The sequence below is a fragment of the Pseudophryne corroboree genome, chromosome 5 (genome assembly GCF_028390025.1).
Source record: "Pseudophryne corroboree isolate aPseCor3 chromosome 5, aPseCor3.hap2, whole genome shotgun sequence".
NCBI lineage: Eukaryota > Metazoa > Chordata > Amphibia > Anura > Myobatrachidae > Pseudophryne > Pseudophryne corroboree.
Window position 1 is genome coordinate 676,451,803 of NC_086448.1, and position 144,179 is coordinate 676,595,981.

Below are 144,179 nucleotides of genomic sequence, written 5' to 3' on the forward strand. Positions count from 1 at the left end.
TGCAGATTTAGTCCGCACTGGGACGGGCGCCCAGCATCCTCTACGGACTAGGAGAAAAAGATTTACCGGTAGGTTTAAACCATGGGGTTTATACCAAAGCTCCAAACCGGGCGGGAGAGTGCAGATGACTCTGCAGCACCGACTGAGCAAACGCAAGGTCCTCATCAGCCAGGGTATCAAACTTGTAGAATATTGCAAAAGTGTTTGAACCCGACCAAGTAGCTGCTCGGCAAAGCTGTAATGCCGAGACGTCTCGGGCAGCCACCTCAAAAGAGCCCACCTTCCTAGTGGAATGGGCCTTTACCGAATTTGGTAACGGCAATCCAGCCGTATAATGAACCTGCTGAATCGAGTTACAGATCCAGCGAGCAATAGTCCGCTTAGAAGTAGGAGCGCCAACCTTGTTGGCTGCATACAGGATAAACAGAACCTCTGTTTTTCTAACCCTAGCCGTCCTGGCTACAGAAATTTTTAAGGCCCTGACTACATCCAGGGACTTGGAGTCCTCCAAATCCCCCGTAGCCACAGGCACCACAATAGGTTGATTCATGTGAAAAGACGAAACCACCTTAGGCAGAAATTGAGGACGAGTCCTCCATTCCGCTCTATCCACCTGGAAAACCAGATAGGGGCTCTTGTGAGACAAAGCCACCAATTCGGACACCCGCCTTGCAGATGCCAAGGCCACTAACATGACCACTTTCCAACTGAGAAATTTCAATTCAACTGTTTGAAAAGGCTCAAACCAGTGCGATTTAAGGAACTGTAACACTACGTTAAGGTCCCATGGTGCCACCGGGGGCACAAAAGGAGGCTGGATGTGCAGCCCTCCCCTTACAAAAGTTCGGACTTCCGGGAGGGAAGCCAATTCCTTCTGGAAGAATATAGACAGGGCCGAAATCTGTACCTCAATGGAGCCTAACTTTTGGCCCATATCCACTCCTATCTATAGAAAGTGGAGAAAACGGCCCAAGTGGAAACCTTCCGTAGGAACATTCTTGGCTTCACACCAAGATACAAACTTTCTCCAGATATGGTGATAATGTTTCACCGTCACTTCCTTCCTAGCCTTTATCAGAGTAGGGATGACTTCTTCCGGAATACCCTTCTCCGCCAGGATTCGGTGTTCAACCAACATGCCGTCAAACGTAAACCGCGGTAAGTCTTGGAACACGCAGGGCCCCTGCTGCAACAGGTCCTCTCTGAGAGGAAGAGGCCACGGAATATCTGTGGGCATCCCCTGAAGATCTGAATACCAGGACCTTCGAGGCCAATCTGGAACAATGAGTATTGTCAGTACTCTTTTCCATCTAATGATTCCCAATATTTTTGAGATGAAAGGAAGAGAAGGAAACACATAGACCGACTGAAACACCCATGGTGTCACCAGGGCGTCCTCCGCCACTGCCTGAAGGTCCCTTGACCTGGCGCAATACCTCCAAAGCTTCTTGTTGAGGCGTGATGCCATCAAGTCTATTTGAGGAAGCTCCCAACGACTTGTTATCTCTGCAAAAACTTCTTGATGAAGTCCCCACTCTCCTGGATGGAGATCGTGTCTGCTGAGGAAGACTGCTTCCCAGTTGTCCACTCCCGGAATGAATATCGCTGACAGAGCGCTTATGTGATTTTCTGCCCACCGCAGAATCCTGGTGGCTTCCGCCATTGCCACTCTGCTCTTTGTACCTCCTTGGCGGTTTACATGAGCCACAGCTGTGACGTTGTCTGATTGAATCAGGACCGGTAGGTCGCGAAGAAGATTCTCCGCTTGTCGTAGGCCTTTGTAACCGGCCCTTTATTCCAGTATGTAGATGTGTAGGCAAGCCTCCTGGCTTGACCACCGTCCCTGAAAATACCTTCCTTGTGTGACTGCTCCCCATCCTCGGAGGCTCGCGTCCGTGGTCACCAGGACCCAGTCCTGAATGCCGAACCTGTGACCTTCTAGAAGATGAGCACTCTGCAGCCGCCACAGGAGAGACACCCTGGCCCTGGGGGACAGGGTTATCTTCTGATGTATTGGAAGGTGAGACCCGGACCACTTGTCCCGAAGGTCCCACTGAAAAGTCCTCGCCTGAAACCTGGCGAATGGGATGGCCTCGTAGGTCGCCATCATTTTCTCCAGTACTCGAGTGCATTGATGGACTGACACTTTTTTTTTTTTTTTTAACAGGTCTCTGACCCTTTACTGGAGTTCCTGGGCTTTTTCCTTTGGGAGAAAAACCCTCTTCTGTTTTGTGTCCAGAATCATGCCTAAGAAAGACAGCCGAGTTTTAGAAACCAACTGTGACTTTGGTAGATTTAGAATCCAGCCATGTTGCTGCAGCACTCTCAGGCAGAACGACACGCTTTTCTGCAACTGTTCCTTTGATCTCGCTTTTATCAGGAGATCGTCCAAGTACGGGATAATTGTGACTCCTTGCCTGCGTAGGAGTACCATCACTTCCGCCAATACCTTGGTGAAAACCCTTGGGGCCGTGGAAAGCCCAAACGGCAACATCTGAAATTGGAAATGACAGGCCTGTACAGCGAATCTCAGGTACGCTTGATGAGGAGGATAAATGGGGACATGAAGGTATGCATCCTTTATGTCTAGTGACACCATAAAATCCCCCCCTTCCAGGCTGTAGATCACTGCCCTGAGCGATTCCATCTTGAACTCGAACCTTTTTAAGTACAGGTTCAGGGATTTTAAGTTGAGAATGGGTCCGACCGAGCCATCCGGTTTCGGTTGCCCCAAATAGGGTTGAATAGTACCCTTTTCCCTGCTGCATTAAGGGAACCCTGATAAGCACTTGCTGTAGACACAGCTTTCGAATTGCAGCCCACACTATCTCCCTCTCTGGGGGTATACTTTGGTAAAGCCGATTTGAAGAATCGGCGGGGAGGCACGTCTTTGAATTCCAGCTTGTAACCTTGGTACACAATTTCCATCACCCAAGGACACACATCCGACTGAACCCAGACGTGGCTGAAGAGTCGAAGACGTGCCCCCACCGGAGCGGACTCCCTCAGTGGAGCCCCCGCATCATGCGGTGGATTTAGTAGAAGCCGGGGAGGACTTCTGTTCCTGGGAACTGGCCGTAGCAGGCATTCTTTTTCCCTCTACCCTTACCTCTGGCGAGGAAGGAAGAGCCCCAACCTCTTCTGGACTTATGCGACCGAGAGGACTGCATCGGATACTGCAGCGTTTTCTTTTGCTGTGGGGGAACATAAGGCAAACAAGGTAGATTTACCCGCGGTAGCTGTTGAAAGCAGGTCCGCAAGACCTTCCCTAATTAAAAGCTCACCCTAGTAAGGCAAAATTTCCATATACCTCCTTGAGTCGGCATCACCCGTCCATTGGCGGGTCCACAGCATATATAAGACTGCGTCTTTGATGTGACCTAAGGTCAATAAAATGGTATCCCTATCTAGGGTATCAATATCAGCTGACAAGGTATCTGTCCAAGCTGCTACCGCGCTACAAACCCAACCCAAGCCGATGCTATTGCCGGTCCGAGCAAAGCCCCCGTATGTGTATAAAATAAGATTTTACTTACCGATAAATCTATTTCTCGGAGTCCGTAGTGGATGCTGGGGTTCCTGAAAGGACCATGGGGAATAGCGGCTCCGCAGGAGACAGGGCACAAAAAGTAAAGCTTTTTCCGATCAGGTGGTGTGCACTGGCTCCTCCCCCTATGACCCTCCTCCAGACTCCAGTTAGGTACTGTGCCCGGACGAGCGTACACAATAAGGGAGGATTTTGAATCCCGGGTAAGACTCATACCAGCCACACCAATCACACCGTACAACTTGTGATCTAAACCCAGTTAACAGTATGATAACAGCGGAGCCTCTGAAAGATGGCTTCCTTCAACAATAACCCGAATTAGTTAACAATAACTATGTACAATTTATGCAGATAATCCGCACTTGGGATGGGCGCCCAGCATCCACTACGGACTCCGAGAAATAGATTTATCGGTAAGTAAAATCTTATTTTCTCTATCGTCCTAGTGGATGCTGGGGTTCCTGAAAGGACCATGGGGATTATACCAAAGCTCCCAAACGGGCGGGAGAGTGCGGATGACTCTGCAGCACCGAATGAGAGAACTCCAGGTCCTCCTTAGCCAGAGTATCAAATTTGTAAAATTTTACAAACGTGTTCTCCCCTGACCACGTAGCTGCTCGGCAAAGTTGTAATGCCGAGACCCCTCGGGCAGCCGCCCAAGATGAGCCCACCTTCCTTGTGGAGTGGGCCTTTACAGATTTAGGCTGTGGCAGGCCTGCCACAGAATGTGCAAGTTGGATTGTGCTACAGATCCAACGAGCAATCGTCTGCTTAGACGCCGGAGCACCCATCTTGTTGGGTGCATACAATATAAACAACGAGTCAGATTTTCTGACTCCAGCTGTCCTTGCAATATATATTTTTAATGCTCTGACAACGTCCAGTAACTTGGAGTCCTCCAAGTCACTTGTAGCCGCAGGCACTACAATAGGCTGGTTCAGATGAAATGCTGACACCACCTTAGGGAGAAAATGCGGACGAGTCCGCAGTTCTGCCCTGTCCGAATGGAAAATCAGATATGGGCTTTTGTAAGATAAAGCTGCCAATTCTGACACTCTCCTGGCAGAAGCCAGGGCTAGAAGCATGGTCACTTTCCATGTGAGATATTTCAAATCCACCTTTTTTAGTGGTTCAAACCAATGAGATTTTAGGAAATCCAAAACCACATTGAGATCCCACGGTGTCACTGGAGGCACCACAGGAGGCTGTATATGCAGCACTCCCTTAACAAAGGTCTGGACTTCAGGGACTGAAGCCAATTCTTTTTGAAAGAAAATCGACAGGGCCGAAATTTGAACCTTAATAGATCCCAATTTGAGACCCATTGACAATCCTGATTAAAGGAAATGTAGGAATCGACCCAGTTGAAATTCCTCCGTCGGAGCACTCCGATCTTCGCACCACGCAACATATTTTCGCCAAATTCGGTGATAATGTTGCACGGTTACTTCCTTCCTTGCTTTAATCAAAGTAGGAATGACTTCTTCCGGCATGCCTTTTTCCTTTAGGATCCGGCGTTCAACCGCCATGCCGTCAAACGCAGCCGCGGTAAGTCTTGAAACAGACAGGGACCCTGCTGAAGCAAGTCCCTCCTTAGAGGTAGAGGCCACGGATCTTCCGTGATCATCTCTTGAAGTTCCGGGTACCAAGTCCTTCTTGGCCAATCCGGAACCACTAGTATCGTTCTTACGCCTCTTTGCCGTATAATTCTCAATACTTTTGGTATGAGAGGCAGAGGAGGAAACACATACACCGACTGGTACACCCAAGGCGTTACCAGCGCGTCCACAGCTATTGCCTGCGGATCTCTTGACCTGGCGCAATACCTGTCCAGTTTTTTGTTGAGGCGAGACGCCATCATGTCCACCATTGGTCTTTCCCAACGGGTTACCAGCATGTGGAAGACTTCTGGATGAAGTCCCCACTCTCCCGGGTGAAGATCGTGTCTGCTGAGGAAGTCTGCTTCCCAGTTGTCCACTCCCGGGATGAACACTGCTGACAGTGCTATCACATGATTCTCTGCCCAGCGAAGAATCCTTGCAGCTTCTGCCATTGCACTCCTGCTTCTTGTGCCGCCCTGTCTGTTCACATGGGCGACTGCCGTGATGTTGTCCGACTGGATCAACACCGGTTTTCCCTGAAGCAGAGGTTCTGCCTGGCTTAGAGCATTGTATATTGCTCTTAGTTCCAGAATGTTTATGTGAAGAGACGTTTCCAGGCTCGTCCATACTCCCTGGAAGTTTCTTCCTTGTGTGACTGCTCCCCAGCCTCTCAGGCTGGCGTCCGTGGTCACCAGGATCCAATCCTGTATGCCGAATCTGCGGCCCTCCAATAGATGAGCACTCTGCAACCACCACAGAAGAGACACCCTTGTCCTTGGAGACAGGGTTATCCGCAGGTGCATCTGAAGATGCGACCCTGACCATTTGTTCAACAGATCCCTTTGGAAAATTCTTGCGTGGAATCTGCCGAATGGAATTGCTTCGTAAGAAGCCACCATTTTTCCCAGGACTCTTGTGCATTGATGTACAGACACCTTTCCTGGTTTTAGGAGGTTCCTGACAAGCTCGGATAACTCCTTGGCTTTTTCCTCCGGGAGAAAAACCTTTTTCTGAACCGTGTCCAGAATCATCCCTAGGAACAGCAGACGAGTTGTCGGCATTAACTGGGATTTTGGAATATTCAGAATCCACCCGTGCTGTTTTAGCACTTCCTGAGACAGTGCTAATCCCATCTCTAGCTGTTCTCTGGACCTCGCCCTTATTAGGAGATCGTCCAAGTATGGGATAATTAATACGCCTTTTCTTCGAAGAAGAATCATCATCTCGGCCATTACCTTTGTAAAGATCCGAGGTGCCGTGGACAATCCGAACGGCAGCGTCTGAAACTGATAGTGACAGTTTTGTACAACGAACCTGAGGTACCCCTGGTGTGAGGGGTAAATTGGAACGTGGAGATACGCATCCTTGATGTCCAAGGATACCATAAAGTCCCCCTCTTCCAGGTTCGCTATCACTGCTCTGAGTGACTCCATTTTGAACTTGAACTTCTTTATGTACAGGTTCAAGGACTTCAGATTTAGAATAGGCCTTACCGAGCCACCCGGCTTCGGTACCACAAAAAGAGTGGAATAATACCCCTTCCCTTGTTGCAGAAGAGGTACCTTGATTATCACCTGCTGAGAGTACAGCTTGTGAATGGCTTCCAACACCGTCTCCCTTTCGGAGGGGGACGTTGGTAAAGCAGACTTCAGGAAACGGCGAGGTGGATCTGTCTCTAATTCCAACCTGTATCCCTGAGATATTATCTGCAGGATCCAGGGATCTACTTGCGAGTGAGCCCACTGCGCGCTGTAATTTTTGAGACGACCCCCCACGGTCCCCGAGTCCGCTTGAGAAGCCCCAGCGTCATGCTGAGGCTTTTGTAGAAGCCGGGGAGGGCTTCTGATCCTGGGAAGGAGCTGCGTGTTGCTGTCTCTTCCCTCGACCTTTGCCTCGTGGCAGATATGAATAGCCCTTTGCTCTCTTATTTTTAAAGGAACGAAAGGGCTGCGGTTGAAAAGTCGGTGCTTTTTTCTGTTGGGGAGTGACTTGAGGTAGAAAGGTGGATTTCCCGGCTGTAGCCGTGGCCACCAAATCTGATAGACCGACTCCAAATAACTCCTCCCCTTTATACGGCAAAACTTCCATATGCCGTTTTGAATCCGCATCGCCTGTCCACTGTCGCGTCCATAAAGCTCTTCTGGCCGAAATGGACATAGCACTTACCCGTGATGCCAGTGTGCATATATCCCTCTGTGCATCACGCATATAAAGAAATGCATCCTTTATTTGTTCTAACGACAGTAAAATATTGTCCCTGTCCAGGGTATCAATATTTTCAATCAGGGATTCTGACCAAACTACCCCCGCACTGCCCATCCAGGCAGTCGCTACAGCTGGTCGTAGTATAACACCTGCATGTGTGTATATACTTTTTTGGATATTTTCCATCCTCCTATCTGATGGATCTTTAAGTGCGGCCGTCTCAGGAGAGGGTAACGCCACTTGTTTAGATAAGCGTGTTAGCGCCTTGTCCACCCTAGGAGGTGTTTCCCAGCGCTCCCTAACCTCTGGCAGGAAAGGGTATAATGCCAATAATTTCTTTGAAATTATCAGCTTTTTATCAGGGGCAACCCACGCTTCATTACACACGTCATTTAGTTCTTCTGATTCAGGAAAAACTATAGGTAGTTTTTTCATACCCCACATAATACCCTGTTTAGTGGTACCTGTAGTATCAGCTAAATGTAACGCCTCCTTCATTGCCAAAATCATATAACGTGTGGCCCTACTGGAAAATACGGTTGATTCGTCACCGTCACCACTGGAGTCATCGCCTGTGTCTGGGTCTGTGTCGACCGACTGAGGCAAAGGGCGTTTCACAGCCCCTGACGGTGTTTGAGTCGCCTGGACAGGCACTAATTGATTGTCCGGCCGTCTCATGTCGTCAAACGACTGCTTTAGCGTGTTGACACTATCCCGTAGTTCCATAAATAAAGGCATCCATTCTGGTGTCGACTCCCTAGGGGGTGACATCCTCATATTTGGCAATTGCTCCGCCTCCACACCAATATCGTCCTCATACATGTCGACACACACGTACCGACACACAGGGAATGCTCCTAACGAAGACAGGACCCACTAGCCCTTTGGGGAGACAGAGGGAGAGTTTGCCAGCACACACCAAAAGCGCTATATATATATCAGGGATAGCCTTATAATAAGTGCTCCCTTATAGCTGCTTTGTTATATCAAAATATCGCCATAAATGTGCCCCCCCCTCTCTGTTTTACCCTGTTTCTGTAGTGCAGTGCAGGGGAGAGACTTGGGAGCCGTCCTGACCAGCGGAGCTGTGAGAGGAAATGGCGCCGTGTGCTGAGGAGATAGGCCCCGCCCCTTTTCCGGCGGGCTCGTCTCCCGCTATTTAGAAAAATTAGGCAGGGGTTAAATATCTCCATATAGCCTCTAGGGCTATATGTGAGGTATTTTTAGCCTTTATAGGTACTCATTTGCCTCCCAGGGCGCCCCCCTCCCAGCGCCCTGCACCCTCAGTGACTGCCGTGTGAAGTGTGCTGAGAGGAAAATGGCGCACAGCTGCAGTGCTGTGCGCTACCTTTAGAAGACTGCAGGAGTCTTCAGCCGCCGATTCTGGACCTCTTCTGATTTCAGCATCTGCAAGGGGGCCGGCGGCGTGGCTCCGGTGACCATCCAGGCTGTACCTGTGATCGTCCCTCTGGAGCTTGATGTCCAGTAGCCAAGAAACCAATCCATCCTGCACGCAGGTGAGTTGACTCCTTCTCCCCTCAGTCCCTCGCTGCAGTGATCCTGTTGCCAGCAGGAATCACTGTAAAATAAAAAACCTAGCTAAACTTTCTCTAAGCAGCTCTTTAGGAGAGCCACCTAGATTGCACCCTTCTCGGCCGGGCACAAAAATCTAACTGGAGTCTGGAGGAGGGTCATAGGGGGAGGAGCCAGTGCACACCACCTGATCGGAAAAAGCTTTACTTTTTGTGCCCTGTCTCCTGCGGAGCCGCTATTCCCCATGGTCCTTTCAGGAACCCCAGCATCCACTAGGACGATAGAGAAATTTATTTTAAGGTAGTTTCCTGCCTGCAATCCGCAGGACCTTTTGGTGTCGCCGTGTCCGGGGACGGTAGGGCCACCTTTTTGGACAAGCGTGTTAAGGCCTTGTCGACCGTGGGTGATGATTCCCACCGTAACCTGTCCTTTGAGGGGAAAGGATACGTCATAATAATTCTTTTGGGAATCTGCAGTTTTTTGTCTGGAGTTTCCCCAAGTTTTTTCAAATAATGCGTTCAGCTCATAATATGGGGGAAACGTTACCTCAGGTTTCTTTACCTTAAACCTGTGTACCCTCGTGTCAGGGACAGAGGAGTCATCTGTGATATGCAAAACATCTTTTATTGCAATAATCAAATAATGAATACTTTTTGCCACCCTTGGGTGTAACCTTGCATCATCATAGTCGACACTTGAGTCAGAATCCGTGTCGGTATCAGTGTCTACTATTTGGGACAGGGGACATTTTGGAGACCCTGAAGGGCCCTGTGACACAGTCACATCCTTGGACTCTGCTTTGTCTAATCTCTTATGTAATGAATTTACATTTAAAACATTCCACATGTCCAATCAGGTGTCGGCGTTGCCGACGGAGACACCACAATCATCCGCTCCACCTCCTCCTTAGATGAGCCTTCTGCTTCAGACATGCCAACACACACGTACCGACACAACCCCACACACACAGGGATATTTTTATGGAGACAGATCCCCAATAAGGCCCTTTGGAGAGACAGAGAGAGAGTATGCCAGCACACACCCAGCGCCACTGACACCGGAAATAGACTTCCCAGATAAAACAGCGCTTTATATATATATATATATATATATATATATATATAATCACATTATATACACTCACTGCTGCTAATAAGTGCCCCCCCCCCCCCCCCCCCCCTCTGTTTTGCCCTGTGTCTTCAGCAGTGGAGAGTTCGAGGAGCCAGCTCCATGCTGTGGAGAAAATGGCACTTTCCGTGCTGAGGGACCAAGCTCCGCCCCCTCACAATACTGGTGGGGGTTATGATATATAGTGCCTCTGTAGCCTATATATGTATGTCTGCCAGCCCTAGAGGCTTATTGCTGCCCAGGGCGCCCCCCCTGCGCCCTGCACCCATCAGTGCCTTGTGTGTTGTGTGTGGGAGCAATGGCGTGCAGCGTTACCGCTGCACGCTTACCTCAGTGAAGATCTGAAGTCTTCTGCCGCCTTGAAGTCTTCTTTTCTTCTTATACTCACCCGACTTCTATCTTCCGGCTCTGCGAGGAGGACGGCGGCGCGGCTCTGGGACGAACTGCGGGGTGAGACCTGCGTTCCGACTCCCTCTGGAGCTAATGGTGTCTAGTAGCCTAAGAAGCAGAGCCTATCACTTAAGTAGGTCTGCTTCTCTATCCTCAGTCCCACGATACAGGGAGTCTGTTGCCAGCAGTGCTCCCTGAAAATAAAAAACCTAACAAAATTCTTTTTCAGAGAAACTCAGGAGAGCTCCCCTGTAATGCACCCTATCTCCTCTAGGCACAGGAACTAACTGAGGTCTGGAGGAAGGGCATAGAGGGAGGAGCCATAGCACACCCATACTAAAACTTCTTTATAGTGCCCATGTCTCCTGCGGAGCCCATCTATACCCCATGGTCCTTACGGAGTCCCCAGCATTCTCTAGGACGTAAGAGAAACATATATGCACACATGGATACAGGCTTGATTGCTAGCAGCACACAGCGTCTGAAACTCCACCCACAACAAAAGGTTGGCTCTAGGTGTGAACATCAACAGACCACTATACCCCCACTAATACACAGTGAAATCCTGCTTTAGTATAGGCTAGGAATAACTAATTAAAGATAAAGTTGCCGTTACCTAGTACAATTCAAGTAAGCATGAAAAGCATGTAAAGTTGCAGGATTGAGACATTGTTGCAGGAGTGATAAAGTTGCCTAAACCTAACCCTCCCAGGCCACAGCCTAACCCTCGGAGGGGGTGGTGCCTAACCCCCCCTCCCCGCAGCCTAACCCTACTGGGGCGCTACCTAACCCTCCCCCCAAAGCCTAAACCTAAAATCCAAATGCTCTCTTTTACCAGTGATGTACTCAATTATTTCAGTCTTTTTCAGTGGCAGATTTTACCTATGGGTTGCAGGACGCCCCCCTTCCCCCCAGTTGCGGTCATTGACTGTATAGGTCTCACTGTTGGGGAGATGTATCAAATGTTAGAGAGACATAAGAGAGAAAGATAAAGTACCAACCAATTAGCGCCTGTCATTTTTCCATCACAGCCCGTAAAATTATATTTAGGAGCGGATAGTAGTTTATCGATGTCCATGCTTTGATTCATATCTCCCCATGTCAGTTGAACGCTGTGTACTAGTTCTGAATTAAAATAGGATTTTGATTACCTACCGGTAAATCCTTTTCTCGTAGTCCGTAGGGAATACTGGGAATCCATGTAGTACCATGGGGTATAGACGGGTCCACTAGGAGCCTTGGGCACTTTAAGAATTTGATAGTGTGTGCTGGCTTCTCCCTCTATGCCCTTCCTACCAGACTCAGTCTAGGAAACTGTGCCCGAGGAGATGGACATAGTTTGAGAGGATATAGAAAAAAGGAAAGTGGTGAGATTTCGTACCAGCACACACAGAACAAGAGGAAAGCCATGCTAACCAAACTTGAAACCAGGAACAGCAATAGCTGAACCAAACAACATTACAAAACCAAGTAACAGTGCAGGAAGAAGAGCGGGCGCCCAGTATCCCCTACAGACTACGAGAAAAGGATTTACCAGTAGGTAATTAAAATTCTATTTTCTCTTACGTCCTAGGGGATACTGGGAATCCATTTAGTACCATGGGGAAGTATCAAAGCTCCCAAATCGGGTGGGAGAGTGCTGAGGTTCCCGCAGAACTGATTGACCAAACTGAAGGTCCTCAGAGGCCACAGTATCGAACTTGTAAAACTTAGCAAACGTGTTCGAACCCGACTAAGTAGCTGCTCGGCAGAGCTGTAAAGCAGAGACACTCTGGGCAGCCACCCAAGAAGAACCCACCAACCTAGTAGAGTGGGCCTGTACAGATTTTGGAACCGGCAAGCCTGCCGTGGAATAAGCATGCTGGATAGTGAGCCTGATCCAGCGTGCAATGGACTTTTTTGAAGCAGGACACCCAATTTTATTGGGATCATAGAGAATGAACAGCGAGTTTGATTTCCTGTGACAAGCTGTTCTCTTTACGTACACCTTCAAAGCCCTCACAACATCCAAAGACTTTGAAGTAGCAGAGGTGTCCGTAACAACGGAACCACAATAGGTTGGTTGATGTGAAATACAGACAACACCTTAGGAAGATAATGCTGACGAGTTCAGCTCTGTCCTCATGAAAAATGAAGTAGGGGCTAGCTCCGACACACGTCTTGCTGAAGCGAAGGCCAACAGTGTGACGGTCTTCCATGTAAGGTACTTTACATCAACCTCCTGTAACGGTTCAAACCAGTCCGATTGGAGGAACTACAGCACCAAATTGAGATCCCAAGGTGCCGTGGGAGGCACAAAGGGCGGTTGGATGTGCAGAACACCCTTCAAGAACGTCTGGACCTCAGGGAGAGAAGCCAATTGTTTCTGAAAGAAAATAGACAAGGCCGAAATCTGGACTTTTATGGAGCGTAGACGTAGGCCCACATCCACTCCTGACCACAGAAAAAGCAGGAAACGTCCCAGATGAAATTCCACCGCAGAATATGGTCTGCTCTCACATCAAGAGACATATTTCCTCCAGACACGGTGGTAATGTTTAGACTTTACCCCCTTCTTGGCTTGGATCATTAGGTGTAATTCAGACGTGATTTTTTGCTAGTGTTTTTTTGCAGCGCTGCGATCAGGTCAGAACTGCGCATATGTATGCACCACAATACGCAGGTGTGTCGCACGGGTACAAAGCGGATCGTTGCTGTGCGATGGGTTTTACGAAGAAGCCATTCGCAAAGCCGATCACAAGGAAACTGACAGGAAGAAGTCGTTTGTGGGTAGCAACTGACAGTTTTCAGGGAGTGGCTGGAAAAACGCAGGCGTGTCCAAGCGTTTGCAGGGCGGGTGTCTGATGTCAATTCCGGCCCTGGACAGGCTGAAGTGATCGCAGCGGCTGAGTAAGTCCTGGGCAACTCAGAAACTGCACAAAGTTTTTTTGTACCGCTCCGCTGCACATGCGATCATACATTTGCACAGCTAAAATACACTCCCCGGTGGGCGGCGACAATGCGAACGCAGAACTGCAAAAAAACAGCTAGCGAGCGATCAGGTCTGAATTACCCCCATAGTTTGGATGACCTTGTCAGGAATCCCTCTCCTGGCTAGAATCAGCCGTTCAACTTCCATGCCGTTAAACATAGCCACGGTAAGTCTTGATAGACGAATGGGCCCTGTTGCAGAAGATCCTCGCGAAGAGGTAGAGGCCACGGATCTTCGAGCAGCATCTCGAGAAGATCCGCATACCAGGCCCTTCGTGGTCAGTCCGGAGCAATGAGGATTGCTTCAACCTTTTCTCTTTTTATTCATTTTAGAATTCTTGGGATCAAAGGAAGTGGAGGAATCACATACACCAGCTGGTATACCCACGGAGTTGTCAGTGCGTCTACCGCCACTGCTTGTGGGTCCCACGACCTGGAACAATACCGCTTGAGTTTCTTGCTGAGTCGAGAGGCCATCATGTCGATTTGTGGATATCCACTAACGTGTCAACCACCGGAACACCTCCGGGTGAAGGACCCACTTCCCCGGGTGCAGGCCGTGTCTGCTGAGGAAGTCTGCTTCCCAGTTGTCTACTCCCGGAATGAAGACCGCCGACAACGCCATGGTGTTTTTCCACCCAGAGGAGAATGTTTGACACCTCTGACATTGCTGCACTGCTTTTTGCTTAGCCCTGTCGGTTTATGTACGTTACCACCGTCACATTGTCCGACTGGACTTGAATGGCCTGATTCCATAGTAGAGATGAGGCCTGCAGAAGGGCGTTGTAGATAACCCTGAGTTCTAGGATGTTTATTGGAAGGACGACTTCCTGACTTGACCATCTTCCCTGAAACTGCACCCCCTGGGTGACTGCTCCCCAACCTCTGAGGCTTGCGTCTGTGGTTAGCAGAATCTAATTCTGAACCTCCGACCCTCGACAAGATGAGAAGTCTGTAGCCACCACAGAAGGGAGATCCTGGCTCTTGGCGAAAGACGGATCCTCTGGTGCATGTGAAGATGCGATCTGGACCATTTGTCCAAAAGATCTAGATGGAAGGGCCTCGCATGAAACCTTCCGTACTGAAGCGCCTCGTAAGAGGCCACCATTTTCCCCAGAAGGCGACTGCACAGATGCACCGAGATCCGGGTTGGCTTCAGGGCAACCTGAACCATGGACTGGATTACCATAGCCTTTTCCAAGGGAAGGAACACTCTCTGAGACTCTGTGTCCAGTATCATTCCCGGGAAAGGAAGCCTCTGTGTCAGTTCCAGGTGAGATTTTGATAGGTTCAGAATTCACCCGTGATCCAGGAGTGGTCTGGTTGAGAGGCCAATGCTGTCCAACAACCGCTCCCTGGACGGTGCCTTTATCAGAAGATCGTCCAGGTACGGAATTATGTTCACTCCCTGTTTGCGGAGTAGAAACATGATCTCTGCCGTCACTTTGATGAACACTCTCAGTGCCGTGGGGAGACCAAATGGGAGGGCCTGGAACTGGTAGTGACAGTCCTGCAGTGAAAACCGTAGGTAAGCCTGATGAGGCGGCCAGATCGGAATGTGAAGGTATGCATCCTTGATATCCAGAGACCCTAGGAATTCCCCCTCCTCCAGACCGGAGATCACCGCTCTCAGAGACTCCATCTTGAATTTGAACACTTGTAAGCACGGGTTCAACGACTCGAGGTTCAGAATCGGCCTCACCGAACCGCCCGGTTTCGGCACTATAAACAAGTTGGAATAGTACCCCTTGTTTTGCAGATGAGGTGGAACTGGAACAATGACCTGGGTCTGTACCAGTTTTTGAATGGCGTTCTGTAAAGTTATACTTGCCTCTTGTGAAGCTGGTAAGCCTGATTTGAAGAATCTGTGAGGTGGGAGCTCTTGGAACTCCAGTCTGTAGCCCCGATAAATAAGATCTATGACCCAGGAATCCTGACACCATGTTGTCCAGATCTGACTGAAGAATTTTAGCTGTGCTCCTACCTGCCAGTCTTCCAGGCATCTCAGTCCACCGTCATGCTGAAGGTTTTGAAGAAACAGAGCTTGAGTCCTGTTCCTGTGAACCGGCAGTTGCTGGTTTGTGTGGTTTACCTCTAGCACCTCTGGTGGCAGTAGAAGAACCTCTGGGCTTGCCCCTAAACTTGGCAGTCCAAAAGGACTGTAAATTGGATCCTGAGTAGGGTTTCCTAGCTGGGGGAGCTGCAGAAGGAAAGTATGTGGACTTACCCGTAGTAGCTTTAGAGACCCATTTGTCTAGTTCATTTCCAAATAAGGCCTTGCCTGTGAAAGGGAGGCCTTCCGCGCCTTTTCTGGAGTCTGCATCCACCGTTCACTGGTGTAGCCATAGACCCCTGCGTGCAGACACTGCCATAGCTGTAGTGCGTGCATTAAGCAAGCCTATTTCTTTTATGGCTTCCACCATAAAGTTCGCAGAGTCCTGTATATGTTGCAGAAGCAAAACAATCTCCCCTTGAGGTAAGGAATCTAACTCCTCAATAAGGTTACCCGTCCAGTTAGCAATGGCTCGCATAATTCACCCACATGCTATAGTGCAGTGATGGCTAACCTTGACACTCCAGCTGTTGTTGAACTACACATCCCAGCATGCCCTGCATCAGTTTTAGCATGGCCAAATAGCAAAACTGATGCAAGGCATGCTGGTATGTGTAGTTCAACAGCTGCTGGAGTGTCAAGGTTAGCCATCACTGCTATAGTGGGTCTCTGTGCCACCCCCGCAAATGTATATAAAAGATTTGAGCGTAGTCTCAATCTTGCAGTCAGCCGTGTGTTTCAGAGAGGCTGCACCCGGGACAGGCAATACAATTTTTCATGAGGCCTGGATACTGATGCATCCACTATTGGTGGATTTTCCCATTGTTTCCTATCCTCAGGAGGAAAAGGAATAGATGATAATAACGGTTTAGGGATTTTAAATTTCCTATCAGGATTAACCCATGATTCTTCAAACAGGGTAATTCCTTTGACACAGGAAAAGAGGCTGATTTTTTTTATTTTAAAATGATTCCTCACTCTCCTGTCACCTTATCAGGGATATTCACAATTTCTCTGATAGCTTCTATAAGAGCCTCTATTCCCTACGACAGAGTACCCTCCCCCGCCTCAGAGTCCACTTCACCCTCCTTCATGTCTGACCCTTCATCATCCAAGTCAGACTGCAGGATATGGGCCAAAGTGTGTTTTTGCAGACAAATGGCAGGGGACTGAGACGCTGGTTTGGGTATTGAGTCTCTTCATAAACACAGTCATATATGGTCTTAAGTATTGCATCTCTTTCTCATTGCGGGACAATTTAATAGAAATGTCGGAAATCATTATCCTAATGGAGTCCAGCCATGCTGGTTCTGCCCCACCAGCCTGGGAAGGGACACTACATTGAGTACCCACTAGTGAACCCCCTGGAGAAGACGAACACTGTGCTTTACATGAAACACACTCTTTGCCTGACATACTGTAACAGTGACAGCACATACTGTACACAAAGGAAAAGGTTAACTGCACAAATAACCCACAAAGAGCCCTTCCAGGGAGACACAGAGAGAGTATGGAACCAGCACACGGCGCCCTTACCGCTAATGCCAAACTTAGCCGGGTCGCAGACTACGTACCTAGATAAGGACTTAATACACTAATAACCACGCCCCCCTGCTATGACCCCCTGGTACCGCTGAGGTGATCTGGAGTTTCTCCGGAGGAGCTGTGCGTTCCTGTCAGTCAGCGTCTGTGTCAGCTGCAGTGGGAAAATGGCGCTGGTGAGCTGCTGGATCCACTCATAGTGAAGCCCCGCCCCTCCAATGACGCACGGTCTTCCCGGTCTTTTTTATGCTGGCTGTTTGTGGCTGAGTGCATAAAATGGAGACAGACTCCTTTTATGGCTTTGTTGCCAGTCTGGGTACTGTGTCCGCTGTTCAGCGTCTGTGTCCTTACACAGCGGGAGATGCAGTCCACCCCTTCAGAAGCTGTGCATCTCCGTACCTTCATGCAGCCATAATGGCCGGTGACCCGCTAACTGGGAAGCCGGCTTAGTACTCACCACTCTTCTTTTTTCTGGCTGTTAGGGGTGGCGGCGTGCTGTGGGAATGTACGCTTGCCGTGGTGGGGCTTGTGAATAGCTCCTTAGGGAACTAGTGTCCTGTCAGTGGGAAACGGGACGATGAACCCTTCAAGAGGTTGGCCCTTTAGTCCCACGAAGCAGGCAGGCTGGTGCCATCCAGTCCTGCCTGAAAATAACAAACATATAAATTAAATGCAGAAACCTCTTCAGGAGCTTCCAGAGACGTGAACATGGGCACATTTTCTAGACTGAGTCTGGTAGGAGGGACTTAGAGGGAGGAGCGAGTGCACACTATCAAATTCCTAGTGGACCCGTCTATACCGTAAGAAACGGACGTAAGAAAAAAATGTGCTCTACGGATCACCCCACTCTAAAGGCAATGTCACTCCCCTGCACCACCATGTAATTTCTCACTGCCAATATCTCTGTATATGTGTGAGCTTAGCCACAAACTGCTCTAAACTATAGCCATTATTTTGAACGGTTCCATTTAAATTTGTGGGCCCGTATGTATCAGGGAATAAAAAGCATAGGCGATAGACCTAGGCCAGGTTGTGACAAAACATTTATAAGCCAGACATTCTGATAATGGAAACCATAGACATGGTGGAGACCTAAACAAACACACATCCTAGAGTTCATACTTACGGCACTTTGCTGCATACGGCTCACTTTGTTGGTTAGATATGGCCTTTAGCATTACCCCTCTTAAATGTGTTTTCTGCTATAGAAGATCCATCACATGCAGCACTAATCTAGCGAAATGGCTTTGTCTTCCTTACAGGCTATACAAATCTAAAAACACTATTACTACCCTGCACTATTAATCTTTGATAATCATAGTATCTCAATGGGTTTCCGATCAGCTGCTTGGTTACTTACAAATGCTGGTGGGTTCCGATTCCATTACTCACTGCTTAAGGCCCCTAAGAAAGTAAATGCTGTACAGCTCTCTGCAAGCTGCTTCCACTTTCATTGTAAGATACGGCCCTAGCCAGACCTGATGTCTTGCCGTGTATGCCAGTGACGTGCGGTGGGGTGAGGCAGAGCCTTTCCTGTCATACTAACGTTTGTGCCAGAGTTTTGGCTGTGTAAAGTATATGAAAAATACAAAGAATATGTTTGAAATATGTTATTTGCATTATTCTAATAAATTTTTATAGCCAAAACTCTGGAGTAAAAAGTCTATGACAGGTGAGGCAGTGCCTCACCTGCTTAACTTTTACGCTCATCTCTGATTAAAACTAACCACATTTCCAGGAGTTTATACTGCTGCACCTGTGTATAATGCCCATATGTACCTTTTGGCTCATATATTGCTTGTAAATCTGGCTCTGGTGCTAGCCAGTGGCTCCTGGGCCATTTAGCTCACTGCACGTCCCTGGACTGTATGCACGTTACACTCTCCAGCAACAAGCCAGGTAGTGGAGTCTTCTAGCTAGAACTACTCCTGAGGCAGAGCTGTATTTTTATTCCAGTTGACTAATGAAATACATTTACATGATAATAGCTACTGGCAAAGTCTGCAGGATGCGTTCTTTATTTGGATATTAGAATGTGTATGAAAGTAATTCCCATTTGCAAAGTAATTAAGATGTTGAAAGGTAGCCTGATATGCACTGAGCAGGAACCTCTATAGGTCAATTTCAAAAACTCCGCCATTACAGTCCAGGTTTTAAGGATATTGATGCTTGCATGCAGATGGTTAAATCAGACTGACGTACAAATTTAAGTCACCTGTGAACAAGCATGGATATCCTTTAAAACTGGACTGTAATAATGGAGTTTGGGAAGCTGATGTAGTTTAAATCCCTGGAACACGCTTCGCTATTAAGTCACCAGCACTGACAAAAAGCACAAAATGACATATGTAACATTTAAATGTAATACTTTTGTATAATGGATCAAAATTTGGCATGCACACTTAAGCTGTATCAGTTGGTTATGGGTGCTAAAAAGTAGCATGGTTTAGGTTGGATACAAACCAAGGAATATCGTAGGTTTAGGTTTGTTTAAAACAGATGCAAGTGCTGAGAGGGTGCAGATGTTCATGCGGTTACTTTTTGAAATGGGCATGGGTATAGCATCATGTATTGTGAAGGGTACAGTGTGCCAACATACTGTGCATCAGACAGCTCATGCAGCCATGTATAACCCATGAGAGAATATCACATAAAACAGGCATGTCAAACTCAAAATCTCAACCGGGCCGAATAATCAAGGTCTAAGTCTTGTGTGGGCCGCAAGAAAAAGAAAAAAAGTAATATATGCAATTTTGAAAGTTTTATTAGAAAACCAACAATAAAGTATAATCAAAGAGATGTCAAGCATTGGGAAGAAAACTAATAGTGTAAGCTGAGAGCTTTGTGTTATTCCCCCTCATATCACTTTGCGGCCCCCTCTCCTGTATAATACATATCAGTGTGAGCTAGTAAAATGTGTCACTTCCAGTTCCTCTCTGTCCCTCCAGTCCAGCCACATGCCCCCTGATATCCCCTCTTGCTCCTTGAGTCCCCTCCAGCCACAATTACTCTGTGCCAGTCCCCTCCAATTTACTTTATTCATTGAGAGACATTTTTCTATTCAGATTTCAAAAGAATCCTCCACCAATTAGAGTAGCTTGGTACACAGGGCAGTCGGGCACACACACATACAAAGAATGACGGCTTCAGTTCTAATGGCACTGAGCAGGCAGGATGCAGCAGGGGGTAGAGCTTTGCAAAGGCAGCAGAGCATGCACAGCAGCTCCACCCGTGAACATTGCCCCATCTCTATCACTATCTTCTCGTGCATGTGTAGAATGGTGAATGCTGCCCAATCGGAGCTAGCTCCGAGCACGGCAGACGGTCCAACAGTAACTCATCTGGTGATGGTGGGCCGCATTCCATTGTTTTTAAAACAAGTTTTATGGTAAGAACTTACCGTTGTTAAAACTCTTTCTGCGAGGTACACTGGGCTCCACAAGGATGGACAATGGGGTGTAGAGTAGGATCTTGATCCGAGGCACCAACAGGCTCAAAGCTTTGACTGTTCCCAAGATGCACAGCGCCGCCGCCTCCTCTATAACCCCGCCTCCCTGCACAGGAGCTCAGTTTTTAGTTAACCAGCCCAATGCAGTAGCAGGAAAGAGATGACAACAGTTAGTAGCCACATACACCACACTCTCACGAAAGGAGAAGTGTCAGTGGCTAATGCCATACCAACCCAAAGAAGCTAAGTGCGTCAGGGTGGGTGCCTTGTGGAGCCCAGCCCAGTGTACCTCGCAGAAAGAGTTTTAACAATGGTAAGTTCTTACCATAAAACTCGTTTTCTGCTGCGGGGTACATTGGGCTCCACAAGGATGGACAATGGGGATGTCCTAAAGCAGTTCCTTATGGGAGGGGATGCACTGTAGCGGGCACAAGAACCCGGCGTCCAAAGGAAGCATCCTGGGAAGCGGCAGTATCGAAGGCATAAAACCGTATGAACGTGTTCACTGAGTACCACGTAGCCGCCTTGCACAATTGGTCAAGGGTCGCACCACGTTGGGCCGCCCAAGAAGGTCCAACAGACCGAGTAGAATGGGCCGTAATGTGAGCAGGAGCTGACAGACCAGCCTTCACATAAGCATGTGCAATCACCATTCTAATCCACCTGGCCAGGGTCTGCTTGTGAGCAGGTCAGCCACGTTTGTGAAATCGAAACAAAACAAAGAGAGAATCAGATTTTCGAATAGAAGCAGTACTCTTCACATAGATACGGAGAGCCCGTACCACATCCAAAGACCGCTCTTTGGGAGACAAGTCAGGAGAGACAAATGCCGGAACCACAATCTCCTGATTAAGGTGGAACAAGGAAACCACCTTCGGTAAATAACCGGGACGAGTCCGAAGTACCGCCCGGTCACGGTGAAAAATCAGATATGGGGAACTACAGGAAAGGGCACCCAAATCCGACACTCTTCTAGCAGAGGCAATAGCCAGCAACACCACCACCTTAAGCGAAAGCCACTTAAGATCAGCTGAACCAAGGGGTTCAAACGGAGGTTCCTGCAACGCCTCCAAAACCACTGACAAGTCCCAAGGAGCCACAGGCGGGACATATGGAGGTTGGATACGCAACACACCCTGAGTGAAAGTATGAACATCAGGTAAAGTCGCAATTTTTCTCTGAAACCACACTGACAAGGCAGAAATATGTACCTTGAGGGAGGCCAGACACAGGCCTAACTCCAGGCCCTGCTGCAGAAAAGCCAGAAGTTTGGCTGTACTAAACTTGGAAGCGTCATAATTGTTAGAGGCGCACCAAACAAAGTAGGAATGCCAGACCCTATGGTAAATCCGGGAAGAAGCCGGTTTCCGGGCCCACAACATAGTTTTAATGACCGCCTCAGAAAAACCCTTAGCCCTCAAGACGGAAGCTTCAAGAGCCACGCCGTCAAAGCCGGGCTAGGTCCTGATAGACACATGGGCCCTGAACGAGGAGGTCTGGGCATTGTGGAAGTAGAATTGGACGCTCTGACGATAGGCCCTGCAGGTCTGAGAACCAGTGCCGTCTGGGCCACGCTGGAGCTAAGAGGAATCCTGCTTCTCATTCTTGCTTGAACTTCCAAATTACCCTGGGCAGGAGTGACACCGGAGGGAACACGTACGGCAGCCGAAACCTCCATGGCACCGCCAGCGCATCCACGAATGCTGCTTGAGGATCCCTTGTTCTTGCCCCGAAGATCGGGACCTTGTGATTGTGTCGAGACGCCATCAGATCCATGTCTGGAAGGCCCCACTTTTCCACTAGGAGTTGAAACACTTCTGGATGGAGGCCCCACTCTCCGGCGTGTACGTCCTGACGACTGAGAAAGTCCGCTTCCCAATTCAGGACTCCCGGGATGAATATCGCCGATATGGCCGGTAGATGGCGTTACACCCATTGCAGAATCCGTGACACTTCCTTCATTGCCAAGCGGCTTTGAGTGCCGCCTTGATGATTTATGTAAGCCACTGTGGTGGCGTTGTCCGACTGTACTTGAACAGGACGGTGCTGTATTAAATGCTGGGCCAGGTTCAATGAGTTGAAGACCGCCCGCAAATTCCAGAATGTTGATCGGAAGGAGAGACTCTTCCCTGGACCACCGACTCTAAAGGGAGTGTTGCTCCAGTACCGCGCCCCAACCTCTTAGACTGGCATCTGTCGTCAGCAGGACCCAGTCGATATCCAGAAGGGACGGCCCCTGCACAATCGTTGGTCCTGGAGCCACCAGTGCAGCGAAAGACGGACCTACGGAGTCAATGAGATCATGTGAGACCTGATCCGGTGAGGCAGGCCGTCCCACTTGGCCAGAATCAGCCTCTGGAGGGGGCGAGAATGGAATTGAGCATACTCCACCATGTCGAATGCTGACACCATAAGGCCCAGCACCTGCATTGCCGAATGTATCGACACTTGCGGACGAGAAAGAAAGCAACGAATCCTGTCCTGAAGCTTCAGGACTTTCTCCTGAGACAAGAACAACCGCTGGTTGTGAGTGTCCAATAACGCTCCCAGATGCACCATGCTCTGAGCAGGGACCAGGGAGGATTTCTTCCAGTTGATAAGCCACCCGTGGGCTTGCAGAACCGGACAGTCATATCCAGATGACGCAGGAGAAGTTCTGGGGAATTTGCCAAGATCAGCAGGTCGTCTAGATACAGTAGGATCCTGACCCCTTGACGGCGGAGTACCACCGTCATCACCGCCATAACTTTGGTGAAGACTCGCGGAGCCGTAGTTAAACCAAAAGGTAACGCCCGAAACTGGTAATGGAGGTTGCCAATCGCAAACCTCAGGTATTGCTGATGCGACACTGCTATAGGAATATGCAGGTAAGCATCCTGTATATCCAGGGAGACCATATAATCCCCAGGTTCCAAGGCAAGAACTATAGAGCGAAGGGTTTCCATACGAAACTTGGAGACTTTCAGAAACTTGTTCAATGCCTTGAGATTGAGAATGGGCCGGGAAGACCCATTCGGTTTCGGGACTAGAAACAGCGGAGAATAGTACCCCCATCCTCTCAGAGCAAGAGGCACCTGTACTACACCACTCCTGTATCCAGGAGGGTCTGTACCACCGAGTATAGCGTTTTTGCCTTTGTTTGGCCCAACGGGACGTCTGTCAGACAAAATTTATGAGGGGGACGGTTTTTGAAGGCTATGGCGTAACCTCAAGTGACGACTTCCCGTACCCAGGCATCTGAAGTGGTTTTCAACCATTCCTGGGTATATCCTAGAAGCCGGCCCCCCACCCTGGGGTCCCCCAGGGGAAGGCCCGCCCCGTCATGCGGCAGGCTTATCGGTTTTGGAAGCTGGCTGACGGGCAGCCCAGACTCTTTTGGGCTTTGGCTTACCAGATTTGGAAGTGCGGGCCTGCTTGTGGTACGCCTGACCTTTTGCTTTATCTGGAGGACGAAAGGGACAAACCTTTAGCCTTCGACGCAGAAGGAGCGGTACTTGGCAGACAGGCAGTTTTGGCAGTAGCCAAGTCAGCCACTATCTTATTTAAGTCCTCCCCAAACAGAATATCTCCCTTGAAAGGGAGTACCTCCAGGGTTTTTCTAGAATCCAGATCCACAGACCAGGATCTCAGCCACAATATCCGGCGAGCCAGGACTGACGTAGTAGAGGCCTTGGCTGCTAGAATACCGGCATCAGAAGCCGCCTCCTTAATATAGTGAGAAGCTGTGACAATATATGACAAGCATTGTCTAGCATGGTCAGAAGAGATTTCAGCTTCTAACTCTAGGGCCCATGCTTCAATAGCCTCTGCAGCCCATGTTGCTGCAATAGTGGGCCTTTGTGCAGCACCCGTGAGGGTGTAAATCGCTTTCAGACAACCCTCCACCCGTTTATCCGTAGGCTCTTTTAGAGACGTGACGGTAGTGACAGGTAGAGCTGAGGAAACCACAATCCTAGCCACAATGGAGTCCACTGGAGGAGGCGTTTCCCAATTTTTAGACAGCTCTGGCGCGAGGGGATAGCGAGCCAGCATCTTCTTTTGAGGCACAAACTTCTTCCCTGGGTTTCCCCAGGATTCCTGACGTATTTCCACTAGGTGGTCAGAGTGAGGTAAAACCTGTTTAGCCACCTTCTGACGCTTGAACCTATCTGGTTTCTTGGGAGAGACGGATGGCTCGGGTTCATCCGTAATCTGTAGAATCAACTTAATAGCCTCCAAAAGATCAGGAACATCCACATTTGAACCACCCTCCCCATCAGCAGTATCTGTGTCAGAATCTGTGGGGTCCGTGTAAGCGCCATCTTCATCAGACGAGGTGTCATAGATAGCCGTGGATTGTGACGAGGTAAGAGCTCGCTTAGAGGGCCCTTTGGTCTTAGGCGAGCGAGAGTCAGACTTTTTAGTAGTCAAGGACTGGTTCAGTTTTTTCAATTGAGCAGACAAGTTATCTGCCCACGGCGGGTTAGCCATGGGGACCATAAACGGTTGAACCGGCATAGGAGGTCCCATAGGGGGCGTTAGTTTAGTAACTAGCATACTCAGAAGCGTGGAGAAAGTGGCCCACGGCGTGTCATTATGGACCCCCGTTGCTACAGCTCTACTGGGGTGCAAGGAGCCCCCTGAACCAGAGCCCACGGCTGCTATATTCACCTCATAGGTATCTGTGGCTTCAGCAACACCGGTAGTGTGTCCAGCCCCAGAACCGTTACCATCAGAAGCAGACATGATATAACTTGCAATATCAGGTAACACAGTACAATTGTCAGCAGCACAATACCTCTTGCCCAAACCCCTGCGCAGTGTAGTCAGCACCAGCAGGGATACAGGAGAGATACGGTGACTAAAATCACAGAGAAAAATATTCTTGTGAATAACCTATATCATATCAAAATAAACCTGACGCACCAAGCCCCCTCAGGTTATAGAATATAGGGATAGCAAGTTGAGTGAGAGACACGAAATGGAAACCACCCAGCAAGCTAATGCACACACATAGTCACAGTAACACAATGCAGAGGTTATTACCAACAATAATACTGCACTGGACTAGCTTATATATAGCTATGTAATCAAGAGATATAACACTGCACAGTACAAAAACTGGATGTATATCACAGGATACTTGTACCAGAGAACCCTGACTAAATGCACTCTTTCTTAACTATCACTGTCTAAATGACATGTAGAATACTTAAGTGTCATGTAAAGTCACAGCGCTGACTACCAGGCGGCTTTACAAAGGAGGATTTGCCCAAGCAGTCCCAGGAACAGTGTAGCTGAGAGAAATGGCGCCCAAACACTGACAGGGAGTGAGGGAGAGACAGATATGCAGCTCCAGGGCGGGAACATTTACAGGCAAATGGCGCCCTGGGGCTGGGGCTCCAGGTCTAAGCCTTATCCCCTCTGCTGGCAAAACCACCTGGTACTGCGGGCAACTTGTAAAAGGTTTATAAGAGAAAACCAGACCTGCACCCATGCCCTGGTGATCTAGTGGGATCGCCTGTACTGCCACAGTGTCCACCGGCCGCGCCGGATCGCGATAAAGCACGGGTCCAGCGAGCGGGACCCACTCACCACCTCACGAAGCGCGGCCACGCGATCCCGGAGAGCCCCAGTCGTGTGTGCCTGACCAGAAGAAAACCGGAGCCTCACGCTGTAGTTACCCGGCAACCAGGGCGCGGGAGTGTACAGCGCCGCTGGGGAGAGATGGAGCTGCAGCAGTGAATGTCTCCTGATATCTGAACACTGCTGCAGCCCTTGAAGTCTTCACTTTCTTCCTAAAAAAGCTCTTCTTAGGGCTGCCTGGAGCAGCCCCTCTGTTATGTGCCTGCTATCTGCGGCACCAACTACAAAACTGAGCTCCTGTGCAGGGAGGCGGGGTTATAGAGGAGGCAGCGCTGTGCATCTTGGGAACAGTCAAAGCTTTGAGCCTGTTGGTGCCTCGGATCAAGATCCTACTCTACACCCCACTGTCCACCCTTGTGAAGCCCAGTGTACCCCGCAGCAGAAAAAGTCAACCTGGGCTGCAAAAGTATTCATTGTGGGCCGCATGCAGCCCTCGGACAAAGAGTTTGACACATCTGTGCTATGCATTGGGGTATATAACACCAGCATAGAGGTAATAGTGGTGCTGAAAGCACAGTCAGAGCATTATAGGCTGTGTTTCACTTATGAATGTTGGCTTTAAATGAGACTGAAATGAAAGTGACTGAGCTATAGGTAATGACTGGAGTCAGGAAGCCTTGTGCTAGAACCAATTCAGCCAAGGAGTAACATCACTAATTCTGAAAGCTCTTCCTAAGCTTTACATTTACAGCAAGTGATTTGCCAAAGCTATCATCAATAAATGACAGGATATAATACACTCTGAAAGCGACGAGGCCATAGAGATCTTTGGTTACTTTTAGATGGACAGAGTGCTAACAGTATCCTTTGTGGATATTGTGCTGTAAGCCTGATTGATGGTTGCAGCGCTGAAGACAGACAGGGTGACTACAAGTATGGCAGCTTGCTACCTATGGACAGTATCACTAAGGAATAGTAGATCTTAATATCTTTTATGTTTCATTTTTTTCAGATATAGTGTAATTATATTTTATTTTCTGGATGTCAGGATCTGAGTCATGACACAATGAGGTTAACAAAATAGTTTAGCGGAGAGGCAGTTCCATAGACAGACGCTTCAGTTTCAGGCCGTCAGAGGCAGTGCTAGTATAGTCAAGAGCAGAGTTTTAATAATTAAAATCTTAAAGTGGGATTACAGCTTTACAAGAAGGTAGGAATGAGGTCAAGTGGTTAGATGTGTGTAATAATAGACAACTGAAATAGTAAAATGTCACTGGAATATTGCATTGTGATCCATTCAGGAGCATTTCATGTTAACACCAATGAGTAATACAAATGGTGATATGGTGTAGCCCATGGGATGCAGTTACGGCAATCAGCATACTGACACCGGGATCCCGGCTGCCAGAATGCCAGCAGGGGTCCCATGGCTATTCCCACTCGTGGGAAAACACAACACCCATAGAGTGGGAATAGAACCTGTGGTGAGCGCAGCGAGGCGAGCATGAGCCCGCAAGGGGCTTTTTTGCGCTTGCGCCCATGCCAGCATTCTGCCCTCTGTGTGCTGACCACCGGGATCCTGGCCGCAGGTCACCCGACCCTAACACGTAGCCCATACCTCAAGTTCACTTGAATTGCAAGTAAGAAACTAATATTGGGATGGCAGATTAATATGAATATTCTTAAATAACACTTTGAGAAAACAGAAATACTGTACAGCCTATCTACTGTTCTTTGTATCATGGGCCGGATGTAATGACATCTGAGTTCGGCGGCTGTGCGGGATGCTAGCTGAACACAGACTTTTATTTAAAGGGGCAATCGTGTACAAGGCATGGTTTTGCCTTGTCAGTCATTGCCCCAATAAAAAAATAAAAATGAATCTGAACTCGGCCGGCATCCCACATGGCCGCTGAACTCAGGCGTCATTACATTCGGCCCCACATATCATTAATTCATTCTTATGTACAATGAATACATATACTTCATTTCTTTCTTTGCCTTTAACATTGAGAACTGCTAGTTATTCTGTATTATTTATTGCACTGCTCATTCCATTCAATAAATTGACCAGAACCCAAGAACTTGTATATTTGTTTTATACCTATTCATTAATTCATTCCATGATTCACCATATACACTTTTAAAAAGTAGGCACATCAATTTATAATACCCAACAGTCATTACTTCCACTGGAGGTAATTTACCGTGTTTACAGAGACTAAGGAGGTTTTTGCCTTATATACTTTCCATTAACAGTGTTCTTAATTCCACAAAATTTCATACGTTTATTTGGTCTCTATCACACATTTCAACATCCGTGGTTTGAGCAAGAACACAAAGTAACATACTCAGTGCCAAAAATCAAAACAAATGAATATAAAAATACAGCTGAAATGTCAGTAGGTTATGTCAGTTTGGTGGTGAATTCAATTCAGCATGATGAGTTGCTGCACTTAATCCAGTAATCCAAACAACAGTAATCTTCTTGCCCTCCTCTACGCAGTGCGAGGAAAAATTAGCTATGTGCATTTAGCCAACCGTTGCGGAAGCAATTTGCTGTGACAGTGGTGAACTGAATTCTAATCTTTGACGAAGAAATAAAAATACTTAACTGGAAAAACGGCGAATTATACTTACGATAATTCCGTTTCTTTGAAGTACTCCATGGCAGCCACACTACTGGGTTAATGTCCCATTCTCTCAATGTACACAGGAGGTTTTTTCTTTCTAGCTCCGCCCACTTTGCCTACATAACTGTGGACCTCCCTTTCATGCCTGTCTTTTTGAGTGTCTCCTTTAGATAAGAGAAAAAACACTCCTACAGGGTGGGTAATTCATGGGCTGCCATGAAGTACTTCAAAGAAACGGAATTATCGTAAGTATAACTCACCGTTTTCTTTTTCCTACTTCATGGCAGCCAAACTATGGGATATACCAAAGCTGAATTACGGGAGGAAAAACACAACAATTAAGCTGATGCTTAAGTATTTATTTATATCAAGGCCTGTTCCAAGACATGGTTTCCAAAGTGAGCTTCAACAACATCCAAAGCATAATGTTCACAAAAAGTACGTATAGAAGGCCACGTAGCTACTGCACAAATGTCCTTGGCTACCACTTGTGCCTTCCTGGCCCACGAGGCAGACACTGCCCTAGTCGAGTGTGCCTTAATATTATCCGGAACCTCCCGACCTATTTCTTGATAGATGAACGTAATTACTTCTCTAATACACCTTGCAATGGTCTGCTTTGTTGGAGTACAACCTTTCCAAGCTCCCATGGCTACTACAAATAAACTCTTTGTATTTCTGAACTCCTTGACTCTTTCCAAATAGACAGAGATTGATCTCACAAGATCCAACGTATGCAACCTTTCCTCTACTTCATTTTTTGGATGAGTAAATGGTTTCTTGCTTAACATGAAAAGTCGATACCACCTTTGGTAAAAAAGACGGATTTGTCTTCAAAACAATCGTATCAGACAGAATTTTCAAGAACGGCTCTTCCGCCCAAAGTGCCTGCAATTCTCCGACTTTCCTCGCAGACGTAATAGCTATAAGAAAAAACACTTTCCACGTCAGATATTTGACACCTATCTCATGCAATGGCTCAAAGGGACGGTTCGTTAATGCAGTCAGAATTAAAAATCAGATCCCAAGGCAGCACTATTGACCTAACTCGCAGCCTCATTCTCCTTATGGCTTAACAAAATTTCTTTATCAGATCATCATCAAATAATTTTCTGTCCAACAGAACACTCGGAGCAGATATTTTGCACCTTCAACGTTGAAAACGCCAACCCTTTAATGAAGCAGTCATGAAGAAATTGTAAAACTTCAGCCGTTTCGGCTTTCGACACATCAAACCTGTCCTTTGCCCAGGTAGTAAAGGTTCTCCATACTCTGTAATAGATGTCAGAAGAAAGTTTTTTCCTGGCCTGCAACATGAGTTGAATCAATGACTCAGACAACCCTTTCTTTCTCAACAAATTCCGCTCAATTTCCATGCTATAAGCTGAAGATTCTGCGGATTTGGATGCTCCAGAGGCCCTTGATGCAACAACCTCGGAACCAATGGCAATCTCCATATCTTCCCAACTGCCATCCTCCCAACTGTTTGGAACCAAGACCTTCTTGGCCAAAAAGGAATTATCACAATTACTTCCACTCGTTCTTTCCTGATCTTCCTTAGCATCCCGGCTATCAACGGAAAAGGTGGGAACACATAACCCAGACTGAATTCCCATCTCAGGGACAGAGCATCCACTCCCTCTGACATCGGCAGAAAATATCTCGAAAAGAACCGAGGAACCTTTGCACTCTGATTGGTAGCCATTAGATCTATTTCTGGTTGCCCAAATCTTTTCACTATGGCCTGGAAAATTTCTGCATTCAACTCCCATTCTCCAGCTTGTATATAGTTTCTATTTAGATAATCTGCCAACATATTGTCTTTGCCAGGGACGTGTAAAGCTGTTAAAGACTTTAGATGCTCCTCTGCCCAGTGCATTATGTTTGAAAAATCTGACATTATTGCCCGACTTCTCATCCCTCCTCGGCGATTTAAATAGGCCACCACTGCAGCGTTGTTGGAAAAGACCTTTAGATGCTTTCCTTTTAGCTGATCTTGGAATTTGAACATCGCCATCCACACCGCTCTCATCGCTCGCCTGTTCGATGAGTACCTCGTCCCCGTTGGCGACCATCTTCCCTGACAACTTTGTTGCAACAGGTGTGCACCCCAACCGGTCAGACTTGCATCTGTCGTTAGAATGAGAGACTGGGATTCTAGCAACGATATGCCTTGCTCGTAACTGCGGCTGTCCTTCCACCAGGACAAGGACTCCTTGGTCTGTTTCTTTAGCCTTACTTGATAATGCAAAGGCATTCTTCTTTTTGAATATGTCAGTATTTCCCATTGCAGAATCCTCATCCTCCACTTTGCCCACGGCACCACTTCTATTACAGAAGACATCATCCCCAAGAGTCGAAACGCCATTCTTAACGGAATCCTGTCCCATTTCTGGAGCAAGATCTTGGATCCTTTTGCACCTTTCTTCCGAGAGCATAATTACGTACTGACAGATATCTATGTAGACACCCAGGAACTGCAAAGCCTGAACTGGTTTCAATCGACTTTTGTCCCAATTGATCAACCAACCGTGCTGCTGTATGAAGGTCAATACTCCGTCTAACATTTCTTGAACTATCGACTCCGATTCTCCTGCAATGAGTAGATCATCGAGATAGGCCCAAATAGCGACCCCCTTTTCTCTGAGGCAAGCTATCAGTGTCACCAGGACCTTCGCAAAAACTCTTGGAGAGGACGTGAGGCCGAACGGCATACACGCAAACTGGAAATGTTCTCCTCTTATCATGAACCACAGGAACTTCATGTCTTCCTTCCTGATTGGAATATGAAAATAAGCATCCTGCAAGTCTATTGACGCCAGGAAGTCTCCCTTTTTCACTTCTAACAGTATCGACCTTAAAGTTTCCATATGAAACTTCCTCTTCCTTATTCTGTGGTTGAGGCCTCTTAAATCTAGTAGTATCGTTCTGAATCCACCGACGACTTCTTTACCAGGAAGACGAGAATAAAAGCCTTTTTTTCTCTCTAAGAATGGAACCACTTCTACTGCTTTTGACGAGCACAGGTTCTCCAAACTTTCCTGCAGAGCAACCACTTCTTGGCTCATAAGACGCGATTTTGATCGCACAAATCTGTCCTTTGGTTCCGTTAGCAATTCTATTCGATAACCTTCCGACGAAATGTCCAATACCCACTTGTCTCGAACAATCTCCTTCCATTGTGCCAGGAACTTGGAAATCCTGCCCCCTACATGTGTCAATGTAGGAAGACACCGTCATTGCCTCTGATTACCTCTTCTATATCCTATCCGAAAGGACTGATGTGACATGCTAGCACCGTATCTATCCTCATAATAACATCCGAATCTGTCTCCATAAGGACGCCCCTGCCTATACGCCCTGAACTGCCTGAATTGTTGTTTTGAAGATAATCCTGAATATCTGCCACGCTTATCTTGAGGTAATCTCACCGATTTACCGCCAGACATCTTCTGAATCAGTGTCCAACTTGTTCCCAAACAAAAGCGAACCCTCATAGGGAAGTGTGACTAATCTGTTCTCGGAGTGAGTATTCACCGACCATGAACGTAACCACAGCGCTCTTCTGGCCAAAGTGCCATAGGTCATAGATTTAGTTGAGAAATCCAGTATATCAAGACAGGCCTCACAAAAATAATCTACTGCTCTCAAATACATTTTTCAAAATAAGAATTTACTCACCGGTAATTCTATTTCTCGTAGTCCGTAGTGGATGCTGGGACTCCGTAAGGACCATGGGGAATAGCGGCTCCGCAGGAGACTGGGCACAACTAAAAGAAAGCTTTAGACTACTGGTGTGCACTGGCTCCTCCCACTATGACCCTCCTCCAGACCTCAGTTAGGATACTGTGCCTGGAAGAGCTGACACAATAAGGAAGGATTTTGAATCCCGGGTAAGACTCATACCAGCCACACCAATCACACCGTATAACTCGTGATACAATACCCAGTTAACAGTATGATAACAACTGAGCCTCTCAACAGATGGCTCAACAATAACCCTTTAGTTAGGCAATAACTATATACAAGTATTGCAGACAATCCGCACTTGGGATGGGCGCCCAGCATCCACTACGGACTACGAGAAATAGAATTACCGGTGAGTAAATTCTTATTTTCTCTAACGTCCTAAGTGGATGCTGGGACTCCGTAAGGACCATGGGGATTATACCAAAGCTCCCAAACGGGCGGGAGAGTGCGGATGACTCTGCAGCACCGAATGGGCAAACTCTAGGTCCTCCTCAGCCAGGGTGTCAAACTTGTAGAATTTAGCAAACGTGTTTGACCCCGACCAAGTAGCTGCTCGGCAAAGTTGTAGAGCCGAAACCCCTGGGCAGCCGCCCAAGAAGAGCCCACCTTCCTCGTGGAATGGGCTTTTACTGATTTAGGATGCGGCAGTCCAGCCGCAGAATGTGCAAGCTGAATCGTACTACAGATCCAGCGAGCAATAGTCTGCTTTGAAGCAGGTGCACCCAACTTGTTGGGCGCATACAGGATAAATAGCGAGTCAGTCTTTCTGACTCCAGCTGTCCTGGAAACATAGATTTTCAGGGCCCTGACTACGTCCAACAACTTGGAAGCCTCCAAGTCTGTAGTAGCCGCAGGCACCACGATAGGTTGGTTCAGATGAAAAGCTGATACCACTTTAGGAAGAAACTGGGGACGAGTCCTCAATTCTGCCCTATCCATATGGAAAATCAGATAAGGGCTTTTACATGACAAAGCCGCCAATTCTGATACACGCCTGGCCGAAGCCAAGGCCAACAACATGACCACTTTCCACGTGAGATACTTCAATTCCACGGTTTTAAGTGGCTCAAACCAATGTGACTTTAGGAAATCCAACACCACGTTGAGATCCCAAGGTGCCACTGGAGGCACAAAAGGGGTCTGAATATGCAGCACTCCCTTAACAAAAGTCTGAACTTCAGGTAGTGAAGCCAGTTCTCTCTGGAAGAAAATCGATAGAGCCGAAATCTGGACCTTAATGGAACCTAATTTTAGGCCCATAGTCACCCCTGACTGTAGGAAGTGCAGGAAACGGCCCAGCTGAAATTCCTCCGTTGGGGCCTTCCTGGCCTCACACCACGCAACATATTTTCGCCATATGCGGTGATAATGATTTGCGGTTACTTCTTTCCTAGCTTTAATCAGCGTAGGAATGACTTCCTCCGGACTGCCCTTTTCCTTCAGGATCCGGTGTTCAACCGCCATGCCGTCAAACGCAGCAGCGGTAAGTCTTGGAACAGACAGGGCCCCTGCTGCAGCAGGTCCTGTCTGAGCGGCAGAGGCCATGGGTCCTCTGACATCATTTCTTGAAGTTCCGGGTACCAAGCTCTTCTTGGCCAATCCGGAACAATGAGTATAGTTCTTACTCCTCTTCTCCTTATTATCCTCAGTACCTTGGGTATGAGAGGAAGAGGAGGGAACACATAAACCGACCAGTACACCCACGGTGTCACTAGAGCGTCCACAGCTATCGCCTGTGGGTCTCTTGACCAGGCGCAATATCTTTCTAGCTTTTTGTTTAGGCGGGACGCCATCATGTCCACCTGTGGCCTTTCCCAACGGTTTACAATCAGTTGGAAGACTTCTGGATGGAGTCCCCACTCTCCCGGGTGGAGGTCGTGCCTGCTGAGGAAGTCTGCTTCCCAGTTGTCCACTCCCGGAATGAACACTGCTGACAGTGCTAGTACGTGATTTTCCGCCCATCGGAGAATCCTTGTGGCTTCTGCCATTGCCGTCCTGCTTCTTGTGCCGCCCTGTCGGTTTACATGGGCGACCGCCGTGATGTTGTCTGACTGGATCAGTACCGGCTGGTGTAGAAGCAGGGGTTTTGCCTGACTTAGGGCATTGTAAATGGCCCTTAGTTCTAGAATATTTATGTGTAGGGAAGTCTCCTGACTCGACCATAGTCCTTGGAAGTTTCTTCCCTGTGGGACTGACCCCCAGCCTCGAAGGCTGGCATCCGTGGTCACCAGGACCCAGTCCTGTATGCCGAATCTGCGGCCCTCTAGAAGATGAGCACTCTGCAGCCACCACAGCAGAGACACCATGGTTCTTGGAGACAGGGTTATTAGCCGATGCATCTGAAGATGCGATCCGGACCATTGGTCCAACAGGTCCCACTGAAAGGTTCTTGCATGGAACCTGCCGAATGGAATTGCTTCGTAGGAAGCTACCATCTTTCCCAGGATCCGCGTGCAGTGATGCACCGACACCTGTTTTGGTTTTAGGAGGCCTCTGACTAGAGATGACAGCTCCTTGGCCATCTCCTCCGGGAGAAACACTTTTTTCTGTTCTGTGTCCAGAACCATCCCCAGGAACAGTAGACGTGTCGTAGGGACCAGCTGTGACTTTGGAATATTTAGAATCCAGCCGTGCTGTTGTAGCACCTCCCGAGATAGTGCTACCCCGACCAACAACTGCTCCCTGGACCTCGCCTTTATCAGGAGATCGTCCAAGTACGGGATAATTAAAACTCCCTTCTTTCGAAGGAGTATCATCATTTCGGCCATTACCTTGGTAAAGACCCTCGGAGCCGTGGATAGACCGAACGGCAACGTCTGGAATTGGTAATGACAATCCTGTACCACAAATCTGAGGTACTCCTGGTGAGGATGGTAAATGGGGACATGCAGGTAAGCATCCTTGATGTCCAGTGATACCATGTAATCCCCCTCGTCCAGGCTTGCAATAACCGCCCTGAGCGATTCCATCTTGAACTTGAATTTTTTTATATATGTGTTAAAGGATTTCAAATTTAAAATGGGTCTCACCGAACCGTCCGGTTTCGGTACCACAAACATTGTGGAAAATAACCCCGTCCTTGTTGAAGTAGGGGCACCTTTACTATCACCTGTTGTGAATACAGCTTGTGAATTGCCTGTAACACTGCCTCCCTGCCTGAGGGAGTGGTTGGTAAGGCAGATTTGAGGAAACGGCGGGGGGGGAGACGTCTCGAATTCCAGCTTGTACCCCTGAGATACCACTTGAAGGATCCAGGGATCCACCCGTGAGCAAGCCCACTGATTGCTGAAATATTTGAGACGGGCCCCCACCGTACCTGGCTCCACCTGTGGAGCAGCAGCGTCATGCTGTGGACTTAGAGGAAGCGGGGGAGGACTTTTGCTCCTGGGAACTGGCTGTATGCTGCAGCTTTTTCCCTCTACCTCTGCCTCTGGGCAGAAAGGACGCACCCCTAACCCGCTTTCCCCAATTGGGCCGAAAGGACTGTACCTGATAATACGGTGCTTTCTTTGGCAGCGAGGGAACATGGGGTAAAAATGTAGACTTCCCAGCTGTTGCTGTGGAAACGAGGTCCGAGAGACCATCCCCGAACAACTCCTCACCCTTATAAGGCAGAACTTCCATGTGCCTTTTAGAATCTGCATCTCCTGTCCACTGCCGAGTCCATAACCCTCTCCTGGCAGAAATGGACATTGCACTTATTTTAGATGCCAGCCGGCAAATATCCCTCTGTGCATCCCTCATGTATAAAAGTGCGTCTTTAATATGCTCTACGGTTAGCAATATAGTGTCCCTGTCTAGGGTATCAATATTTTCCGACAGGGAATCTGACCACGCAGCTGCAGCACTGCACATCCACGCTGAAGCAATAGCTGGTCTCAGTATAACACCTGTGTATGTATATATAGACTTCAGGATAGCCTCCTGCTTTCTATCAGCAGATTCCTTCAGGGCGGCCGTATCCGGAGACGGTAGTGCCACCTTCTTTGACAAGCGTGTGAGCGCTTTATCCACCCTATGGGATGTTTCCCAACGTGACCTATCCTCTGGCGGGAAAGGGTACGCCATTAGTAACCTCTTAGAAATTACCAGTTTCTTATCAGGGGAAGCCCACGCTTCTTCACACACTTCATTTAACTCTTCAGATGGAGGAAAAGCTACTGGTAGTTTTTTCTCTCCAAACATAATACCCTTTTTTGTGGTACCGGGGGTAACATCAGAAATGTGCAACACATTTTTCATTGCCTCAATCATGTAACGTGTGGCCCTACTGGAAGTTACATTAGTCTCATCGTCGTCGACACTGGAGTCAGTATCCGTGTCGACATCTGTGTCTGCCATCTGAGGTAGCGGGCGTTTTAGAGCCCCTGATGGCTTTTGAGACGCCTGGGCAGGCACAGGCTGAGAAGCCGGCTGTCCCACATTTGGTATGTCGTCAAACCTTTTATGCAAGGAGTCGACACTGTCGCCAAATTCCTTCCACAGCACCATCCACTCAGGTGTCGACCCCGCAGGGGGTGACATCACATTTATCGGCATCTGCTCCGCCTCCACATAAGCCTCCTCATCAAACATGTCGACACAGTCGTACCGACACACCGCATACACACAGGGAATGCTCTGACAGAGGACAGGACCCCACAAAGCCCTTTGGGGAGACAGAGAGAGAGTATGCCAGCACACACCAGAGCGCTATATAACTCAGGGATCCCACTATAAATGAGTGTTTTTCCCTTATAGCTGCTTATATAATATATACTGCGCCTAAATTCAGTGCCCCCCCTCTCTTTTTTACCCTTCTGTAGCTTGTATACTGCAGGGGAGAGCCAGGGAGCGTCCTTCCAGCGGAGCTGTGAGGGAAAAATGGCGCCAGTGCGCTGAGGGAGATTGCCCCGCCCCTTTTCCCGCTGACTTCTCCCGCTTTTTCTGGAATTCTGGCAGGGGTATTTTTACACCTATATAGCCTTCCTGACTATATATGGTGTAGATTTGCCAGCCAAGGTGTCTTATATTGCCCCCCAGCGCCCTGCACCCATCAGTGACCGGAGTGTGAGGTGTGCATGAGGAACAATGGCGCACAGCTGCACTGCTGTGCGCTACCTTGTTGAAGACTGAAGTCTTCTGCCGCCGATTTTCCGGAACAGTTCTTGCTTCTGGCTCTGTAAGGGGGCCGGCGGCGCGGCTCCGGGAACGAACACCAAGGTCGGGTCCTGCGGTCGATCCCTCTGGAGCTAATGGTGTCCAGTAGCCTAAGAAGCCCAAACTACCACCTGTTAGGTAGGTTCGCTTCTTCTCCCCTTAGTCCCTCGCTGCAGTGAGTCTGTTGCCAGCAGATCTCACTGTAAAATAAAAAATAAGAATTTACTTACCGATAATTCTATTTCTCGTAGTCCGTAGTGGATGCTGGGGACTCCGTAAGGACCATGGGGAATAGCGGCTCCGCGGGAGACTGGGCACAAAAGTAAAGCTTTAGAAATACCTGGTGTGCACTGGCTCCTCCCCCTATGACCCTCCTCCAAGCCTCAGTTAGGATACTGTGCCCGGACGAGCGTACACAATAAGGAAGGATTTTGAATCCCGGGTAAGACTCATACCAGCCACACCAATCACACAGTATAACTCGTGATCTAAACCCAGTTAACAGCATGATAACAGAGGAGCCTCTAGAAAAGATGGCTCACTACAGCAATAACCCGATTTTTTTTGGTAACAACAACTATGTACCAGTATTGCAGACAATCCGCACTTGGGATGGGCACCCAGCATCCACTACGGACTACGAGAAATAGAATTATCGGTAAGTAAATTCTTATTTTCTCTAACGTCCTAAGTGGATGCTGGGGACTCCGTAAGGACCATGGGGATTATACCAAAGCTCCCAAACGGGCGGGAGAGTGCGGATGACTCTGCAGCACCAAATGAGAGAACTCCAGGTCCTCCTCAGCCAGGGTATCAATTTTGTAGAATTTTACAAACGTATTTGCTCCTGACCAAGTAGCTGCTCGGCAAAGTTGTAAAGCCGAGACCCCTCGGCAGCCGCCCAAGATGAGCCCATCTTCCTTGTGGAGTGGGCATTTACAGATTTTTGGCTGTGGCAGGCCTACCACAGAATGTGCAAGCTGAATTGTACTACAAATCCAACGAGCAATAGTCTGCTTAGAAGCAGGAGCACCCAGCCTGTTGGGTGCATACAGGATAAACAGCGAGTCAGATTTTCTGACTCCAGCCGTCCTGGAAACATATATTTTCAGGGCCCTGACAACGTCTAGCACTTGGAGTCCTCCAAGTCCCTAGTAGCCGCAGGCACCACAATAGATTGGTTCAGGTGAAACGCTGAAACCACCTTAGGGAGAAACTGAGGACGAGTCCTCAATTCCGCCCTGTCCGAATGGAAAATCAGATAAGGGCTTTTACAGGATAAAGCCGCCAATTCTGACATGCGCCTGGCCCAGGCCAGGGCCAACAGCATGACCACTTTCCATGTGAGATATTTTAACTCCACAGATTTAAGTGGTTCAAACCAATGTGACTTTTGGAACCCAAAAATTACATTGAGATCCCAAGGTGCCACTGGAGGCACATAAGGAGGCTGTATATGCAGTACCCCTTTTACAAACGTCTGAACTTCAGGGACTGAAGCTAGTTCTTTTTGGAAGAAAATTGACAGGGCCGAAATTTGAACCTTAATGGACCCCAATTTCAGGCCCATAGACACTCCTGTTTGCAGGAAATGTAGGAATCGACCCAGTTGAATTTCCTCCGTCGGGCCTTACTGCGAGGCGCACCACGCAACATATTTTCGCCAAATGCGGTGATAATGTTTTGCGGTTACATCCTTCCTGGCTTTGATCAGGATAGGGATGACTTCATCCGGAATGCCTTTTTTCCTTCAGGATCCGGCGTTCAACCGCCATGCCGTCAAACGCCGCCGCGGTAAGTCTTGGAACAGACAGGGTCCTTGCTGGAGCAGGTCCCTTCTTAGAGGTAGAGGCCACGGATCCTCCGTGAGCATCTCTTGAAGTTCCGGTTACCAAGTCCTTCTTGGCCAATCCGGAGCCACGAATATAGTGCTTACTCCTCTCCATCTTATCAATCTCAGTACCTTGGGTATGAGAGGCAGAGGAGGGAACACATACACTGACTGGTACACCCACGGTGTTACCAGAGCGTCTACAGCTATTGCCTGAGGGTCCCTTGACCTGGCGCAATACCTGTCGAGTTTTTCCCAACGGTTTATAATCATGTGGAAGACTTCTGGGTGAAGTCCCCACTCTCCCGGGTGGAGGTCGTGTCTGCTGAGGAAGTCTGCTTCCCAGTTGTTCACTCCCGGAATTGCTGACAGTGCTATCACATGATTTTCCGCCCAGCGAAGAATCCTTGCAGCTTCTGCCACCCTGTCTGTTTACGTGGGTGACTGCCGTGATGTTGTCCGACTGGATCAACACCGGCTGACCTTGAAGCAGAGGTCTTGCTAAGCTTAGAGCATTGTAAATGGCCCTTAGCTTCAGGATATTTATGTGAAGTGATGTCTCCAGGCTTGACCATAAGCCCTGGAAATTCCTTCCCTGTGTGACTGCTCCCCAGCCTCGCAGGCTGGCATCCGTGGTCACCAGGACCCAGTCCTGAATGCCGAATCTGCGGCCCTCTAGAAGATGAGCACTCTGCAACCACCAGAGGAGGGACACCCTTGTCCTTGGTGACAGGGTTATCCGCTGATGCATCTGAAGATGCGACCCGGACCATTTGTCCAGCAGGTCCCACTGAAAAGTTCTTGCGTGGAATCTGCCGAATGGGATTGCTTCGTAGGAAGCCACCATTTTACCCAGAACCCTTGTGCATTGATGCACTGAGACTTGGCTCGGTTTTAGGAGGTTCCTGACTAGCTCGGATAACTCCCTGGCTTTCTCCTCCGGGAGAAACACCTTTTTCTGGACTGTGTCCAGGATCATCCCTAGGAACAGAAGACGAGTCGTCGGAACCAGCTGCGATTTTGGAATATTGAGAATCCAATCGTGCTGCCGCAACACTACCTGAGATAGTGCTACACCGACCTCCAACTGTTCCCTGGATCTTACCCTTATCAGGGAATCGTCCAAGTAAGGGATAACTAAAATTCCCTTCTTTCGAAGGAATATCATCATTTCGGCCATTACCTTGGTTAAGACCCGGGGTGCCGTTGACCATCCATACGGCAGCGTCTGAACTGATAGTGACAGTTCTGTACCATAAACCTGAGGTACCCTTGGTGAGAAGGGTAAATTTGGACATGAATGTAAGCATCCTTGATGTCCCGAGACATCATGTAGTCCCCTTATTCCAGGTTTCTTAATCACTGCTCTGAGTGACCCAATCTTGAATTTGAACCTCTGTATGTAAGTGTTCAAAAATTTTAGATTTAGAATCGGTCTCACCGAGCCGTCCGGCTTCGGTACCACAACAGTGTGGAATAATACCCCGTTCCCTGTTGCAGGAGGGGTACCTTGATTATCACCTGCTGGGAATACAGCTTGTGAATGGCTTCCAAAACTGTCTCCCTGTCAGAAGGAGACATCGGTAAAGCCGACTTTAGGAAATGACGAGGGGGAGACGTCTCGAATTCCAATTTGTACCCCTGAGATATCACCTGAAGGATCCAGGGGTCTACTTGCGAGTGAGCCCACTGCGCGCTGAAATTCATTGAGACGGGCCCCCCACCGTGCCTGATTCTGCTTGTAAAGCCCCAGCGTCATACTGAGGGCTTGGCAGAGGCGGGAGAGGGTTTCTGTTCCTGGGAACTGGCTGATTTCTGCAGCCTTTTTCCTCTCCCTCTGTCACGGGGCAGAAATGAGGAACCTTTTGCCCGCTTGTCCACGAAAAGACTGCGCCTGATAATACGGCGTCTTCTCATGTTGAGAGGCGACCTGGGGTACAAACGTGGATTTCCCAGCTGTTGCCGTGGCCACCAGGTCTGAAAGACCGACCCCAAATAACTCCTCCTCAATAAGGCAATACTTCCAAATGCCGTTTGGAATCCGCATCACCTGACCACTGTCGTGTCCATAACCCTCTACTGGTAGAAATGGACAACGCACTTATACTTGATGCCAGTCGGCAAATATTTCGCTGTGCATCACGCATATATAGAAATGCATCTTTTAAATGCTCTATAGGCAAAAATATACTGTCCCTATCTAGGGTATCAATATTTTCAGTCAGGGAATCCGACCACGCCAATCCAGCACTGCACACCCAGGCTGAGGCGATTGCTGGTCGCAGTATAACACCAGTATGTGTGTAAATACATTTTAGGATACCCTCCTGCTTTCTATCAGCAGGATACTTAAGGGCGGCCATCTCAGGAGAGGGTAGAGCCCTTACAAACGTGTGAGCGCTTTATCCACCCTAGGGGGTGTTTCCCAACGCACCCTAACCTCTGGCGGGAAAGGATATAATGCCAAGAACATTTTAGAAATTATCAGTTGTTATCGGGGGAAACCCACGCATCATCACACACCTCATTTAATTTCTCAGATTCAGGAAAACTACAGGTAGTTTTTCCTCACCGAACATAATACCCCTTTTTGGTGGTACTCGTATTATCAGAAATGTGTAAAACATTTTTCATTGCCTCAATCATGTAACGTGTGGCCCTACTGGAAGTCACATTTGTTTCTTCACCGTCGACACTGGAGTCAGTATCCGTGTCGGCGTCTATATCTGCCATCTGAGGTAACGGGCGCTTTAGAGCCCCTGACGGCCTATGAGACGTCTGGACAGGCACAAGCTGAGTAGCCGGCTGTCTCATGTCAACCACTGTCTTTTATACAGAGCTGACACTGTCACGTAATTCCTTCCAACAGTTCATCCACTCAGGTGTCGACCCCCTAGAGGGTGACATCACTATTACAGGCAATCTGCTCCGTCTCCACATCATTTTTCTCCTCATACATGTCGACACAAACGTACCGACACACAGCACACACACAGGGAATGCTCTGATAGAGGACAGGACCCCACTAGCCCTTTGGGGAGACAGAGGGAGAGTTTGCCAGCACACACCAGAGCGCTATATATATACAGGGATAACCTTATATAAGTGTTTTTCCCCTTATAGCTGCTGTATTGTTAATACTGCGCCTAATTAGTGCCCCCCTCTCTTTTTTTACCCTTTCTGTAGTGTAGTGACTGCAGGGGAGAGCCAGGGGAGCTTCCCTCCAACTGAGCTGTGAGGGAAAATGGCGCCAGTGTGCTGAGGAGATAGGCTCCGCCCCTTTTTCGCTGACTTTTCTCCTGCTTTTTTATGGATTCTGGCAGGGGTTAAAATTCATCCATATAGCCCTGGGGGCTATATGTGATGTATTTTCGCCAGCCAAGGTGTTTTTATTGTTGCTCAGGGCGCCCCCCCCTAGCGCCCTGCACCCTCAGTGACCGAAGTGTGAAGTGTGCTGAGGAGCAATGCTGTGCGCTACCTTGGTGAAGACAGGACGTCTTCTGCCGCCGATTTTCCGGACCTCTTCTGGCTCTGTAAGGGGGCCGGCGGCGCGGCTCTGGGACCCATCCATGGCTGGGCCTGTGATCGTCCCTCTGGAGCTAATGTCCAGTAGCCTAAGAAGCCCAATCCACTCTGCACGCAGGTGAGTTCGCTTCTTCTCCCCTTAGTCCCTCGATGCAGTGAGCCTGTTGCCAGCAGGTCTCACTGAAAATAAAACTAAACTTTTCACTAAGCAGCTCAGGAGAGCCACCTAGTGTGCACCCTTCTCGTTCGGGCACAAAAATCTAACTGAGGCTTGGAGGAGGGTCATAGGGGGAGGAGCCAGTGCACACCAGGTAGTTCTAAAGCTTTACTTTTGTGCCCAGTCTCCTGCGGAGCCGCTATTCCCCATGGTCCTTACGGAGTCCCCAGCATCCACTTAGGACGTTAGAGAAAACCTAAATATACTTTCTTTCTAGGAGCTCAGGAGAGCCCCTAGTGTGCATCCAGCTCAGCCGGGCACAAGAATCTAACTGAGGTCTGGAGGAGGGTCATAGTGGGAGGAGCCAGTGCACACCAGTAGTCTAAAGCTTTCTTTTAGCTGTGCCCAGTCTCCTGCGGAGCCGCTATTCCCCATGGTCCTTACGGAGTCCCAGCATCCACTTAGGACGTTAGAGAAAATATAATACCTAGAGGTTTTTCCCTGAACATCAGTTTGCATAGTGGCACACCACAATCTCAAAGCTCTGGACACAGATGCTATAGCCACGCCAGACTTCAAAGAAATAGACATAGCAATGTGCAATTTCTTTAACGCATTCTCCATCTTTTTATCCATATGATCCTTTAATATAGCACCATCTTCTAAAGGAATTGTAGTTCTAGTTGTTACTTCCGCAACTGCCGCGTCAACCTTTGGGATATCACACCAGGCAATAAATTCCTCATCAACAATAGGATACATATGATTAATTCTTTTAACACTACCGATCCTCTTATCCAACTGCTGCCATTCTTTACAAACAATGTCTTTCACCACTTTATGCACAGGAAAAGATCTAGATTTCCTAGACCTATCCTCAAACAGAACATCTTGTTCATTTTCTTGAACCGTTTCCTTATATTACATGGTTTTGTAAATATTTTTCAACATAATATCCACAAGGTCCGTATTAAAGGATCTATCGTCATCCTGAAGTTCTCCTGATTCTGCACTAGAATCCTCATCATAATCCTCTTGTGAAAGAAATCCTGGAGACAAAACATCATATTCGTAGTCCAAGCTGGACTGTGATCTTGATCTCTTAAATCCCTGCATAAACTCCTCCTTGGACACAAATGATTTCTTCATCCAATCCATCTACAATCCAATCTGCAAGCTGATCAGGTGCTTTAACTGGAGGGACAGCTTCCTTAACACAATCACTGTACCCCCTGTGAATGGCTGATCACATGCAGGACATTTTCTGGATAAATTCTTTTTCTTGCTGACTTTCTTCCTAGCAGCATCAGACACACTGCAACATAATAGGAACCTAATTACTACCTTAACTGCCAATAAACACTGAATAAGAAACCAGTCCTCTATGAGGACTTACCTCGGCTGGGCTTTGATAGGCTTCTGGGGAGAAGGCTCTTCCATAGTGCTTCCTTCAGTACTGCACAACGCCAGCTGAGTTGTCTCCCCTCCGGTGTGCGGCGCCATCTTAAGGCCCTCTGACCTTTCCGGCGCATACGCAGTAGCGACTTCGCATCAACTGCCGGGCCACAGCCTCCAGCCTTACCCGGAAGTGACGCCGACACATGAGCTCCGGCAGCCCGCCCAGCGCTCACCGCTGCTTCCGGGTTCAATGCACGCGGCCACGGGGTGAGTATACAGCAGTGCCCGCCGCTCACACATCTGCCGGCCGCACACAAAGCCTCCAATACCGCAAGCTCTTGGCACCGCCAGCTCCTTCTTGACACAGCACAACACGAAAATAGAGCGCATGGCAGTGACCGCCAGCTCATATTTGAACAGGGAAAAACATCACCTCAGCCATATGCGGCTCCACCGCAGAGGTAAGCCCTATAAAAACAACAAACCTTCCACTGTCTAACCTAGGAGACAGGAAAAATAAACAGGGAGGAGAGGGAGGTCCAAAGTTATGTAGGCAAAGTGGGCGGAGTTAGAAAGAAAAAACTCCTGTCTACATTGAGAGAATGGGACATTAACCCCATAGTGTGGCTGCCATGAAGTAGGAAAAAGAAAGTATTTTGTATAACAATTTATACCTACATTTACCATTATCACTTTTATTTGTTACAGTTAGTAGCCAAGAGACCATTCATAAAAGAGTAAACACATTTGTAGTGTAGATCTGTGATTCACATTTCCAACTGAAAAGAATGAAGTGATTAAGGGTCCAGATGGCACGTACTTTTTACTAATATTTATTTAAAGAATTCAGAAAAATACATGGCAATCCTTAACAGCGAGACACTTAAGTTTTGTATAAATTAAATCGTAGTTTATTTCAGATAACATTTTATGTGGTAAAAAAGCAACACGGCAAAATGCTTTTTGTTATTTTTAATGTTATCAAGAAGGCTCTAGTGGGGGGAAAAAAATTATTTTAGGCGCCAGATTCCCACGAGATATCAATGAAAGCAGAATCTGAAAAGAAGATTATGTTATCCATATTCAATACTACTTTAAAATAGTTTTTTTCAAATCAAAATGTGCTCATTTTGGCATCCTGCAACTCAGAAATTTACAGCAAAAACAATACTTTGAAAACAAAGTCTTCAGATCTGTATGCACTAAACTGCATTGACACTGTCCCAGCACTGGCTTAACTCCAGTTTTCGGAAACACAAATGAAAGTCTTTAATGTCCCTTTGTACCATTGTGTGTGTTTATATAAATAGATTTTATTTTAACTTGGGTGAAATTTTTAGAGCAAATTTTTCAACAAGTGCGCTGTGGTCCATCCCAATGCTGGCAAGCAGCCCCCCCTCATTTCCGTGTAATCCATTATAAATTATTTCTTCACCTTTAAGAGTGGTCATGCGACCACCGAGTGCATTCAGTATAGCGTTTCCAGCGCAAATGTCCCATTTCTTGATGAAAGTGACGTGAACGTACACATCAGCAGTTTCTTGGTCATTTCCTGGCACATCAAGCAATGAAAGAACTTTATAACCTTGAAGACAAAGGAAGGTTAGTTATGGCAAATAACTGCAAGTTATACAAGATTTAAAGTAGAAAAATAAAAAAAATATATAAATAAATCTGTGGAAATATTTCATGCGCATAGTGATAACTTAATTATTCCTATTTAGGTCTACATTATTTTGCACCCAAATAGCAAAAACAGTAGAACACTGTGTACATCCCATACGGACAAGCTTTCTTTATTTGTTTAGACGGGTGGATTAAAGTCTCTGCCGATAACCTGGTAATGCTGCAGAGGTTTTTAACCCTTCAACAAAAATGCAAAATAGCTGTAACTACAATTGGGCATCGTGGAAAGCAATAATCGATGGCAGGGAATTTGGTTTTTTTTTTTTTTACCCCTTAATGCCGGAGATTTCTGCTACGCTACCTATCTTTCCCATGGCACAAACAGCCATTGATGGATGAAAATAAACCATTGATGGCTCGCCACCCACAGTTTAATGGTTAATCTCCTGACAGCCATCCCTAGTTTCAGTGTTGACATTTGTATTTTTTGCCCTGGTAATCAATGATACTATTACTGAGTGGCTACAATGCAGCCCTATATAGGATCATAAATCAGGTGCAATCTAATATATAAGCAGTAGGCACTGCACTATCCCATCTCACTCGATAGAATACCTACTGTAAGGTGTAAATGGCTCTACCAATACTCTGCACAACAGGAGCTAGATCACACAACTGGTCCCAAACAATCTGGGAATATGGGATACAATTAGGAAACGTGAAAAACTATGGTACATTTTTAAAGTAGCTTTTTCTTAAGAATGAATTGCGATACATACCTGAACCTCCAGCAGATATGATTTTAGTTTGATTGCCAAAGGATTGAAGGGTCACATCTTTCACCTTCCCGGAATGGCTTCGAGACACAATGATAGTCGGAGTTTCCTCATTGTAGGAGGCCCGCTTCTTTGTATTTGACCCTCCATCCACCATTGCCCAAGCTAGGATAGGTAAAGGATAGGTAAAGTAGAAGCATTTAGCAAGTTCAGCATAAAATAGGATTTTGGTTACCTACCGGTAAATCCTTTTCTCGTAGTCCGTAGAGGATGCTGGGGTCCACATTAGTAACATGGGGTATAGACGGGTCCACCAGGAGCCATTGGCACTTTAAGAGTTTGAGAGTGTGGGCTGGCTCCTCCCTCTATGCCCCTCCTACCAGACTCAGTCTAGAAACTGTGCCCGAGGAGACGGACATCTTCGAGAAAAGGATTTAACACAGATAGTGGCGAGATTCATACCAGCTCACACATACAAGGCACATCAAGCTAACTTAGCTGGTAAACTCAGCAACCGCTGAAAACATTACTTACCAAGTAACAATGCAGTACTTAACTAAAACAAAGTTGTACTGAACCTGATAACAATTGACAGAACTTCAGATCATCAGAGGCCAATGTATCGAACTTGTAGAACTTTGCAAACGTGTTCGACCCAGACCAAGCTGCAGCTCGGCAAAGTTGCAACGCCGAGACACCCCGGGCAGCCGCCCAGGAAGACCCCCACCTTAGGAATAGAGTGGGCCTTGACAGACGTAGGACGACAAGCCTGCCATAGAGTGCGCATGCTGGATAGTGAACCTAATCCAGCGAGAGATTGTCTGCTTAGAAGCAGGAAACCCAATTTTCTTGGGATCATACAGGACGAACAGAGAGTCCGACTTCCTGTGATGAGCAGTCCTCTTCACATATATTTTCAAAACCCTTACAACGTCCAAGGACTTTGGTGGAATTGAGGTGTCAGTAGCCACTGGTACCACAATAGGTTGGCTGATATGAAATGCCGACACAACCTTCGGAAGAAACTGCTAACGTGTCCGGAGCTCAGCTCTATCTTCGTGGAAGATCAAGTATGGGCTTTTACATGATAAAGCCCCCAACTCCGACACACGTCTAGCAGAAGCTAAAGCCAACAAAGTGACAGCTTTCCACGTAAGAAATTTTACTTCAACCTCCTGTAGAGGCTCGAACCAGTCCGATTGGCGGAACTGCAACACCACTTTAAGGTCCCAAGACGCCATATGCGGTACAAAGGGAGGTTGGATGTGCAGAACTCCCTTCAAAAATGTCTGAACCTCAGGGAGGGCAGCCAATTGTTTTTGGAAGAAAACGGATAGGGCCGAAATCTAGACCTTCACAGATCCCAACTTTAGACCCATATCAACACCAGCTTGTAAGAAGAGGAGAAACCGTCCCAGTTGAAACTCCACCTCAGGAAACTTCTTTGCGTCACACCAAGAGACACATTTTTTCCAAATTCGATGGTAATGTTTAGACGTTACTCCTTTCCTAGCCTTTATCAGGGTAGGAATAACCTTTTCCGGAATGCCCTTCCGAGCTAGTATCAGGCGTTCAACTTCCATGCCGTCAAACGTAGCCGCGGTAAGTCTTGATAGGCGAACGGCCCCTGCAGCAGCAGGTCCTCCCGAAGCGGAAGAGGCCTCGGCTCTTCTTGCAGTAGATCCAGAAGATACGCATACCAAGCCCTTCTTGGCCAGTCCGGAGCAATGAGGATCGCCTGAACTCTTGTTCTCCTTATGAGTTTTAGAACCCTTGGAATGAGTCAAAGTGGAGGAAACACGTACACCAACTGGAACACCCACGGAGTCACTAGGGCGTCCACCGCCACAGCTTGTGGGTCCCTCGACCTGGAACAATAACGCAGAAGCTTCTTGTTGAGACGAGAGGCCATCATGTCGATCTGGGGTATGCCCCAAAGATCTGTTACCTCCTTGAATACCTCCGGATGGAGACCCCACTCCCCTGGATGGAGATCGTGTCTGCTGAGGAAGTCCGCTTCCCAGTTGTCTACTCCCGGAATGAAGATTGCGGACAGCGCCAATGCATGCTTTTCTGCCCAGAGGATGATTCTTGTTACCTCTGACAGTGCAGCTCTGCTCTTCGTTCCGCCCTGTCGGTTTATGTAAGCCACTGTTGTCACATTGTCCGACTGCACTTGAATGGCCTGATTTCTCAGAAGATGGGCCGCTTGGAGAAGACAGTTGTAGACTGCTCTAAGTTCCAGAATTTTTATCGGCAGGCCGGCTTCCAGACTTGACCACCTTCCTTGGAAGGTTTCCCATTGAGTGATTGCGCCTCAGCCCCGGAGACTTGCATCTGTGGTTAGAAAGATCCAGTCCTAAATCCCGAACCTGCGGCCCTCCAGAAGGTGAGATAATTGCAGCCACCAGAGGAGTGAAATCCTGGCCTTTGGCGACAGACGTATTCTCTGGTGCATGTGTAGATGGGATCCCGACCACTTGTCCAGGAGATCCAGTTGGAAAGACCGAGCGTGAAACCTCCCGTACTGCAGAGCCTCGTAAGAGGCCACCATCTTCCCCAGAAGATGAATGCACTGATGAATTGACACCCGGGCTGGCTTCAGGACATCCCGGAACATCGTTTGAATCACCAACGCCTTTTCCTCTGGAAGAAACACCCTCTGCACCTCTGTGTCAAGGATCATTCCCAGAAAGGACAACCTTCTGGTTGGTTCCAAATGTGACTTTGGAAGATTCAGGATCCAACCATGTTTCCTGAGAAGCTGAGTCGTGAGTGTTTTGGACCGAAACAGCTTCTCCTTGGACGATGCTTTTATCAGCAGGTCGTCCAGATACGGAATTATGTTCATCCCCTGTCTGCGGAGGAGAATCATCATTTCCGCCATCACCTTGGTGAAAACCCTCGGTGCTGTGGAGAGACAGAATGGGAGGGCCTGGAACTGAAAATGACAGTCCAACAATGCAAATCGCAGATAAGCTTGATGTGGTAGCCAGATCGGAATGTGGGAGGTACGTATCCTTGATATCCAGGGATACCAGGATATCCCCCTCCTCCAGACCTGATATCACTGCCCTTAGGGACTCCATTTTGAACTTGAACTCCTTTAGAAAGGGGTTTAGTGATTTTAAGTTCAGAATGGGCCTGACCGAACCATCCGGTTTCGGTACCACAAGAAGGTTCTGCATGTGAGGTGGTACTGGCACAATGACCTGTGCCTCCACCAACTTCTGGACTGCTTCTTGCAGGACAATCCTGTCTGCCAGCAGAGCTGGCAAACCTGATCTGAAAAATTGGTGAGGAGGGAGATTTTGAAATTCCAGCCTGTACCCCTGGGACACAATATCTTGCACCCATGGGTCCAGGTTGGAGGACACCCAGACATGACTGAAATGTCTGAGTCTCGCTCCCACCGGCCCCACCACCGGGGGCGTGCAGTCCACCGTCATGCGGAGGACTTTGGTGTACCTGAAGCAGGTTTCTGCAGCCGCAGGTTTCTTGAACTTGGGCCGACCTCCCTGAAAGAAGGTGTGGACGGCTTTGCCTTTCTGGGCTTGTTAGACCGAAAGGACTGTGACGTAACTGAAGAAAAGGATTTCTTCGGAGCAGGTGTAGCTGAGTGAAGGAAAGGTGACTTACCAGCCGTAGCCGTGGAGATCCACGCATCTAACGCTTCCCCAAGGAGAGCCTGACCTGTGTAGGGTAGGGTCTCCACGTTTCTCCTGGATTCCGCGTCGGCAGACCACTGGCGCAACCACAGCCCTCGACGAGCTGATACTAACATGGAGGAAATCCCCGCAGCCATGGAACCCAGGTCCTTCATGGATTCTACCAGAAATCCTGCCGAATCCTGAATGTTTTACGTAAAAACAATTCAACATCACATTTTTCCACAGTATCCAAATCCTCAAGTAACGCGCCTGACCACTTTACTATAGCTGTGGCAATCCAAGCACTGGCAATAGTGGGACGTAGTATTGCCCCAGAAGCCGTGTACATGGATTTGAGCGTATTATCAATTTTACGATCAGCCAGCTCTTTTAAGGCGGTAGATCCTGGGACAGGTAAAACCACCTTTTTTGAGAGTCTGGACACTGACGCGTCAACAATAGACGGGTTTTCCCATTTTTTCCTATCCTCTGCCGGGAAAGGAAATGCTACTAGAACCCTTTTAGGTATCTGGAATTTTTTATCCGGGTTTTCCCAAGCCTTTTCAAATAAAGCATTTCATTCCTTTGACGCAGGGAAGGTTAGCGAGGCTTCCTTATTTTCAGTGAAGTAAGCCTCCTCAACCTGCTCGGGTGTTGTATCTGCAATATTCAACACATCCCTAATAGCCTCTATCATCAACTGCACCCCTTTTGCAAATGATGCAGCCCCCCGCAACACGTCACCGTCTGTAGTATCAGGGTCGGTATCGGTATCATCCTGCATGATCTGAGCAAGAGCACGTTTATGTGAATATACAGCGGGGAGCCCTGATGTACCAGAACTGGGCCATACTGCCATAGAGTTCTGAAAAGCTTGAGTTGCAGATTCATTTTGTGCAACCCTAGTTGAAATCTGAGAAATCATAGATTTGATAGAGGATAACCACTCAGGCTCCCTTGCCGGAATCTGTGATAAACCAGTGCAATCCTGATTACATGGAATGGGATCATCCTGAGAGGACATATCCTCTGCAGCATATGACACAGAGTCCCTGGACATTGCTTAATGGAGACCACAAACACTCCACACACACACATGGGAGGGCAGACAGAGTTTCACCCCCAAGAATGGCAAGAGAGACACAGAGATTGGAGCCAACCCACACACAGCGCTTTTAATATAAAGGGAGAACCTTTATCAGCGCTGACTGTGTACCTTAATAGGTTACACAGTCGTATTGCAGTCTCCCCCCCACCCCCCTTCTACAACCCCCTGGTACCGTGATAGATAGCTGGAGTTGCTGTGGAGGGACATGCTCTTCACTGACAGCGCTGTGCACGCAGGAAAATGCGCTGAACGCTGCTGGGTCCGCTCTGAGAAGCTCCGCCCCCAAAATGGCGCTGTCTTCCCGCTCTTCACAGGAGTATACTAGCCTGAGGATTGATGCTGGCTGAGATCCAGGGACCCCGACAGGCTGTGTGACCAGTGTAGGGTGTAGGCGCTGGCTCAGGGCGCCCCTCACAGCGCCGCACTATGTACCACTGAGCCTCCTGGAGCACAGTTAATACTGCGCTCCTACCCTGATGCCGCCATCTTCACACCGGCCCCCCGCTTGTGAGGGGGGTCGGTGACTCACTCGCCACAATATTCAGCTCTGTAAGGGGGTGGCGGCATGCTGCTGGGGTGAACGATCCCCTGCAGCGGGGAACAATCTATCCCCTCTGGAGCTCAGTGTCCAGTCAGCGGAGACAGTGGCTCAGACCCCGCAGGGCAGACGCTGCCTCCCCCCCCCTTAGTCCCTCGCTGCAGGGAGGCTGTTGCCAGCAGCCTCCCTGTAAAATAATAAACTCTAAAAATAAACTTTACTAAAGAAGCTATGTAGAGCTCCCCTAGCTGTGACCAGCTCCTCCGGGCACATTTTCTAAACTGAGTCTGGTAGGAGGGGCATAGAGGGAGGAGCCAGCCCACACTCTCAAACTCTTAAAGTGACAATGGCTCCTGGTGGACCCGTCTATACCCCATGGTACTAATGTGGACCCCAGCATCCTCTAGGACGTAAGAGAAAATCATTTACATTATATTACAAAACACAATGTTATATTATATGTCCCACTTCATGACTACCCAAGTGGCTGACTACTGAGTGGCTACAATGCAGCCCTATATAGGTATGGCAATAACATCTAGAAGGCTTAACCATGGTAAATTTCATTAGACTCCACATCCAAAAATCATTTGAACATTTAGGATGGGGGAATTGTGCATAGTAAAAATAAGAATTTACTTACCGATAATTCTATTTCTCATAGTCCGTAGTGGATGCTGGGGACTCCGAAAGGACCATGGGGAATAGCGGCTCCGCAGGAGACTGGGCACAAAGTAAAAGCTTTAGGACTAGCTGATGTGCACTGGCTCCTCCCCCTATGACCCTCCTCCAAGCCTCAGTTAGGATACTGTGCCCGGACGAGCGTACACAATAAGGAAGGATTTTGAATCCCGGGTAAGACTCATACCAGCCACACCAATCACACCGTACAACTTGTGATCTGAACCCAGTTAACAGCATGATAACAGAAGGAGCCTCTGAAAAGATGGCTCACAACAACAATAACCCGATTTTTGTAACAATAACTATGTACAAGTAATGCAGACAATCCGCACTTGGGATGGGCGCCCAGCATCCACTACGGACTATGAGAAATAGAATTATCGGTAAGTAAATTCGTATTTTCTCTAACGTCCTAGTGGATGCTGGGGACTCCGAAAGGACCATGGGGATTATACCAAAGCTCCCAAACGGGCGGGAGAGTGCGGATGACTCTGCAGCACCGAATGAGAGAACTCCAGGTCCTCCTCAGCCAGGGTATCAAATTTGTAGAATTTAGCAAACGTGTTTGCCCCTGACCAAGTAGCTGCTCGGCAAAGTTGTAAAGCCGAGACCCCTCGGGCAGCCGCCCAAGATGAGCCCACGTTCCGTGTGGAATGGGCTTTTAAAGATTTTGGCTGTGGCAGGCCTGCCACAGAATGTGCAAGCTGAATTGTACTACAAATCCAACGAGCAATCGTCTGCTTAGAAGCAGGAGCACCCAGCTTGTTGGGTGCATACAGGATAAACAGCTAATCAGATTTCCTGACTCCAGCCGTCCTGGAAACATATATTTTCAGGGCCCTGACTACGTCCAGCAACTTGGAATCCTCCAAGTCCCTAGTAGCCGCAGGCACCACAATAGGCTGGTTTAAGTGAAATGCTGAAACCACCTTAGGGAGAAGTTGAGGACGAGTCCTCAATTCTGCCCTGTCCGTATGAAAAATTAGGTAAGGGCTTTTATAGGATAAAGCCGCCAATTCTGAGACACGCCTGGCTGAAGCCAGGGCTAACAGCATTACCACTTTCCATGTGAGATATTTTAAGTCCACAGTGGTGAGTGGTTCAAACCAATGTGATTTTAGGAATCCCAAAACTACATTGAGATCCCAAGATGCCACTGGAGGCACAAAAGGAGGCTGTATATGCAGTACTCCCTTGACAAACGTCTGAACTTCAGGAACAGAAGCCAGTTCTTTTTGGAAGAATATTGACAGGGCCGAAATTTGAACCTTAATGGACCCTAATTTGAGGCCCATAGACAGTCCTGTTTGCAGGAAATGCAGGAAACGACCCAGTTGAAATTCCTCTGTAGGGGCCTTCCTGGCCTCGCACCACGCAACATATTTACGCCAAATACGGTGATAATGTTGTATGGTTACATCCTTCCTGGCTTTGATCAGGGTAGGGATGACTTCATCCGGAATGCCTTTTTCCTTCAGGATCCGGCGTTCAACCGCCATGCCGTCAAACGCAGCCGCGGTAAGTCTTGAAATAGACATGGTCCCTGCTGGAGCAGGTCCTTTCTTAGAGGTAGAGGCCACGGGTCTTCCGTGAGCATCTCTTGAATTTCCGGGTACCAAGTCCTTCTTGGCCAATCCGGAGCCACGAGTATAGTCTTTACTCCTCTCCTTCTTATGATTCTCAGTACTTTTGGTATGAGAGGAAGAGGAGGGAACACATACACTGACTGGTACACCCACGGTGTTACCAGAGCGTCCACAGCTATTGCCTGAGGGTCCCTTGACCTGGCGCAATATCTGTCCAGTTTTTTGCTGAGGCGGGACGCCATCATGTCCACCTTTGGTTTTTCCCAACGGTTCACAATCATGTGGAAGACTTCTGGGTGGAGTCCCCACTCCCCCGGGTGAAGATCGTGTCTGCTGAGGAAGTCTGCTTCCCAGTTGTCCACTCCCGGAATGAACACTGCTGACAGTGCTATCACATGATTCTCCGCCCAGCGAAGAATCCTTGCCACTTCCATCATTGCCCTCCTGCTTCTTGTGCCGCCCTGTCTGTTTACGTGGGCGACTGCCGTGATGTTGTCCGACTGGATCAACACCGGCTGACCCTGAAGCAGAGGTCTTGCCTGACTTAGGGCATTGTAAATGGCCCTTAGTTCCAGGATATTTATGTGAAGTGACGTTTCCATGCTTGACCACAAGCCCTGGAAATTTCTTCCCTGTGTGACTGCTCCCCAGCCTCTCAGGCTGGCATCCGTGGTCACCAGGACCCAATCCTGAATGCCGAATCTGCGGCCCTCTAGGAGATGAGCACTCTGTAACCACCACAGGAGAGACACCCTTGTCCTTGGAGACAGGGTTATCCGCTGATGCATTTGAAGATGCGATCCGGACCATTTGTCCAGCAGATCCCACTGAAAAGTTCTTGCGTGGAATCTGCCGAATGGAATCGCTTCGTAAGAAGCCACCATCTTTCCCAGGACCCTTGTGCATTGATGTACTGACACTTGGCCTGGTCTTAGGAGGTTCCTGACTAGGTCGGATAACTCCTTGGCTTTCTCCTCCGGGAGAAACACCTTTTTCTGTACTGTGTCCAGAATCATCCCTAGGAACAGCAGACGTGTCGTCGGAATCAGCTGCGATTTTGGAATATTTAGAATCCATCCGTGCTGTCGTAGTACTACTTGAGATAGTGCTACTCCGACCTCTAACTGTTCTCTGGACCTTGCCCTTATCAGGAGATCGTCCAAGTAAGGGATAATTAAGGCGCCTTTTCTTCGAAGAAGAATCATCATTTCGGCCATTACCTTGGTAAAGACCCGGGGTGCCGTGGACAATCCAAACGGCAGCGTCTGAAACTGATAGTGACAGTTCTGTACCACAAACCTGAGATACCCTTGGTGAGAAGGGCAAATTGGGACATGGAGGTAAGCATCCTTGATGTCCAGAGACACCATATAGTCCCCTTCTTCCAGGTTCGCTATCACTGCTCTGAGTGACTCCATCTTGAACTTGAACCTTTTTATGTAAGTGTTCAAGGATTTCAGATTTAAAATGGGTCTCACCGAGCCGTCCGGCTTTGGTACCACAAACAGCGTGGAATAATACCCCTTTCCCTGTTGTAGGAGGGGTACCTTGATTATCACCTGCTGGGAATACAGCTTGTGAATGGCTTCCAATACCGCCTCCCTGTCGGGGGGAGACGTTGGTAAAGCAGACTTCAGGAACCGGCGAGGGGGAGACGTCTCGAATTCCAATTTGTACCCCTGAGATACTACCTGCAGGATCCAGGGGTCCACTTGCGAGTGAGCCCACTGCGCGCTGAAATTCTTGAGACGGGCCCCCACCTTGCCTGAGTCCGCTTGTAAGGCCCCAGCGTCATGCTGAGGACTTGGCAGAAGCGGGGGAGGGCTTCTGTTCGTGGGAAGAGGCTGTTTGCTGCAGTCTTTTTCCCCTTCCTCTGCCCCGGGACAGATATGAGTGGCCTTTTGCCCGCTTGCCCTTATGGGGACGAAAGGACTGAGCCTGAAAAGACGGTATCTTTTTCTGCTGCGAGGTGACTTGGGGTAAAAAGGTGGATTTTCCAGCCGTTGCCGTGGCCACCAGGTCCGATAGACCGACCCCAAATAACTCCTCCTCTTTATACGGCAATACTTCCATATGCCGTTTGGAATCCGCATCCCCTGACCACTGTCGCGTCCATAATCCTCTTCTGGCAGAAATGGACATCGCACTTACTCTTGATGCCAGAGTGCAAATATCCCTCTGTGCATCTCGCATATATAGAAATGCATCCTTTAAATGCTCTATAGTCAATAATATATTGTCCCTGTCCAGGGTATCAATATTTTCAGTCAGGGAATCCGACCAAGCCACCCCAGCACTGCACATCCAGGCTGAGGCGATTGCTGGTCGCAGTATAATACCAGTATGTGTGTATATACTTTTAAGGATATTTTCCAGCTTCATATCAGCTGGTTCCTTGAGGGCGGCCGTATCAGGAGACGGTAACGCCACTTGTTTTGATAAGCGTGTGAGCACCTTATCTACGCTAGGGGGTGTTTCCCAACGCGCCCTAACCTCTGGCGGGAAAGGGTATAATGCCAATAATTTTTTAGAAATTAGCAGTTTTTTATCGGGGGAAACCCACGCTTCATCACACACCTCATTTAATTCATCTGATTCAGGAAAAACTACGGGTAGTTTTTTCACACCCCACATAATACCCTTTTTTGTGGTACTTGTAGTATCAGAAATGTTCAAAACCTCCTTCATTGCCGTGATCATGTAACGTGTGGCCCTACTGGAAAATACGTTTGTTTCCTCACCGTCGACACTGGAGTCCGTGTCAGTGTCTGTATCGACCTGAGGTAACGGGCGTTTTATAGCCCCTGACGGTGTTTGAGACGCCTGTACAGGTATTAACTGATTTGCCGGCTGTCTCATGTCGTCAACAGTCTTTTGTAAAGTGCCGACACTATCACGTAATTCTTTCCATAAGACCATCCAGTCAGGTGTCGACTCCCTAGGGGGTGACATCACTAACACAGGCAATTGCTCCGCCTCCACACCATTTTCCTCCTCATACATGTCGACACAGCGTACCGACACACAGCACACACACAGGGAATGCTCTGACAGAGGACAGGACCCCACTAGCCCTTTGGGGAGACAGAGGGAGAGTTTGCCAGCACACACCAGAGCGCTATATATATATATACAGGGATAACCTTATATAAGTGTTTTTCCCTAATATAGCTGCTGTATATATTAATATGCCAATTTAGTGCCCCCCCTCTCTTGTTTTACCCTGTTTCTGTAGTGCAGGACTGCAGGGGAGAGTCAGGGAGCCTTCCTCCAACGGAGCTGTGAGGAAAAAATGGCGCTTGTGTGCTGAGGAGATAGGCTCCGCCCCTTTTTCGGCGGCCTTTCTCCCGCTTTTTTGTGGAAAACTGGCAGGGGTTAAATACATCCATATAGCCCAGGAGCTATATGTGATGTATTTTTAGCCATTTAAGGTATTTTCATTGCGTCCCAGGGCGCCCCCCCCCAGCGCCCTGCACCCTCAGTGACCGGAGTGTGAAGTGTGCTGAGAGCAATGGCGCACAGCTGCGGTGCTGTGCGCTACCTTATTGAAGACAGGACGTCTTCTGCCGCCGATTTTCCGGACCTCTTCACTCTTCTGGCTCTGTAAGGGGGCCGGCGGCGCGGCTCCGGGACCCATCCATGGCTGGGCCTGTGATCGTCCCTCTGGAGCTAATGTCCAGTAGCCTAAGAAGCCCAATCCACTCTGCACGCAGGTGAGTTCGCTTCTTCTGCCCTTAGTCCCTCGATGCAGTGAGCCTGTTGCCAGCAGGTCTCACTGAAAATAAAAAACCTATTTAAACTTTTACTCTAAGCAGCTCAGGAGAGCCACCTAGATTGCACCCTTCTCGTTCGGGCACAAAATCTTAACTGAGGCTTGGAGGAGGGTCATGGGGGGAGGAGCCAGTGCACACCAGCTAGTCCTAAAGCTTTTACTTTGTGCCCAGTCTCCTGCGGAGCCGCTATTCCCCATGGTCCTTTCGGAGTCCCCAGCATCCACTAGGACGTTAGAGAAATAGTGTACCTTCTAAGATGATGAAGGGGCAGGGCGCCGCTGTGGGGCGTGGCCATGCAAATTAGGGGGCGGTGTGGCCCACAGATACTGCTATAGAGGGCGTCTGTGGCCGTCGACGTCACTGTTGGAGGCGTGCCCAGCACCTCCCTCTGTGCTGGGCTTCCCCCAGCTCTCTCCCAATGCGTGAATGGATGCCGCGCGCATGCGCACGGCATCTTTACACGTTGGGAGGGCAGGAAGCGGGCGGCTGTTCTAGCAGGGCGCTGCAAAAGGGGCAGGGTGGGTTTTGCCTTCTAAAAAACGGGCAGGGCGCGGCGCCCTGCTAAAACAGCCTAGAGTGAACACTATAAAAGATCAGCTAGGAAAGAGTTTTGTTTTGACTTTATATGCATGACCATTTTCTGTGAGACCAGCATAAAATTATATACCTATGGGCCTGATTCAGAAATGGACTCAAAATGAAGAGCAGCTGCGTCTCTGGGTGCAGCTGTGTGTGAAAGTTTGCTAATGCTGCAGGAGGAGTCTTAAATAGACACCTCCTACTGGTTTCTGTGGTCCGCTGCTGCATCCAACGACACAAAATCAAATCCCTCTGCGTGAAATCAGCCATCTGTGTAACCCTGAAGTTAATCAGGATGGCCGGGGAGTTCACGCTGCAGAGGCCAGGAAATCTCCATCAGAAGACAGACAGTGGCCTTGGCACTCCCACAAAATGTACTGCTTTGTGAAACGCTTTCCATCACCTCCCGCCCCAAACGGCCACAGCCTGCCAATCTGGCTGCAGCTTAGGCGGCACAGCATCTGATGACGCAGAACGGGTCTTGCGCATGTGCAGCAAAGAGAGCATCAGTGATGTACATGTAGCCCTATGTGCATCTACAGCATGCTAGTCATATTAATAATAGCACACATTCAAACATGTACCGTTTTCACACAACAGATTCTGCTTCTTTCTATGACAAGGTGCAATATAAAGGGATCTATTTAGACAATGGTTATACTGCCTTCAAAGAATGTATAAATAAAAACAGTGTATAAACGGTTAAATTTTTAACACTCAAATCATACTATAAGCCAGTGGTTTCCAAACGTTTTTGAATCACGGCGCCCTAGAACATCAGAATTTTTTTCACGGCACCCCTAGGCCAAAAATTTCTTATTGAGAAATTTAGAAAGAAATATTACATTAAGTAGATCGCGTTTATATGTCATCCTTAGGGTCAGTTGTGTGGTGAGGTACAGGATTCGCTTCTGTTTGTCCACATAGTTTATTACGGGCAGCCACCAGCACTGGTTTTGCCTATTATATTGACCATGAATAATTTGAATTGGTCCTGGACCACCAACCCAGGGTGCCCCTGCAAGTGTCTCGAGGCACCCCAGGGAGCCACGGCACACAGTTTGGGAACCTCTGCTATAAGCCATTCAGAAAGAGAGCGTATCTAAAGAAATCACTCACCAGTATAACCTGTGAAAGGTTTATGTATCACACCTATAACTGGTTTCCCATCCACAGCAACACACACCATAGTAGTGACGTAATTAACGAGATTCTCTGGGGGCAAAAATAAAAGAAAATAAGTAAGTAATGAATGAATGAATGCATGAGTACCTAGTACCAGTACCCTGGCCGCAAGAATACAGCATGCACAGTAGATGGTGTTAAATTAATGTCCATTGCTAAAACACGTGACAATAACCCTTATCCTATTTAGCTGTGCTAATTTTGCATAGAAAATAAGAATTTACTTACCGATAATTCTATTTCTCGGAGTCCGTAGTGGATGCTGGGGTTCCTGAAAGGACCATGGGGAATAGCGGCTCCGCAGGAGACAGGGCACAAAAGTAAAGCTTTTACAGGTCAGGTGGTGTGTACTGGCTCCTCCCCCTATGACCCTCCTCCAGACTCCAGTTAGGTACTGTGCCCGGACGAGCGTACACAATAAGGGAGGATTTTGAATCCCGGGTAAGACTCATACCAGCCACACCAATCACACCGTACAACTTGTGATCTAAACCCAGTTAACAGTATGATAACAGAGGAGCCTCTGAAAGATGGCTTCCTAAACAATAACCCGAATTAGTTAACAATAACTATGTACAAGTATTGCAGATAATCCGCACTTGGGATGGGCGCCCAGCATCCACTACGGACTCCGAGAAATAGAATTATCGGTAAGTAAATTCTTATTTTCTCTATCGTCCTAAGTGGATGCTGGGGTTCCTGAAAGGACCATGGGGATTATACCAAAGCTCCCAAACGGGCGGGAGAGTGCGGATGACTCTGCAGCACCGAATGAGAGAACTCCAGGTCCTCCTTTGCCAGGGTATCAAATTTGTAAAAATTTACAAACGTGTTCTCCCCTGACCACGTAGCTGCTCGGCAGAGTAGTAATGCCGAGACCCCTCGGGCAGCCGCCCAAGATGAGCCCACCTTCCTTGCGGAATGGGCCTTAACAGATTTAGGCTGTGGCAGGCCTGCCACAGAATGTACAAGTTGAATTTTGTTACAAATCCAACGAGCAATCGACTGCTTAGAAGCAGGTGCACCCAACTTGTTGGGTGCATACAGTATAAACAGCGAGTCAGATTTTCTGACTCCAGCCGTCCTTTAAATGTATATTTTTAAGGCTCTGACAACGTCCAACAACTTGGAGTCCTTCAAGTCGTCTGTAGCCGCAGGCACTACAATAGGCTGGTTCAGGTGAAACGCTGATACCACCTTAGGGAGAAAATGCGGACGCGTCCGCAGCTCTGCCCTATGTCGAATGGAAAATTAAATAAGGGCTTTTATAAAACAAAGCCGCCAGTTCAGATACTCTCCCGGCCGAAGCCAGGGCCAGTAACATAGTCACTTTCCATGTGAGATATTTCAAATCCACCTTCTTTAGTGGTTCAAACCAATTTGATTTGAGGAAATCTAAAACTACATTTAGATCCCACGGTGCCACCTTAGGCACCACAGGAGGCTGTATATGCAGTACTCCTTTGATAAAAATCTGGACCTCAGGGACTGAGGCCAATTCTTTTTGGAAGAATATTGATAGGGCCGAAATTTGAACCTTAATAGATCCCAATTTGAGACCCATAGACAATCCTGATTGCAGGAAATGTAGGAAAACGACCCAGTTGAAATTTCTCCATCGGAGCACTCCGCTGCTCGCACCACGCAACATATTTTCGCCAAATACGGCGATAATGCTTCGCGGTGACTTCCTTCCTTGCCTTTATCAAGGTAGGAATGACTTCTTCTGGAATGCCTTTTCCTTTTAGGATCTGGCATTCAAACGCCATGCCGTCAAACGCAGCCGCGGTAAGTCTTGAAAAAGACAAGTACCCTGCTGAAGCAGGTCCCTTCTCAGAAGTAGAGGCCACGGATCGTCCGTGACCATCTCTTGAAGTTCCGGGTACCAAGTCCTTCTTGGCCAATCCGGAGCCACTAGTCTTACTCCACTTTGCCGTATAATCCTCAATACCTTTGGTATGAGAGGCAGAGGAGGAAACACATATACCGACTGGTACACCCAAGGTGTTACCAGCGCGTCCACAGCTATTGCCTGCGGATCTCTTGACCTGGCGCAATACCTGTCCAGTGTTTTGTTGAGGCGAGACGCCATCATGTCCACCATTGGTTTTACCCAACGGTTTAATAGCATGTGGAAAACTTCTGGATGAAGTCTCCACTCTCCCGGGTGAAGGTCGTGTCTGCTGAGGAAGTCTGCTTCCCAGTTGTCCACGCCCGGGATGAATACTGCTGACAGTGCTATCACGTGATTCTCCGCCCAGCGAAGGATCCTGGCAGCTTCTGCCATTGCCCTCCTGCTTCTTGTGCCGCCCTGTCTGTTTACATGGGCGACTGCCGTGATGTTGTCCGACTGGATCAACACCGGTCTTCCTTGAAGCAGAGGTTCCGCCTGGCTTAGAGCATTGTAGATTGCTCTTAGTTCCAGAATGCTTATGTGAAGAGACTTTTTCAGGCTCGACCACACTCCCTGGAAATTTCTTCCCTGTGTGACTGCTCCCCAGCCTCTCTGGCTGGCACCCGTGGTCACCAGGATCCAATCCTGCATGCCGAATCTGCGGCCCTCCAATAGATGAGCCTCCTGCAACCACCACAGAAGGGATACCCTTGTCCTCGGCGACAGGGTTATCCGCAGGTGCATCTGAAGATGCGACCCTGACCATTTGTCCAACAGATCCCTTTGCATGGAATCTGCCGAAAGGGATTGCTTCGTAAGAAGCTACCATTTTTTCCCAGGACTCTTGTGCATTGATGTACAGACACCTTTCCTGGTTTTAGGAGGTTCCTGACCAGGTCAGATAACTCCTTGGCTTTTTCTTCGGGAAGAAAAACCTTTTCTGAACTGTGTCCAGAATCATCCCCAGGAACAGCAGACGAGTTGTCGGCATTAATTGGGATTTTGGAATATTCAGAATCCATCCGTGCTGCTTTAGCACCTCTTGAGATAGTGCTAAACCCATCTCTAGCTGTTCTCTGGACCTTGCCCTTATTAGGAGATCGTCCAAGTATGGGATAATTAATACGCCTTTTCTTCGAAGAAGAAATATTATCTCGGCCATTACCTTTGTAAAGACCCGAGGTGCCGTGGACAAACCAAACGGCAGCGTCTGAAACTGATAGTGACAGTTTTGTACAACGAACCTGAGGTACCCCTGGTGTGAGGGGTAATTGGAACGTGGAGATACGCATCCTTGATGTCCAAGGATACCATAAAGTCCCCTTCTTCCAGGTTCGCTATCACTGCTCTGAGTGACTCCATCTTGAACTTGAACTTCTTTATGTACAGGTTCAAGGACTTCAGATTTAGAATAGGCCTTACCGAGCCATCCGGCTTCGGTACCACAAAAAGAGTGGAATAATACCCCTTCCCTTGTTGTAGAAGAGGTACCTTGACTATCACCTGCTGAGAATACAGCTTGTGAATGGCTTCCAAAACCGTCTCCCTTTCTGAGGGGGACGTTGGTAAAGCAGACTTCAGGAAACGGCGAGGTGGCTCTGTCTCTAATTTCAACCTGTACCCCTGAGATATTATCTGCAGGATCCAGGGATTTACCTGCGAGTGAGCCCACTGCGCGCTGTAATTCTTGAGACGACCGCCTACCGCCCCCGAGTCCGCTTGCGAAGCCCCAGCGTCATGCTGAGGCTTTTGTAGAAGCCGTGGAGGGCTTCTGTTCCTGGGAAGGAGCTGCCTGTTGCTGTCTCTTCCCTCGTCCTCTGCCTCGTGGCAGATATGAATAGCCCTTTGCTCTCTTATTTTTAAAGGAACGAAAAGGCTGCGGTTGAAAGGTCGGTGCCTTTTTCTGTTGGGGAGTGACTTAAGGTAGAAAGGTGGATTTCCCGGCCGTAGCCGTGGCCACCAAATCCGATAGACCGACCCCAAATAACTCCTCTACGCATCGCCTGTCCACTGTCGTGTCCATAAAGCTATTCTGGCCGAAATGGACATAGCACTTACCCGTGATGCCAGTGTGCAGATATCTCTCTGTGCATCACGCATATAAAGAAATGCATCCTTTATTTGTTCTAACGACAGTAAAATATTGTCCCTGTCCAGGGTATCAATATTTTCGATCAGGGACTCTGACCAAACTACCCCAGCACTGCACATCCAGGCAGTCGCAATAGCTGGTCGTAGTATAACACCTACATGTGTGTATATACCTTTTTGGATATTTTCCATCCTCCTATCTGATGGATCTTTAAGTGCGGCCGTCTCAGGAGAGGGTAACGCCACTTGTTTTGATAAGCGTGTTAGCGCTTTGTCCACCCTAGGAGGTGTTTCCCAGCGCTCCCTAACCTCTGGCGGGAAAGGGTATAAAGCCAATAACTTCTTTGAAATTAGCAGTTTTTTATCGGGGCACCCCACGCTTCATCACACACGTCATTTAATTCTTCTGATTCGGTAAAAACTACTGGTAGTTTTTTCACACCCCACATAATACCCTGTTTAGTGGTACCTGTAGTATCAGCTAAATGTAACATCTCCTTTATTGCCAAAATCATATAACGTGTGGCCCTTTTGGAAAATACGGTTGATTCGTCACCTTCACTACCGGAATCAGTGCCTGTGTCTGGGTCTGTGTCGACCGACTGAGGCAAGGGGCGTTTTACAGCCCCTGACGGTGTTTGAGGCGCCTGGACAGGCACTAAGTGAATGTCCGGCCGCCTCATGTCGGCAAACGACTGCTTAAGCGAGTTGACGCTATCCCGTAATTCCACAAATAAAGGCATCCATTCTGGTGTCGACCCCCTAGAAGGTGACATCCTCATATTTGGCAATTGCTCCGCCTCCACACCAATAACGTCCTCATACATGTCGACACACACGTACCGACACACAGCAGACACACAGGGAATGCTCTATACGAAGACAGGACCCACTAGCCCTTTGGGGAGACAGAGGGAGAGTCTGCCAGCACACACCAAAAAGCGCTATATATGACAGGGATAGCCTTATGATTAAGTGCTCCCTTATAGCTGCTTTTATATTAATATATTGCCATTTATTTTGCCCCCCCTCTCTGTTATACCCTGTTTCTGTAGTGCAGTGCAGGGGAGAGACCTGGGAGCCTTCCTGACCAGCGGAGCTGTGACAGAAAATGGCGCCGTGTGCTGAGGAGATAGGCCCCGCCCCTTTTCCGGCGGGCTCGTCTCCCGCTATTTAGTACATTTAGGCAGGGGTAAATATCTCCATATAGCCTCTGGGGCTATATGTGAGGTTTTTTTTAGCCTTTTTAAAGGTTTACATTTGCCTCCCAGGGCGCCCCCCCCCAGCGCCCTGCACCCTCAGTGACTGCCGTGTGAAGTGTGCTGAGAGGAAAATGGCGCACAGCTGTAGTGCTGTGCGCTACCTTAAGAAGACTGCAGGAGTCTTCAGCCGCCGATTCTGGACCTCTTCTTGCTTCAGCATCTGTGAGGGGGCCGGCGGCGTGGCTCCGGTGACCATCCAGGCTGTACCTGTGATCGTCCCTCTGGAGCTTCATGTCCAGTAGCCAAGAAGCCAATCCATCCTGCACGCAGGTGAGTTCACTTCTTCTCCCCTCTGTCCCTCGTTGCAGTGATCCTGTTGCCAGCAGGAATCACTGTAAAATAAAAAACCTAAGCTAAACTCTCTAAGCAGCTCTTTATGAGAGCCACCTAGAATTGCACCCTTCTCGGCCGGGCACAAAAATCTAACTGGAGTCTGGAGGAGGGTCATAGGGGGAGGAGCCAGTACACACCACCTGACCTGTAAAAGCTTTACTTTTGTGCCCTGTCTCCTGCGGAGCCGCTATTCCCCATGGTCCTTTCAGGAACCCCAGCATCCACTTAGGACGATAGAGAAAAGCCATTAAACAACACATTCTGAATGAGCTCCTAAATGTACAGTATATGTAGCAGATAGATAGATACACACACACACACATACATACATACATACATAAAAACAAACACGTATTGACTACATACACCGACCCATGGACATATTTATACATACACATAAGTTTTAATAGAAATACTTTCTATAGTAACATTGTATATTTTATAGCTAAAGAAGTTCCAAAAGGACAGGTTTACTTTACTGGGAGATACCCCTTTTCCACTAGCTCTAAAAACACGGGTAAACACGGGGGCGCGCATTTACCCGTGTTTTTTCCTAGTGGAAAAGGGTCCCCCTGCAAATTCCCGGATCAAGTGATCCGAGAATCCTACCCGGGTAGCTTGCCGGGTTGAACACGTGTTCAACCCAGTAAGCTGTGTAGTGTAAACGGAAGCCGTGTCGAGGCGACACGACTCCCATTCACAGTGAATGGAAGGGCGGCGATGGGAGATCACGTGATCTCCCAGCGCCGCCCCTGCCGCGTCAGCAGCATCACCAACCCGGCAATATGCCGGGTTGGTGGAGCTAGTGTATAAGGGGGCTGTAGCATGGTTCGCAGCCATGTCAGGCTCCCGGCTGCGACCCGTGCTACAGGTGGAAAAGGGGTATGAGTGAGTTCCTGCTTCCCTGCAATGACTACCCAAGTGCAATAATCAAAGCAAAGCACTCCATACCAGGCCTGTGTAAGCACAGAGGACAAAGTACTGACAACCATGTGCATCTTATCTCTTACAGCAGGAAGAACAAGGACAATTAACCTCAATAAATGCCAAGAAATTAAAGGCTATGGTCCGGTGATGGTTTTTTTTGCTATACGACAATGCACCTTGTTCACTGTATTGTAGGCCATTAAAAAAAAAAAAAAAGAAATCACTAGTAATCACTAGCACAGACAGAACATAAAGTAGCGCTGAATGAGTACCATCTAAAAGTCAAGTAAATCAATTACATAAGGAAAATGAGTTAACAAAAGTTACTCCAGAATATAACCTATAAACATGAAAGGTATAGGAATACTGTAAGTTTAAATAATAATCATTGGATCAAGAACAAGATTATGTAAGAAAATGGAGCTAAAATGTACCTAGGAGAAAAGAGATAAAATAGAGTCCGGGGAGAATGATGGCAGGTTCACTGATTTCAATCTGGAACAGAACGTCCCTCTGCTGCCACAAATTACACCATGTAGGATCTAATTATCCATTAACAGGACATATCAAAGATTAGCTCTGTGCTTACAGTACTGATAATGGCCAAATAGCTGGTGTCTGCTCACTAATAAGCACTTTGGTGGGAAGATCAATCATAGGTCTCCAATATGCATTAAAACTCACTAAGCAATAAATTGTGGTGAAGTAAGCAACTGCATGTAATGCAGCCACTTGTAAATCAGTGCTGCAACTTATAAGATGAATGCCTGTGAACATCATGAAACACGGCTCCGTAATAACAGCACTAGCTCATTCATAAAAACAATATCAACTGTTCCAGTAAGTTTCATAAAAACGTCAAAGAGATATTTCCCATAAGAACATAAATATCCAATGTATTAATAATGTTTATGCGTTTCTCCACTAACATACTATGAGGTTCCATTATATCTGCTCAGTTGATTTACAGAGCATAGGAATGTAAGCGCCCTTCCATGTGAACTTATAACTATTAGGCATACTTGCCTTCCTGACCCTCTCCATGAGGGAGAAAATGCTCTGTTCCTGGACTTTCCTGGTAATGTATGATTGCCATCACCTGTGGTGAAACACCTTTCTTATCAATTAACTAGCTCACCACAGGTGATGGCAATCATACATTACCAGGAAAGTCCAGGAACAGAGCATTTTCTCCCTCATGGAGAGGGTCAGGTAGGCAAGCATGCTATTAGGAAAGTAATAATTAGTGGTGTGATAACAATAAAAGTTCCGTCTTTCATTTACATGGGGATGTCTCTTTAAAACGAGCACCAATCCATTTATTATAAAATTAAGACAATTAAACAATACCCCCAATACATCATTATACTAGGTGAGAGTTTGACATTCTTTTCTAAAATCTAGGAGCCAGGATGAAAGTGTAGCAGCCTGACCACGCCCCCCTTCCCCCCCAAAAAACAAAACAAAACCAACAACTGAAACCCCAGGTAGACACAGCTTCCCCTCACTGCCCAGGCATACCAACCCCCACAGCCGCACAACTAAGGGTGTACCCCCAGGCAAACCAGCCCTCTGGACAAGCAACAACTTATGGCGACATTAATGAGCAGCTAACCCCCCCTTCCGGACAACCAACCCTCAAGGCCCCACAACTAAAGCTGGGTACAAACTATGCGATGTGTGTACCTAGCAACATCACGCACAACTGGGGAGCCAGCATCAGCAAGAGCATACACACTTGCAAATGCTGGGAGCAGCGGCATTGCCCTCACTACCAATATCTTCCGTCGGCCCTGCAAGTAGGGCCGACAAAGGATGTCGCCCCTGAGATTTGTCGAGCCCTGTACTAGCCGGTGTACCCCAGCACACACTCATATTAGTATGTGCCCACAAAGTAAGACATTATACTAGCCTCTATCTCCCCCTAGCGCATTGTAGAAGTATAAGGGGTGTGCAATAAGTTTCTGGCCAGCATGTTGCGGCACCAAGTCACTCGAGCCTCTGTCTGCTCTCGAGTCAGCTGATGGGCCAACCAACATGTAGAAACCTTGCTCATGCCAAGCTTTTCATGGAGTATCAAGCGGATGGATCCCGTTGAGATGTCCATCTCCTTCACTGACTAGGCCACGGTCACCATGGCGACCATCCTTAATTATGGCCGGCATAGCAGCAACACTGATGACGAACACAGGTTGTCCGCAGCACTTCTTGTCTTCCGGGTACCATCTCCCACGCAGAAATACTGCAAACCACTCAAACACATTGGTTTGCAGTTGGTTAAAACTCTCCTTTTGTAGCCGTAGAATATCATGGCTCTCCAGTGGCTTCTGTTGAGCTCCATAATGAGTTGCAAAGGAAGTGAACATGCCGACTTCTTCAGTGTGCAGTGCTGCTTTTTTACAGTTCTGTGCCTTGACATTTCACAAGAACTTTAGGTCAGATATTACAATTCAAAACCAGCCAATCAGATTGTGTTTAGTCTACCTATGCACTGCACATCCGGAAACTTTTTGCACAACCCTCGCATATCCACATTATAAGTTTATTTTAATATATAGCTATAGTATTTTAAACTATAACACCAAACCCAATGATATTAGTTAAAAATGCTTGAGATTTAGAGAGAAAAAAAAATATATATACACCTGTATACTCATGTGTTGCATCCAGTGGATCTATCCATACCGTGATACTTTCTGTAGGCACCAATTTTGGATTCTTGATTATATCTTTTATCTCATCAGGAAAAGTACGATCCCACATAACCGGATCCTTGTCATCTTCATTGAGATCCTCTTCAGTGTTCACCTGTAAAATAAGCAGTATGAATTTAGTTAATAGCTGCCATCAAACACATTGCATCCATGAATTTATGAACAACTGAAAATACAACAGGAAATGCATAATGCATGTTTTAATTAGCTTGTGACAAAATGGAGTCTGCCTGTCTTCTTTCTGGAGTGCTGAGGAAATGCTGATACAGCCAATTTGTTTCTCGTAAAGCATATGCATTCTGGGAAAATTGCGCCAGTACTTCTATGTGATGCCCGTCAAGTCCGATAGCAGCAGCTCACTGCATAGCATATATAAGATGTTATGCAAAGGGAGGCAGACAGCCGAGTCACCGACTTCTATGTAGGTGCCTGATGTTTAGTTTGACGACATAACTAATAATGCACCAGGACTGCTGCTAGGCCAGTAAAGGGTTCCCTGTATAATGTGACCTGCATCTGATTTATCACATGCCTGCACTGATTCTACTCATTATGATGCTACAATAGCAGTTTCAGAATGTGCATGATTGTAAAATGCAGCCTATCAACTTTAATTTGAAGGTGTACACATCCAAATTGGAGGAAGGGTTCAGGAATTACAGTTGTTTAATATGAAGCCTCCTCTTTTCCAAGGCACCAAAAGTAATTGTACAATTGACTCAATATCTGTTTCATAGCTGTTGCATAGTCAAATATAGGTTATTGCTTTGTTATTTTATCAGGCAAAAGGCCTGGAGTTGACTCCAAGTGTGGCATTTGCATTTGGAAGCTGTTGCTGTGAACCCACAACATGTGGTCAAATGAGCTCTCAGTGCAAGTGAAACAGACAGTCCTTAGGCTCCAAAAAAACCCAAAACCCATCAGAGAGATAGCGGGACCCTTAGGAGTGACCGAATAAACAGTTTGGAATTTTCTGAGAAGAAAAAAAAGGCATTGGTGAGCTTGGCAACACAAAAAGATCTGGACGTCCACAGAAGACAACCTTGGTGGTATCTTTTCCATGGTACAGTAGTGTTCATTCTAGCACCCTGTACCTGTCATCTGTATCTCAGCACTGAAGTACAGACCAGAGTGTGCTAGAAGCACCAGAGCAGAGTAGCGACACCACAGGCAAGAGAGAGGAACTGCACAGGTTGTGACAGGTGCAGGATGCTAGAATGAACATTAGTAAAGAAAATCCCTTCACAGCATCCAGCCAAGTGAAAAACACTCTACAGAGGTAGGCTTATTGTTATTAGACATATAATTATCCACCGTACAGTGAAGACTCACGAGAGCATATACAGAGTGTTCACCACGATGTCCAATAGTCGGAACGCCTCTATGCACTGAAAAATGTATGGAGGCTATCTCTATTCATTACCTGGAGTCGGCTGAAAAACAGTGTGGAGGAATGGACAGGTTTGATAAAATGATAAACGATCCAAAACGTCTTTCAGTAATTTTCAGGTTGTGAATATACTGGCCCGTATACTGAACGACTATTATTCAGAACAGTAATTTCATGGGTTGATCTGAACGATTATCGTTCAATGTATGGCCTTTTATACCCATACTAACATGCCCATCATATAGAACACCATAAACTGCACATAAAGGGGTACGTTTACTAAGGTGGGAATTTTTTAGAACTGGTGATGTTGCCCATAGCAACCAATCAGATTCTATCCATTATCGTCTAGAAGCAGCTAGATAAATGTTAAGTAGAATCTGATTGGTTGCTATGAGCAACATCAACAGTTCTAAAAAATCCCACCTTAAAAAAAGTACCCCACTGTTCAACCCAACACATACAGTCCCAACGTCCACCATACTCCGCAGCCTTTCAAGCTCCATGTCCAACCATTCAACCAATGGGGATAAAACTGGTTCAGCACACTTCGTCTTCACGATAGGCTGTTTTAGCAGGGAGCCGCACCCTGCCAAATTTTTAAAGGGTAAAATGTTCCATGCCAAAACAGCCTACCTGCCTCAGAGTGAGTGCACACAGCATCTATTCATTAAAGGGAGAGCTTGGGGGAAGCACGGCACCCTCCTTTGGTGCTAGGCACACCCCCATCAGGAACGCACACGGCTGAGGCATGCACTCTCTTGTGGCGCTGAGGCGACTGCACACAATCAATCCTACAGGGAACACTAACAATATCTGTGTTTTCAATAGTGACGTCTCTACAGGAAACAAACACTGGAGACAGTAACAGTGCAAGCTGCAAGTTATTAATAACTAATAACACATTTAAGCTGCACACACACACTATGAGATATTGTATACAATATTGCTGATATTGTACGATTGCATACTATATCGCATAGTGTGTACAAACGATTTATCATATGATACGCGCTCCCGTGGACATCCGACCTGCATGCAGCCTTGACCGTGCAATACAGGTTGAGTATCCCATATCCATATATTCCGAAATACGGAATATTCCGAAGTACGGAAGTTTTTGACGGAGAGTGAGACAGTGAAACTTTGTTTTCTGATGGCTCAATGTACACAAACTTTGTTTAATACACAAAGTTATTAAAAATATTGTATTAAATGACCTCCAGGCTGTGTGTATAAGGTGTATATGAAACATAAATGAATTGTGTGAATGTACACACACTTTGTTTAATGCACAAAGTTATTAAAAATAATGGCTAAAATGACCTGCAGGCTGTGTGTATAAGGTGTATATGAAACATAAATGCATTCTGTGCTTAGACTTGGGTCCCATCACCATGATATCTCATTATGGTTTGCAATTATTCCAAAATACGGAAAAATCCGATATCCAAAATGCCTCTGGTCCCAAGCATTTTGGATAAGGGAGACTCAACCTGTATTGTGTGGTTTTAACATCAATAATTTTTATTGAATTTTATATCGAATGCAAAAAAGAAAAAAAGGGGGGGTACAGAAAAAAGAACAGGGTCAACACGTCAATGAAATGCAACATACATATAGAACAGATAACATAACACTAAGTAGGTATACAGGTATCCTAGTCATGTTAACGGTTTGAAGTGCGCATAGCTAATTCGATAGGGTTTCTCTACTCCGTCTCTAGCATCCGGAAGGAAGCGGTTGACAACATTATAAGTGTAATATCTAGTGTAAACCAAAGGGTAAAGCATGAGAGATAGAGCACTCAAGAAGTAGAAGATTTCTCATTCAGGCTGAATTGTAAGGGGGATGTCTTCCCCGGGTGTGATATGAGGGCAGAACCTTCCCCCTCCGTGACGTATTCATGCCAATGGAACCATTTCACAATGGGAGAGGAAGCAGAGGAGGAATAAGGTACACATTCAGTTTCCATGGTATAATGGAAATTAACTTTATGGAACACCCTTAGAGCAGGGGGGACCACCGCCTGTTTCCAGGCTTGGGCCAAGGTTGCCCTTGCTGCTATACAGATGTGTCCCAACAAGTACCTCTGGGAGGCTGATACCTCCAGGGGATACATATGTAGGAGAGCCAAAGCTGGGGACGGGCTTAAAGATAGGCCTAGAACTTTATTTATCAGTGTAAATACTTCTGCCCAGAAAGTTTGGAGAAGGGGACATGACCAGAAAATATGGTACAAGTGTCCTATTTCTCCGCAATTCCTCCAACATAGTGGTGAGCAGGAAGGCCAGAAGGTGTGCAGTCTGTCCGGGGTCAGGTATAATCTATTCAGTAAGTTAACATGCATTTCTGAATGGTTTAAACAGCGAGACATGCGAAATGTTAAACGATATAATTTCTCCCATTGTGACTCTGCTATGGGAATACCCAAGTCCCCCTCCCAGCGCCTCTGAGCATTAGACTTTTGGTATGGGACTAATGAGATGAGTGTATTGTACCAATAAGTGATATCTTTAGTTGATGAAGATAATACCACATGGGATCGAATAGACTGAACTAGAGAGCTGGGGGGAGTTTGTACGATGGGTAGACTCTGGAACCAGTGTCTGATTTGAAAGTAGTGAAACAGTTCAGTACTCGGGAGGGAGAATTTATCCTGCAATTGGGCGAATGGAAGGAAAGTAGTTCCATCTAATAAGTCTCCAAGGGTATGAATATTACAAGCAGTCCACGTAGAGATATGTAAGTTGGGAATTAACTTACTCACTGCTTTAAGTGAAAGGGTCGTGTAGGGGGTAGTAATGCCAGGAAACTTACTCATCAAATTATCCCATATTCGTAGAGAAGAAGCCGTAGAGGGAAGGATATTCAAACCATTGGGACGGAGGACCTTAGGAGTCCACAGCAAATCTGCTAAGGGGTATCCTATGCACCCGACCTCCTCAATATGAGCCCACAGGGGTGCGGGATTGGAGATGTTCCAAGATTTCAGTTGGGCAAGCACACAAGCTTCTTGATACATACTTAGGTCAGGCAATGCGAGGCCTCCTCTGTGTCGGGGAAGTATCATTCTAGCGTGTGCCAGTTTTGGGGGGTGCGATTTCCACAGGTATCTTGTCAGAACAACTCTGCATTTATCGAGATATGGTTTGGGGAAAGAATAAGGTATAGTGCGAAATAAATACATAAGTTTGGGTAATAAGTACATTTTAAAGGCAGATAAACGTCCCAGCCAGGATATCTCATACAGCAGCCACGAGGATGTCAGGTTCTGGAGAGTGAGTATCAGGGGGGGGGGGAGATTTAAATCGAACACAGCAGAGGAGGTAGGGGGAATATGTATCCCGAGGTATGTAAGTGAGTTGAGTTTCCAGTTGTATGGGTATTGAGAACGTAGAGCAGCCGTGAGTGTATCGGGTAATTGGACAGGTAAAGCGTCGGTTTTAGTTGTGTTCAGTTTGTAGTATGATGCCTCACTGAAGTCGTGTAGTATGGAATGTAGAAGCGGGAGAGAAGAGGAGAGTTGAGATACGAAGAGGAGAACGTCGTCGGCAAAGAGACACAACTTATGGGAGAGTCCTCCATGGGTCAGGCCGGGGAATGCAGCATCTGCCCTGATTTTAGCTGCCAGGGGTTCAATACCTAGAGCATATATCAAAGGTGAGAGAGGGCAGCCCTGGCGGGTACCATTAGTGATTGGGAAGGCGTCCGACAAGAATCCATTGCTAAAAACCCTTGCTGACGGTAAGGTATATAATGCTAAGAAAGAATCTGGGCCGAGAAGCCAAATTTAACCAAAACAGTACGCATATATAGCCAACGCCTTCTCAGCATCCAATGAGAGTAACAAAAATCCCTCGGTGTCAGGGGCCCTATCTATCAGGTTAAAAACCCTGCGGGTGTTGTCAGAGGCCTGTCTGCCAGGTACAAACCCAACTTGATCGGGGTGAATCAACAGTGGTAAATAAACACTAAGTCGGGATGCTATCATTTTAGCATAGAGCTATCATTTTAGCATCACTATTAAGTAATGCAATTGGTCTGTAATTGTGGCAGTGGGCAGGGTCTTTCCCAGGTTTGGGGATAGCTACTACCTGAGCCTCCAGCATTTCTTTAGGGAAGGTACCAGTACTAGTTATATCATTAAACAGAGCGGTCAAAGTGGGGGAGAGACGGTCCGCAAAGGAAGCATAAAAGTCGTTAATAAACCCATCGGGGACAGGGGCTTTATCCTTAGGGAGGGATTTAATCGTGCATTCGACCTCTATTGCGGTCCAAGGAGCATTTAAGGCGTCTAGCTGATCAGGGGTTAGGGTGGGGAGATTGACCGAAGAAAGAAACGCTTGTATAGAGTCAGGGGTGGGCTGGAATGTGAGGGGATCAGAATGCAAGTTGTACAGTTTAGTATAATAGTCTGCAAATTGGTTAGCAATATCTAGAGGGTTAGCAAGCTTAGAGCCTGTGGAGGAAAGGATGAATTTAATTCTGTTGCGAGCTCGTTGGGCACGAAGTCTGCGGGCTAGCATTTTACCGGGTCTGTTACCTACTAAATAGAATTTCTGTCGTATTCTATTGAGGGCCATTTGGGTTCTAAAAACCAAGAGTTTTTGTAGTTGGCTGCGGATGTCAGCTAGTTCCTTACGTAAAAGCCGGGTGGGGTGCTTCTTATTCTTGTCTTCAGCTATTTTAAGTCTCTGTTCCAGGTCTAGTTGGAGTCGTTTGGCTTGCTTTTTAAGCGTAGCTCCAGCCTGAATAACAGAGCCGCGGACAACCGCTTTTAACGCACACCAGTAGTTTGGTAAAGAAGTGTCCGAAGGGGAATTGGTATTTGTATACAGGGACAAGCTGTCTGAGATAATTTTTTTGGCTAGCGCGTCATGCAACAAATGGGGAGATAGTCACCATGGTCTGGGGGGCACGGAAGCAGGCCCAATGTGCCACTTCCAGAATAGCGGAGCACGGTCGGACCAGGTGATAGGTAGGATATCCACCGCGCCAGACTCCTGTAAGGTCCATTTATCGCATAACACGAGGTCAATTCGTGAATATGAATTGTGAACTGGTGAAAAAACGTGTAGTCTCTACCTGAGGGGTTGCGAATTCGCCAGATGTCATATAAGTCAAACTCCGCTACCACGTTACGCAGCGCTAGTGAGGGGCCAGAGCGAGTTTTAGGTGTAGATGAAGGGGGCTGGGACGATTTATCTAGTTTGGGATCTAGTACTAAGTTAAAGTCTCCTAGGAGAATTAGGGAGCCGACCCGGACCTTCTGGATAAGCAAGCATAGCTTCCGAATAAAGGCCACTTAGTTCGAGTTAGGTGCATATAGAGAGACTATAGTGACGGATTTACCCTCCAAAATACCCGTGAGAATTAAGTACCGACCTGCTTTATCTGCAGTTTGGGAGTGGAGAGTAAAAGGGACACCATTTCTAAACAGCAGAGCTACTCCATTTCTTTTAAAGGGTCCGTTAGCGAAATATCCAGTAGTGAACCTATGGGGGTATATGCAATTCACGGCGAATCGCGGCAAATTATCGCCGTTTTTTAATTCGACAGGTGAATTCCGGCAGGTGGCTGCCGGAATTCACCATATTCAATGAAAAACGGATTCGACAGTCCCGCGGGCGAAAAACGGCCGATTTGCCGGATTTTGCCGCGAATTAAAAAAACGTGAAAAACCCGGAAAAAAATGGCGTGGGGTCCCCCCTTCAAAGCATAACCAGCCTCGGGCTCTTCGAGCTGGTCCTGGTTCTAAAAATGCGGGGACAAAATTGACATGGGATCCCCCGTATTTTTAAAACCAGCACCGGGCTCTGCGCCTGATGCTGGTGCAAAAAATACGGGGGACAAAAAGAGTAGGGGTCCCCCGTATTTTATACACCAGCATCGGGCTCCACTAGCTGGACAGATAATGCCACAGCCGGGGGTCACTTTTATACAGCGCCCTGCGGCCGTGGCATTAAATATCCAACTAGTCACCCCTGGCCGGGGTACCCTTGATTGAAGGGGTCCCCCCCCCCCCCAGCCACCCAAGGGCCAAGGGTGAAGCCCGAGGCTGTCCCCCCCATCCAAAGGCTGCGGATGGGAGGCTGATAGCCTTGAGTAAAATGACAGAATATTGTTTTTTCCAGTAGTACTACAAGTCCCAGCAAGCCTCCCCCGCAAGCTGGTACTTGGAGAACCACAAGTACCAGCATGCGGGAGAAAAACGGGCCCGCTGGTACCTGTAGTAATACTGAAAAAAAAATACCCAAATAAAAACAGGACACACACACCGTGACAAGTACAACTTTATTACACACTGCCGACACACACATACTTACCTATGTTGACACACCGACTGCCACAGTCTCCGACGATCCGAGGGTGCCTGTGAAAAAATTATACTCACCTTCCAGCGTCCAGAGATAAATCCACGTCCAGAGTATAATCCACGTACTTGTTAAAAAAACAAACCGCATACCCGACCATGCCGGACTGAAAGGGATCCCATATTGACACGAGACCCCTTTCCCCGAATGTGCCGGGACCCCACGTGACTCCTGTCACTGAGGTCCCTTCAGCCAATCAGGAAGCGCTACTACGTGGCGCTCACCTGATTGGCTGTGCGCTGTCTGTGCTGTGACAGCGCATCTCACAGCTCTCTCCATTATTTCAATGGTGGGAACTTTGCCGTCAGCGGGGGGGTTACCCGCGGTCAGCCGCTGACCGGCGGGTGACCCCACCGCTAGCCGCAAAGTTCCCACCATTGAATATAATGGAGAGGCTTTGCGATGCGCTGTCTGAGCTCAGACGCGCAGAGCCAATCAGCAGAGTGCAAGGACGTTGCACTCGCTGATTGGCTGAAGAGACCTTTCAGTGACAGCTGTCACGTAGAGGTCTCTGCATTCGGGGAAAGGAGTCTCATGTGTCAACATGGGACCCCTTTCAGCCCGCTGGCACGGGTTTTTGCGTTTTGTTATTTTGCCAAGTACCTGGATTATACTCTGGACGTGGATTTATCTCTGGACGCTGGAAAGTGAGTATAATTTTTTAACAGGTACCCTCGGATCGTCGGAGACTGTGGCAGTCGGCGTGTCAACATAGGTAAGTATGTGTGTGTCGGCAGTATGTAATAAAGTTGTACTTGTCACGGTGTGTGTGTCCTGTTTTTATTTGGGTATTTTTTTTCCAGTAGTACTACAGGTACCAGCGGGCCCGTTTTTCTCCCGCATGCTGGTACTTCTGGTTCTCCAAGTACCAGCTTGCGGGGGTGGCTGGGGGGGGGACGACCCCTTGATTGAAGGGGTCCCCACTCCCCCAGGGTACCCCGGCCAGGGGTGACTAGTTGGATATTTAATGCCACGGCCGCAGGGCACTGTATAAAAGTGACCCCCGGCTGTGGCATTATCTGTCCAGCTAGTGGAGCCCGATGCTGATGTAAAAAATACGGGGGACCCCTACTCTTTTTGTCCCCCGTATTTTTTGCACCAGCACCAGGCGCAGAGCCCGGTGCTGGTTTTAAAAATACGGGGGATCCCCTGTCAAATTTTTCCCCGCATTTTTAGAACCAGGACCAGCTCGAAGAGCCCGAGGCTGGTTATGCTTTGGAGGGGGGACCCCACACCATTTTTTTCCTTGATTTTACCGTTCCAGCTATTAAAAAAAAAAATATTTTTAAAAATATATAAATAATACTTGTGCAACCAAAAAAGACAAACCAAGTACCTAATCCCTTCTAATATAAATAGATATGCTATTCCCCCCCAAAAAAACACCAAAAAAAACATGTTTTAATTTTTTTTTATTGGTTTCACCCTCCAAAGTGTGGCGGATTGAAAATGACGAATTTACTGTCTAAAAGCACTGTTGTCGAATTTCCAAACTTGAATTGAATACACTTTGGTCGAATTGCAGCACTTGTATCATTGCAGAAAAGTCAAATTTGACAAAAGTCGAATTTCAAAAAGTCGAATTTTGAAAGTCCGTTTTTTTGACGGAAAGCACTGAATTGCATTGACGATTTATTTTTTTTGGCGAAAAAATCCCGAAATTCAACAATTTCGGGAATTCGACCGCAATTGCATATACCCCATGGTCTTTCAATACAGGGGGATTGTGTGAGGAAAAGTGAGTTTCTTGTAGGGCAACTATATCGGCTTTATACTTATGGAAGGAGGATAGAGCTAATCTACGTTTGTTGGGGGAGTTTAAGCCCTTAACGTTCAATGAGAGAATACCAACCATACTTATTCAGTTAAGATATCATGCAAGTGACGGCATCCCATCCGGATGGGGGGGGGAGGGGGGGGGGGGGTGGACACAAAAATCACGGAAACGGGGCAATATGCTTAGACATAGTAAAACAAAAGGGAGAGAAAAGTAAACCGACCCAGTACATCGGGTCTGCATAGCTACTGCAGGGGAAAAATGAATGCAGTAGATAAACGAGGGGCAGGCGGACTCTTCGATCCGCCCAGAGTCATTAAGAAAACAAATAGCTAATATGTAAGGGGAATATCTGCACATCTCCATCTAAACATAAATGGTACGCGGGGAATAAACATACATTTAGAAAAACACAAGTGTAGCACAAAATGGTATGGCATATCTTGCTAGCGGAAATACATCCGTCTGCTGTAATCAGTGTGTACTATAAAGATAGGCCATTAAACAGATAAACAGGTAAACTGGGGCGAAAACTGCACATTTAAGTAGAAGAGTATGCGCTATAAGAACTAGTGGGAAGAAGGTGTATCTCACCTAGAGGGATTCGAGAACCGTAAGAGCAACAATAAACAGAATATAATAAAGACGATATCTCTAACGAAATATAGAAAGGCATGTTAGAACAATCATTAATTACGTAATGCGTTCACTCAGTGGACCATTCCGAACGAGGAGGAGGAGGTCTCTCATGAGAGGATGGTAGTTTCACTGAGATGTCCCAGTCCTCGAGCAGCTTCACTCCGGCTTCCAGTTCTGATATAATAAACGTAGAGCCGTCATAAAATACAATCAGCTTCACTGGAAAGCCCCACCTATATCGGATATCTTGGGCCCGGAGGGCGGTGGTAATCGGGGCTAAGCTGCGTCTTTTAGAAAGGGTGATTGCGGAAAAGTCCGGAAACAGTTGCAAGCCTCCTAGGGTATCAGAGTTCTCTGCATCTCGAGTAGCTTGGAGAATACATTCCTTAACGGTGAAGAAGTGTACCCGGAGTAACGTATCTCTAGGTAAGGAGTTGGAGAGGAACCGAGGTTTAGGAAGACGATGAATCCTGTCAATGAGCAGTTCCGCATCGGGTACCCCAGGTAGCAGTTTACGGAACAAGGCCATCGCATATTCCGTCAGATCGGAGTTATCGACCGAATCGGGTATTCCACGTATTTTAATATTGTTCCGTCTGGAACGGTCCTCCATATCTGCCATTTTGTTTTTAAATGTGTCCAACTCGTTTTGTTGTTGGTCGTGAGCTGTAATGAGATCATTATGTGACGTCACCAATTCTTCCAGTTTGCGCTCTAGAGTGTCGGTTCTATCACCAATGGCTGTCAGCTCAACCTTAACTTCACGTATAGCAGCTGTGAGGTCGTGAGTTAAGTCCGATTTGAAGGCTGTCAAGACCTGGCAAAGGGTCTTCACGGTAAGGGGAGCGTCAGAGTTCGGATCTATGCCTGACACTGAGAGCGAGCTGGTCAGATCAGATGCATGCGGACTTTTCGTGGAGGGGGCCGACACTCCTCGAGGTGGCGGGGACGCCTGATGTTGTTTCCGGATCGGGAGAGATACCTGAGGAGGTAGTGTGCCCTTTGCTTTTTTAGGCGCCATATTGAGATAGAGAAAAAAATGGAAAGAAATAAATGATCTGAGGGTAGTGCAGCAGCCGGATCCCTCTAGGCTGATGTGTTATAAAGTAGACAGGGTACTGGTTTTCAGACGTATTCCCATGTTAAACGGTAAGACTCTGGGCAGAGAGTGCACATATTTGGGGTCACATCTTGCCGGGCTGTATGAATATAGAGACGAGGGCCGCCTCAAGCTCGATAATGACGGTAGGAAAGCGCCAGGCAGGGCTGAGAGCAGTGACAGATTAGTATGAGAGGGCACGGTTAGATAGCAGAACGTATTGCAGTAGCTGCAACCAGCAGCGTATTATATGTCTTCAATAGGTAGAGGCTACTTGCAGATGCACAGCATACAGGATGTGTGGGCTAAAAGGTTACTACAGAGCTGCTATGTAGTGACCCTGGGTTATGCTGCTTGTAATATCAGGAGCTGTTCGAAGTTTTTCAAGATGGCCGCCGCCAGAGTTAACAGGACAGAGACTCCTCTTCCCCTTGCTATTGCAGGCACTGTCGGTCCTCTGCAGGTACCTGAGGGTCTGGGGAGGGTCTCCGCCGGTCAGGGTGTGTGTGGTGTGCCCACAGGAGGTCCGCCGGGTCCCGCCGCGGCCGCGAGCGGGTCTCGGAGCTCGGCGCCGGGATGTCCCCAAACTCGAGGCCCCGGCTTCAGGAGGACACGTAGGCCCCGAGCTCGTAGTGGCGGAAATCGACTCTCAGCGGTGCGGGAGGCCTCTCCGGGGAGCCCACAGCAGGCAGCAGCTCACTGGAGGGGATCAGGAGCCAGTAGAGGCTAATTCAAGCAGATTGTGGCTATTTTAAAGCCCTTATGTGCAGGAGCTCCAGCTCAATGTGACCAAGCAGGACAGCGTCCAAGCCACGCCCCCTATTGTGTGGTTTTAGACTAGTGTGTACATCCAACTGTAAGACCATTAGATTTTACTGTGTTGTCATCTGCCTTGCCCCTCATCCTCCATATTGTGCTTCTGGATGGCGCTGGAGCAGCAGCATCTTCACAAACAGCAGCATATCAGCACAAGTTGAACGCCTGCTTTTTATTAAGTGTTTTCTGATGACCACCAATGTATATGTGTCACTATATTTGTGCACCAACATGGTGCCGCCCACCACTAACTGGCCTCTGCTGATGATGTGAAACTACGAGTCCCAGCATGCCATGACACAGTATTGCTATTATGGAATGGTAAAAGTGTGGCATGGCATGCTGGGATGTGTAGTTACACAACAGCCGGAGAGCCACAAACTTAAATCTATAAATAAATCAATAAAAACAGTACTATAAATATGAAGTGTTTAACAAATCACAGAGCAAAACTGCACTAAGCAAAATGGTGGGCTTTATATAGCCTATAAAGATGTACAGACCCTTTATAAAAACTCCAGCCCCTTAAAATATAATTTAATCTTGCCTTATTGTTTCACTGTATAGTGTGTATGGCCAATATCATATGTCGGGAAATTGTATACAATATTACATGGGGTGCACATCTTACTAGGGTGTACACAGCCTTACATAGATATTCAATTTGGCCCGAAGTAAAAAACCCCGATGTTCCTTCGGGTGCTGCGGTCGGTAACAAGTCCTTTTACACCCATAAACACATAAGATTCAGAGAAACCTGTGTGTTTTCGGCTGAAATAGCCCCGTTTTCGGATGAAAAACGGGGCTGTTATCTGGCATTTTGCTTCGCCTGCCGGAGGCAAAATCCCCGATAAGCCATGGCACGCGCCGGCTTATCGGAGCCAATTAGATAGCCCCCGGCGGCGAGACTTATCACCCGCCACCGACGGGACAAATTGAATATCGGTGAATGAGTCTGAACACATGCAAGTTTGCTCATTAATGTGGCACGCGACTCTAAACCTAAAGCAGAGCAGTCACTTCAAATAGCCGACATCTGTGACAAAAAGAGAAAAGAACAGGTGGGGAAAAAACAAGTAAGATGAAAATCTTACTTGTATTTAGGCACTACACTTCCATCATAACTTAAATAAACATGGTAAATCTCTATGGTTTCAATAAATGGATATTAAAGGCAAGGAGACTGTCCGACTCGATCGCTATGGTTCCAAAACACAAAACTACTTATTAAGATGCAAGGGCATTGCACACACAAAACAGATTGTACAATAATCAGATGCAGAGAAAGGGAAAAACAAACAGCCTAGCATAAGAGCATCCTTGGGATACTCTGCCATCCAAGGGAACAGATTAGTACAATATATACACAGGGTCATAAATAACATCACTGCAATCATGTTTCAGGTACACAGGTCAGTCTCCCAGAGGCTAGGGTCTCAGGACCTTCAAAGAAAGTCTCTTTTAAAGTAGTTGCAATCAGGACTCTCCTGCACAAGGTTAATAGAGAGAACCCATGTTTGTAATTCAACATTAGTTCTATTATACACAAGAACAATAGTTATTGTTACACTGTTGAAGTTAGGATAAGAAAGTAGTGGATTCAGCTGCGACATGGACAGAGATTTGTTTGTCTACCAATGCAGTGTGAAGGGCCCTACACACTGGCCGATTTTTTGAAAGATATGAACGATCTCGTTCATAAATGAACGAGAACTCGTTCATATCTTTCAGTGTGGAGACTCCTGCGATGAACGATGCGCGGCCCCGCATGCAGGCCAATATGGACGATCTCGTCCATATTTGCCTGCACTTCAATGCAGCCGCGTGACGGTGGGAGTGAAGAAACTTCACTCCCCCCGTCACTGCCCCCCCGCCGCCGGGTCGCTCGTCGGCCGTATCCGCCGTCGGGCAGCTCGGCGGCGGGTCGGCCAGTGAGTAGGGCCCTTTAGATTTAGAACAGTGAGCAGCAGCAATAAACAATTCTTGACATCTCAAGATTACATTGAATCTGAACAGAATTAGGAAATGAATATTAGTACAGCTTATGTATATCTAATGTCTAAAGTTAGTATTGCATTGGTATTGACTGCAACTGAGCAACTTATTGCCTTATACTAGCAAAAGTAAGCTCTGTTAAGGAAATTGAATTGTTTTCTTGCGCCCACTCTCCCGTCTAAAGTGACAGGCATTATTCAGTTGATTGTGCCGCTGGATGCGAGTGCCCAAATGCACCAGGGATAGCTGTGTAAAGCAGCTAAACTCACACAAAATACTGGGCACACCGAGTATGGGACAAATAATGGGCACCTGCACACATCAGCTCAAACTACTGAATATCGCCCGGTCACATCAGACAGGGGCAGCACAACACAAATTAATCCCCCCATGTGTGTGACATTTACAAGTGTACAAATAGGTTGCAAATTTCAGATTCAAACAGATAGAAAAATTGAGACACCTGGGGTCGTTATGAACATAAAAAGTATTTCTGGCAGAGCGATAACTAGAAATTGTAAAACAAGAACAAAATTTGAAGCCCTCAATTTTAACCAAATTAAAAATAAGAATTTACTTACCGATAATTCTATTTCTCGTAGTCCGTAGTGGATGCTGGGAACTCCGTAAGGACCATGGGGAATAGCGGCTCCGCAGGAGACTGGGCACAAAAGTAAAGCTTTAGGACTACCTGGTGTGCACTGGCTCCTCCCCCTATGACCCTCCTCCAAGCCTCAGTTAGGATACTGTGCCCGGACGAGCGTACACAATAAGGAAGGATATATGAATCCCGGGTAAGACTCATACCAGCCACACCAATCACACCGTACAACCTGTGATCTGAACCCAGTTAACAGCATGATAACAGAGGAGCCTCTGCATAGATGGCTCACAACAACAATAACCCGATTTAGTTAACAATAACTATGTACAAGTATTGCAGACAATCCGCACTTGGGATGGGCGCCCAGCATCCACTACGGACTACGAGAAATAGAATTATCGGTAAGTAAATTCTTATTTTCTCTGACGTCCTAGTGGATGCTGGGAACTCCGTAAGGACCATGGGGATTATACCAAAGCTCCCAAACGGGCGGGAGAGTGCGGATGACTCTGCAGCACCGAATGAGAGAACTCAGGGTCCTCCTCAGCCAGGGTATCAATTTTGTAGAATTTTGCAAACGTGTTTGCCCCTGACCAAGTAGCTGCTCGGCAAAGTTGTAAAGCCGAGACCCCTCGGGCAGCCGCCCAAGATGAGCCCACCTTCCTTGTGGAATGGGCTTTTACAGATTTTGGCTGTGGCAGGCCTGCCACAGAATGTGCAAGCTGAATTGTATTACAAATCCAACGAGCAATAGTCTGCTTAGAAGCAGGAGCACCCAACTTGTTGGGTGCATACAGGATAAACAGCGAGTCAGATTTTCTGACTCCAGCCGTCCTGGAAACATATTTTCAGGGCCCTGACTATGTCCAACAACTTGGAGTCCTCCAAGTCACTAGTAGCCGCAGGTACCACAATAGGTTGGTTCAGATGAAACGCTGAAAACCACCTTAGGGAGAAAATGAGGACGAGTCCTCAATTCCGCCCTGTCTGAATGGAAAATCAGATAAGGGCTTTTACAGGATAAAGCCGCCACTTCTGACACGCGCCTGGCCGAGGCCAGGGCCAACAGCATGACCACTTTCCATGTGAGATATTTTAACTCCACAGATTCAAGTGGTTCAAACCATTGTGACTTTAGGAACCCCAAAACTACATTGAGATCCCAAGGTGCCACTGGAGGCACAAAAAGGAGGCTGTATATGCAGTACCCCTTTTACAATCGTCTGAACTTCAGGAACTGAAGCTAGTTCTTTCTGGAAGAAAATTGACAGGGCCGAAATTTGAACCTTAATGGACCCTAATTTTAGGCCCATAGACACTCCTGTTTGCAGGAAATGCAGGAATCGACCTAGTTGAAATTCCTCCATCGGGGCCTTACTGGCCTCGCACCACGCAACATATTTTCGCCAAATGCGGTGATAATGCTTTGCGGTTACATCCTTCCTGGCTTTGATCAGGGTAGGGATGACTTCATCCGGAATGCCTTTTTCCTTCAGGATCCGGCGTTCAACCGCCCTGCCGTCAAACGCAGCCGCGGTAAGTCTTGGAATAGACAGGGTCCTTGCTGGAGCAGGTCCCTTCTTAGAGGTAGAGGCCACGGGTCCTCCGTGAGCATCTCTTGAAGTTCCGGGTACCAAGTCCTTCTTGGCCAATCCGGAGCCACGAGTATATTCTTACTCCCCTCCGTCTTATAATTCTCAGTACTTTTGGTAAGAGAGGAAGAGGAGGGAACACATACACTGACTGGTACACCCACGGTGTTACCAGCGCGTCCACAGCTATTGCCTGAGGGTCCCTTGACCTGGCGCAATACCTGTCCAATTTTTTGTTTAGGCGGGACGCCATCATGTCCACCTTTGGTTTTTCCCAACGGTTTACAATCATGTGGAAGACTTCTGCTGAGGAAGTCTGTTTCCCAGTTGTTCACTCCCGGAATGAACACTGCTGATAATGCTATCCCATGATTTTCCGCCCAGCGAAAAATCCTTGCAGCTTCTGCCATTTCCCTCCTGCTTCTTGTGCCGCCCTGTCTGTCTACGTGGGCGACTGCCGTGATGTTGTCCGACTGGATCAGCACCGGCTGACCTTAAAGCAGAGGTTTTGCTTGGCTTAGGGCATTGTAAATGGCCCTTAGCTCCAAGATATTTATGTGAAGTGATGTCTCCAGGCTTGACCACAAGCCCTGGAAATTTCTTCCCTGTGTGACTGCTCCCCAGCCTCGCAGGCTGGCATCCGTGGTCACCAGGACCCAGTCCTGAATGCCGAATCTGCGCCCTCTAGAAGATGAGCACTCTGCAACCACCACAGAAGAGACACCCTTGTCTTTGGTGACAGGGTTATCCGCTGATGCATCTGAAGATGCGATCCGGACCATTTTTCCAGCAGGTCCCACTGGAAAATTCTTGCGTGGAATCTGCCGAATGGAATTGCTTCGTAGGAAGCCACCATTTTTCCCAGGACCCTTGTGCACTGATGCACTGACACTTGGCCTGGTTTTAGGAGGTTTCTGACTAGTTCGGATAACTCCCTGGCTTTTTCCTCCTGGAGAAACACCTTTTTCTGGACTGTGTCCAGGATCATCCTTAGGAATAGAAGACTTGTCGTCGGGATCAGCTGCGATTTTGGAATATTAAGAATCCAACCGTGCTGCCGCAACACTACTTGAGATAGTGCTACCCCGACTACCAACTGTTCCCTGGATCTTGCCCTTATCCGGAGATCGTCCAAGTAAGGAATAATTAAAACTCCCTTCCTTCGAAGGAGTATCATCATTTCGGCCATTACTTTGGTAAAGACCCGGGGTGCCGTGGACAAACCAAACGGCAGCTTCTGAAACTGATAGTGACAGTTCTGTACCACAAACCTGAAGTACCCTTGGTGAGAAGGGTAAATTGGGACATGGAGATAAGCATCCTTGATGTCCAGAGACACCATATAATCCCCTTCTTCCAGGTTTACAATCACCTCTCTGAGTGACTCCATCTTGAATTTGAACCTTTGTATGTAAGTGTTCAAGGATTTCAGATTTAAATTAGGTCTCACCGAGCCGTCCGGCTTCGGTACCACAAACAGCGTGGAATAATACCCCTTTCCCTGTTGTAGGAGGGGTACCTTGATTATCACCTGCTGGGAATACAGCTTGTGAATGGCTTCCAATACTGCCTCCCTGTCTGAGGGAGACGTCGGTAAAGCAGACTTTAGAAAACGGCGAGGGGGAGACGTCTCGAATTCCAATTTGTACCCCTGAGATACCACCTGAAGGATCCAGGGGTCCACCTGTGAGTGAGCCCACTGCACGCTGAAATTATTGAGACGGGCACCCACCGTGCCGGAGTCCGCTTGTAAGGCCCCAGCGTCATGCTGAGGACTTGGCAGAAACGGGAGAGGGCTTCTGTTCCTGGGAACTGGCTGTTTTCTGCAGCCTTTTTCCTCTCCCTCTGCCACGGGGCAGAAATGAGGAGCCTTTTGCCCGCTTGCCCTTATGGGGCCCAAAGAACTGCGCCCGATAATACGGCGTCTTCTTATGTTGAGAGGCTACCTGGGGTAAAAATGTGGATTTCCCAGCCGTTGCCGTGGCCACCAGGTCTGTTAGACCTACCCCAAATAACTCCTCCCTTTTATAAGGCGATACTTCCATATGCCTTTTGGAATCAGCATCACCTGATCACTGTCTTGTCCATAACCCTCTCTGGCAGAAATGGACAGCGCACTTACTCTTGAAGCCAGTCGGCAAATATCCCTCTGTGCATCACGCATATATAGAACTGAATCTTTAGTCAGTAATATACTGTCCCTATCTAGGGTATCAATATTGTCAGTCAGGGAATCCGACCAAGCCACCCCAGCACTGCACATCCAGGCTGAGGCGATTGCTGGTCGTAGTATCACACCTGTGTGAGTGTATATACATTTCACTGCTTTCTGTCAGCAGGTTCCTTAAGGGCGGCCGTGCCTTTAGACAAGCGTGTGAGCGCTTTATTCACCCTAGGGGGTGTTTCCCAACGTGCCCTATCCTCTGGCGGGAAGGGGTATGATGCTAATAACTTTTTAGGAATTAACAGTTTTTATCGGGGGAAACTCACACACTTTATTTAATTCCTCAGATGCAGGAAAAACTACAGGCAGTTTTTTCTCACCCAACCTAATACCCTTTTTAGTGGTACTGGTATTATCAGAAATGTGTAAAAACATTTTCCATAGCCTCAATCATGTAACGTGTGGCCCTACTGGAAGTCACATTCGTCTCTTAATCGTCGACACTGGAGTCAGTATCCGTGTCGGCGTCTGTATCTGCCATCTACGGTAACGGGCGTTTTAGAGCCCCTGATGGCTTTTGAGACCCCTGGACAGGCACAGGCTGAGTCGCCGGCTGTCTCATGTCATCAATCTTTTGTAAAGAGCTAACACTGTCACATATTCCTTCCATAAGCTCAACCACTCAGGTGTCGACTCCCTAGGGGGTGACATCTCCATTACAGGCCATTGCTCCGTCTCCACACCATTTTCCTCCTCATACATGTCGACACAACGTACCGACACACAGCACACACACAGGGAATGCTCTGATAGAGGACAGGACCCCACTAGCCCTTTGGGGAGACAGAGTGAGAGTATGCCAGCACACACCAGAGCGCTATATATATACAGGGATAACCTTATATAAGTGTTTCTCTAACGTCCTAAGTGGATGCTGGGGACTCCGTAAGGACCATGGGGAATAGCGGCTCCGCAGGAGACTGGGCACAAAAGTAAAGCTTTAGAACTACCTGGTGTGCACTGGCTCCTCCCCCTATGACCCTCCTCCAAGCCCCAGTTAAGATTTTGTGCCCGAACGAGAAGGGTGCACACTAGGTGGCTCTCCTGAGCTGCTTAGTGAAAAGTTTAGTTTTAGGTTTTTTATTTTCAGTGAGACCTGCTGGCAACAGGCTCACTGCATCGAGGGACTAAGGGGAGAAGAAGCGAACTCACCTGCGTGCAGAGTGGATTGGGCTTCTTAGGCTACTGGACATTAGCTCCAGAGGGACGATCACAGGCCCAGCCATGGATGGGTCCCAGAGCCGCGCCGCCGGCCCCCTTACAGAGCCAGAAGACAGAAGAGGTCCGGAAAATCGGCGGCAGAAGACGTCCTGTCTTCAACAAGGTAGCGCACAGCACTGCAGCTGTGCGCCATTGCTCTCAGCACACTTCACACTCCGGTCACTGAGGGTGCAGGGCGCTGGGGGGGGGGGCGCCCTGAGACGCAATAAAAACACCTTGGATGGCAAAAAAATGCATCACATATAGCTCCTGGGCTATATGGATGCATTTAACCCCTGCCAGAATACATAGAAAAACGGGAGATAAGGCCGCCGATAAGGGGGCGGAGCCTATCTCCTCAGCACACTGGCGCCATTTTCCCTCACAGCTCCGTTGGAGGGAAGCTCCCTGGCTCTCCCCTGCAGTCACAACACTACAGAAAGGGTTAAAAAAGAGAGGGGGGGCACTAATTACGCGCAGTATTAAAGATACAGCAGCTATAAGGGGAAAAACACTTATATAAGGTTATCCCTGTATATATATAGCGCTCTGGTGTGTGCTGGCAAACTCTCCCTCTGTCTCCCCAAAGGGCTAGTGGGGTCCTGTCCTCTATCAGAGCATTCCCTGTGTGTGTGCTGTATGTCGGTACGTTTGTGTCGACATGTATGAGGAGAAAAATGATGTGGAGACGGAGCAGATTGCCTGTAATAGTGATGTCACCCCCTAGGGGGTCGACACCTGAGTGGATGAACTGTTGGAAGGAATTACGTGACAGTGTCAGCTCTGTATAAAAGACAGTGGTTGACATGAGACAGCCGGCTACTCAGCTTGTGCCTGTCCAGACGTCTCATAGGCCGTCAGGGGCTCTAAAGCGCCCGTTACCTCAGATGGCAGATATAGACGCCGACACGGATACTGACTCCAGTGTCGACGGTGAAGAGACAAATGTGACTTCCAGTAGGGCCACACGTTACATGATGGAGGCAATGAAAAATGTTTTACACATTTCTGATAATACGAGTACCACCAAAAAGGGGTATTATGTTCGGTGAGGAAAAACTACCTGTAGTTTTCCTGAATCTGAGAAATTAAATGAGGTGTGTGATGATGCGTGGGTTTCCCCCGATAACAACTGATAATTTCTAAAATGTTATTGGCATTATATCCTTTCCCGCCAGAGGTTAGGGTGCGTTGGGAAACACCCCCTAGGGTGGATAAAGCGCTCACACGCTTGTAAGGGCTCTACCCTCTCCTGAGATGGCCGCCCTTAAGGATCCTGCTGATAGAAAGCAGGAGGGTATCCTAAAATGTATTTACACACATACTGGTGTTATACTGCGACCAGCAATCGCCTCAGCCTGGATGTGCAGTGCTGGGTTGGCGTGGTCGGATTCCCTGACTGAAAATATTGATACCCTAGATAGGGACAGTATATTTTTGCCTATAGAGCATTTAAAAGATGCATTTCTATATATGTGTGATGCACAGCGGAATATTTGCCGACTGGCATCAAGTCTAAGTGCGTTGTCCATTTCTACCAGTAGAGGGTTATGGACACGACAGTGGTCAGGTGATGCGGATTTCAAACGGCATTTGGAAGCAACATGAGAAGACGCCGTATTATCAGGCGCAGTCTTTTCGTGGACAAGCGGGCAAAAGGTTCCTCATTTCTGCCCCGTGACAGAGGGAGAGGAAAAAGGCTGCAGAAATCAGCCAGTTCCCAGGAACAGAAACCCTCTCCCGCCTCTGCCAAGCCCTCAGTATGACGCTGGGGCTTTACAAGCAGAATCAGGCACGGTGGGGGGCCCGTCTCAATGAATTTCAGCGCGCAGTGGGCTCACTCGCAAGTAGACCCCTGGATCCTTCAGGTGATATCTCAGGGGTACAAATTGGAATTCGAGACGTCTCCCCCTCGCCGTTTCCTAAAGTCGGCTTTACCGATGTCTCCTTCTGACAGGGAGACAGTTTTGGAAGCCATTCACAAGCTGTATTCTCAGCAGGTGATAATCAAGGTACCCCTCCTGCAACAGGGAACGGGGTATTATTCCACACTGTTGTGGTACCGAAGCCGGACGGCTCGGTGAGACCGATTCTAAATCTAAAATCTTTGAACACTTACGTACAGAGGTTCAAATTCAAGATTGAGTCACTCAGAGCAGTGATTGCGAACCTGGAAGAAGGGGACTACATGATGTCTCGGGGCATAGAGGATGCTTACCTTCATGTCCAAATTTACCCTTCTCACCAAGGGTACCTCAGGTTTATGGTACAGAACTGTCACTATCAGTTCAGACGCTGCCGTATGGATGGTCCACGGCACCCCGGGTCTTTACCAAGGTAATGGCCGAAATGATGATATTCCTTCGAAGGAAGGGAATTTTAGTTATCCCTTAATTGGACGATTCCCTGATAAGGGTAAGATCCAGGGAACAGTTGAAGGTCGGTGTAGCACTATCTCAGGTAGTGTTGCGGCAGCACGATTGGATTCTCAATATTCCAAAATCGCAGCTGGTTCCGACGACTCGTCTTCTGTTCCTAGGGATGATCCTGGACACAGTCCAGAAAAAGGTGTTTCTCCCGGAGGAGAAAGCCAGGGAGTTATCCGAGCTAGTCAGGAACCTCCTAAAACCGAGCCAAGTCTCAGTGCATCAATGCACAAGGGTTCTGGGTAAAATGGTGGCTTCCTACGAAGCAATCCCATTCGGCAGATTCCACGCAAGAACTTTCCAGTGGGACCTGCTGGACAAATGGTCCGGGTCGCATCTTCAGATGCATCAGCGGATAACCCTGTCACCAAGAACAAGGGTGTCCCTCCTGTGTTGGTTGCAGAGTGCTCATCTTCTAGAGGGCCGCAGATTCGGCATTCAGGACTGGGTCCTGGTGACCACGGATGCCAGCCTGCGAGGCTGGGGAGCAGTCACACAGGGAAGGAATTTCCAGGGCTTATGGTCAAGCCTGGGGACATCACTTCACATAAATATCCTGAAGCTAAGGGCCATTTACAATGCTCTAAGCTTAGCAAGACCTCTGCTTCAAGGTCAGCCGGTGTTGATCCAGTCGGACAACATCACGGCAGTCACCCACGTAAACAGACAGGGTGGCACAAGAAGCAGGAGGGCAATGGCAGAAGCTGCAAGGATTCTTCGCTGGGCGGAAAATCATGTGATAGCACTGTCAGCAATTCCGGGAGTGGACAACTGGGAAGCAGACTTCCTCAGCAGACACGACCTCCACCCGGGAGAGTGGGGACTTCACCCAGAAGTCTTCCACATGATTATAAACCGTTGGGAAAAACTCGACAGGTATTGCGCCAGGTCAAGGGACCCTCAGGCAATAGCTGTAGACGCTCTGGTAACACCGTGGGTGTACCAGTCAGTGTATGTGTTCCCTCATCTGCCTCTCATACCCAAGGTACTGAGATTGATAAGATGGAGAGGAGTAAGCACTATATTCGTGGCTCCGGATTGGCCAAGAAGGACTTGGTAACCGGAACTTCAAGAGATGCTCACGGAGGATCCGTGGCCTCTACCTCTAAGAAGGGACCTGCTCCAGCAAGGACCCTGTCTGTTCCAAGACTTACCGCGGCTGCGTTTGACGGCATGGCGGTTGAACGCCGGATCCTGAAGGAAAAAAGGCATTCCGGATGAAGTCATCCCTATCCTGATCAAAGCCAGGAAGGATGTAACCGCAAAACATTATCACCGCACTTGGCGAAAATATGTTGCGTGGTGCGAGGCCAGTAAGGCCCGACGGAGGAAATTCAACTGGGTCGATTCCTACATTTCCTGCAAACAGGAGTGTCTATGGGCCTGAAATTGGGGTCCATTAAGGTTCAAATTTCGGCCCTGTCAATTTTCTTCCAAAAAGAACTAGCTTCAGTCCCTGAAGTTCAGACGTTGTAAAAGGGGTACTGCATATACAGCCTCCTTTTGTGCCTCCAGTGGCACCTTGAGATCTCAATGTAGTTTTTGGGTTCCAAAAGTCACATTGGTTTGAACCACTTAAATCTGTGGAGTTAAAATATCTCACATGGAAAGTGGTCATGCTGTTGGCCCTGGCCTGGGCCAGGCGCGTGTCAGAATTGGCGGCTTTATCCTGTAAAAGCCCTTATCTGATTTTCCATTCGGACAGGGCGGAATTGAGGACTCGTCCTCATTTTCTCCCTAAGGTGGTTTCAGCGTTTCACCTGAACCAACCTATTGTGGTGCCTGCGGCTACTAGGGACTTGGAGGACTCCAAGTTGCTAGACGTTATCAGGGCCCTGAAAATATATGTTTCCAGGACGGCTGGAGTCAGAAAATCTGACTCGCTGTTTATCCTGTATGCACCCAACAAGCTGGGTGCTCCTGCTTCTAAGCAGACTATTGCTCGTTGGATTTGTAGTACAATTCAGCTTGCACATTCTGTGGTAGGCCTGCCACAGCCAAAAATCTGTAAATGCCCACTCCACAAGGAAGATGGGCTCATCTTGGGCGGCTGCCCGAGGGGTCTCGGCTTTACAACTTTGCCGAGCAGCTACTTGGTCAGGAGCAAATACGTTTGTAAAATTCTACAAAATTGATACCCTGGCTGAGGAGGACCTGGAGTTCTCTCATTTGGTGCTGCAGAGTCATCCGCACTCTCCCGCCCGTTTGGGAGCTTTGGTATAATCCCCATGGTCCTTACGGAGTCCCCAGCATCCACTTAGGACGTTAGAGAAAATAAGAATTTACTTACCGATAATTCTATTTCTCGTAGTCCGTAGTGGATGCTGGGCGCCCATCCCAAGTGCGGATTGTCTGCAATACTGGTACATAGTTATTGTTACCAAAAAAAATCGGGTTATTGCTGTAGTGAGCCATCTTTTCTAGAGGCTCCTCTGTTATCATGCTGTTAACTGGGTTTAGATCACGAGTTGTACAGTGTGATTGGTGTGGCTGGTATGAGTCTTACCCGGGATTCAAAATCCTTCCTTATTGTGTACGCTCGTCCGGGCACAGTATCCTAACTGAGGCTTGGAGGAGGGTCATAGGGGGAGGAGCCAGTGCACACCAGGTAGTTCTAAAGCTTTACTTTTGTGCCCAGTCTCCTGCGGAGCCGCTATTCCCCATGGTCCTTACGGAGTCCCCAGCATCCACTACGGACTACGAGAAATAGAATTATCGGTAAGTAAATTCTTATTTTTTCCCCTTATAGCTGCTGTTTTATTAATACTGCGCCTAATTAGTGCCCCCCTCTCTTTTTTAACCCTTTTCTGTAGTGTAGTAACTGCAGGGGAGAGCCAGGGAGCTTCCCTCCAACGGAGCTGTGAGAGAAAATGGCGCCAGTGTGCTGAGGAGATAGGCTCCGCCCCCTTCTCGGCGGCCTTTTCTCCCGCTTTTGGTGAGTTCTGGCAGGGGTTAAAATACATCCATATAACCCTGGGGGTTATATGTGGTGTATTTATGCCAGCCAAGGTGTTTTACATTGCTGCTCAGGGCGCCCCCCCCCCTAGCGCCCTGCACCCTCAGTGACCGGAGTGTGAAGTGTGCCTGAGTAACAATGGCGCACAGCTGCAGTGCTGTGCGCTACCTTGTTGAAGACTGATGTCTTCTGCCGCCGATTTTTCCGGACCTCTTCTCGCTTCTGGCTCTGTAAGGGGGCCGGCGGCGCGGCTCTGGGACCGAGCTCCGAGGCTGGGCCTGTGTTCGGTCCCTCTGGAGCTAATGGTGTCCAGTAGCCTAAGAAGCCCAATCCACTCTGCACGCAGGTGAGTTCGCTTCTTCTCCCCTTAGTCCCTCGATGCAGTGAGCCTGTTGCCAGCAGGTCTCACTGAAAATAAAAAACCTAAAACTAAACTTTCACTAAGAAGCTCAGGAGAGCCCCTAGTGTGCACCCTTCTCGGCCGGGCACAAAAATCTAACTGAGGCTTGGAGGAGGGTCATAGGGGGAGGAGCCAGTGCACACCAGGTAGTCCTAAAGCTTTACTTTTGTGCCCAGTCTCCTGCGGAGCCGCTATTCCCCATGGTCCTTACGGAGTTCCCAGCATCCACTAGGACGTCAGAGAAATAAAATATTAATCTCCTAAATATTTGCACCCTGTCCTGCTTCCCCTCTCGCCAGGCCCTAGTTACGTCCCTGACACCTGGTCATTAATGGCTTCAAACACACTCATGTCCACAACCATAGCAAATGTTTGTGCGCTATGTTTCTTTAAGCTTATCAACGGGCAACTAACCAGGAGGCACAAGATTATGTTCTAAATATGTCAAAGATTTTTGCATTAACAACATGGTGTTTATTTGGTATGCAGTCAGCATCCCAGCGGTGTAGATGCCAGCGGTGTAGATGCCAGCGGTCAGGTGACCGACGCCGGAACCCCAACCGCTGGCATCCTGAAGGTAAGTGTTGGGGTGAGGGTTAGGGTTCTGGGGGGGTGGTGTTAGGGTCAGGCACCACAAGGAGGGGTTAGCCGTCACCACCAACCCTTAGAGTCTTAGCCCTAGCTGCCACCCTCCCCACTACCTTAGTCCTAGCCGCACCACAGGCTGGTTAGGGTAGAGGACAGGAGAAGGGTGAATTAATTACCCCGTCCCCTGGCGGCATTTTAAAAGTCAGGATGCTGCTGTCGGTTATGTGTCCACCGGCATCTTGAACGCATTTTATATCACACCCGTATATTCTGCATCTGTACTGAAGGAGAAAAGTTCTTATCTCATAGCCAAAGTGTTTTCTCTCTTTCATGGCTAGACCAATCTGGCCTCCCCTCCTGCAGCTTAACCTTAACACCCTCCCACCCCCTCCCTGCAGCCCAACCCTAAATGGCATACTTACATTTGGGATTCCGGCACCGATGGTCTGACTGCCAGCATCATGTCGGGATGCCCTGTGTCCAACAGGAAATAATAGCAAGTTGTGGGCTCCCTGTTATAGTGGAAGCCACCCAGGCTGTTTAGTGCTTCTTATGGATTTGATGGGAGACACACTGCTTATTTTATCCTAATTTAATTTTTTTTTTTATTACTACTACTACTACTACTTGGTGCGCTGACAACTGGAAGCATTTTATCTTATTAAATGTACAAGACAGAGCCTGATCTCCCCCAGCTCTGAGCTACTGCAGAATTTGGGCATATTTTAAGATAGCGAATGATCATGCATTGCAAACACCACCAGAGAACATGCACCTTCACCACTCATCCATCACAATAAAATCACTCTGCAAATTGAAATCTGCTAAACATGGCGCATGATGCCCAGCGAACGTACATGGGGGCTGTTATTACGGGTGGTGAGTGCGTCTGCAAGTGCACTTCTCCTATAAATGTACTGACCTTCAGTAGAGAAGCTCATTCTAGGTGCACGCCAAGAAAAGCACTAAAGTGACAGATGTAATAAACAATCCTGGTTCCTTCACTGTCATTATATAGGTCATAAATACTTATAACCGGAGAAGTGTTCTAGAAAACATTGCAAACCTTTACTCAGCTGAAAAGGGTGGAAGCAGTGTTAATGCTGCAGGACGTTGGACTTTGAGGTAATTTTTACAGCACATTTCACTATTGTACTATTGTGAGTGCACACGCCGCCAATTTCAACTCACAAATACTGGAAGCCCTGCGCACACTTATGAATTCTCAACAGACTGATGTTTCTTTGCGCCTTAACACGCGCACACTTATGTAGGAAAGGAGGTCCTTATTTATAGGATGCAGTGTTTACAATGTTCATATTTAAACATGTTATTAAAAAAAACCATCTGAAGAATGACTTTGGCAAGGCTCACTTTCTGGCGCCTTGTATAATATATTTAGTAGACTATTTCCACACGATAAGTGCACTAGGCGTACATGAAAACACATGGTTGCTGGATTTAAATAAAAATTTAATCATATTTTTCTTAATCTGGGGACAAAGTATTTCATTGTTTAACAAAGCACTAAAATGAAAAGATTCTTTGTGGTACAACGCTATACTTGGTAAAACATGTTGGCTGCCCAGATAAGTAGGAGGTCTCTGGGGAGCATCAGTCCAGAGGTTATATACAAGTACGGCATTATTCCCGCACACTATGCTCCATGGAAGTACATACATACAGATTTAAGGCCGCCTTCATGTTACCAGTTAAGATAACTTTAAGGGCATAAGGGAGAAATATACCAATTAAAAAGCATGCCATCTTTTTACTTGATATATCCCCTAAAAATAAGCCTATTTGTGTTTTCTTTTTTCTTGGGGGGAAAAGAGTGCAAAAAAGATTTGTCCTGGTATCAAGGGACCTGCTGGAGGGCAGACAAGTGCAATTTGCTTAACTTCTCACCTACAGGTTCATCTACCATGCTCTTGAGGTAACAGTCCTAGTGGTGACTTAAATTCGGCACATCGCTCCTGTTGGCATTGCAAGTTTTCCTTCACGCCCCAAAGAAGTGTGAGGGAAAACTTGGGATGATGGCACTACCATATAAGGCCAATGTATGCACAACCACGGAACACTGCAGTGTGAGCAAAGTTGGCAAGGACTGAGATTGTAGATTTCAGATGCGACTGGGGTGATATGATGTACCGTTGCTGACATTTTCACAGCATTGCAACGACACATCACGGGCATCGCCTGCAATTGGACAAAACCCATAATGTTGTGTTCCTCTTAGAACCCCCACAAAAACTCAGCTCCTCAGCAAGGGTTTTCACCCTGTTGCCAGCAGCCTAATCCTGCCAGTGAAGAGGTAAATGGATCACGTCCATACTAGTGCATAATGACTTGATGCAGCAAAACATTTCTGGCTTTGCTGGTCGCCATTGCTGAGTATAGCTAACGACATTATGGGAGGGATGTAAAGAAGTCCGAGCTCGGCGGCCTTGCAGGATGGCTAAACCATGCCTTGTAAATGATTGCTCCTTTAAAAAAAGTCCGAGTTCAGACAGCATCCCGCAAGGCCGCCGAACTCGGATTTCATTACATCCCGCCCAATAGTAGCAATGCTTGTTAAATTGACCAAGAGCTGGAAAGGGCGCAAAATAGGTCACTACGTGATAAGTCTTCTATCTGGCATTAATAATAATAATAATAACAATGGCATTTTTGACAGAGATATGTTTTTTCTCTGCGACATATATAGACTCCCTAACAGACTAAGGGGGAGGGGGGGGGGCATTCCATTGTCCCCAAAGCCTGCAGCCTAAGGCAGGCTAAAAAAACACCCCTATAATCAGCCCTTTTTTCACGGCTGTGAAAACACTTAGGGCCGTATGTGTTTACACCTGAAAATTGAAAAAAACAGGATAACTGAATTTTGCCAGAAAATAAAAAATAAAATGGTGAAAAATCGGAATTGAATTTCCCCAAGTCTCTAATCACCCCACAAGCTCTTTAAATATTTTTACAACATTCTGTATAACACGGAATATAGTAGTTGTCTATTACCTATCATTATACAGTACTTAACTTTCTACAGACAAAAGACAAAAAAAATAATAATATGCTAGCAAAAACAACCACTACTGCGCTCGTCTACAGAGTGAAAGTTAATGCATACTACATACAAAGTTAATTACAATCATCCAAAATAATTAAAGGAATTTATTCCAACAGCAGATAATGTTGTCGTAACTAATAGGGGAATTCAATTGTTTGTCATCCTCTCACGCCCAACCTCCCGTCTAAAGTGACGAGGCAATATTCAATTGTAACCGTGTGCCAATTATCTATTGTGCGTGTTGCACCAAAATGGAACAAGTGGCTGAACCAGTGTAAAATAGTGGGCGAGCTGCATTTGGGAGCCCAAAAGCCTGACTCCATTCTCAGATTTCTGCTTGCCACCTCAGGAGGGTGCGCACTGCACGTACGCCCAACAGCAGAACAATTAAATAGCTCCTGTCGGGGAACCCAAAAAGACAACTGAATTCCCCCCTAAGAGTTTTTTATTAAGAAGATTCTCATTTTTCTGAGATACGGATCAAGTAGTATTTACCATTTAAGGAGGATTACCAAAGTCCTAGCAATTAAAAAATTATGAGACATCAAAGGCATTGTGCATTTGGCGTATCATTGTAAGATTTTAATTATTAAACACTGAAGCTGAAAATTTTTGGGAATATCATGCTAAGCCTACACTGGCATTCTCAATGCGTTTAACACCTGTTAAAGCTCATATTTACTCACTTTTCAGAAAATAATTAAGTCATTCTTATCAGTACCTGCCCCAGTGGAGCTTAGAAATTATGGGGGGGGGGGGGGGGGAGAAGATGTACTATAGCGCCACTTATCGTGCCACTATAGCACTTCCTGATTCCTCTTACCATGCCGATACAAATCTTCCTGCTTCATCTCGTTACACTATTCCTCTTCCTGCTTCACCCCTTATCATGCCGATATAGCTCTTCCTGTTTCACCTAGTGCCGCTATACCTTTTCCTACTTCAGCTTGTACAGCTATAGCTCTTCCTGCTTCTCCTCTTATCGTGCTACTATAGCTCTTCCAGATTCAACTCTTATCGTGCGCTACAGCTCTTCCTGCTTCTCTTATCTTGCCATTATAGCTCTTCCAGTTTCACCTCTTATTGTCCCAATGTAATGGTGGGTACACACAAGACAATGAAAAATCGTCAGCGACGGGACCCGGCATCGGAAAGTGCATACACACTTGCCAATGCCGGCGGCGACAAACGACGGTGGAGGGGGGAGCGGGGGCCATGCTGCAACGCTAGCGACAGCCTCAGATCTTCTTGCATGTACAAAAGATCAGAGGCTGACGCTAGTCACCTGCGGGTGCGCGCTTCGGCATTGTTGTCTTTCATACACATGGAATTATTTGAACGATTGGTCGTATCGCTCAATCCGGAACGCCACATTGTTTTGCTTTGCCTCTTATTGTGCCACTATAACTCTTCCTGCTTTGCCTCTTATTCTGCCACTATAATTCTTCCTGCGTCGTGCCACTATAACTCTTCCTGCTTCACCCCTTAACATGCCACTATAACTCTTCCCGCTTCACCCCTTAACGTGCCACTATAACTCTTCCCGCTTCGCCTCTTATCGTGCCACTATAACTCTTCCCGCTTCGCCTCTTATCAAGCCACTATAACTTTTCCCGCTTCGCCTCTTATCAAGCCACTATAACTTTTCCTGCTTCGCCTTTTATTGTGCCGATATAACTCTTCCCGCTTTGCCTCTTATCATGTTACTATAACTCTTCCCGCTTCACCCCTTAACGTGCCACTATAACTCTTCCCGCTTCGCCTCTTATCGTGCCACTATAACTCTTCCCGCTTCGCCTCTTATCGTGCCACTATAACTTTTCCCGCTTCGCCTCTTATCAAGCCACTATAACTTTTCCCGCTTCGCCTCTTATCAAGCCACTATAACTTTTCCAGCTTCGCCTTTTATTGTGCCGATATAACTCTTCCCGCTTTGCCTCTTATTGAGAAGCAGAAAGCAAAATTGCTGAAATTCATTACAATATCGGCAATCCTGCCGACGTAAAAAAAAACATATGCCACAAAAGTCATCTGATTGATTTTCCATTGCCATACAATACTATGGCAAAACCCTACAATGCTTGCAGATACTTTAGAGAAAAGTGAGTTTCTCTAAATTATCTGCTTTCACACATACCAAAGTTTGTTATAAATGTCAAATAGTGCTGGTTATAGTGCATTTGACGCCTACCAACTCTTCTTACATCTCCCCTATATTCCCTACCTCATGTGCACACACACTCTGGTTATTTTTATTTTTTTGTCAGGAGCCATTTTATCTACCATCATGTTTTTGTAGTGTGGGAGGAAACACACACAAACACGGAAGAACACACAAATTACACACTGATAGTGCTTTATCAGGAATTGAGCTAGCATCAATTATCCAACATAACAGAATATCTATTAACCCTGCTGGTTATAAAGTCATCAACATTTTAAAATAAAACTCATCAAATATTCTAAAATACCCTAGATGCCAAATGTCAATGTAAGGAACAATAGAGGTAGGCAGATCTATGGTATATTCCCAGAATGGACGTCATTATGCAGGAATGGTGACCGTCAGTCCACGTCAAGACTGAATGCGGTGTATGTATAGTTGTATGTAAACTCTCACCACAGGGATATTTATAGCACGTATGTACACACTTACCACGGGGATATGTATGAAGTGAATGAATCCACTCACCACTGGGATATATGAGATGTGTATGTACCCACTCACCACGGGGATATATAGCTTGTATGTATGTATGTATACACTTTTGGTGGGAATATGAATGAATTGTATGTACCCACTTACCGCGGGGATATATGTGACAGGTTTAGAATGTACCCACTCACCGCAGGAATATATGTGACATCTATGTACCCACTCACCGCAGGAATATATGTGACATCTATGTACCCACTCACCGCAGGGATATATAGCACGCATGTGCATACTTACGGCGAGGATATGTGTGAAGTGCATGTACCCACTCACTGCGGGAATATAGGAGACACTGGGCCTAATTCAGACCTGATCGCAGCAGCAAATTTGTTAGCTAATGGGCAAAACCATGTGCACTGCAGGGGGGCAGATATAATAAGAATTTACTTACCGATAATTCTATTTCTCGGAGTCCGTAGTGGATGCTGGGGTTCCTGAAAGGACCATGGGGAATAGCGGCTCCGCAGGAGACAGGGCACAAAAGTAAAGCTTTTACAGGTCAGGTGGTGTGTACTGGCTCCTCCCCCTATGACCCTCCTCCAGACTCCAGTTAGGTACTGTGCCCGGACGAGCGTACACAATAAGGGAGGATTTTGAATCCCGGGTAAGACTCATACCAGCCACACCAATCACACCGTACAACTTGTGATCTAAACCCAGTTAACAGTATGATAACAGAGGAGCCTCTGAAAGATGGCTTCCTAAACAATAACCCGAATTAGTTAACAATAACTATGTACAAGTATTGCAGATAATCCGCACTTGGGATGGGCGCCCAGCATCCACTACGGACTCCGAGAAATAGAATTATCGGTAAGTAAATTCTTATTTTCTCTATCGTCCTAAGTGGATGCTGGGGTTCCTGAAAGGACCATGGGGATTATACCAAAGCTCCCAAACGGGCGGGAGAGTGCGGATGACTCTGCAGCACCGAATGAGAGAACTCCAGGTCCTCCTTTGCCAGGGTATCAAATTTGTAAAAATTTACAAACGTGTTCTCCCCTGACCACGTAGCTGCTCGGCAGAGTTGTAATGCCGAGACCCCTCGGGCAGCCGCCCAAGATGAGCCCACCTTCCTTGCGGAATGGGCCTTAACAGATTTAGACTGTGGCCGGCCTGCCACAGAATGTACAAGTTGAATTTTGTTACAAAACCAACGAGCAATCGACTGCTTAGAAGCAGGTGCACCCAACTTGTTGGGTGCATACAGTATAAACAGCGAGTCAGATTTTCTGACTCCAGCCGTCCTTTAAATGTATATTTTTTAAGGCTCTGACAACGTCCAACAACTTGGAGTCCTTCAAGTCGTCTGTAGCCGCAGGCACTACAATAGGCTGATTCAGGTGAAACGCTGATACCACCTTAGGGAGAAAATGCGGACGCGTCCGCAGCTCTGCCCTATGTCGAATGGAAAATTAAATAAGGGCTTTTATAAGACAAAGCCGCCAGTTCAGATACTCTCCCGGCCGAAGCCAGGGCCAGTAACATAGTCACTTTCCATGTGAGATATTTCAAATCCACATTCTTTAGTGGTTCAAACCAATTGGATTTGAGGAAATCTAAAACTACATTTAGATCCCACGGTGCCACCTTAGGCACCACAGGAGGCTGTATATGCAGTACTCCTTTGATAAAAATCTGGACCTCAGGGACTGAGGCCAATTCTTTGTGGAAGAATATTGATAGGGCCGAAATTTGAACCTTAATAGATCCCAATTTGAGACCCATAGACAATCCGGATTGCAGGAAATGTAGGAAAACGACCCAGTTGAAATTCCTCCATCGGAGCACTCCGCTGCTCGCACCACGCAACATATTTTCGCCAAATACGGCGATAATGCTTCGCGGTGACTTCCTTCCTTGCCTTTATCAAGGTAGGAATGACTTCTTCTGGAATGCCTTTTCCTTTTAGGATCTGGCATTCAACGCCATGCCGTCAAACGCAGCCGCGGTAAGTCTTGAAAAAGACAAGGACCCTGCTGAAGCAGGTCCCTTCTCAGAAGTAGAGGTCACGGATCGTCCGTGACCATCTCTTGAAGTTCCGGGTACCAAGTTCTTCTTGGCCAATCCGGAGCCACTAGTCTTACTCCTCTTTGCCGTATAATCCTCAATACCTTTGGTATGAGAGGCAGAGGAGGAAACACATATACCGACTGGTACACCCAAGGTGTTACCAGCTCGTCCACAGCTATTGCCTGCGGATCTCTTGACCTGGCGCAATACCTGTCCAGTGCTTTGTTGAGGCGAGACGCCATCATGTCCACCATTGGTTTTACCCAACGGTTTAATAGCATGTGGAAAACTTCTGGATGAAGTCCCCACTCTCCCGGGTGAAGGTCGTGTCTGCTGAGGAAGTCTGCTTCCCAGTTGTCCACGCCCGGGATGAATACTGCTGACAGTGCTATCACGTGATTCTCCGCCCAGCGAAGGATCCTGGCAGCTTCTGCCATTTCCCTCCTGCTTCTTGTGCCGCCCTGTCTGTTTACATGGGCGACTGCCGTGATGTTGTCCGACTGGATCAACACCGGTCTTCCTTGAAGCAGAGGTTCCGCCTGGCTTAGAGCATTGTAGATTGCTCTTAGTTCCAGAATGCTTATGTGAAGAGACTTTTTCAGGCTCGACCACACTCCCTGGAAATTTCTTCCCTGTGTGACTGCTCCCCAGCCTCTCAGGCTGGCATCCGTGGTCACCAGGATCCAATCCTGTATGCCGAATCTGCGGCCCTCCAATAGATGAGCCTCCTGCAACCACCACAGAAGGGATACCCTTGTCCTCGGCGACAGGGTTATCCGCAGGTGCATCTGAAGATGCGACCCTGACCATTTGTCCAACAGATCCCTTTGCATGGAATCTGCCGAAAGGGATTGCTTCGTAAGAAGCTACCATTTTTTCCCAGGACTCTTGTGCATTGATGTACAGACACCTTTCCTGGTTTTAGGAGGTTCCTGACCAGGTCAGATAACTCCTTGGCTTTTTCTTCGGGAAGAAAAACCTTTTTCTGAACTGTGTCCAGAATCATCCCCAGGAACAGCAGACGAGTTGTCGGCATTAATTGGGATTTTGGAATATTCAGAATCCATCCGTGCTGCTTTAGCACCTCTTGAGATAGTGCTAAACCCATCTCTAGCTGTTCTCTGGACCTTGCCCTTATTAGGAGATCGTCCAAGTATGGGATAATTAATACGCCTTTTCTTCGAAGAAGAAATATTATCTCGGCCATTACCTTTGTAAAGACCCGAGGTGCCGTGGACAAACCAAACGGCAGCGTCTGAAACTGATAGTGACAGTTTTGTACAACGAACCTGAGGTACCCCTGGTGTGAGGGGTAATTGGAACGTGGAGATACGCATCCTTGATGTCCAAGGATACCATAAAGTCCCCTTCTTCCAGGTTCGCTATCACTGCTCTGAGTGACTCCATCTTGAACTTGAACTTCTTTATGTATAGGTTCAAGGACTTCAGATTTAGAATAGGCCTTACCGAGCCATCCGGCTTCGGTACCACAAATAGAGTGGAATAATACCCCTTCCCTTGTTGTAGAAGAGGTACCTTGACTATCACCTGCTGAGAATACAGCTTGTGAATGGCTTCCAAAACCGTCTCCCTTTCTGAGGGGGACGTTGGTAAAGCAGACTTCAGGAAACGGCGAGGTGGCTCTGTCTCTAATTTCAACCTGTACCCCTGAGATATTATCTGCAGGATCCAGGGATTTACCTGCGAGTGAGCCCACTGCGCGCTGTAATTTTTGAGACGACCGCCTACCGCCCCCGAGTCCGCTTGCGAAGCCCCAGCGTCATGCTGAGGCTTTTGTAGAAGCCGGGGAGGGCTTCTGTTCCTGGGAAGGAGCTGCCTGTTGCTGTCTCTTCCCTCGTCCTCTGCCTCGTGGCAGATATGAATAGCCCTTTGCTCTCTTATTTTTAAAGGAACGAAAGGGCTGCGGTTGAAAGGTCGGTGCCTTTTTCTGTTGGGGAGTGACTTGAGGTAGAAAGGTGGATTTCCCGGCCGTAGCCGTGGCCACCAAATCCGATAGACCGACCTCAAATAACTCCTCTACGCATCGCCTGTCCACTGTCGTGTCCATAAAGCTCTTCTGGCCGAAATGGACATAGCACTTACCCGTGATGCCAGTGTGCAGATATCTCTCTGTGCATCACGCATATAAAGAAATGCATCCTTTATTTGTTCTAACGACAGTAAAATATTGTCCCTGTCCAGGGTATCAATATTTTCGATCAGGGACTCTGACCAAACTACCCCAGCACTGCACATCCAGGCAGTCGCAATAGCTGGTCGTAGTATAACACCTGCATGTGTGTATATACCTTTTTGGATATTTTCCATCCTCCTATCTGATGGATCTTTAAGTGCGTCCGTCTCAGGAGAGGATAACGCCACTTGTTTTGATAAGCGTGTTAGCGCTTTGTCCACCCTAGGAGGTGTTTCCCAGCGCTCCCTAACCTCTGGCGGGAAAGGGTATAAAGCCAATAACTTCTTTGAAATTAGCAGTTTTTTATCGGGGCACCCCACGCTTCATCACACACGTCATTTAATTCTTCTGATTCGGTAAAAACTACTGGTAGTTTTTTCACACCCCACATAATACCCTGTTTAGTGGTACCTGTAGTATCAGCTAAATGTAACATCTCCTTTATTGCCAAAATCATATAACGTGTGGCCCTACTGGAAAATACGGTTGATTCGTCACCTTCACCACCGGAATCAGTGCCTGTGTCTGGGTCTGTGTCGACCGACTGAGGCAAGGGACGTTTTACAGCCCCTGACGGTGTTTGAGGCGCCTGGACAGACACTAATTGAGTGTCCGGCCGCCTCATGTCGGCAAACGACTGCTTAAGCGAGTTGACGTTATCCCGTAATTCCACAAATAAAGGCATCCATTCTGGTGTCGACCCCCTAGGAGGTGACATCCTCATATTTGGCAATTGCTCCGCCTCCACACCAATAACGTCCTCATACATGTCGACACACACGTACCGACACACAGCAGACACACAGGGAATGCTCTATACGAAGACAGGACCCACTAGCCCTTTGGGGAGACAGAGGGAGAGTCTGCCAGCACACACCAAAAAGCGCTATATATGACAGGGATAGCCTTATGATTAAGTGCTCCCTTATAGCTGCTTTTATATTAATATATTGCCATTTATTCTGCCCCCCCTCTCTGTTATACCCTGTTTCTGTAGTGCAGTGCAGGGGAGAGACCTGGGAGCCTTCCTGACCAGCGGAGCTGTGACAGAAAATGGCGCCGTGTGCTGAGGAGATAGGCCCCGCCCCTTTTTCGGCGGGCTCGTCTCCCGCTATTTAGTACATTTAGGCAGGGGTAAATATCTCCATATAGCCTCTGGGGCTATATGTGAGGTATTTTTAGCCTTTTTAAAGGTTTTCATTTGCCTCCCAGGGCGCCCCCCCCCAGCGCCCTGCACCCTCAGTGACTGCCGTGTGAAGTGTGCTGAGAGGAAAATGGCGCACAGCTGCAGTGCTGTGCGCTACCTTAAGAAGACTGCAGGAGTCTTCAGCCGCCGATTCTGGACCTCTTCTTGCTTCAGCATCTGTGAGGGGGCCGGCGGCGTGGCTCCGGTGACCATCCAGGCTGTACCTGTGATCGTCCCTCTGGAGCTTCATGTCCAGTAGCCAAGAAGCCAATCCATCCTGCACGCAGGTGAGTTCACTTCTTCTCCCCTCTGTCCCTCGTTGCAGTGATCCTGTTGCCAGCAGGAATCACTGTAAAATAAAAAACCTAAGCTAAACTCTCTAAGCAGCTCTTTATGAGAGCCACCTAGAATTGCACCCTTCTCGGCCGGGCACAAAAATCTAACTGGAGTCTGGAGGAGGGTCATAGGGGGAGGAGCCAGTACACACCACCTGACCTGTAAAAGCTTTACTTTTGTGCCCTGTCTCCTGCGGAGCCGCTATTCCCCATGGTCCTTTCAGGAACCCCAGCATCCACTTAGGACGATAGAGAAAACATGTTTAGGGAGAGATAGATTTGGGTGAGGTGGGTTCAAACTGGTATCTAAATTGCAGTGTAAAAATAAAGCAGCCAGTATTTACCCTGGACAGAAACAATATAACCCACCCAAATCTAATACTCCTTTCACACCGCACAAATAACCTGGTATCGACACGGGTCAGTGTGCGGTGTGAAAGGGCCATGGTCGAATTGCCGGGTCGCCTGACCCGGTAATTCCCAACGGGAATAAAGCAGTGTTATTCCCGGCTTGAATACCTGGTCAGTGGCAGTGTGAACGGGTTCCCGGGTCCATTCACTACATAGAACATAAAGGGGAAAAGGGAGATAGGGTATGCTCTGCACCAGCTGAATAATTAATAATGTCTAGTTGAAAGAGAAGACCCCGATTAATATCCGTCAGTAAATCGATCCCTTGTGGCTGGATGTTCGGGGGTGCAGCCAGAGACAATCAGATTGTACAACAAAGAAGGGAAGGCAAAGAATGTCTCTTTGTTGGCGCACGTGAGAAAATATTAAAATTTTACTTTTAATAGATACATTAAAATTGTCTAAACACGAAATAGAACAGTGCAATACGTCAAATATTACAAAATAATACACAAACTACACAAAGTGAATGAAATAATTAATAAAATAAGAATTTACTCACCGGTAATTCTATTTCTCGTAGTCCGTAGTGGATGCTGGGAACTCCGAAAGGACCAAGGGGAATAGCGGGCTCCGAAGGAGGCTGGGCACTCTAGAAAGATTTAGGACTACCTGGTGTGCACTGGCTCCTCCCACTATGACCCTCCTCCAAGCCTCAGTTAGGACACTGTGCCCGGACGAGCGTACACAATAAGGAAGGATTTTGAATCCCGGGTAAGACTCATACCAGCCACACCAATCACACCGTACAACTCGTGATATGAATCCCAGTTAACAGTATGAAACAACTGAGCCTCTCAACAGATGGCTCAACAATAACCCGATTTAGTTAACAATAACTATGTACAAGTTTTGCAGATAAACCGCACTTGGGATGGGCGCCCAGCATCCACTACGGACTACGAGAAATAGAATTACCGGTGAGTAAATTCTTATTTTCTCTAACGTCCTAGTGGATGCTGGGAACTCCGAAAGGACCATGGGGATTATACCAAAGCTCCCAAACGGGCGGGAGAGTGCGGATGACTCTGCAGCACCGAATGAGAGAACTCCAGGTCCTCCTCAGCCAGGGTATCAAATTTGTAGAATTTTGCAAACGTGTTTGCCCCTGACCAAGTAGCTGCTCGGCAAAGTTGTAAAGTCGAGACCCCTCGGGCAGCCGCCCAAGATGAGCCCACCTTCCTAGTGGAATGGGCATTTACAGATTTTGGCTGTGGCAGGCCTGCCACAGAATGAGCAAGCTGAATTGTACTACAAATCCAGCGAGCAATAGTCTGCTTAGAAGCAGGAGCACCCAGCTTGTTGGGTGCATACAGGATAAACAGCGAGTCAGATTTTCTGACTCCAGCCGTCCTGGAAACATATTTTCAGGGCCCTGACAACGTCTAGCAACTTGGAGTCCTCCAAGTCCCTAGTAGCCGCAGGCACCACAATAGGCTGGTTCAGGTGAAACGCTGACACCACCTTTGGGAGAAATTGGGGACGAGTCCTCAATTCTGCCCTATCCATATGGAAAATCAGATAAGGGCTTTTACATGATAAAGCCGCCAATTCTGACACACGCCTGGCTGAAGCCAAAGCCAATAACATGACCACTTTCCACGTGAGATATTTCAGATCCACGGTTTTTAGTGGCTCAAACCAATGTGATTTTAAGAAACTCAACATCACGTTGAGATCCCAAGGTGCCACAGGAGGCACAAATGGGGGCTGAATATGCAGCACTCCTTTCACAAATGTCTGAACTTCAGGTACTGAAGCTAGTTCTTTTTGAAAGAAAATCGACAGAGCCGAGATCTGTACTTTAATGGAGCCTAGTTTTAGGCCCATATTAACTCCTGCTTGCAGGAAATGCAGAAATCGACCTAGTTGAAATTCCTCTGTTGGGGCCTTTTCGGCCTCACACCATGCAACATACTTCCGCCATATGCGGTGATAATGATTTGCTGTAACCTCTTTTCTAGCTTTAATAAGCGTAGGAATGACTTCCTCCGGAATGCCCTTTTCCTTCAGGATCCGGCGTTCAACCGCCATGCCGTCAAACGCAGCCGCGGTAAGTCTTGGAACAGACAGGGCCCCTGCTGTAGCAGGTCTTGTCTGAGCGGCAGAGACCACGGGTCCTCTGAGATCATCTCTTGAAGTTCCGGGTACCACGCTCTTCTTGGCCAATCCGGAACCACGAGAATTGTGTTTACACCTCGCTTTCTTATTATTCTCAATACCTTTGGTATGAGAGGTAGAGGAGGGAACACATAAACTGACTGGTACACCCACGGTGTCACTAGAGCGTCCACAGCTATCGCCTGAGGGTCTCTTGACCTGGCGCAATACCTCTCTAGTTTTTTGTTTAGGCGGGACGCCATCATGTCCACCTGTGGACGACCCCACTGATTTACAATCATTTGGAAGACTTCTGGATGAAGTCCCCACTCTCCCGGGTGGAGGTCGTGCCTGCTGAGAAAGTCTGCTTCCCAGTTGTCCACTCCCGGGATGTACACTGCTGACAGTGCTAGTACATGATTTTCCGCCCATCGGAGAATCCTTGTGGCTTCTGCCATTGCCATCCTGCTTCTTGTGCCACCCTGTCGATTCACATGGGCGACTGCCGTGATGTTGTCTGACTGGATCAGCACCGGCTGGTGTAGGAGCAGGGATTTTGCTTGACTTAGGGCATTGTAAATGGCCCTTAGTTCCAGAATATTTATGTGAAGGGAAGTCTCCTGACTTGACCATAGTCCTTGGAAGTTTCTTCCCTTTGTGACTGCCCCCCAGCCTCGTAGGCTGGCATCCGTGGTCACCAGGACCCAGTCCTGTATGCCGAATCTGCGGCCCTCCAAAAGATGAGCACTCTGCAGCCACCACAGAAGAGACACCCTGGTTCTTGGGGACAGGGTTATCAGGCGATGCATCTGAAGATGCGATCCGGACCACTTGTCCAACAGGTCCCACTGAAAAATCCTGGCATGGAACCTGCCGAATGGAATTGCTTCGTAAGAAGCTACCATCTTTCCCAGGACCCGCGTGCAGTGATGCACCGATACCTGTTTTGGTTTTAGGAGGTCTCTGACTAGAGAAGACAACTCCCTGGCTTTCTCCTCCGGGAGAAACACTTTTTTCTGGACTGTGTCCAGAATCATTCCCAGGAACATTAGACGTGTCGTCGGGACCAGCTGTGACTTTGGGATATTCAGAATCCAGCCGTGCTGGCGCAGCACTTCCTGAGATAGTGCTACTCCCACTAACAACTGTTCCTTGGATCGTGCCTTTATTAGGAGATCGTCCAAGTATGGGATAATTAAAACTCCCTTTTTTCGAAGGAGTATCATCATTTCCGCCATAACCTTGGTAAATACCCTCGGTGCCGTGGAGAGTCCAAACGGCAGCGTCTGGAATTGGTAATGGCAATCCTGTACCACAAATCTGAGGTACTCCTGGTGAGGATGGTAAATGGGGACATGCAGGTAAGCATCCTTGATGTCCAGGGATACCATGTAATCCCCCTCCTCCAGGCTTGCAATAACCGCCCTGAGCGATTCCATCTTGAACTTGAATTTTTTTATGTATATTATTATTACATTTTATTTATAGGGCGCCACAAGTGTTTCGCAGCGCCGTACAAAGGACAGTACAGGGAGACAAAACTTAGCATAACAATAAATAACAAAAATGGAGTGCAGGTAACAAAGAGCAACACAATTCTCAAAACATAATACAGCTTAGATGTAAGTAGCGAAGGAGTAATCATTGTACTACTTGGGGCTGGCGGCCATAGATAGAGATGAGCCTTTACCAGCAGGAGAGAAAGCAGGTAAAGATGGTCGCTGAGTGAAATGTGTCAAGAAGAGGGTTTAGACAAGAGGAAAGAGGGCCCTGCTCTGAAGAGCTAACAATCTAGTGGGGAGGGGCAACAGACAGATGACATGAGGTGCAAGCAGGTAAGCCTGATGGTGGTATGCGAGCAAAGCAGAGATGTCAAAGGCATGGGGCAGGGGGATGGAGGAGCAACCTAAGGACTAGGTTATGCATTGGAGGGGTACGCTTTGATGAATAGGTGGGTTTTCAATGCCCGTTTGAAGCTTTGCAAGGTCGGGGAGAGTCTAATGGAGCGGGGGAGCGCATTCCAATGAAGGGGTGCAGCACGGGCAAAATCCTGAACTCGTGCATGGGAAGCAGTGACCAAGGCAGAGGAGAGGCGACGGTCATCAGCCGACCGTAGTGGGCGGGAGGGAGTATGAAGGGAGAGGAGGTTGGAGATGTAGGGAGCAGTGGAATTAGAGATGGCCTTGTATGTGAGGGTGAGGAGTTTGAAGAGGATTCTGTAGGGGAATGGGAGCCAGTGTAGATTTTGTTGAAGGGGAGTGGCAGAAGTGGTGCGGCGGGAGAGGAAGATGAGCCTAGCTGCAGAGTTGAGGACAGATTGGAGGGGAGCGATGTGGGAGCAAGTGAGGCCAGTGAGGAGCGCATTGCAGTAGTCAAGTCGTGAGATGACCAGTGAGTGGATGATTAGTTTAGTTGCACTCTGGGAGAGAAATGGCCTGATGCGAGCAATGTTGCGTAGCTGGAACCGACAAGATTGCGCCAGAGCTTGGATGTAGGGTGCAAAGGAGAGGGAGGAGTCAAGAGTGACGCCCAGGCAGCGGAGTTGGGGAACGGGGGAGATGATAGTGTTGTCAACAGTGATAGAGATGTTTGTAGGGGGTGTTGCTCTGGCTTGGGGAAAGATAATAAGTTCAGTTTTATCCATGTTGAGCTTCAGAGAGCGCTCAGACATCCAGGAGGAGATGGCAGAGAGGCAGCTGTATATGTTCAAGGATTTCAAATTTAAAATGGGTCTCACCGAACCGTCCGGTTTCGGCACCACAAATAGTGTGGAATAGTAACCCCGGCCTTGTTGAAGTAGGGGTACCTTGATTATCACCTGCTGGGAATACAGCTTGTGAATCGCTGCTAGCACCGCCTCCCTGTCTGAGGGAGCAATCGGCAAGGCAGATTTTAGGAACCGGTGGGGTGGAGCCGCCTCGAATTCTAGCTTGTACCCCTGAGATACTATTTGAAGGATCCAGGGATCCACCTGTGAGCGAGCCCACTGATCGCTGAAATTCATGAGGCGGGCCCCCACCGTACCTGGCTCCGCCTGTGGAGCCCCACCGTCATGCGGCGGACTTGGAAGAGGAAGCGGGGGAGGACTTTTGCTCCTGGGAACCTGCTGTTTGTTGCAGCCTTTTTCCCCTACCTCTGCCTCTAGAGAGAAAAGACCCTCCTTTTCCCCGCTTGTTTTTCTGGGTCCGAAAGGACTGAACCTGATAAAATGGCGCCTTCTTAGGCTGTGAGGGGACATGGGGTAAAAATGCTGACTTCCCAGACGTTGCTGTGGAAACTAGGTCGGAGAGACCATCCCCAAATAATTCCTCCCCCTTATAAGGCAAAACTTCCATGTGCCTTTTGGAATCTGCATCTCCAGTCCACTGGCGAGTCCATAAGCATCTCCTAGCAGAGATGGACAATGCACTTATTTTAGATGCCAGCCGGCAGACTTCCCTCTGTGCATCTCTCATATATAAGACTGAGTCTTTGATATGGTCAATTGTTAGCAGAATCGTCTCTGTCTAGTGTGTCAATATTTTCTGACAGTTTATCCGACCACGCAGCGGCAGCACTGCACATCCATGCTGACGCAATAGCTGGTCTAAGTATAATGCCTGAGTGTGTATATACAGACTTCAGGATCGCCTCCTGCTTTCTATCAGCAGGTTCCTTAAGGGCGGCCGTATCCTGAGACGGTAGTGCCACCTTTTTAGACAAACGTGTGAGCGCTTTATCCACTCTAGGAGGTGTTTCCCAACGTAACCTATCCTCTGGCGGGAAAGGGAACGCCATTAGTACCTTCTTAGGAATTACCAATTTCTTATCAGGGGAAGCCCACGCTTCTTCACACACTTCATTTAATTCATCTGACGGGGGAAAAAACTACAGGTAGTTTTTTCTCCCCAAACATAATACCCTTTTTTGTGGTACCTGGATGTAAATCAGAGATATTTAACACCTCTTTCATTGCCTCAATCATGCAGTGAATGGCCTTAATGGGCATTAAATTTGACTCCTCGTCGTCGACACTGGTGTCAGTATCCGTGTCGACATCTACTTGTGCCATCTGAGATAGCGGGCGTTTCAGAGCCCCTGAAGACTTTTGAGACACCTGGACAGGCACGAGCTGAGAACTCGGCTGTCCCGCAGTCGGCGTGTCGTCAAATTTCTTATGTAATGAGTCTATACGTGCACTCATTTCCTTCCATAAGCACATCCACTCAGGTGTCTGCCCCCCAGGGGGTGACATCCCTTCTAAAGGCATCTGCTCCACCTCCACCTCATTATCCTCATCAAACATGTCGACACAGCCGTACCGACACACTCCACACACACAGGGAATGCTCAATATAGTGGACAGGACCCACAAAAGCCCTTTGGGGGGACAGAGTGAGAGTATGCCAGCACACACCAGAGCGCTATATAAGGCAGGGACTAACTGAGTTATGTCCCTTATAGCTGCTTTTTAATATAAACTATATACTGCGCCAAATTAAATGCCCCCCCTCTCTCTTTTTTACCCTTTTCTGTAGAGTAGTCTGCAGGGGAGAGCCAGGGAGCTTCCTTCCAGCGGAACTGTGAGGGAAAAATGGTGCCCAGTGTGCTGAGGGAGATAGCTCCGCCCCTTTTCCGCGGCCTATTCTCCCGCTTTTTTATGGAATCTGGCAGGGGTATTTACCTCATATATAGCCCCTGGGGCTATATATTGAGGTATTTTTGCCAGCCAAGGTGTTTTTATTGCTGCCTCAGGGCGCCCCCCCCCCCCAGCGCCCTGCACCCTCAGTGACCGGAGTGTGAAGTGTGAGAGGAGCAATGGCGCACAGCTGCAGTGCTGTGCGCTACCTTGGTGAAGACTGATGTCTTCATGCCGCCGATTTTCCGGACCATCCTCTTGCTTCTGGCTCTGTAAGGGGGACGGCGGCGCGGCTCCGGGACCGAACATCAAGGCTGGGCCTGCGGTCGATCCCTCTGGAGCTAATGGTGTCCAGTAGCCTAAGAAGCCCAATCCGGCTGCAAGCAGGCGAGATCGCTTCTTCTCCCCTTAGTCCCTCGCTGCAGTGAGCCTGTTGCCAGCAGGTCTCACTGAAAATAATAAACCTAAGACTATCTTTCTTCTAAGAGCTCAGGAGAGCCCCTAGTGTGCATCCAACCTCGGCCGGGCACAAAATCTAACTGAGGCTTGGAGGAGGGTCATAGTGGGAGGAGCCAGTGCACACCAGGTAGTCCTAAATCTTTCTAGAGTGCCCAGCCTCCTTCGGAGCCCGCTATTCCCCTTGGTCCTTTCGGAGTTCCCAGCATCCACTAGGACGTTAGAGAAAGTGAATTTTAAAACCAAGGCTCACTACCTGTGTTGTGTCTTATTTTTATATACCGGTATGTTTAATTGTATCTTATTGCAGATCTGAGTGCTCTGGGATGACTATCTAGTACTCTAAATATAATATATTGGTCAATCTATTTGATTGAGTATCTAGATAGTTGTCCTATCAATATCCAGAGATTATAATGCTAAGGGCTGAATTATAACTACATAGGGAGAGGCGGCACAGAGATGAGCTCATCTTCCAGTCTGGGTCCGCCCCCCCGACGCTTTAGCAACCAACCAGGCAAATTGATGGGTCAGGAAGCCTGCCGTTAGGGTCCAATGCTGGATCCCACCCGGGAAGGACCCGTTTCCAATTCCCGGGTGGGATCCAGCATTGGCGATTTGAAAGGGGTATTGCTCTCTCTGCACATGTTATATCTGTCCCCCTGCAGTGCACATGGTTTTGCCCATTAGCTAACAAATTTGCTGCTGCGATCAGATCTGAATTAGGACCAATGTATGTACACTCACCTTGGGGATATAGGACACATTGTATGTACACTCACCGCAGAGATACAGGAGACATGTATAGATAGTCCTCGCAGAAATACAGGACACATGTACACATGTATGGACACTCACCGCGGGGATACGGGAGACGTGTACGGACACTCACCGCGGGGATACGGGAGACGTGTACGGACACTCACCGCGGGGATACGGGAGACGTGTACGGACACTCACCGCGGGGATACGGGAGACGTGTACGGACACTCACCACGGGGAGACGGGAGACGTGTACGGACACTCACCACGGGGAGACGTGTACGGACACTCACCGCGGGGATACGGGAGACGTGTACGGACACTCACTGCGGGAATACGGGAGACGCGTATGGACACCTACCACGGGGATACGGGAGGTGTGCACAGACACTCAAAGCGGGTATACGGGAGGTGTGTACAGACACTCACCGCGGAGATATAGGAGACGTGTACTGACACTCACCGCGGGAATACGGGAGACGCGTATGGACACCTACCGCGGGGATACGGGAGGTGTGTACAGACACTCAAAGCGGGTATACGGGAGGTGTGTACAGACACTCACCGCGGAGATATAGGAGACGTGTATGGACACTCACCGCGGGGATACAGGAGACGCATATGGACACTCACCGCGGGGATACAGGAAACATACGTGTATAGACACTCACCGCTGGGATACAGGAAACATGTATAGAGTATAGACACACCACCTGGATACAGGAGACGTATATGGACGTATATGGTGGTATAGGAGATATATATGGACACACCGCGGAGGTATAGGAGACGTGTATGGTCACACCGTGGGGATACAGGAGACATATGTACACATACTGCATGGAGACATTTGGAGATGTAACATGTATGCACACACTCACTTGGACCCCGGGGAAGGTGTTCTTGAGGAGATAGTACATCTTCCTGTTGGAGAGCAGATCCCCCCGGGTCATCTTGTCATCCGCCCCCTCCCTAGTCTTCCCCTTCAGGTTCTCGTTCAGCTTGTTGCTCTCCCGCACCGTCTTCACCTCCACGCCGCCCAGCTTTGCAGCCTGCACCGACACCGCAAGCAGCTCCCGCAGGTCCACGGCGCTATCCGCCCGCTCCCCCAGCAGGAAGGAGGGGAACCGCCAAGTCAGGACCCCGGAGTACACGTGATAGAGCACCCCGAGCCCGAGCAAGCAGAACACCCCGATCCCCAGCGGGGACAGGCGGATGCCCATAGGCGCCATGTCGCAGCGGAGAGAGGAGCTGGCTGGTAGGACAGTGACGGAGGAGCAGCGGCTCAGTGTCTCATCGTACACCGCATGCCAGCTGCTGCCTCCGGCCCGTCCTGAGCCTGCGCTCTGCTGCTACAGCGGCAGCCTGGGTCCCTCCGCGCACTACATCCGGGTCGGGAGAGGGAGGAGAGGCGGCTCCCTCACTGGCTGCAGGGGCGGCTTGGTGACATACCAGCACTACCCTAGCCTTCGGCAAATGTGTGCTGTCTGTGTGGCAGACGGTGAATATGCAGAGCCTAGTCTATAGACTAGCCGGAGCCTCTTATCAGGAGGTCTATTTACGAAACCTTGGATGAAGATAAAGTACCAAAAAATCAGTTTCTGCCTTGCTACAGGCTGTGTTTGAAAAATTATAGGAACTGATTGGTCAGTACTTTATCTTTCTTTACTTTATCTCTCTCCAAGACTTAGTAAATAGACCCCATGGTGCAGTGGCGTAAGTTCGTCCCAGTCGAGCAACGTTTCAGTGCCTTTATATAGAGCGGCATTTTCATCAGAATAAAAAAAGTAACAATCTTTTACCTTATAAAAGGGAAGACACCACGTGAAGCGCCAATCTGCAATGGGACTGTTACCCAGCCGGCGGCAAGGCATACGTGGCGTCATCACGGTGCGCTGCAAACGGAGCACCGTCAGATGCATGTTCATGTGACCATCACCATAGAGATATTAATTATTTAGGTATAAATAAATGTACAATATATATTTAGGTATATAGGAGAGCGCAGTAGCAAAATGTCCCGCCACTCCACTAAAACAAACAACTTCCATGGTGTCCTCCACAGAAACAGACAAATGAATGGGTGGGGCTGGTAATTTATTTACTTATAGAAATTGTAACGTTGAAAGTCAGGGCACCTAGGCGTCTTCATCATTTGAGTTTGCAAGAGTGCCAGACTTCCCTGTTATACTGGGGTCATTCCGAGTTGTTCGCTCGCTAGCTGCTTTTAGCAGCATTGCACACGCTAGGCCGCCACCCGCTGGGAGTGTATCTTAGCATAGCAGAATTGCGAACGAAAGATTAGCAAAACTGCTACTAAATAATTCTTTGCAGTTTCTGAGTAGCTCCAGACCTTCTCACAGATTGCGAACAGCTCAGTCCGTTTAGTCCCTGCATTCGGCCAGCCACTCCCCCGTTTCTCCAGACTCTCCCGCGTTTTTCCCTGACACGCCTGCGTTTTTTTTAGCACGCTCCCGGAAAACGCTCAGTTACCACCCAGAAACGCCCCTTATCTGTCAATCACTCACCGATCAGCAGTGCGACTGAAAAGCGCCGCAGGAACACCAGCAAATCTACTAAGTTTTGTGTTAAATAACTAAGAGCATGCGCCCTGCGTGCCTTGCGCATGCGCAATTAGCAACAAATCGCAGCATAGCGAAAATCGGCAACGAGCTAACAACTCGGAATGACTTCCCCTGTGCACTGCAGGTGTGGCAAATATAACATTTGCAGAGAGAGTTAGATTTGGGTGGGTCATTTTGTTTCTGTGCAGGGAAAAAATAAGATTTTAAACCTACCGGTAAATCTTTTTCTCCTAGTCCGTAGAGGATGCTGGGGACTCCGTAAGGACCATGGGGTATAGACGGGCTCCGCAGGAGACATGGGCACTTTAAAGAACTTTTAGTATGGGTGTGCACTGGCTCCTCCCTCTATGCCCCTCCTCCAGACCTCAGTTAGAGAACTGTGCCCAGAGGAGATGGACAATATGAGGAAAGGATTTTGTTAATCTAAGGGCAAGATTCATACCATATAACCTGGAATATACACAACCAGTTAACAGTATGAACAAAAAAAACAGTATCAGTCAAAGACCGATTCTAACTGTAACATAACCCTTATAAAAGCAACAACTATATACAAGTCTTGCAGATGTAGTCCGCACTGGGACGGGCGCCCAGCATCCTCTACGGACTAGGAGAAAAAGATTTGTCGGTAGGTTTAAAATCTTATTTTCTCTAACGTCCTAGTGGATGCTGGGGACTCCGTAAGGACCATGAGGAATAGATGGGCTCCGCAGGAGACATGGGCACTTTAAGAAAGAATTTAGATTCTGGTGTGCTCTGGCTCCTCCCTCTATGTCCCTCCTCCAGACCTCAGTTTGAGACTGTGCCCGGACGAGCTGGGTGCTGTTCAGTGAGCTCTCCTGAGCTTGCTGTGAGAAAGTATTTTGTTAGGTTTTTTATTTTCAGGGAGCTCTGCTGGCAACAGACTCCCTGCATCGTGGGACAGAGGGGAGAGAAGCAGCCCTACTCTCTGAAGCTAGGTCCTGCTTCTTAGGCTACTGGACACCATTAGCTCCAGAGGGATCGAACACAGGATCTCACCCTCGTCGTCCGATCCAAGAGCCACGCCGCCGTCCCCCTCGCAGAGCCGGAAGACAGAAGCCGGGTGAGTTTGAGAAGCAAGAAGACTTCGAAATCGGCGGCAGAAGACTCCGTTCTTCACTGAGGTAACGCACAGCACTGCAGCTGTGCGCCATTGCTCCCACACACCTCACATACTTCGGTCACTGTAAGGGTGCAGGGCGCTGGGGGGTGGGCGCCCTGGGCAGCATATGGATCTCTTTTGGCAAAAGTACACATATATACAGTTGAGCACTGTATATATGTATGAGCCCCCGCCAAGAAAATTTATATTTAAGCGGGACAGAAGCCCGCCGTCGAGGGGGCGGGGCTTCTTCCTCAGCATTCACCTGCGCCATTTTTTCTCCACAGCTCCGCTGAGAGGAAGCTCCCCAGGCTCTCCCCTGCAGATACACGGTAGAAGAGAGTAAAAAGAGAGGGGGGGCACATAATTAGGCGCAAAAATCTATATAAACAGCAGCTACTGGGTTAACATTAAGTTACTGTGTTATTCCTGGGTTTATAGCGCTGGGGTGTGTGCTGGCATACTCTCTCTCTGTCTCTCCAAAGGGCCTTGTGGGGGAATTGTCTTCAGATGAGCATTCCGTGAGTGTGTGGTGTGTCGGTACGTGTGTGTCGACATGTCTGAGGTAAAAGGCTCCCCTAGGAGGAGATGGAGCAAATGTGTGTGTGAGTGGTGTCTTCGTCGACAACGCCGACACCTGTTTGGATATGTGAAATTAAGTGCTAAGGTAAATTTATTGCACAAAAGATTAGAGAACAGACAGGGAATCTACCCATCTCTGTCCCTATGTCGCAGAGACCTTCAGAGTCTCTCAATGCTCACTATCCAAAATAATAGACACTGATATCGACACGGAGTCTGACTCCAGTGTCGACTACGATAATGCAAAGTTACAGCCAAAATGGCAGGAAAGTATTCAATATCTGATTATTGTAATAAAAAAATGTTTTGCATATCACTGATAACTCATCTGTCCCTGACAAAAGGGTACACATGTTTAAGGGGAAGAAAGCTGAGGTAAATTTCCCTCCTCTCATGAAAAAAAAGAGCGTGAATCTCCAGACAAGAGGGTGCAGTTTCTCACAAAGAATTCTCAGGGAGTATCCTTTGCCTACTGGGGCCAGGATACGATGGGAATCTTTCCTTAGGGTGTCACGTTTGCCCAAAAGGTAGCGCTGACTTAACAGCTATCCTCAGGGATCCTGCAGATAGCATGCAGTAAAAGTACTTTGAAGTCCATTGACACACATTCTGGTACTCTACTCAGACCGGCGATTGTGTCGGCATGGGTTTATAGCGCTGTAGCAGCGTGGACAGATACCTTGTCAGCAGAGATTGAGACCCTAGTATGTATATATATATATATATATATATATATATATAAAAGATGCTGTCTTAGATATATATATATAAAACATGCCCAAAGAGACATTAGTCTACTGGGTTCTAGAGTCAACGCTATGTCGATTTCTGCTTAAGGTGTCCTGTGGAACATGCAATGGACAGGTGATGCCGACTTAAGAGGCATTTGGAAGGTTTACCTTACAAGGCTGGGGATTGTGTGGAGAAGGGATCTCGGACCTGGTCTCCACAGCTATAGCTGGTAATTCTGATCTTTTGCCTTATATTCTAGCACAGCCTAGGAAAGCACGACATTATTAAAGGCAGTCCTTTCGATCACAAAGAAACAAGAAAGTCCGAGGTGCGTCCTTTCTTGCCAGAGGCAGAGGAAAAAAGCTGCACAACACAGCTAGTTCCCAGGAACAGAAGTCCTCCCCGGCCTCTACAAAATCCACCGCATGTCGCTGGGGCTCCACAGGCGGAGCTAGGCCCGGTGGGGGCACGTCTTCGAAATTTCAGCCACAAGTGGGTTCCCTCCCTGTTGGATCCCTGGGCAATAGATATTGTGTCTCAGGGATACAAGCTGGACTTCGAGGAGATGCCCCTCACCGACGGCCCTGCCGGCTTCCCCCCACGAGAGGGAAATAGTGTTAACTGCAATTCACAAATTGTATCTTCAACAGGTGGTGGTCAAGGTTCCCCTCCTTCAACAAGGAGGGGGTTATTATCCGACCATGTTGTAGTCCCGAAACCGGACGGTTCGGTCAGACCCATATTGAATTTAAAATCCCTGAACATATACCTGAAAAGGTTCAAGTTCAAGATGGAATCGCTAAGAGCGGTCATCGCAAGCCTGGAAGGGGGGAGATTTTATGGTGTATCTGGACATAAAGGATGTATACCTTCATGTCCCCACCTCATCAGGCGTACCTCAGATTTGTGGTACAGGATTGTCATTACCAATTTCAGACGTTGCCGTTTGGTCTCTCCACGGCACCGAGAATATTTACCAAGGTAATGGCGGAAATGATGGTACTCCTGCTGAAGCAAGGGGTCGCAATTATCCCTTACTTGGATGATCTCCTCATAAAAGCGGGATCAAGAGAGCAGTTGCTGATCAGCGTAGCACTTTCTGTGGAAGTGTAACGGCAACACGGCTGGATTCTAAATATTCCAAAGTCGCAATTGGTTCCTACGGCTCGTCTGCCTTTCCTAGGCATGATTCTAGACACAGACCAGAAAAGGGTTTATCTCCCAATAGAGAGAGCTCAGGAGATCATGACACTGGTCAGGAACCTATTAAAACCAAAACAGGTGTCAGTGCATCACTGCACTCGAGTCCTGGGAAGGATGGTGGCATCATACGAGGCCATTCCCTTCGGCAGGTTCCATGCGAGGACCTTTCAATGGGACTTAATGGACAAGTGGTCCGGATCACATCTTCAGATGCATCGGTTAATTACCCTATCCCCCAGGGCCAGGGTGTCTCTCCTGTGGTGGCTGCAGAGTGCTCACCTTCTCGAGGGCCGCATATTCGGCATTCAGGACTGGGTCCTGGTGACCATGGATGCAAGCCTCCGAGGGTGGGGAGCAGTCACACAGGGAAGATATTTCCAAGGTCTGTGGTCAAGTCAGGAGACTTGCCTTCACATCAATATCCTGGAACTAAGGGCCGTATACAACGCCCTACGTCAAGCGGAGACCCTGCTTCGCAACCAACTGGTTCTGATTCAGTCAGACACAATCACCGCAGTGGCTCATGTAAACCGACAAGGCGGCACAAGGAGCAGGGTAGCGATGGCGGAAGCCACCAGAATTCTTCGCTGGGCGGAAAATCACGTAAGCGCACTGTCAGCAGTGTTCATCCCGGGAGTGGACAACTGGGAAGCAGACTTCCTCAGCAGACACGACCTCCACCCGGGAGAGTGGGGACTTCATCAGGAAGTCTTCGCACAGACTGCAAGTCGGTGGGTACTGCCACATGTGGACATAATGGCATCCCGCCTCAACAAAAAACTACAGAGGTATTGCGCCAGGTCAAGAAACCCTCAGGCGATAGCTGTAGACGCCCTGGTGACACCATGGGTGTTCCAGTCGGTCTATGTATTTCCTCCTCTTCCTCTCATACCCAAGGTGCTGAGAATAATAAGAAAAAGAGGAGTGAGAACGATACTCATTGTTCCAGATTGGCCATGAAGGACTTGGTATCCAGATCTGCAAGAAATGCTCACAGAGGACCCATGGCCTCTTCCTCCAAGACTTACCGCGGCTGCGTGTGACGGTATGGCGGTTGAACGCCGGATCCTAGCGGAGAAAGGCATTCCGGAGGAGGTTATTCCTACGCTGATAAAGGCTAGGAAGGACGTGACAGCTCAACATTATCACTGTATATGGCGAAAATATGTTGCTTGGTGTGAGGCCAGGAAAGCCCCTACGGAGGAATTCCAGCTGGCCGTTTCCTTCACTTCCTACAGGCAAGAGTGAATTTGGGCCTAAAATTGTGGTCCATTAAGGTCCAGATTTCGGCCCTATCCATTTTCTTTCAAAAGGAGTTGACTTCTCTACCTGAAGTTCAGACGTTTGTAAAGGGAGTGCTGCATATTCAGCCCCCTTTTGTGCCTCCAGTGGCACCTTGGGATCTTAATGTGGTGTCGAGTTTCCTGAAATCCCACTGGTTTGAACCACTCAAAACGGTGGAGTTGAAATATCTCACGTGGAAGGTGGTCATGCTATTAGCCTTGGCTTTGGCTAGGCGTGTGTCAGAGTTGGCGGCTTTGTCACATAAAAGCCCCTATCTGGTTTTCCATGCGGATGGAGCAGAATTGCGGACCCGTCCACAATTTCTGCCGAAAGTGGTTTCAACCTTTCATATAAACCAACCTATTGTGGTGCCTGTGGCTACTACGGACTTGGAGGATTCCGACTTGCTTGATATAGTCAGGGCTTTGAAGGTTTATGTAGCCAGAACGGCTAGGGTCAGGAAAACAGAGTCTTTGTTTATCCTGTATGCTTCCAACAAGCTTGGTGCTCCTGCTTCAAAGCAGACTATTGCTCGCTGGATCTGATTCAGCAGGCTCACTCGGCGGCTGGATTGCCGCTGCCAAAATCAGTTAAGGCCCATTCCACTAGGAAGGTGGGCTCTTCTTGGGCGGCTGCCCGAGGGACTCCATAAGGACCATGGGGTTTATACCAAAGCTCCAAACCAGGCGCACCTTCCTCGTAGAATGGCCCTTTACTGAATTTGGTAACGGCAATCCAGCCGTAGAATGAGCCTGCTGAATCGTGTTACAGATCCAGCGAGCAATAGTCTGCTTAGAAGCAGGAGCGCTAACCTTGTTGGCTGCATACAGGACAAACAGAGCCTCGGTTTTCCTAACCCTATCCGTCCTGGCTACATAAATCTTTAAGGCCCTGACTACATCCAGGGACTTGGAGTCCTCCCAGTCCCCCGTAGCCACAGGCACCACAATAGGTTGGTTCGTATGAAATGAAGAAACCACCTTAGGCAAAAATTGAGGACGAGTCCTCAACTCAGCTCTATCCACATGGAAAATCAAATAGGGACTCTTGTGGGACAAGGCCGCCAATTCAGGCAACCGCCTTGCAGATGCCAAGGCCAATAACATGACTACCTTATACATGAGAAATTTTAATTCAACCGTTTGAAGAGGCTCAAACCAGTGAGATTTCAGAAAACTTAACACCACGTTAAGGTCCCATGGTGCCACTGGGGGCACAAAGGGGGGCTGGATGTGTAGCACTCCCTTCACAAACGTCTGAACTTCTGGGAGAGAAGCTAATTCCTTCTGAAAGAATATAGATAGGGCCGAAATCTGTACCTTAATGGAGCCTAACTTCAGGCCCATATGCACTCCTGTCTGTAGAAAGTGGAGAAACCGGCCCAGATGGAAATCTTCCGTAGGAGCGTTCTTGGCTTCACACCAAGATACATACTTACTCCAGATACGGTGATAATGCCTTGCCGTCACCTCCTTCCTAGCCTTTATCAGAGTAGGGATGACTTCCTCCGGAAAACCCTTCCCAGCTAGGATTCGGTGTTCAACCGCCATGCCATCAAACGTAACCGTGGTAAGTCTTGGAACACGCAGGGCCCCTGCTGTAACGGGTCCTCCCTGAGAGGAAGAGGCCACAGATCTTCTGTTAGCATTTCCAGAAGATCTGAGTACCAGGCCCTTCAAGGCCAATCTGGAACAATGAGTATTGTCTGCACTCTTTTTTGTCTTATGATTCTCAATATTTTTGAGATGAGAGTGTCAGGAATCGACTCACCACAGCCACATCTGTCCGTCGGTGCGGACTCCGTCTGGGGTCCCTACGTTCTGCTGTCGTCCGCTCCTCTGCCGCCAGACGTCATCCTGGGCCTAGGAACGCTCCTGTAACAGCGGGCGTGTGAGCACGCCACGTTCCCGCCGGGCCGCGGCATGGGCGCCGCCATGACAGTCTCCATCGGTCCGAGTACGGCGGCCAATCCGGAGCTTGGCCGCACCTCCTTTTCCCACTCCAACCAATGTCTGCACACCAGGGGGTATATCAGGAGCTGCAGGGTGAGCCTGTGGTTGTCCTGAACTTTGTGTCACTCCTGCGACCCATGTGCCTGGATTCCTCCGTGTTCCTGGTTACCTTCCTGGATCCTCCGTGTTCCTGGTTACCTACCTGTTCCTCCGTGTTCCTGGTTACCTACCTGTTCCTCCGTGTTCCTGGTTACCTTCCTGGATCCTCAGTGTTCCTGGTTACCTACCTGTTCCTCCGTGTTCCTGGTTACCTTCCTACATCTCCGTGGAACTACAAGCATCAGCAACCCCTGCATCTGTATTTGGCTCCACACCTAACTACAACCGCAGTGTGCTTCAGCCCCTGCAGTAGAGACTCTCTCCAGGTGCATTCCATCACCTCACCTGTGAAGCAGCTTGCTAGCTGCCTGAGCTTAACGAACTGCTCTGTGAACTTCCACCTGAGTCTCCTGCATCTGCTACCAGGTTTGCTACATATTTAATACCATCTCTGCTTGCTCCACGTTTTAAACCATTCTGGTTCTCACACCAGTGAACTTATTCATCATTTCCATTTCCTCCATAGACTCTCAGCTTCCAAGCTGCACCATTTCCATTGCATACTTTTTATTGTTTATTCCTGCACGTTATTCTGCTGCCTTATTGTGTGAACTTTTATGTTAATAAAACACCATTGCGCTGATGCGCAGAAACCCAATCCAGCCTCCTCACTTCTTCCATCCTACCTCCACTGACCCACTAGCGCCCCCTCCGGGGACACAAGCAAAACCGAACCAGACAGTAAGTTCAGGACCGATGGACTCGGACAGTGGTCAGAGTGTGGGGTCAGGGGCCTTACAAAATCTGGTCTCCCGCTTGGATGGTCAAGAGGCTGTGCAGCAGCAGATGTTCCAGTTTCTGCAAGGGATGTCCTCCCGGATTGATACACTACAGCAAACCCTGCCTAGTGTACTTGCTACTCCAGTTCCAGTTACCCCAGCACCTGTAAGTGCTGTGAGTTCTTCTACGCCGGCTGCATCAGCTCCAGTGTCACGCTTGCACCTGCCCGTGCCTAGCAAATATGATGGCAGTCCGAAGTTATGTCGCGGGTTCCTTAACCAATGTGAAATCCAGTTTGAATTATTATCACACAATTTCCCCACGTCAAGATCCAAGGTTGCCTACTTTATCTTACTGCTCTATGGTTCTGCCTTGAGTTGGGTGTCTCCTCTGTGGGAACGTGCTGACCCTCTGATGAACAACTACGCTGAATTCGTGTCAACCTTCAGACGTATCTTTGACGAGCCAGGTCGTGCAACATCAGCCTCTGCAGACCTTATTCAGCTTCGTCAAGGTACCCGGAGCATGGGACAATATGTCATCCAGTTCCAGACGTTTGCCGCAGAGATTCAGTGGAATAATCAAGCCCTGGTAGCAGCCTTCTGGCATGGACTTTCAGATCGGATCAAGGATGAACTGGCAACCCGCGATGTCCCTGAGCAATTGCCTGAACTGATTTCTCTATGCATCAAGTTGGACTCTCGCATCCGCGAACGCAACAGTGAGCGTGCTCGTAGTGAGCCGCGCAAGTCAAGAATGGTACCTACAGTACAGTTTCAGCCTCCACCTTCTGATGAGCCTATGCAAGTTAATAGGTCCCGCTTAGGAGCGGTCAAGAAGACTCCGTGAGAGACTGTGTCTTTACTGTGCGTCTGCAGGTCACCAGATCAATTCTTGTACAGTGCGTTCGGGAAACGCCAGATCCTGACTTGTAAAGGAGGAGTCAAGTTGGGATCTTCTAGACAAGCTCCTTCAAACCAAGACCTCATTCTTCCTGTGACTTTAGAGACTACAGATGGTCTTCAGTCTGCATCTGCGTTAGTGGACTGTGGAGCCGCAGGAAACTTCATCACTAAACTGCGGTAGATAAGTTTCGTTTGCCTATCTGCGAACTCTCATATCCAGTCTACATCACTGCAGTAGATGGTAGCCGAATCTCCAAGGGGAATATCTCTCACCAAACCAGACCAGTGGTTCTGGGAGTCGGGTTCCTGCATTCTGAGTTAATAAAGTTTGTAGTTATTCCTCAGGCAACCCAGGAGATCGTGTTGGGAATGCCCTGGCTCCAACTACATAATCCGCAGATTGATTGGTCTACGTTACAACTCACTTCCTGGGGTTCGCATTGTCGCCAGTCCTGCTTAGCCCAAGTTTGTCCTATCAAGTCTTCTGAAGTCAAAACCCAGTCAAATCTTCCTGCGGCTTACCAAGATTTCTCTGACGTCTTCAGTGAAAAGGCCGCTGATGTTCTGCCGCCCCATAGAGAGTGGGATTGCCCCATTGACCTCATTCCCGGCAAGAAACCACCAAGGGGGCGTACCTATCCGTTATCCGTTCCTGAAACTGAGGCGATGAGCGACTACATCAGGGAGAACTTACAGAAAGGATTTATCCGTCCCTCATCTTCACCCGCTGGTGCGGGCTTCTTCTTTGTTAAAAAAAAAGATGGACGATTACGTCCATGCATTGACTACCGGGGTCTCAATGACATTACCATCAAAAACAGTTATCCATTACCACTCATCACTGAATTGTTTGATAGAGTTAAGGGAGCCCGCTTCTTCACCAAGTTAGATCTCCGCGGTGCCTACAACCTCATCAGAATCCGTAGTGGTGACGAATGGAAGACAGCTTTTAATACTCGAGATGGTCATTACGAGTACCTGGTAATGCCATTCGGGTTGAGCAATGCCCCAGCAGTGTTCCAGCACTTTGTTAACGAAATCTTCCGTGACGTTCTGTACAAATACCTCGTAGTTTACCTGGATGATATCCTCATCTTCTCCCAAGATCTCTCTTCTCATCGTCTGCAAGTCCGTGAGGTCCTCCGACGTCTTCGTGAGAACCGTCTCTACGGCAAATTATCCAAGTGTACCTTCGAAGTTCCCTCCATACCCTTCCTGGGGTATATAATTTCCGGATCGGATCTCCAGATGGACCCGACAAAGTTGGAAGCCATTGCCAATTGGTCCATTCCAAGTAGTCTCAAGTCTATTCAGCGATTCCTGGGATTCGCCAATTATTATAGGAAGTTTATCCGAGGATTTTCAACTCTCATCGCTCCTATTACCAACTTAACTCGGAAAGGGGCAGATCATTCCAACTGGTCAGAAGAAGCTTTAGCAGCATTCCAAAAGATCAAGCTGGCCTTTATGTCTGCTCCAGTTCTGTCTCAATCGGATGTAAACAAGCCATTCGAGTTGGAGGTGGATGCCTCCACAGTAGGAGTTGGAGCTGTTCTCTCCCAGAAGGGAACTGATGGGAAGATTCACCCTTGTGGATTTTATTCTCGTAAATTCCTCCCTGCAGAAGCTAACTATTCCATTGGAGATCAAGAACTACTAGCGATCAAGCTGGCCCTTGAGGAATGGAGGTATCTCCTGGAAGGGGCCAAATTTCCGTTCAACATCTATACGGATCATAAAAATCTGCTTTATTTGAAGGCAGCCCAGTGCCTCAATCCTCGCCAGTCCCGGTGGGCTATGTTCTTCTCTCGTTTTAACTTTAAGCTTCATTTCCGCCCAGGTTCTCAGAATATCAAGGCAGACGCTTTATCCCGATCTATGGAGTCCGAAGAGGAGACGTCTGACTCGGTTCCGCATTCCATCCTGAGTCCAGTGGTATTTGCTTCGTCTCAAGTTTCTCCTGCTCCACCTCCTGGTAAGACTTTTGTTTCCCCAGAACTCCGTTCCAAGTTGCTGTCTTGGGCTCATCAGTCCAGATTCACTGGGCATCCTGGTGTCCTGAAAACCTTCAAGTTCCTCTCTGAGACATACTGGTGGCCGAAGATGAAAGTTGACATCAAAGATTTCGTGGCATCCTGCCCGAAGTGTGCGCAGCACAAGACTCCTCGACAATCTCCAGCAGGTCAGTTACAACCATTATCTGTTCCCAGCCGTCCCTGGTCACACTTGTCCATGGATTTCATCTCTGACCTTCCCTCTTCTCAAGGATTCAATACCATCTGGGTTGTGGTTGACAGGTTTACCAAAATGGCCCATTTTGTACCACTCCAGGGTCTTCCTTCCGCACCAAAGCTTGCCCAAATCTTCCTACGGGAGATTTTCCGCTTACATGGACTACCCACTGAAATTATATCTGACCGTGGAGTTCAGTTTGTGGCAAGATTTTGGAGAGCCCTTTGTTCTGCCATGCAAGTCAACCTCAAGTTTTCGTCAGCCTACCACCCTCAGACGAAAGGGCAGACGGAGAGGGTAAACCAAGAGTTAGAAACCTTTTTAAGACTTTATGTTTCGTCTTCTCAAGATGACTGGTTGGACCTGCTCCCATGGGCTGAATTTGCCCACAATTTCCGCTACCATACTGCTACAGAAACAACTCCATTCTTTGCTGTATATGGACAACATCCCCGTGTTCCAGATTTTCAAGAACTTCCTCACATTGATGTTCCTGCTGCCACTGCTGTCTTGAGTCAGTTCTCTTCAACCTGGAGGAAGATTCATGCTTCTCTCAAGAAGGCTTCTAGCCGGTATAAGTTCTTTGCTGACCGCAAAAGACGTGCAGTTCCTAGCCTGAAACCTGGTGACAAGGTTTGGCTTTCCACCCGGAACCTCCGTCTTAGAGTCCCGTCGATTAAATTTGCACCACGTTTCATCGGTCCCTTTTCCATCGAAAGAGTCATCAGTCCTGTGGCCTACAAGCTCAAGTTACCACCTTCTCTACGAATACCTAATGCCTTTCATGTCTCTCTCCTCAGACCGTTAGTCCTGAATCGCTTCCAAAGAGCTCTTCCAGTCGGCCCCAAAGTGCGAACTCAGCGGGGCATGGAGTTCGAGATAGAGAAGATTCTGGATTCCCGTTGCCGGTACAGTCGTCTACAATACCTTATCGACTGGTCCGGTTATGGTCCTGAGGAGAGAAGTTGGGTGAATTCGTCAGATGTCCATGCTCCAAGGTTGGTCCGTGTCTTCCACAGAACTCATCCTTCCAAACCACGTGGGTGTTCAGTGACCACCCATAAAGGAGGGGGTACTGTCAGGAATCGACTCACCACAGCCACATCTGTCCGTCGGTGCGGACTCCGTCCGGGGTCCCTACGTTCTGCTGTCGTCCGCTCCTCTGCCACCAGACGTCATCCTGGGCCTAGGAACGCTCCTGTAACAGCGGGCGTGTGAGCACGCCACGTTCCCGCCGGGCCGCGGCATGGGCGCCGCCATGACAGTTTCCATTGGTCAGAGTACGGCGGCCAATCCGGAGCTTGGCCGCACCTCCTTTTCCCACTCCAACCAATGTCTGCACACCAGGGGGTATATCAGGAGCTGCAGGGTGAGCCTGTGGTTGTCCTGAACTTTGTGTCACTCCTGCGACCCATGTGCCTGGATTCCTCCGTGTTCCTGGTTACCTTCCTGGATCCTCCGTGTTCCTGGTTACCTACCTGTTCCTCCGTGTTCCTGGTTACCTTCCTGGATCCTCCGTGTTCCTGGTTACCTACCTGTCCCTCCGTGTTCCTGGTTACCTTCCTACATCTCCATGGAACTACAAGCATCAGCAACCCCTGCATCTGTATTTTGCTCCACACCTAACTACAACCGCAGTGTGCTTCAGCCCCTGCAGTAGAGACTCTCTCCAGGTGCATTCCATCACCTCACCTGTGAAGCAGCTTGCTAGCTGCCTGAGCTTAACGAACTGCTCTGTGAACTTCCACCTGAGTCTCCTGCATCTGCTACCAGGTTTGCTACATATTTAATACCATCTCTGCTGGCTCCACGTTTTAAACCATTCTGGTTCTCACACCAGTGAACTTATTCATCATTTCCATTTCCTCCATAGACTCTCAGCTTCCAAGCTGCACCATTTCCATTGCATACTTTTTATTGTTTATTCCTGCACGTTATTCTGCTGCCTTATTGTGTGAACTTTTATGTTAATAAAACACCATTGCGCTGATGCGCAGAAACCCAATCCAGCCTCCTCACTTCTTCCATCCTACCTCCACTGACCCACTAGCGCCCCCTCCGGGGACACAAGCAAAACCGAACCTGACAGAGAGGAAGAGGAGGAAACACATAGACCGACTGAAACACCCATGGTGTCACCAGGGCGTCTACTACTACTGCCTGAGGGTACCGTGTCTGCTGAGGAAGCCTGCCTCCCAGTTGTCCACTCCCGTAATGAAGACAGCTGACAGAGCGCTTACGTGATTTTCCACCCAGTGAAGAATCCTGGTGGCTTCTGCCATCGCCACTCTGCTCCTTGTCCCGACTTGGCGGTTTACATGAGCCACGGCTGTGACGTTGTCTGATTGAATCAGAACCGGTAGGTCGCGAAGAAGATTCTCCGCTTGCCGTAGGCCATTGTATATGGCCCTCAATTCCAGTATGTTCATGTGTAGACAAGCCTCCTGGCTTGACCATAGTCCCTGAAAATTTCTTCCTTGAGTGACTGCTACCCATCCTCGGAGGCTCGCGTCCGTGGTCACCAGAACCCAGTCTTGAATGCCGAACCTGCGGCCCTCTAGAAGGTGAGCACTCTGCAGCCACCACAGGAGAGACACCCTGGCCCTGGGGGACAGGGTTATTTTCTGATGTATTTGTAGATGGGACCCAGACCACTTGTCCAGAAGGTCCTACTGAAAAGTCCTCGCATGAAACCTGCCGAAGGGGATGGCCTCGTAGGCTGTCACCATTTTTCCCAGAACTCTAGTGCATTGATGAACAGATACTCTTTTTGGTTTTAGCAGGTCTCTGACCATGTTCTGGAGATCCTGGGCTTTTTCAAATGGGAGAAAAACCCTCTTTTGTTCTGTGTCCAGAATCATGCCTAGGAATGATAGCCGAGTCGTTGGAACCAATTGTTACTTTGGAAGATTGAGAATCCAACCGTGCTGAGCAGCACTCTCAGGAAAAGCTGTCACTGACCTAGGTTGGGGGTGTTGTGAACTCGGGGGTTCTCCAGATGGTAGGGGAGAGGAACCACAGTTGGGTCGGAACAGGGATGGCTTGATATAGGTCTTCCTCATACAGGACTCTGACAGTAAAGCTTGGTGAAAATATTAAAGAACTTTATTGCAGGAAGGGAGAAACACAATGTCACATAGCAGAGAAGGAACGTATGGGGGGAATGTCCATGCCTATAGGAGAACTTGTAAACAATGTTAAAGATTCCAGGAAAAGAAGTACTTGTGAGTGTTGGTACAAGATAATAGTGACTGAAGAACTTGTGAGTGATGTTTTTAAAGATACTGATGATTTGAAGAACTGGTGAATGGTGGTTAAAGACTCTGATGATTTGAAACACTTGTGAGCTGTGGTTAAATACACTGATGATTTGTATGACTTGAAAGCGGTGACTAAAGATACTGATGATTTATAGAACTTGAGAGCAGTGGTTAAAGACACTGATGACTTGTAGAACTTGAGAGCGGCGTTTAGCCCGCAGCCCACGCTGACTCCAAGAAGCACTGGTGACTGGATTGCAGAGGAACACACCAGCCGCTGTATACGCTGAAACTGTGCAGTAACTGGCACCTGGAAGTGCCGGAGACACTGGGGTACGACTGCAGAGAGATTCGCCGGGAACAAGAGCACTGGCATCCACTTCAGGGGAAAAGACGATACTCAGGCGCCAAGGCTCTGCCCGGCGTCTGCCTTTGAATCTCCCGCCTCCGCTGAATTGGCAGAACAGTCTGATGACGTCACCTGCTCCCCGCCCACGTGATGCCGGGTGTCATGGCGGCGCCCCTGCCCCAGGGAACCGCCGGGAGCCGCACCAGCCAGACGCCGGAGCCTGTGGACCATCGAAAGCGGAGGCCGCAACACAGACCAGCAGGCACGCAGGGGTAAGCGCGGTGAACGCCGCCTATGGCGTGTGACAGTACCCCCTCCTCCAGGAGTGGCCCCTGGACACTTTCCAGGTTTTGTTGGATGTCTGGAATGGAAAATCTGCACCAGTCGGGGAGCTATAACTTCAGTAGCCTTGACCCAGCTCCTCTTCTCGGGGCCAAAACCTTTCCACTCCACCAAATACTGTAGATTCTTGTGAAGATAACGAGAGTCAAGAATAGCTTTGATTTCAAAGTCCGTTCCAGCTTCAGACTCTGCAGAGGTTGGCCTCGGGGACTTTAAATGGAACCGGTTTAAAATAAGGGAGCGAAGGAGAGAGACAGGAAAGGAGTTTGGTATCCGGAGGTGGGATGGCAATCCCAATTTGCAGACAACCGGGTTCAGGACTTGTAACACGGGGTAAGGACCAATAAACTTTGGGGCGAACTTCATAGTGGGCACCCTTAATCAGAGATTGCGGGTGGAAAGCCATACCCAGTCACCAACCTTGTATTGGGGAGCTGCTCGTCGCTTCCTATCCGCAAAGAACTTATAGCGGCCGGAGACTCTCTTGAGATTAGCATGAACTCGACTCCAAATTTGGCTGAAGTGCCGAAGAGTAGAGGCTGCAGCAGGAACATCCTCCGGAGGACAAATGGGTAATTCAGGAACTTGAGGATGGAACCCAAAATTAATGAAAAATGGGGACTCACCAGTCGAAGAGTGGTACAGATGATTATGGGCAAACTCGGCCCATGGCAACAGTTCCACCCAATCATCTTGCGAAGGAGAAAGATAAACATGGAGAAAAGTCTCTAAATCTTGATTGATGCGTTCAGTTTGCCCATTGGTTTGTGGATGGTAAGCGGATGAAAATGTGAGTTTTATTTGTAAGGCCGTACAGAGAGCTCTCCAGAATCTTGCAGTGAATTGTACCCCCCGGTCAGAGACGATTTCCTGAGGTAAGCCGTGCAGGCGGAAATGTTCTCGGATAAATAACAAAGCCAACTTGGGAGCTGATGGTAACTCGGTCAAAGGTACAAAATGTGCAATCTTAGAGAAACGGTCGATAATTACACAGACAGTATTGTGACCCTTGGAGAGGGGCAATTCGGTGACAAAGTCCATAGAGATATGGGTCCAAGGCCTCTGAGGAATGGACAGTGGATGCAACAACCCCGCAGGAGGCAAACGAAGAATTTTGTACTGAGGACATGAGTTGACATAATCTTGAATATCCTTCTTCATAGTGTCCCACCAGTAAGACCTTTGTAGAAACTCCCACATCTTTTGAACTCCAGGATGACCGGAAAACTTGGAAATATGAGCCCACTGCAACAACCTTGGTCGAAATTTAGCTGGCACAGGCATTCTCCCAGGAGGAGGACCCAGAGCGGTGAGAGCCGCTGACATAAAAACTGGACTGAGAATCAAAGCCTTCGCAACGGAATTCTCCTCATCCGAAGCTGTTAAGGAACGGGATAAAGCATCAGCCTTGGTGTTAAAAGTCCCAGCCCGGTACTTAATAACAAACGAAAACCGAGTAAAGAAGAGCGCCTATCTAGCTTGACGGGGATTCAAGCACTGGGCCGTCTTGAGGTACAGCAAATTCTTAGGATCAGTGAAAATTGTAATTAGGTGTTTAGCACCTTCCAAAAGATATCTCCTTTCCTCCAAGGCAGATTTTATTGCCAAAAGCTCTTTGTCTCCAATGGTGTAATTCTGTTCCGCAGGAGAGAATTTGCGAGAATGGAAACTACATGGATGTAACTTCCCATCTGGTGCGTACTGCGAAAGCACGGCACCTATGCCTACCGTGGTAGCATCAACCTCCAAAAAGAATGTTTTTTAAAAATTTGGTTGTTGAAGTACTGGAGCAGACATAAAGGCTGCCTTTAACTGAGTGAACGCTGCTACAGCTTCGGAGGACCAATGACTTGAGTCAGAACCCTTCTTGGTTAGGGCAGTAATAGGTGCCACGATGGTAGAGAATCCCTTTATGAATTTCCGGTAGTAATTTGCAAAACCCAGAAATCGTTGTCCCGCTTTCAAGGAAAGAGGCTGAGTCCAGTCCCGGATGGCAGTGAGTTTCTCTGGATCCATACGAAGCTCCGTGCCCGAAATTATGTAACAAAGAAATGGAATAGAAGGAACCTCAAAAGTACATTTGGACATCTTGCCATAAAGATGATTCTCTCGCAATCGAAGAAGTACCTCTTTGACCTGTATTCTGGGCTCTGTGAGATTTTTTGAAAATATCAGAATGTCATCCAAATATACCACTACACTTAGGTATAGCATATCCCGAAAGACTTCGTTAATGAATCCCTGGAAGACGGCAGGGGCATTGCTGAGGCCAAACAGCATTACCAGATACTCGTAATGCCCGTCCATGGTATTGAAGGCCATCTTCCATTCGTCCCCCTGTCGGATACGTATCAAATTATAAGCTCCCCTTAAATCAAGCTTGGTGAAAACTCGGGCTCCGCGAACTCTATCAAAAAGCTCCGTAATGAGCGGCAAAGGATACTTATTCTTAATGGTGACATCATTTAGACCACGATAGTCAATACATGGTCTCAGCCCTCCGCCCTTCTTCTTCACAAAAAAGAAACCCGCCCCCGCCGGGGAGGTAGAGGGGTGGATGAATCCTTTCTGCAGATTAGACTTCATATAGTCCAACATAGCTTGGATCTCAGGCAATGATAAGGGATAAGTGCGACCCCGAGGTGGCATTTTCCCCGGAATGAGCTCAGTGGGGCAGTCCCAGGGTCTATGCGGTGGTAGTTGATCAGCCGCTTGCTCCGAGAACACGTCAGAAAACTCCAGATAGGCCTCCGGAATGAGCCCTTCATCTGACTTGGAAGATACACGGAGCGGATAGACAGGGGTGAGACAATTTGAATGACAAAAAGAACTCCAAGATGTTATTTGTGTCTAACTCCAGTCGACGTGAGGGTTGTGAAGTTTAAGCCAAGGAAGGCCAAGAACCAGATCGTGGGGCATCTCCCGAATCACTAGGAACTCCAGGTGTTCTTGATGCAGAGCTCCCACTTGCAGTTTGATTGGTACTGTACAACTTGAAATCAGACCGTTAGAAATTTGGGTACCATTGATAGCAGTCAACGTAATAGGTCGTTCGACCGACCGTAGCTAAAAACCCAGATTCTGGGCACAGGAAAGGGAAATAAAATTCCCTGCAGCCCCTGAGTCCAGCAGAGCCTTAATGGGTTTGGCTATTGACTCGGAGAACAGAGACACGGAGGGTAAACAGTCCACTGGCGGAGAAGGTTTAGAAGAAACCCCTAGCTCGACTCCTCTGGAACAAGCTAGGACTGCCAGTTTCCCGGGCGGGACTTGCAAAACTTAAGAAAGTGATCCGCGGCTCCACAGTAGAGGCAGAGTCTACCCTCACGACGACGCTGACGTTCTTCTGGGGACAGCCGAGATAGATTAATCTGCATGGGTTCATCAGGACTTGGAATGACCATTTGCTTAGACGGAAGAGATCGGACCCTTGATCGATCTGACCGACTACGTTCGCCACCTCGTTCCATGCATGCGAAGATCCACCTTTACACAGAGCGAGATCAACTGTTCTAAAGAATCTGGCAAATCTCTAGTGACCAACTCGTCCTTTAGACGATCAGAGAGCCTGTTCCAAAAGGCAGCCCGAAGGGCATCATTATTCCAGCGCAGTTCTGAGGCTATGGTCTGAAAATTAATCACATACTGTCCCACTGAACGAGAGCCTTGTCGGACACGAAGCAAGTCTGCAGAGGCAGCGGTCGTCCTGCAGGGCTCATCAAAGATCCTCCGGAATGACGTAATGAAATTGGTGTAACTAGAAACCAATGGATCAGATCGCTCCCATAACGGAGACACCCAATCCAACGCTGAACCCTCGAGCATAGAAATAATGTATGTCACCTTGGACCGATCAGTAGGGAAGTTATGTGAAAGAAGTTCAAAATGTACCTCGCACTGATTGAGAAAACCACGGCAATTCTTTGGATTCCCATTATAGCGAGAAGGAATAGAGAGCTGAAGGCGTGACCTGGTTCCAGAGGAGGATGGATCATTACTAGAGACAACCACTGGAGCGGGTAGTGGAGCTGGGGCCAATACTACAGAAGCCAGAGAAGTCTGAATTTGATCCAGCCGGCCAGATAATTCCTGGAGATAATGCATCACCTGGCCCTGTGCTGCTTCCTGACTTTGTACTCGAGAAATCAAGTCCTGGATGGTACTTGCCTCTGGGCTCCGATCCCCCGGGTCCATGAGGCCTGAGTATACTGTCACTGACCTAGGTTGGGGGTGTTGTGAACTCGGGGGCTCTCCCGATGGTAGGGGAGAGGAACAACAGTTGGGTCGGAACAGGGATGGCTTGATATAGGTCTTCCTCATACAGGACTCTGACAGTAAAGCTTGGTGAAAATATTAAAGAACTTTATTGCAGGAAGGGAGCAACTAATGTCACATAGCAGAGAAGGAACGTATGGGGGGAATGTCCATGCCTATAGGAAAACTTGTAAGCAATGTTAAAGATTCCAGGAAAAGAAGTACTTTTGAGTGTTGGTACAAGATAATATTGACTGAAGAACTTGTGAGTGATGTTTTTAAAGATACTGATGATTTGAAGAACTGGTTAACGGTGGTTAAAGACTCTGATGATTTGAAACACTTGTGAGCAGTGGTTAAAGACACTGATGATTTGTATGACTTGAGAGCGGTGACTAAAGATACTGATGATTTATAGAACTTGAGAGCGGTGGTTAAAGACACTGATGATTTGTATGACTTGAGAGCGGTGATTAAAGACACTAGAACTTGAGAACGGTGGTTAAAGACACTGATGATTTGTATGACTTGAGAGCGGTGGTTAAAGACACTGGTAACTTGCAAAATTTGGGAGCGGTGGTTAAAGACACTGGTAACTTGCAAAACTTGGGAGCGGTGGTTAAAGACACTGATGACTTGTAGAATTTGAGAACGGTGTTTAAAGACACTGATGACTTGTAGAACTTGAGAGCGGTGTTTAAAGACACTGATGACTTGTAAAACTTGAGAGCGGTGTTTAAAGACACTGATGACTTGTAGAACTTGAGAGCGGCGTTTAGCCCGCAGCCCACGCTGACTCCAAGAAGCACTGGTGACTGGATTGTAGAGGAACACACCAGCCGCTGTATACGCTGGAACTGTGCAGCAACTGGCACCTGGAAGTGCCGGAGACACTGGGGTACGACTGCAGAGAGATTCGCCGGGAACAAGAGCACTGGCATCCACTTCAGGGGAAAAGACGATACTCAGGCGCCGAGGCTCTGCCCGGCGTCTGCCTTTGAATCTCCCGCCTCCGCTGGATTGGCGGAACAGTCTGATGACGTCACCTGCTCCCCGCCCACGTGATGCCGGGTGTCATGGCGGCGCCCCTGCCCCGGGGAACCGCCGGGAGCTGTGTCAGCCAGACGCCGGAGCCCGTGGACCATCGAAGGCGGAGGCCGCAACACAGACCAGAAGGCACGCAGGGGTAAGTGCGGTGAACGCCGCCTATGGTGTGTGACAAAAGCGACACGCTCTTCAGCAATTGATCTCTCAATCTCGCCTTTATCAGGAGATCGTCCAAGTATGGGATAATTGTGACTCCCTGCCTGCGCAGGAGCACCATCATCTCTGCCATTACCTTGGTGAAAATCCTTGGGGCCGTGGAAAGCCCAAACGGCAACGTCTGAAACTGGTAATGACAGTCCTGTACAGCGAATCTCAGGTACTCCTGATGAGGGGGATATATGGGGACATGAAGGTATGCATCCTTTATGTCTAGTGACACCATAAAATCCCTCCCTTCCAGGTTGGATATTACAGCTCGGAGCGATTCCATCTTGAATTTGAACTTTTTCAAGTACAGGTTTAGGGATTTTATATTTAAAATGGGTCTGACCGAACCATCCGGCTTCGGGACCACAAACAGGGTTGAATAATACCCTTTTCCCTGTTGGACCAGGCAAACCTTGACAACAACATGCTGTTGACACAGCTTTTGAATTTCAGCTAACACTACTTCCCTCTCCGGGGGTGAAGCTGGCAAGGCCGACTTGAAAAATCGGCGAGGGGGCACCTCTTCGAATTCCAGCTTGTAGCCTTGGGAAACAATTTCTATCGCCCAAGGATCCACGTCTGAAAGAACCTAGATCTGGCTGAAAAGTCGAAGGTGTGTCCCCACTGGTGCGGACCCCCTTAGGGGATCCCCAGCGTCATGCAGTGGATTTTGTAGAAGCCGGGGAGGACTTCTGCTCTTGGGAACTAGTCGACGCAGGTGTTCTCTTTCCTCTACCCTTACCTCTGGCAAGGAAGGAGGAGCCCCTACCCCTTCTGGACTTATGCGTCCGAATGGACTCCATCTGATACTATGGAGTTTTCTTTTACTGTTGGGGAACAAAAGGTAAAAAGGTAGATTTACCCGCGGTAGCTGTGGAAACCAGGTCCGCGAGCCCCTCCCCAAACAACACTTCACCCTTGTAAGGTAAAACCTCCATATGCTTCTTTGAGTCTGCATCACCCGTCCATTGGCGGGTCCATAGAGCTCGTCTCGCAGAAATAGCCATGGCATTGGCTCTGGAACCCAGCAGCCCAACGTCTGTTTGAGCGTCCCTCATATATAAGACTGCGTCTTTAATGTGGGCTAAGGTTAACAAAATGGTATACCTGTTTAGGGTATCAAGGTCAGCTGACAAGGTATCTGTCCATGCTGCAACTGCGATACATACCCATGCCGATGCTATTGCCGGTCTGAGCAAAGCACCTGTATGCGCATAAATAGACTTTAAAGTAGTCTCCTGTCTGCGATCAGCAGGATCCTTGAGGGCTGCCGTGTCCGGAGATGGTAGCGCCACCTTCTTGGACAGGCGTGTTAAAGCCTTGTCCACCCTGGGAGAGGATTCCCAACGTACCCTGTCCTGTGCAGGGAAAGGATACGCCATAAGAACCCTTTTGGGTATCTGCAGTTTTTTATCTGGAATTTCCCAAGCTTTTTCAAATAACTCGTTAAGCTCATGGGATGGGGGAAAGGTTACCTCAGGTTTCTTTTCCTTATACATGCGCACCCTCATGTCAGGGACAGAGGGTTCATCAGTGATATGCAAAATATATTTTATTGCAATAATCATACACTGAATACTTTTTGCCACCCTTGGGTGTAATTTTGCATCATCGTAGTCGACACTGGAGTCAGAATCCGTGTCGGTACCAGTGTCTACTATTTGGGATAGGGGACGTATTTGAGACCCAGAGGGGCCCTGTGACCCAGTCCAATCCATGGATTGACTCCCTGCTTTCTCCCTGGACTCTGCTTTGTCCAGTCTCTTATGTAATGAGGCCACACTTGCATTTAACATATGCCACATGTTCATCCAATCATGAGTCGGCGTTGCCGACGGAGACACACCACTCATCTGCTCCACCTCCTCATTGGATGAGCCTTCCGCTCCAGACATGCCGACACGCACGTACCGAGACCCCCACACACACAGGGATATATCTATAAGGGGACAATTCCCCAACAAGGCCCTTTGGAGAGACAGAGAGAGAGTATGCCAGCACACACCCAATGCCAACTGACACTGGAATAAAACCCAGATAGCGCTTTTTATATATATAATCAATGTGTATACACTCACTGCGCCTTAAAAATGCCCCCCCCCCCCCTCTTTTCAGCCATCTGTCACCGAGTTCAGCAGGGAAGAGTCCGGGGAGACAGCTTCTCTGCAGCGTTCTGTGGAGAAAATGGCGCTGTTAGTGCTGAGGGATCAAGCTCCGCCCCCTCCAGCGGCGGGGTTCGGTCCCGCTTCAATATACAAAAAATGGCGGGGGATCTCTGCATTTACTGCCTCCACAGCCTAATGTACCCTTATTGCCAGTCCAGCGGTTTATTGCTGCCCAGGGCGCCCCCCTGCACCCATCAGTGCCTGTTCCGTGTGTGTAGTGTGTGGGAGCAAAGGCGCACAGCGTTACCGCTGCACGCTTACCTCAATGAAGATCTGAAGTCTTCTTTTCTTCTTATACTCACCCGGCTTCTATCTTCCGGCTCTGTGAGGAGGACGGCGGCGCGGCTCTGGGACGAACGGCGGGGTGAGACCTGCGTTCCGACTCCCTCTGGAGCTAATGGTGTCCAGTAGCCTAAGAAGCAAAGCCTATCACTTAAGTAGGTCTGCTTCTCTCTCCTCAGTCCCACGATGCAGGGAGCCTGTTGCCAGCAGTGCTCCCTGAAAATAAAAAAACAAACCAAATTATATTTCAGAGAAACTCAGGAGAGCTCCCCTTCAATGCACCCTATCTCCTCTAGGCACAAAATCTAACTGAGGTCTGGAGGAGGGGCATAGAGGGAGGAGCCAGTGCACACCCATACTAAAAGTTCTTTATAGTGCCCATGTCTCCTGCGGAACCCGTCTATACCCCATGGTCCTTACGGAGTCCCCAGCATCCTCTAGGACGTAAGAGAAATAATGGCTGCTTTATTTTTACACTGTACTTTAGATTTCAGTTTGCACACACCGCACTCAAATCTAACGCTCTCTGCACATGTTACATCTACCCCCCTGTAGTGCACATGGGGGGTAATTCCAAGTTGATCGCAGCAGGAAATTTTTTAGCAGTTGAGCAAAACCATGGCCCTCATTCCGAGTTGATCGGTCGCAAGGCGAATTTAGCAGAGTTACACACGCTAAGCCGCCGCCTACTGGGAGTGAATCTTAGCTTCTTAAAATTGCGACCGATGTATTCGCAATAATGCGATTACTAACTACTTAGCAGTTTCAGAGTAGCTCCAGACTTACTCTGCCTGTGCGATCATTTCAGTGCTTGTCGTTCCTGGTTGACGTCACAAACACACCCAGCGTTCGCCCAGACACTCCCACCGTTTCTCCGGCCACTCCTGCGTTTTTTCCGGAAACGGTAGCGTTTTCAGCCACACGCCCCTGAAACGCCGTGTTTCCGCCCAGTAACACCCATTTCCTGTCAATCACATTACGATCGCCGGAGCGAAGAAAAAGCCGTGAGTAAAAATACTTTCTTCATAGTAAAGTTACTTGGCGCAGTCGCAGTGCGAACATTGCGCATGCGTACTAAGCGGATTTTCACTGCGATGCGATGAAAAATACCGAGCGAACAACTCGGAATGAGGGCCCATGTGCACTGCAGGGGGGGCAGATATAACTTTTGCAGAGAGAGTTAAATTTGGGTGGGTTATTTTGTTTCTGTGCAGGGTAAATACTGGCTGCTTTATTTTTACACTGCAATTTAGATTGCAGATTGAACACACCACACCGAAATCTAAATCTCTCTGCACATGGTAATCTGATCCCCCTGCAGTGCACATGGTTTTGCCCAACTGCTAAAAAACTTCCTGCTGCGATCAACTTGGAATTACCCCCATGGTTTTGCCCAACTGCTAACAAATTTGCTGCTGCGATCAACTCTGAATTACCTCCACTGTACAGTATGTATAGATAGAGAGGGAGCAGCAGAAGATGAATGGCACTCACAGGACTTGATAAGAAAAGAATACACAGAAAACTTTGTCTAGTTCGTTTGACGTTTCAGTAGGGCAGACTTTTTCCAAGAACAAAAAGCAAGTGTATAACACATACCTTATATAAGCATGAAACCAGTTAGCCAAGTGCCCACTTCATACTTACCGACTTTTTGGCTGTTCTCTCCGGGAGAGAGCAGCCAGGTCGGTGCGGCAGGGGGTCCGGCTGCGCTGTAAGTGCAGAGGGGAGTGGGCCGGAGGCGTGGCGTATGCGGACCGGGGGCGTGTCAAAGGCGGGCCGGGGGCCTGACTACGGGATCGTCCCGTGTAAGCCCCGCCTCTGCTGTGTAATGCCGCTATTGCAGGCATTATACAGCAGGGGGCGTGGCTATGATGACGCGATTCAACAAGAATCGCGTCATCGCCTGCCCGGACCGCCCACTTTACTCGCTAAGTGGGCGGCCGGGCAGAGGGGGACCCCTGTGACCGGGAGACTTGCCTGCTCTTCCGGGGGGCCGGGAGGGTCACCCGATTTTCGGGAGCCTCCCGGCCATTCCGGGAGAGTAGGCAAGTCTGGCCCACTTCCACAGACGCCGGCGGAATAACATGTCCCTGCTCACCCGCCATCCCCGTCCTTCCATTTCCACGTTGCAGCATCATGATGCAGCAAACTGAGCGGGTCGTGACATCAACCACCCACGATGTCCGTGACGTGGAGGTTCTTATTGACATCTTGTTGATGTTAACATGGTGGCTAAACAAAGCCGTCTACTGGAAATTAATTTATAAGAAGGCACTAAATCCTGCCGGAAGTGGGGCAGCAGTGCGTATGCACTCAACAAGATGCACGGGTTGCTAACTACAAATAGAGCCTAGCAAAAATGACTGTAACCCTGACATCATGCTTAGGGGCACTTCCAGCAGCGGCAACCTTAAATAGTGAGCACAGGCATTACACACATAATAGCATGCTGGCTGACTGGAAACTGTTACACAAGATATAATATACTGCTTATTAACTGCTGCAATACTGTACCTACTATATATCTGTGTTGCATTAATAGTATTAGCCACTTACTAATGTAATGACATATTAAACTATGACTTGTACCTTAACCATATCATGTGATCTCCCAGCTCCGCCTCCGCCGCGTCATCGGCAACGCCACCAACCCGGCAATAAATCCTTGACAAAGGGCTATGGCCAGAAACGCGTTGGGGCGTGCTTACGAACAGCGGTATCAGGACAGTGATGTCAGAGTAGACAACCATTGAGCGTAATCTCACAGCATGGAGGACGGAAGACGTATGTTACTAGCCGAAGGTCTGCTCGGAAGCAGGTAGGGAGAGTTAGGGACAGCATAGCTTCAAGTCAGCGGACCCGCTGCAGCTGCAGGCTCAGCCCTGCAACCTTTCGGTACAATCTTGGAAACCCCGCACCACCTTCACTGCAAAGTCCTTTCCACAAAAGTGTTCACTAAAAGAGCTTAAGCATTTTATAAATTTGTTTAATCACTTTTTCTCTAACGTCCTAAGTGGATGCTGGGAACTCCGTAAGGACCATGGGGAATAGCGGCTCCGCAGGAGACTGGGCACAACTAAAGAAAGCTTTAGGACTACCTGGTGTGCACTGGCTCCTCCCTCTATGCCCCTCCTCCAGACCTCAGTTAGAATTTTGTGCCCGGCCGAGCTGGATGCACACTAGGGGCTCTCCTGAGCTCTTAGAAAAGAAAGTTAGATTTAGGTTTCTTATTTTCAGTGAGATCTGCTGGCAACAGACTCACTGCTACGAGGGACTTAGGGGAGAGAAGCGAACCTACCTGCTTGCAGCTAGCTTGGGCTTCTTAGGCTACTGGACACCATTAGCTCCAGAGGGATCGAACACAGGCCCAGCCTCGGTCGTCCGGTCCCGGAGCCGCGCCGCCGTCCCCCTTGCAGAGCCAGAAGCAAGAAGATGTTCCTGGAAATCGGCGGCAGAAGACTTCGGTCTTCATTAAGGTAGCGCACAGCACTGCAGCTGTGCGCCATTGCTTCCCATGCACACCACACACTCCAGTCACTGATGGGTGCAGGGCGCTGGGGGGGGTGGGCGCCCTGGGCTGCAATAAGAGTACCTTACTGGCAAATTACCACATAATATAGTCATTAAGACTATATATGTGTAAAATCCCCTGCCATATATTCCATAAAAAAGCGGGAGAAGTCCGCCGGAAAAGGGGCGGGGCTATCTCCCTCA

At 48.2% G+C, this 144,179-nt stretch overlaps 1 protein-coding gene across 1 annotated transcript; it reads right to left on the reverse strand.

Moving 5' to 3' along the window:
* Window positions 1-45,232: 45,232 nt before the first annotated feature.
* Window positions 45,233-116,588, reverse strand: BPNT2 (3'(2'), 5'-bisphosphate nucleotidase 2). The gene is made up of 5 exons (XM_063923753.1): window positions 115,961-116,588; window positions 69,073-69,235; window positions 59,855-59,950; window positions 46,821-46,982; window positions 45,233-46,000 (listed from the first exon to the last, which is right to left on the reverse strand). The coding sequence occupies exons 1-5, from the start codon at window positions 116,309-116,311 to the stop codon at window positions 45,729-45,731; spliced, it is 1,044 nt and encodes a 347-aa protein (XP_063779823.1). The 5' UTR covers window positions 116,312-116,588; the 3' UTR covers window positions 45,233-45,728.
* Window positions 116,589-144,179: the final 27,591 nt, after the last annotated feature.

Coding starts and splice junctions, on each gene's coding strand:
- BPNT2 (XM_063923753.1), bottom strand. CDS start 116,311: ATGGCGCCTATGGGCATCCGCCTGTCCCCGCTGGGGATCGGGGTGTTC. Junction 46,983..59,854: donor ACCTTTCACAGGTTATACTG/GTGAGTGATTTC, acceptor TACCTATCCTAG/CTTGGGCAATGGTGGATGGA. Junction 46,001..46,820: donor CATATCTGCTGGAGGTTCAG/GTATGTATCGCA, acceptor TTTGTCTTCAAG/GTTATAAAGTTCTTTCATTG.